We start from the raw sequence: 144,179 nt of genomic DNA, 5'->3' as shown, positions 1-144,179 counted from the left end.
TACCTTCCAGAAGATGAAATTTTGCTTACTCATAGGCGTCTTTTTGAATGGTAAACTTGTTCAATATTATGTAGATCATTATTTGACTTCCAAAAGGTTAGTCACGTTAAATTTTGATTACTAAACTTCTTTCACTTCATTTCTTGCTGTTTTTTGGCTTGATTTTTCAAATTGACAGGTGTCTAATATCTGCAAATTTCTCTAGTCTGATTACAAGTTTGCCTTCCTACATGTTTGCCTGACTGCACGTTTGCACGACTGCACGTTTGCACGACTGCACATTTGCACGACTGCACGTTTGCACGACTGCACGTTTGCACGACTGCACGTTTGCACGACTGCACGTTTGCACGACTGCACGTTTGCACGACTGCACGTTTGCACGACTGCACGTTTGCACGACTGCACGTTTGCACGACTGCACGTTTGCACGACTGCACGTTTGCACGACTGCACGTTTGCACGACTGCACGTTTGCACAACTGCACGTTTGCACGACTGCACGTTTGCACGACTGCACGTTTGCACGACTGCACGTTTGCACGACTGCACGTTTGCACGACTGCACGTTTGCACGACTGCACGTTTGCACGACTGCACGTTTGCACGACTGCACGTTTGCACGACTGCACGTTTGCACGACTGCACGTTTGCACAACTGCACGTTTGCACGACTGCACGTTTGCACGACTGCACGTTTGCACGACTGCACGTTTGCACGACTGCACGTTTGCACGACTGCACGTTTGCACGACTGCACGTTTGCACGACTGCACGTTTGCACGACTGCACGTTTGCACGACTGCACGTTTGCACGACTGCACGTTTGCACGACTGCACGTTTGCACGACTGCACGTTTGCACGACTGCACATTTGCACGACTGCACATTTGCACGACTGCACGTTTGCACGACTGCACGTTTGCACGACTGCAATTTTGCACAACTGCACATTTGCACGACTGCACATTTGCACATTTGCACGACTGCACATTTGCACGACTGCACATTTACACTACATGATCATCATTTGACAAAGTAGTTATTGTAATTATGTAGGTATGAGTGTTTTTAAAAATTATTTATAGTACAATGAGTGCATTTTTAAATTGTTTTCATTTTAAATTTGCATCTTTGGTGTTTACAGGCTTCTGTCAGAATGACTTTGTATTTTCAGTGATAAGGTGAATAAAATAAGTGGATCAAGTGCATATCTAATGAGTGAGCAAGTGTTTTATATTATGTATTTATTACTTGTTTGTCTTATCTTTAGCTTCAGAGATTGGATGTGTGATTTTATTTGTATTTTTTCTTTGGGAAATAAGCTGGAGTGTATCGTCACTATATCAAGGGGTACATTTTTTCACCTTTTGACTCTTGTTATTGTTGTGTTTTATTTTAATTTTGGTTTACTGTTAGTTTACGTTTTTATAATAAAGAACCAATAAATAGCGGCAAGTTGAGACTATAGATATAGGCATAATCATTCAGGCCAGTAAGTAATGGCAAGTCTAGCCTATAGCTGGGTAGTAATCTACCTTCCAGAAGATGAAATTTTGCTTACTCATAGGCGTCTTTTTGAATGGTAAACTTGTTCAATATTATGTAGATCATTATTTGACTTCCAAAAGGTTAGTCACGTTAAATTTTGATTACTAAACTTCTTTCACTTCATTTCTTGCTGTTTTTTGGCTTGATTTTTCAAATTGACAGGTGTCTAATATCTGCAAATTTCTCTAGTCTGATTACAAGTTTGCCTTCCTACATGTTTGCCTGACTGCACGTTTGCACGACTGCACGTTTGCACGACTGCACGTTTGCACGACTGCACGTTTGCACGACTGCACGTTTGCACGACTGCACGTTTGCACGACTGCACGTTTGCACGACTGCACGTTTGCACGACTGCACGTTTGCACGACTGCACGTTTGCACGACTGCACGTTTGCACGACTGCACGTTTGCACGACTGCACGTTTGCACGACTGCACGTTTGCACGACTGCACGTTTGCACGACTGCACGTTTGCACGACTGCACGTTTGCACGACTGCACGTTTGCACGACTGCACGTTTGCACGACTGCACGTTTGCACGACTGCACGTTTGCACGACTGCACGTTTGCACGACTGCACGTTTGCACGACTGCACGTTTGCACGACTGCACGTTTGCACGACTGCACGTTTGCACGACTGCACGTTTGCACGACTGCACGTTTGCACGACTGCACGTTTGCACGACTGCACGTTTGCACGACTGCACGTTTGCACGACTGCACGTTTGCACGACTGCACGTTTGCACGACTGCACGTTTGCACGACTGCACGTTTGCACGACTGCACGTTTGCACGACTGCAATTTTGCACAACTGCACATTTGCACGACTGCACATTTGCACATTTGCACGACTGCACATTTGCACGACTGCACATTTACACTACATGATCATCATTTGACAAAGTAGTTATTGTAATTATGTAGGTATGAGTGTTTTTAAAAATTATTTATAGTACAATGAGTGCATTTTTAAATTGTTTTCATTTTAAATTTGCATCTTTGGTGTTTACAGGCTTCTGTCAGAATGACTTTGTATTTTCAGTGATAAGGTGAATAAAATAAGTGGATCAAGTGCATATCTAATGAGTGAGCAAGTGTTTTATATTATGTATTTATTACTTGTTTGTCTTATCTTTAGTTTCAGAGATTGGATGTGTGATTTTATTTGTATTTTTTCTTTGGGAAATAAGCTGGAGTGTATCGTCACTATATCAAGGGGTACATTTTTTCACCTTTTGACTCTTGTTATTGTTGTGTTTTATTTTAATTTTGGTTTACTGTTAGTTTACGTTCTTATAATAAAGAACCAATAAATAGCAGCAAGTTGAGACTATAGATATAGGCATAATCATTCAGGCCAGTAAGTAATGGCAAGTCTAGCCTATAGCTGGGTAGTAATCTACCTTCCAGAAGATGAAATTTTGCTTACTCATAGGCGTCTTTTTGAATGGTAAACTTGTTCAATATTATGTAGATCATTATTTGACTTCCAAAAGGTTAGTCACGTTAAATTTTGATTACTAAACTTCTTTCACTTCATTTCTTGCTGTTTTTTGGCTTGATTTTTCAAATTGACAGGTGTCTAATATCTGCAAATTTCTCTAGTCTGATTACAAGTTTGCCTTCCTACATGTTTGCCTGACTGCACGTTTGCACGACTGCACGTTTGCACGACTGCACGTTTGCACGACTGCACGTTTGCACGACTGCACGTTTGCACGACTGCACGTTTGCACGACTGCACGTTTGCACGACTGCACGTTTGCACGACTGCACGTTTGCACGACTGCACGTTTGCACGACTGCACGTTTGCACGACTGCACGTTTGCACGACTGCACGTTTGCACGACTGCACGTTTGCACGACTGCACGTTTGCACGACTGCACGTTTGCACGACTGCACGTTTGCACGACTGCACGTTTGCACGACTGCACGTTTGCACGACTGCACGTTTGCACGACTGCACGTTTGCACGACTGCACGTTTGCACGACTGCACGTTTGCACGACTGCACGTTTGCACGACTGCACGTTTGCACGACTGCACGTTTGCACGACTGCACGTTTGCACGACTGCACGTTTGCACGACTGCACGTTTGCACGACTGCACGTTTGCACGTTTGCACGACTGCACGTTTGCACGACTGCACGTTTGCACGACTGCACGTTTGCACGACTGCACGTTTGCACGACTGCACGTTTGCACGACTGCACGTTTGCACGACTGCACGTTTGCACGACTGCACGTTTGCACGACTGCACGTTTGCACGACTGCACGTTTGCACGACTGCACGTTTGCACGACTGCACGTTTGCACGACTGCACGTTTGCACGACTGCACGTTTGCACGACTGCACGTTTGCACGACTGCAATTTTGCACAACTGCACATTTGCACGACTGCACATTTGCACGACTGCACGTTTGCACGACTGCAATTTTGCACAACTGCACATTTGCACGACTGCACATTTGCACATTTGCACGACTGCACATTTGCACGACTGCACATTTACACTACATGATCATCATTTGACAAAGTAGTTATTGTAATTATGTAGGTATGAGTGTTTTTAAAAATTATTTATAGTACAATGAGTGCATTTTTAAATTGTTTTCATTTTAAATTTGCATCTTTGGTGTTTACAGGCTTCTGTCAGAATGACTTTGTATTTTCAGTGATAAGGTGAATAAAATAAGTGGATCAAGTGCATATCTAATGAGTGAGCAAGTGTTTTATATTATGTATTTATTACTTGTTTGTCTTATCTTTAGCTTCAGAGATTGGATGTGTGATTTTATTTGTATTTTTTCTTTGGGAAATAAGCTGGAGTGTATCGTCACTATATCAAGGGGTACATTTTTTCACCTTTTGACTCTTGTTATTGTTGTGTTTTATTTTAATTTTGGTTTACTGTTAGTTTACGTTTTTATAATAAAGAACCAATAAATAGCGGCAAGTTGAGACTATAGATATAGGCATAATCATTCAGGCCAGTAAGTAATGGCAAGTCTAGTCTATAGCTGGGTAGTAATCTACCTTCCAGAAGATGAAATTTTGCTTACTCATAGGCGTCTTTTTGAATGGTAAACTTGTTCAATATTATGTAGATCATTATTTGACTTCCAAAAGGTTAGTCACGTTAAATTTTGATTACTAAACTTCTTTCACTTCATTTCTTGCTGTTTTTTGGCTTGATTTTTCAAATTGACAGGTGTCTAATATCTGCAAATTTCTCTAGTCTGATTACAAGTTTGCCTTCCTACATGTTTGCCTGACTGCACGTTTGCACGACTGCACGTTTGCACGACTGCACATTTGCACGACTGCACGTTTGCACGACTGCACGTTTGCACGACTGCACGTTTGCACGACTGCACGTTTGCACGACTGCACGTTTGCACGACTGCACGTTTGCACGACTGCACGTTTGCACGACTGCACGTTTGCACGACTGCACGTTTGCACGACTGCACGTTTGCACGACTGCACGTTTGCACGACTGCACGTTTGCACGACTGCACGTTTGCACGACTGCACGTTTGCACGACTGCACGTTTGCACGACTGCACGTTTGCACAACTGCACGTTTGCACAACTGCACGTTTGCACGACTGCACGTTTGCACGACTGCACGTTTGCACGACTGCACGTTTGCACGACTGCACGTTTGCACGACTGCACATTTGCACTACTGCACGTTTGCACGACTGCAATTTTGCACAACTGCACATTTGCACGACTGCACGTTTGCACGACTGCACGTTTGCACGACTGCAATTTTGCACAACTGCACATTTGCACGACTGCACATTTGCACATTTGCACGACTGCACATTTGCACTACTGCACATTTACACTACATGATCATCATTTGACAAAGTAGTTATTGTAATTATGTAGGTATGAGTGTTTTTAAAAATTATTTATAGTACAATGAGTGCATTTTTAAATTGTTTTCATTTTAAATTTGCATCTTTGGTGTTTACAGGCTTCTGTCAGAATGACTTTGTATTTTCAGTGATAAGGTGAATAAAATAAGTGGATCAAGTGCATATCTAATGAGTGAGCAAGTGTTTTATATTATGTATTTATTACTTGTTTGTCTTATCTTTAGCTTCAGAGATTGGATGTGTGATTTTATTTGTATTTTTTCTTTGGGAAATAAGCTGGAGTGTATCGTCACTATATCAAGGGGTACATTTTTTCACCTTTTGACTCTTGTTATTGTTGTGTTTTATTTTAATTTTGGTTTACTGTTAGTTTACGTTTTTATAATAAAGAACCAATAAATAGCGGCAAGTTGAGACTATAGATATAGGCATAATCATTCAGGCCAGTAAGTAATGGCAAGTCTAGCCTATAGCTGGGTAGTAATCTACCTTCCAGAAGATGAAATTTTGCTTACTCATAGGCGTCTTTTTGAATGGTAAACTTGTTCAATATTATGTAGATCATTATTTGACTTCCAAAAGGTTAGTCACGTTAAATTTTGATTACTAAACTTCTTTCACTTCATTTCTTGCTGTTTTTTGGCTTGATTTTTCAAATTGACAGGTGTCTAATATCTGCAAATTTCTCTAGTCTGATTACAAGTTTGCCTTCCTACATGTTTGCCTGACTGCACGTTTGCACGACTGCACGTTTGCACGACTGCACGTTTGCACGACTGCACGTTTGCACGACTGCACGTTTGCACGACTGCACGTTTGCACGACTGCACGTTTGCACGACTGCACGTTTGCACGACTGCACGTTTGCACGACTGCACGTTTGCACGACTGCACGTTTGCACGACTGCACGTTTGCACGACTGCACGTTTGCACGACTGCACGTTTGCACGACTGCACGTTTGCACGACTGCACGTTTGCACGACTGCACGTTTGCACGACTGCACGTTTGCACGACTGCACGTTTGCACGACTGCACGTTTGCACGACTGCACGTTTGCACGACTGCACGTTTGCACGACTGCACGTTTGCACGACTGCACGTTTGCACGACTGCACGTTTGCACGACTGCACGTTTGCACGACTGCACGTTTGCACGACTGCACGTTTGCACGACTGCACGTTTGCACGACTGCACGTTTGCACGACTGCACGTTTGCACGACTGCACGTTTGCACGACTGCAATTTTGCACAACTGCACATTTGCACGACTGCACGTTTGCACGACTGCACGTTTGCACGACTGCAATTTTGCACAACTGCACATTTGCACGACTGCACATTTGCACATTTGCACGACTGCACATTTGCACGACTGCACATTTACACTACATGATCATCATTTGACAAAGTAGTTATTGTAATTATGTAGGTATGAGTGTTTTTAAAAATTATTTATAGTACAATGAGTGCATTTTTAAATTGTTTTCATTTTAAATTTGCATCTTTGGTGTTTACAGGCTTCTGTCAGAATGACTTTGTATTTTCAGTGATAAGGTGAATAAAATAAGTGGATCAAGTGCATATCTAATGAGTGAGCAAGTGTTTTATATTATGTATTTATTACTTGTTTGTCTTATCTTTAGCTTCAGAGATTGGATGTGTGATTTTATTTGTATTTTTTCTTTGGGAAATAAGCTGGAGTGTATCGTCACTATATCAAGGGGTACATTTTTTCACCTTTTGACTCTTGTTATTGTTGTGTTTTATTTTAATTTTGGTTTACTGTTAGTTTACATTTTTATAATAAAGAACCAATAAATAGCGGCAAGTTGAGACTATAGATATAGGCATAATCATTCAGGCCAGTAAGTAATGGCAAGTCTAGCCTATAGCTGGGTAGTAATCTACCTTCCAGAAGATGAAATTTTGCTTACTCATAGGCGTCTTTTTGAATGGTAAACTTGTTCAATATTATGTAGGTCATTATTTGACTTCCAAAAGGTTAGTCACGTTAAATTTTGATTACTAAACTTCTTTCACTTCATTTCTTGCTGTTTTTTGGCTTGATTTTTCAAATTGACAGGTGTCTAATATCTGCAAATTTCTCTAGTCTGATTACAAGTTTGCCTTCCTACATGTTTGCCTGACTGCACGTTTGCACGACTGCACGTTTGCACGACTGCACGTTTGCACGACTGCACGTTTGCACGACTGCACGTATGCACGACTGCACGACTGCACGTTTGCACGACTGCACGTTTGCACGACTGCACGTTTGCACGACTGCACGTTTGCACGACTGCACGTTTGCACGTTTGCACGACTGCACGACTGCACGTTTGCACGACTGCACGTTTGCACGACTGCACGTTTGCACGACTGCACGTTTGCACGACTGCACATTTGCACGACTGCACGTTTGCACGACTGCACGTTTGCACGACTGCACGTTTGCACGTTTGCACGACTGCACGTTTGCACGACTGCACGTTTGCACGACTGCACGTTTGCACGACTGCATGTTTGCACGACTGCACGTTTGCACGACTGCACGTTTGCACGACTGCACGTTTGCACGACTGCACGTTTGCACGACTGCACGTTTGCACGACTGCACGTTTGCACGACTGCACGTTTGCACGACTGCACATCTGCACGACTGCATGTTTGCACGACTGCATGTTTGCACGACTGCATGTTTGCACGACTGCACGTTTGCACGACTGCATGTTTGCACGACTACACAATTGCACAACTGCACATTTACACTTTATGATCATCATTTGACGAAGTAGTTATTGTAATTATGTAGGTATGAGTGTTTTTAAAAATTATTTATAGTACAATGAGTGCATTTTTAAATTGTTTTCATTTTAAATTTGCATCTTTGGTGTTTACAGGCTTCTGTCAGAATGACTTTGTATTTTCAGTGATAAGGTGAATAAAATAAGTGGATCAAGTGCATATCTAATGAGTGAGCAAGTGTTTTATATTATGTATTTATTACTTGTTTGTCTTATCTTTAGCTTCAGAGATTGGATGTGTGATTTTATTTGTATTTTTTCTTTGGGAAATAAGCTGGAGTGTATCGTCACTATATCAAGGGGTACATTTTTTCACCTTTTGACTCTTGTTATTGTTGTGTTTTATTTTAATTTTGGTTTACTGTTAGTTTACGTTTTTATAATAAAGAACCAATAAATAGCGGCAAGTTGAGACTATAGATATAGGCATAATCATTCAGGCCAGTAAGTAATGGCAAGTCTAGCCTATAGCTGGGTAGTAATCTACCTTCCAGAAGATGAAATTTTGCTTACTCATAGGCGTCTTTTTGAATGGTAAACTTGTTCAATATTATGTAGATCATTATTTGACTTCCAAAAGGTTAGTCACGTTAAATTTTGATTACTAAACTTCTTTCACTTCATTTCTTGCTGTTTTTTGGCTTGATTTTTCAAATTGACAGGTGTCTAATATCTGCAAATTTCTCTAGTCTGATTACAAGTTTGCCTTCCTACACGTTTGCCTGACTGCACGTTTGCACGACTGCACGTTTGCACGACTGCACGTTTGCACGACTGCACGTTTGCACGACTGCACGTTTGCACGACTGCACGTTTGCACGACTGCACGTTTGCACGACTGCACGTTTGCACGACTGCACGTTTGCACGACTGCACGTTTGCACGACTGCACGTTTGCACGACTGCACGTTTGCACGACTGCACGTTTGCACGACTGCACGTTTGCACGACTGCACGTTTGCACGTTTGCACGACTGCACGTTTGCACGTTTGCACGACTGCACGTTTGCACGACTGCACGTTTGCACGACTGCACGTTTGCACGACTGCACGTTTGCACGACTGCACGTTTGCACGACTGCACGTTTGCACGACTGCACGTTTGCACGACTGCACGTTTGCACGACTGCACGTTTGCACGACTGCACGTTTGCACAACTGCATGTTTGCACGACTACACAATTGCACAACTGCACATTTACACTTTATGATCATCATTTGACGAAGTAGTTATTGTAATTATGTAGGTATGAGTGTTTTTAAAAATTATTTATAGTACAATGAGTGCATTTTTAAATTGTTTTCATTTTAAATTTGCATCTTTGGTGTTTACAGGCTTCTGTCAGAATGACTTTGTATTTTCAGTGATAAGGTGAATAAAATAAGTGGATCAAGTGCATATCTAATGAGTGAGCAAGTGTTTTATATTATGTATTTATTACTTGTTTGTCTTATCTTTAGCTTCAGAGATTGGATGTGTGATTTTATTTGTATTTTTTCTTTGGGAAATAAGCTGGAGTGTATCGTCACTATATCAAGGGGTACATTTTTTCACCTTTTGACTCTTGTTATTGTTGTGTTTTATTTTAATTTTGGTTTACTGTTAGTTTACGTTTTTATAATAAAGAACCAATAAATAGCGGCAAGTTGAGACTATAGATATAGGCATAATCATTCAGGCCAGTAAGTAATGGCAAGTCTAGCCTATAGCTGGGTAGTAATCTACCTTCCAGAAGATGAAATTTTGCTTACTCATAGGCGTCTTTTTGAATGGTAAACTTGTTCAATATTATGTAGGTCATTATTTGACTTCCAAAAGGTTAGTCACGTTAAATTTTGATTACTAAACTTCTTTCACTTCATTTCTTGCTGTTTTTTGGCTTGATTTTTCAAATTGACAGGTGTCTAATATCTGCAAATTTCTCTAGTCTGATTACAAGTTTGCCTTCCTACATGTTTGCCTGACTGCACGTTTGCACGACTGCACGTTTGCACGACTGCACGTTTGCACGACTGCACGTTTGCACGACTGCACGTTTGCACGACTGCACGTTTGCACGACTGCACGTTTGCACGACTGCACGTTTGCACGACTGCACGTTTGCACGACTGCACGTTTGCACGACTGCACGTTTGCACGACTGCACGTTTGCACGACTGCACGTTTGCACGACTGCACGTTTGCACGACTGCACGTTTGCACGACTGCACGTTTGCACGACTGCACGTTTGCACGACTGCACGTTTGCACGACTGCACGTTTGCACGACTGCACGTTTGCACGACGGCACGTTTGCACGACTGCACGTTTGCACGACTGCACGTTTGCACGACTGCACGTTTGCACGACTGCACGTTTGCACGACTGCAATTTTGCACGACTGCACGTTTGCACGACTGCACGTTTGCACGACTGCACGTTTGCACGACTGCACGTTTGCACGACTGCACGTTTGCACGACTGCACATTTGCACGACTGCACGTTTGCACGACTGCACGTTTGCACGACTGCACATTTTGCACAACTGCACGTTTGCACGACTGCACGTTTGCACGACTGCACGTTTGCACGACTGCACGTTTGCACGACTGCACGTTTGCACGACTGCACGTTTGCACGACTGCACGTTTGCACGACTGCACGTTTGCACGACTGCATGTTTGCACGACTACACAATTGCACAACTGCACGTTTGCACGACTGCACGTTTGCACGACTGCACGTTTGCACGACTGCACGTTTGCACGACTGCACGTTTGCACGACTGCACGTTTGCACGACTGCACGTTTGCACGACTGCACGTTTGCACGACGGCACGTTTGCACGACTGCACGTTTGCACGACTGCACGTTTGCACGACTGCACGTTTGCACGACTGCACGTTTGCACGACTGCAATTTTGCACGACTGCACGTTTGCACGACTGCACGTTTGCACGACTGCACGTTTGCACGACTGCACGTTTGCACGACTGCACGTTTGCACGACTGCACATTTGCACGACTGCACGTTTGCACGACTGCACGTTTGCACGACTGCACATTTTGCACAACTGCACATTTGCACATTTGCACGACTGCACGTTTGCACGACTGCACGTTTGCACGACTGCACGTTTGCACGACTGCACATTTGCACGACTGCACGTTTGCACGACTGCACGTTTGCACGACTGCACGTTTGCACGTTTGCACGACTGCACGTTTGCACGACTGCACGACTGCACGTTTGCACGACTGCACGTTTGCACGACTGCACGTTTGCACGACTGCACGTTTGCACGACTGCACGTCTGCACGACTGCATGTTTGCACGACTGCATGTTTGCACGACTGCATGTTTGCACAACTGCACGTTTGCACGACTGCACGTTTGCACGACTGCACATCTGCACGACTGCATGTTTGCACGACTGCATGTTTGCACGACTGCATGTTTGCACGACTGCACGTTTGCACGACTGCATGTTTGCACGACTACACAATTGCACAACTGCACATTTACACTTTATGATCATCATTTGACGAAGTAGTTATTGTAATTATGTAGGTATGAGTGTTTTTAAAAATTATTTATAGTACAATGAGTGCATTTTTAAATTGTTTTCATTTTAAATTTGCATCTCTGGTGTTTACAGGCTTCTGTCAGAATGACTTTGTATTTTCAGTGATAAGGTGAATAAAATAAGTGGATCAAGTGCATATCTAATGAGTGAGCAAGTGTTTTATATTATGTATTTATTACTTGTTTGTCTTATCTTTAGCTTCAGAGATTGGATGTGTGATTTTATTTGTATTTTTTCTTTGGGAAATAAGCTGGAGTGTATCGTCACTATATCAAGGGGTACATTTTTTCACCTTTTGACTCTTGTTATTGTTGTGTTTTATTTTAATTTTGGTTTACTGTTAGTTTACGTTTTTATAATAAAGAACCAATAAATAGCGGCAAGTTGAGACTATAGATATAGGCATAATCATTCAGGCCAGTAAGTAATGGCAAGTCTAGCCTATAGCTGGGTAGTAATCTACCTTCCAGAAGATGAAATTTTGCTTACTCATAGGCGTCTTTTTGAATGGTAAACTTGTTCAATATTATGTAGATCATTATTTGACTTCCAAAAGGTTAGTCACGTTAAATTTTGATTACTAAACTTCTTTCACTTCATTTCTTGCTGTTTTTTGGCTTGATTTTTCAAATTGACAGGTGTCTAATATCTGCAAATTTCTCTAGTCTGATTACAAGTTTGCCTTCCTACACGTTTGCCTGACTGCACATTTGCACGACTGCACGTTTGCACGACTGCACGTTTGGACGACTGCACGTTTGCACGACTGCACGTTTGCACGACTGCATGTTTGCACGACTGCACGTTTGCACGACTGCACATTTGCACGACTGCACGTTTGCACGACTGCATGTTTGCACGACTGCACGTTTGCACGACTGCACGTTTGCACGACTGCACGTTTGCACGACTGCACGTTTGCACGACTGCACGTTTGCACGACTGCACGTTTGCACGACTGCACATTTGCACGACTGCACGTTTGCACGACTGCACGTTTGCACGACTGCACGTTTGCACGACTGCACATTTGCACGACTGCAATTTTGCACAACTGCACATTTGCACGACTGCACATTTGCACATTTGCACGACTGCACATTTGCACGACTGCACATTTACACTACATGATCATCATTTGACAAAGTAGTTATTGTAATTATGTAGGTATGAGTGTTTTTAAAAATTATTTTTAGTACAATGAGTGCATTTTTAAATTGTTTTCATTTTAAATTTGCATCTTTGGTGTTTACAGGCTTCTGTCAGAATGACTTTGTATTTTCAGTGATAAGGTGAATAAAATAAGTGGATCAAGTGCATATCTAATGAGTGAGCAAGTGTTTTATATTATGTATTTATTACTTGTTTGTCTTATCTTTAGTTTCAGAGATTGGATGTGTGATTTTATTTGTATTTTTTCTTTGGGAAATAAGCTGGAGTGTATCGTCACTATATCAAGGGGTAGATTTTTTCACCTTTTGACTCTTGTTATTGTTGTGTTTTATTTTAATTTTGGTTTACTGTTAGTTTACGTTTTTATAATAAAGAACCAATAAATAGCGGCAAGTTGAGACTATAGATATAGGCATAATCATTCAGGCCAGTAAGTAATGGCAAGTCTAGCCTATAGCTGGGTAGTAATCTACCTTCCAGAAGATGAAATTTTGCTTACTCATAGGTGTCTTTTTGAATGGTAAACTTGTTCAATATTATGTAGATCATTATTTGACTTCCAAAAGGTTAGTCATGTTAAATTTTGATTACTAAACTTCTTTCACTTCATTTGTTGCTGTTTTTTGGCTTGATTTTTCAAATTGACAGGTGTCTAATATCTGCAAAATTCTCTTGTCTGATTACAAGTTTGCCTTCCTACATGTTTGCCTGACTGCACGTTTGCACGACTGCACGTTTGCACGACTGCACGTTTGCACGACTGCACGTTTGCACGACTGCACGTTTGCACGACTGCACGTTTGCACGACTGCACGTTTGCACGACTGCACGTTTGCACGACTGCACGTTTGCACGACTGCACGTTTGCACGACTGCACGTTTGCACGACTGCACGTTTGCACGACTGCACGTTTGCACGACTGCACGTTTGCACGACTGCACGTTTGCACGACTGCACGTTTGCACGACTGCACGTTTGCACGACTGCACGTTTGCACGACTGCACGTTTGCACGACTGCACGTTTGCACGACTGCACGTTTGCACGACTGCACGTTTGCACGACTGCACGTTTGCACGACTGCACGACTGCACGTTTGCACGACTGCACGTTTGCACGACTGCACGTTTGCACGACTGCACGTTTGCACAACTGCACGTTTGCACGACTGCACGTTTGCACGACTGCACGTTTGCACGACTGCACGTTTGCACGACTGCACGTTTGCACGACTGCACGTCTGCACGACTGCACGTCTGCACGACTGCATGTTTGCACGACAGCATGGTTGCACGACTGCACGTTTGCACGACTGCATGTTTGCACGACTACACAATTGCACAACTGCACATTTACACTTTATGATCATCATTTGACGAAGTAGTTATTGTAATTATGTAGGTATGAGTGTTTTTAAAAATTATTTATAGTACAATGAGTGCATTTTTAAATTGTTTTCATTTTAAATTTGCATCTTTGGTGTTTACAGGCTTCTGTCAGAATGACTTTGTATTTTCAGTGATAAGGTGAATAAAATAAGTGGATCAAGTGCATATCTAATGAGTGAGCAAGTGTTTTATATTATGTATTTATTACTTGTTTGTCTTATCTTTAGCTTCAGAGATTGGATGTGTGATTTTATTTGTATTTTTTTCTTTGGGAAATAAGCTGGAGTGTATCGTCACTATATCAAGGGGTACATTTTTTCACCTTTTGACTCTTGTTAATTGTTGTGTTTTATTTTAATTTTGGTTTACTGTTAGTTTACGTTTTTATAATAAAGAACCAATAAATAGCGGCAAGTTGAGACTATAGATATAGGCATAATCATTCAGGCCAGTAAGTAATGGCAAGTCTAGCCTATAGCTGGGTAGTAATCTACCTTCCAGAAGATGAAATTTTGCTTACTCATAGGCGTCTTTTTGAATGGTAAACTTGTTCAATATTATGTAGATCATTATTTGACTTCCAAAAGGTTAGTCACGTTAAATTTTGATTACTAAACTTCTTTCACTTCATTTCTTGCTGTTTTTTGGCTTGATTTTTCAAATTGACAGGTGTCTAATATCTGCAAATTTCTCTAGTTTGATTACAAGTTTGCCTTCCTACATGTTTGCCTGACTGCACGTTTGCACGACTGCACGTCTGCACGACTGCATGTTTGCACGACTGCACGTTTGCACCACTGCACGTTTGCACCACTGCACGTTTGCACGACTGCACGTTTGCACGACTGCACGTTTGCACGACTGCACGTTTGCACGACTGCACGTTTGCACGACTGCACGTTTGCACGACTGCACGTTTGCACGACTGCACGTTTGCACGACTGCACGTTTGCACGACTGCACGTTTGCACGACTGCACGTTTGCACGACTGCACGTTTGCACGACTGTACGTTTGCACGACTGCACGTTTGCACGACTGCACGTTTGCACGACTGCACGTTTGCACGACTGCACGTTTGCACGACTGCACGTTTGCACGACTGCACGTTTGCACGACTGCACGTTTGCACGACTGCACGTTTGCACGACTGCACGTTTGCACGACTGCAATTTTGCACGACTGCACGTTTGCACGACTGCACGTTTGCACGACTGCACGTTTGCACGACTGCACGTTTGCACGACTGCACATTTGCACGACTGCACGTTTGCACGACTGCACGTTTGCACGACTGCACGTTTGCACGACTGCACGTTTGCACGACTGCACGACTGCACGACTGCACGTTTGCACGACTGCACGTCTGCACGACTGCATGTTTGCACGACTGCATGTTTGCACGACTGCACGTTTGCACGACTGCACGTTTGCACGACTGCACGTTTGCACGACTGCACGTTTGCACGACTGCACGTTTGCACGACTGTACGTTTGCACGACTGCACGTTTGCACGACTGCACGTTTGCACGACTGCACGTTTGCACGACTGCACGTTTGCACGACTGCACGTTTGCACGACTGCACGTTTGCACGACTGCACGTTTGCACGACTGCACGTTTGCACGACTGCACGTTTGCACAACTGCACGTTTGCACGACTGCACGTTTGCACGACTGCACATTTGCACGACTGCACGTTTGCACGACTGCAATTTTGCACAACTGCACATTTGCACGACTGCACATTTGCACGACTGCACATTTGCACGACTGCACGTTTGCACGACTGCACGTTTGCACGACTGCACGTTTGCACGACTGCACGTTTGCACGACTGCACGTTTGCACGACTGCACGTTTGCACGACTGCACGTTTGCACGACTGCACGTTTGCACGACTGCACGTCTGCACGACTGCACGTCTGCACGACTGCATGTTTGCACGACTGCATGTTTGCACGACTGCACGTTTGCACGACTGCATGTTTGCACGACTACACAATTGCACAACTGCACATTTACACTTTATGATCATCATTTGACGAAGTAGTTATTGTAATTATGTAGGTATGAGTGTTTTTAAAAATTATTTATAGTACAATGAGTGCATTTTTAAATTGTTTTCATTTTAAATTTGCATCTTTGGTGTTTACAGGCTTCTGTCAGAATGACTTTGTATTTTCAGTGATAAGGTGAATAAAATAAGTGGATCAAGTGCATATCTAATGAGTGAGCAAGTGTTTTATATTATGTATTTATTACTTGTTTGTCTTATCTTTAGCTTCAGAGATTGGATGTGTGATTTTATTTGTATTTTTTTCTTTGGGAAATAAGCTGGAGTGTATCGTCACTATATCAAGGGGTACATTTTTTCACCTTTTGACTCTTGTTAATTGTTGTGTTTTATTTTAATTTTGGTTTACTGTTAGTTTACGTTTTTATAATAAAGAACCAATAAATAGCGGCAAGTTGAGACTATAGATATAGGCATAATCATTCAGGCCAGTAAGTAATGGCAAGTCTAGCCTATAGCTGGGTAGTAATCTACCTTCCAGAAGATGAAATTTTGCTTACTCATAGGCGTCTTTTTGAATGGTAAACTTGTTCAATATTATGTAGATCATTATTTGACTTCCAAAAGGTTAGTCACGTTAAATTTTGATTACTAAACTTCTTTCACTTCATTTCTTGCTGTTTTTTGGCTTGATTTTTCAAATTGACAGGTGTCTAATATCTGCAAATTTCTCTAGTCTGATTACAAGTTTGCCTTCCTACACGTTTGCCTGACTGCACGTTTGCACGACTGCACGTTTGCACGACTGCACGTTTGCACGACTGCACGTTTGCACGACTGCACGTTTGCACGACTGCACGTTTGCACGACTGCACGTTTGCACGACTGCACGTTTGCACGACTGCACGTTTGCACGACTGCACGTTTGCACGACTGCACGTTTGCACGACTGCACGTTTGCACGACTGCACGTTTGCACGACTGCACGTTTGCACGACTGCACGACTGCACGTTTGCACGACTGCACGTTTGCACGACTGCACGTTTGCACGACTGCACGTTTGCACGACTGCACGTTTGCACGACTGCACGTTTGCACGACTGCACGTTTGCACGACTGCACGTTTGCACGACTGCACGTTTGCACGACTGCACGTTTGCACGACTGCACGTTTGCACGACTGCACGTTTGCACGACTGCACATCTGCACGACTGCACATCTGCACGACTGCACGTTTGCACGACTGCATGTTTGCACGACTACACAATTGCACAACTGCACATTTACACTTTATGATCATCATTTGACGAAGTAGTTATTGTAATTATGTAGGTATGAGTGTTTTTAAAAATTATTTATAGTACAATGAGTGCATTTTTAAATTGTTTTCATTTTAAATTTGCATCTTTGGTGTTTACAGGCTTCTGTCAGAATGACTTTGTATTTTCAGTGATAAGGTGAATAAAATAAGTGGATCAAATGCATATCTAATGAGTGAGCAAGTGTTTTATATTATGTATTTATTACTTGTTTGTCTTATCTTTAGCTTCAGAGATTGGATGTGTGATTTTATTTGTATTTTTTCTTTGGGAAATAAGCTGGAGTGTATAGTCACTATATCAAGGGGTACATTTTTTCACCTTTTGACTCTTGTTATTGTTGTGTTTTATTTTAATTTTGGTTTACTGTTAGTTTACGTTTTTATAATAAAGAACCAATAAATAGCGGCAAGTTGAGACTATAGATATAGGCATAATCATTCAGGCCAGTAAGTAATGGCAAGTCTAGCCTATAGCTGGGTAGTAATCTACCTTCCAGAAGATGAAATTTTGCTTACTCATAGGCGTCTTTTTGAATGGTAAACTTGTTCAATATTATGTAGATCATTATTTGACTTCCAAAAGGTTAGTCACGTTAAATTTTGATTACTAAACTTCTTTCACTTCATTTCTTGCTGTTTTTTGGCTTGATTTTTCAAATTGACAGGTGTCTAATATCTGCAAATTTCTCTAGTCTGATTACAAGTTTGCCTTCCTACACGTTTGCCTGACTGCACGTTTGCACGACTGCACGTTTGCACGACTGCACGTTTGCACGACTGCACGTTTGCACGACTGCACGTTTGCACGACTGCACGTTTGCACGACTGCACGTTTGCACGACTGCACGACTGCACGACTGCACGTTTGCACGACTGCACGTCTGCACGACTGCATGTTTGCACGACTGCATGTTTGCACGACTGCACGTTTGCACGACTGCACGTTTGCACGACTGCACGTTTGCACGACTGCACGTTTGCACGACTGCACGTTTGCACGACTGCACGTTTGCACGACTGCACGTTTGCACGACTGCACGTTTGCACGACTGCACGTTTGCACGACTGCACGTTTGCACGACTGCACGTTTGCACGACTGCACGTTTGCACGACTGCACGTTTGCACGACTGCACGTTTGCACGACTGCACGTTTGCACGACTGCACGTTTGCACGACTGCACGTTTGCACGACTGCACGTTTGCACGACTGCACGTTTGCACGACTGCACGTTTGCACGACTGCACGTTTGCACGACTGCACATTTACACTACATGATCATCATTTGACAAAGTAGTTATTGTAATTATGTAGGTATGAGTGTTTTTAAAAATTATTTTTAGTACAATGAGTGCATTTTTAAATTGTTTTCATTTTAAATTTGCATCTTTGGTGTTTACAGGCTTCTGTCAGAATGACTTTGTATTTTCAGTGATAAGGTGAATAAAATAAGTGGATCAAGTGCATATCTAATGAGTGAGCAAGTGTTTTATATTATGTATTTATTACTTGTTTGTCTTATCTTTAGCTTCAGAGATTGGATGTGTGATTTTATTTGTATTTTTTCTTTGGGAAATAAGCTGGAGTGTATCGTCACTATATCAAGGGGTAGATTTTTTCACCTTTTGACTCTTGTTATTGTTGTGTTTTATTTTAATTTTGGTTTACTGTTAGCTTACGTTTTTATAATAAAGAACCAATAAATAGCGGCAAGTTGAGACTATAGATATAGGCATAATCATTCAGGCCAGTAAGTAATGGCAAGTCTAGCCTATAGCTGGGTAGTAATCTACCTTCCAGAAGATGAAATTTTGCTTACTCATAGGCGTCTTTTTGAATGGTAAACTTGTTCAATATTATGTAGATCATTATTTGACTTCCAAAAGGTTAGTCACGTTAAATTTTGATTACTAAACTTCTTTCACTTCATTTCTTGCTGTTTTTTGGCTTGATTTTTCAAATTGACAGGTGTCTAATATCTGCAAATTTCTCTAGTCTGATTACAAGTTTGCCTTCCTACACGTTTGCCTGACTGCACGTTTGCACGACTGCACGTTTGCACGACTGCACGTTTGCACGACTGCACGTTTGCACGACTGCACGTTTGCACGACTGCACGTTTGCACGACTGCACGTTTGCACGACTGCACGTTTGCACGACTGCACGTTTGCACGACTGCACGTTTGCACGACTGCACGTTTGCACGACTGCACGTTTGCACGACTGCACGTTTGCACGACTGCACGTTTGCACGACTGCACGTTTGCACGACTGCACGTTTGCACGACTGCACGTTTGCACGACTGCACGTTTGCACGACTGCACGTTTGCACGACTGCACGTTTGCACGACTGCACGTTTGCACGACTGCACGTTTGCACGACTGCACGTTTGCACGACTGCACGTTTGCACGACTGCACGTTTGCACGACTGCACGTTTGCACGACTGCACGTTTGCACGACTGCACGTTTGCACGACTGCACGTTTGCACGACTGCACGTTTGCACGACTGCACGTTTGCACGACTGCACGTTTGCACGACTGCACGTTTGCACGACTGCACGTTTGCACGACTGCACATTTACACTACATGATCATCATTTGACAAAGTAGTTATTGTAATTATGTAGGTATGAGTGTTTTTAAAAATTATTTTTAGTACAATGAGTGCATTTTTAAATTGTTTTCATTTTAAAGGCTATAGGTGGATAAGTATGGTGAATTTGCCCCCGAGAGTTTCAGGGTTGATATTTGCATGGAAGGTTGGTACCCTTGAGCACCTTCCGTCACGAAAGTTTCAGACCCCCAGACCCCCCCGTTTTTGAGAAACCCCCCCTTTTCTAAAATTACAATAAAAATTTTTTTCTCAGCCCCATGTGAACCGATTTTTTTAATTTTTTGGTATGTTGTGAACATCCATAAGAGGCATCCCCACAAAAAATTTCAACCCCCTCCCCCCATATTTTCCCCTCAAAATGGCGTTTTTTAGTTTTGTTTGCCCGTTTTAGCAATGATCATGATTCGGCACAAAAATGCGAATAGCATTTTTAAATGTATTTTTGACTCCTACAAAACATATATTTTTTTCAAAAAAAAATTTTTGGTGGGCCGTGGTCAAAAATTGAAAAAACCAACAGAGGGGGTTAAAAATGGATTCTGATGTAAATCATTGTTTTTGGTAAGCAAGGTGTCGTTTCCATATGAATCGAACCCCCCGAACACGAATATGACGCCCAATCTTATGCTACCCTCATCCACACCCCTCCAGCGCCTCTGCCCCCTTCTCAATTTTTACTATACGAGTATTAAAAGTTGAGCTATTTTCGTAATATTGGTGTCAGTTCCAAATGAATCAAACCCCCTGAACACGAATATGACGTCCAATTTTATGCTACCCTCATCCACACCCCTCCAGCACCTCTGCCCCCTTCTCAATTTTTACTATACGAGTATTAAAAGTTGAGCTATTTTCGTAATGTTGGTATTGTTTCCATATGGATCGAACCCCCCGAACACAAATATGACGTCCAATTTTACGCTACTCTCATCCACACCCCTCCCCAGCGCGTCTGCCCCCAACTCAATTTTCACTATATTGAAAGTTCAGATATTTTCGTAATGTTGGTATTGGTTCCATATGAGTCGAACACTCCGAACACGAATATGACGTCCAATTTTATGCTACTCTCATCCACACCCCTCGAGTGCCTCTGCCCCAACTCAATTTTCACTATATATTGAAAGTTCAGATATTTTCAAAATGTTGGTGTCGTTTCCATATGAATCTAACACCCCGAATACGAATATGAAGTCCAATTTTATGTTAACCTCAACCACAACCCTATACGGTGCCTCCGCCCCCACCTAAACCATAAATGTTTTCACCAACTCTGATCAATCTTCTACAAATAATTACTCGGGTTGTTATTACTTTTAAAAGTATGTTTCGCGAAGGTTGAAAACTCGTAAAACAATGACCATCGCAAGGTTCAAACTTTAACATCATTCAAGTTTCGAGGTTTCCATTCGTGCAAAAATGACACCCAGCATTATGAAAATAGATTTAGCATTTCAAATAATAAAAATTGTCGAGCTGGCTGTAGCCTGAAAGGCGATGGATGAGAGTATAGCTAAATTGGACTTCATATTCGTGTTCGGGGTGTTCGACTCATATGGAACCAATACCAACATTACGAAAATATCTGAACTTTCAATACAGTGAAAATTGAGTTGGGGGCAGACGCATTGGGGAGGGGTGTGGATGAGGGTAGCAAAAAATTGGAATTCATATTCGTGTTCGGAGGGTTCGATTCATATGGAAACGATACCAACATTATGAAAATAGCTCAATATTTAATATAGTAGGAATTGAGGTGGGGGCTAAGGCACTGGAGGGGAGTGGATGAGGGTAGCGTAAAATTGGACGTCATATTCGTGTTCGGGGGGTTCGATCCATATGGAAACAATACCAACATTACGAAAATAGCTCAACTTTTAATACTCGTATAGGTAGTAAAAATTGAGAAGGGGGCAGAGGCGCTGGAGGGGTGTGGATGAGGGTAGCATAAGATTGGGCGTCATATTCGTGTTCGGGGGGTTCGATTCATATGGAAACGACACCTTGCTTACCAAAAACAATGATTTACATCAGAATCCATTTTTAACCCCCTCTGTTGGTTTTTTCAATTTTTGACCACGGCCCACCAAAAATTTTTTTTTGAAAAAAATATATGTTTTGTAGGAGTCAAAAATACATTTAAAAATGCTATTCGCATTTTTGTGCCGAATCATGATCATTGCTAAAACGGGCAAACAAAACTAAAAAACGCCATTTTGAGGGGAAAATATGGGGGGAGGGGGTTGAAATTTTTTGTGGGGATGCCTCTTATGGATGTTCACAACATACCAAAAAATTAAAAAAATCGGTTCACATGGGGCTGAGAAAAAAATTTTTATTGTAATTTTAGAAAAGGGGGGGTTTCTCAAAAACGGGGGGGTCTGGGGGTCTGAAACTTTCGTGACGGAAGGTGCTCAAGGGTACCAACCTTCCATGCAAATATCAACCCTGAAGCTCTCGGGGGCAAATTCACCATACTTATCCACCTATAGCCTTTGCATCTTTGGTGTTTACAGGCTTCTGTCAGAATGACTTTGTATTTTCAGTGATAAGGTGAATAAAATAAGTGGATCAAGTGCATATCTAATGAGTGAGCAAGTGTTTTATATTATGTATTTATTACTTGTTTGTCTTATCTTTAGCTTCAGAGATTGGATGTGTGATTTTATTTGTATTTTTTCTTTGGGAAATAAGCTGGAGTGTATTGTCACTATATCAAGGGGTAGATTTTTTCACCTTTTGACTCTTGTTATTGTTGTGTTTTATTTTAATTTTGGTTTACTGTTAGTTTACGTTTTAATAATAAAGAACCAATAAATAGCGGCAAGTTGAGACTATAGATATAGGCATAATCATTCAGGCCAGTAAGTAATGGCAAGTCTAGCCTATAGCTGGGTAGTAATCTACCTTCCAGAAGATGAAATTTTGCTTACTCATAGGCGTCTTTTTGAATGGTAAACTTGTTCAATATTATGTAGATCATTATTTGACTTCCAAAAGGTTAGTCACGTTAAATTTTGATTACTAAACTTCTTTCACTTCATTTCTTGCTGTTTTTTGGCTTGATTTTTCAAATTGACAGGTGTCTAATATCTGCAAATTTCTCTAGTCTGATTACAAGTTTGCCTTCCTACATGTTTGCCTGACTGCACGTTTGCACGACTGCACGTTTGCACGACTGCACGTATGCACGACTGCACGACTGCACGTTTGCACGACTGCACGTTTGCATGACTGCACGTTTGCACGACTGCACGTTTGCACGACTGCACGTTTGCACGTTTGCACGACTGCACGACTGCACGTTTGCACGACTGCACGTTTGCACGACTGCACGTTTGCACGACTGCACGTTTGCACGACTGCACGTTTGCACGACTGCACGTTTGCACGACTGCACGTTTGCACGACTGCACGACTGCACGTTTGCACGACTGCACGTTTGCACGACTGCACGTTTGCACGACTGCACGTTTGCACGACTGCACGTTTGCACGACTGCACGTTTGCACGACTGCACGTTTGCACGACTGCATGTTTGCACGACTGCACGTTTGCACGACTGCACGTTTGCACGACTGCACGTTTGCACGACTGCACGTTTGCACGACTGCACGTTTGCACGACTGCACGTTTGCACGACTGCACATCTGCACGACTGCACGTTTGCACGACTGCATGTTTGCACGACTACACAATTGCACAACTGCACATTTACACTTTATGATCATCATTTGACGAAGTAGTTATTGTAATTATGTAGGTATGAGTGTTTTTAAAAATTATTTATAGTACAATGAGTGCATTTTTAAATTGTTTTCATTTTAAATTTGCATCTTTGGTGTTTACAGGCTTCTGTCAGAATGACTTTGTATTTTCAGTGATAAGGTGAATAAAATAAGTGGATCAAATGCATATCTAATGAGTGAGCAAGTGTTTTATATTATGTATTTATTACTTGTTTGTCTTATCTTTAGCTTCAGAGATTGGATGTGTGATTTTATTTGTATTTTTTCTTTGGGAAATAAGCTGGAGTGTATCGTCACTATATCAAGGGGTACATTTTTTCACCTTTTGACTCTTGTTATTGTTGTGTTTTATTTTAATTTTGGTTTACTGTTAGTTTACGTTTTTATAATAAAGAACCAATAAATAGCGGCAAGTTGAGACTATAGATATAGGCATAATCATTCAGGCCAGTAAGTAATGGCAAGTCTAGCCTATAGCTGGGTAGTAATCTACCTTCCAGAAGATGAAATTTTGCTTACTCATAGGCGTCTTTTTGAATGGTAAACTTGTTCAATATTATGTAGATCATTATTTGACTTCCAAAAGGTTAGTCACGTTAAATTTTGATTACTAAACTTCTTTCACTTCATTTCTTGCTGTTTTTTGGCTTGATTTTTCAAATTGACAGGTGTCTAATATCTGCAAATTTCTCTAGTCTGATTACAAGTTTGCCTTCCTACACGTTTGCCTGACTGCACGTTTGCACGACTGCACGTTTGCACGACTGCACGTTTGCACGACTGCACGTTTGCACGACTGCACGTTTGCACGACTGCACGTTTGCACGACTGCACGTTTGCACGACTGCACGTTTGCACGACTGCACGTTTGCACGACTGCACGTTTGCACGACTGCACGTTTGCACGACTGCACGTTTGCACGACTGCACGTTTGCACGACTGCACGTTTGCACGACTGCACGTTTGCACGACTGCACGTTTGCACGACTGCACGTTTGCACGACTGCACGTTTGCACGACTGCACGTTTGCACGACTGCACGTTTGCACGACTGCACGTTTGCACAACTGCACGTTTGCACGACTGCACGTTTGCACGACTGCACGTTTGCACGACTGCACGTTTGCACGACTGCACGTTTGCACGACTGCACGTTTGCACGACTGCACATTTACACTACATGATCATCATTTGACAAAGTAGTTATTGTAATTATGTAGGTATGAGTGTTTTTAAAAATTATTTTTAGTACAATGAGTGCATTTTTAAATTGTTTTCATTTTAAATTTGCATCTTTGGTGTTTACAGGCTTCTGTCAGAATGACTTTGTATTTTCAGTGATAAGGTGAATAAAATAAGTGGATCAAGTGCATATCTAATGAGTGAGCAAGTGTTTTATATTATGTATTTATTACTTGTTTGTCTTATCTTTAGCTTCAGAGATTGGATGTGTGATTTTATTTGTATTTTTTCTTTGGGAAATAAGCTGGAGTGTATCGTCACTATATCAAGGGGTAGATTTTTTCACCTTTTGACTCTTGTTATTGTTGTGTTTTATTTTAATTTTGGTTTACTGTTAGCTTACGTTTTTATAATAAAGAACCAATAAATAGCGGCAAGTTGAGACTATAGATATAGGCATAATCATTCAGGCCAGTAAGTAATGGCAAGTCTAGCCTATAGCTGGGTAGTAATCTACCTTCCAGAAGATGAAATTTTGCTTACTCATAGGCGTCTTTTTGAATGGTAAACTTGTTCAATATTATGTAGATCATTATTTGACTTCCAAAAGGTTAGTCACGTTAAATTTTGATTACTAAACTTCTTTCACTTCATTTCTTGCTGTTTTTTGGCTTGATTTTTCAAATTGACAGGTGTCTAATATCTGCAAATTTCTCTAGTCTGATTACAAGTTTGCCTTCCTACATGTTTGCCTGACTGCACGTTTGCACGACTGCACGTTTGCACGACTGCACGTTTGCACGACTGCACGTTTGCACGACTGCACGTTTGCACGACTGCACGTTTGCACGACTGCACGTTTGCACGACTGCACGTTTGCACGACTGCACGTTTGCACGACTGCACGTTTGCACGACTGCACGTTTGCACGACTGCACGTTTGCACGACTGCACGTTTGCACGACTGCACGTTTGCACGACTGCACGTTTGCACGACTGCACGTTTGCACGACTGCACGTTTGCACGACTGCACGTTTGCACGACTGCACGTTTGCACGACTGCACGTTTGCACGACTGCACGTTTGCACGACTGCACGTTTGCACGACTGCACGTTTGCACGACTGCACGTTTGCACGACTGCACGTTTGCACGACTGCACGTTTGCACGACTGCACGTTTGCACGACTGCACGTTTGCACAACTGCATGTTTGCACGACTACACAATTGCACAACTGCACATTTACACTTTATGATCATCATTTGACGAAGTAGTTATTGTAATTATGTAGGTATGAGTGTTTTTAAAAATTATTTATAGTACAATGAGTGCATTTTTAAATTGTTTTCATTTTAAATTTGCATCTTTGGTGTTTACAGGCTTCTGTCAGAATGACTTTGTATTTTCAGTGATAAGGTGAATAAAATAAGTGGATCAAGTGCATATCTAATGAGTGAGCAAGTGTTTTATATTATGTATTTATTACTTGTTTGTCTTATCTTTAGCTTCAGAGATTGGATGTGTGATTTTATTTGTATTTTTTCTTTGGGAAATAAGCTGGAGTGTATCGTCACTATATCAAGGGGTACATTTTTTCACCTTTTGACTCTTGTTATTGTTGTGTTTTATTTTAATTTTGGTTTACTGTTAGTTTACGTTTTTATAATAAAGAACCAATAAATAGCGGCAAGTTGAGACTATAGATATAGGCATAATCATTCAGGCCAGTAAGTAATGGCAAGTCTAGCCTATAGCTGGGTAGTAATCTACCTTCCAGAAGATGAAATTTTGCTTACGCATAGGCGTCTTTTTGAATGGTAAACTTGTTCAATATTATGTAGATCATTATTTGACTTCCAAAAGGTTAGTCACGTTAAATTTTGATTACTAAACTTCTTTCACTTCATTTCTTGCTGTTTTTTGGCTTGATTTTTCAAATTGACAGGTGTCTAATATCTGCAAATTTCTCTAGTCTGATTACAAGTTTGCCTTCCTACATGTTTGCCTGACTGCACGTTTGCACGACTGCACGTTTGCACGACTGCACGTTTGCACGACTGCACGTTTGCACGACTGCACGTTTGCACGACTGCACGTTTGCACGACTGCACGTTTGCACGACTGCACGTTTGCACGACTGCACGTTTGCACGACTGCACGTTTGCACGACTGCACGTTTGCACGACTGCACGTTTGCACGACTGCACGTTTGCACGACTGCACGTTTGCACGACTGCACGTTTGCACGACTGCACGTTTGCACGACTGCACGTTTGCACGACTGCACGTTTGCACGACTGCACGTTTGCACGACTGCACGTTTGCACGACTGCACGTTTGCACGACTGCACGTTTGCACGACTGCACGTTTGCACGACTGCACGTTTGCACGACTGCACGTTTGCACGACTGCACGTTTGCACGACTGCACGTTTGCACGACTGCACGTTTGCACGACTGCACGTTTGCACGACTGCACGTTTGCACGACTGCACGTTTGCACGACTGCACGTTTGCACGACTGCACGTTTGCACGACTGCACGTTTGCACGACTGCACGTTTGCACGACTGCACGTTTGCACGACTGCACGTTTGCACGACTGCACGTTTGCACGACTGCACGTTTGCACGACTGCACATTTGCACATTTGCATGACTGCACATTTGCACGACTGCACATTTACACTACATGATCATCATTTGACAAAGTAGTTATTGTAATTATGTAGGTATGAGTGTTTTTAAAAATTATTTATAGTACAATGAGTGCATTTTCAAATTGTTTTCATTTTAAATTTGCATCTTTGGTGTTTACAGGCTTCTGTCAGAATGACTTTGTATTTTCAGTGATAAGGTGAATAAAATAAGTGGATCAAGTGCATATCTAATGAGTGAGCAAGTGTTTTATATTATGTATTTATTACTTGTTTGTCTTATCTTTAGCTTCAGAGATTGGATGTGTGATTTTATTTGTATTTTTTCTTTGGGAAATAAGCTGGAGTGTATCGTCACTATATCAAGGGGTACATTTTTTCACCTTTTGACTCTTGTTATTGTTGTGTTTTATTTTAATTTTGGTTTACTGTTAGTTTACGTTTTTATAATAAAGAACCAATAAATAGCGGCAAGTTGAGACTATAGATATAGGCATAATCATTCAGGCCAGTAAGTAATGGCAAGTCTAGCCTATAGCTGGGTAGTAATCTACCTTCCAGAAGATGAAATTTTGCTTACTCATAGGTGTCTTTTTGAATGGTAAACTTGTTCAATATTATGTAGATCATTATTTGACTTCCAAAAGGTTAGTCATGTTAAATTTTGATTACTAAACTTCTTTCACTTCATTTGTTGCTGTTTTTTGGCTTGATTTTTCAAATTGACAGGTGTCTAATATCTGCAAAATTCTCTTGTCTGATTACAAGTTTGCCTTCCTACATGTTTGCCTGACTGCACGTTTGCACGACTGCACGTTTGCACGACTGCACGTTTGCACGACTGCACGTTTGCACGACTGCACGTTTGAACGACTGCACGTTTGCACGACTGCACGACTGCACGTTTGCACGACTGCACGTTTGCACGACTGCACGTTTGCACGACTGCACGTTTGCACGACTGCACGTTTGCACGACTGCACGTTTGCACGATTGCACGACTGCACGACTGCACGACTGCACGACTGCACGACTGCACGTTTGCACGACTGCACGTTTGCACGACTGCACGTTTGCACGACTGCACGTTTGCACGACTGCACGACTGCACGTTTGCACGACTGCACGTTTGCACGACTGCACGTTTGCACGACTGCACGTTTGCACGACTGCACGTTTGCAAGACTGCACGTTTGCACGACTGCACGTTTGCACGACTGCACGTTTGCACGACTGCACGTTTGCACGACTGCACGTTTGCACGACTGCACGTTTGCACGACTGCACGTTTGCACGACTGCACGTTTGCACGACTGCACGTTTGCAAGACTGCACGTTTGCACAACTACACGTTTGCACAACTGCACGTTTGCACGACTGCACGTTTGCACGACTGCAATTTTGCACAACTGCACATTTGCACGACTGCACATTTGCACATTTGCATGACTGCACATTTGCACGACTGCACATTTACACTACATGATCATCATTTGACAAAGTAGTTATTGTAATTATGTAGGTATGAGTGTTTTTAAAAATTATTTTTAGTACAATGAGTGCATTTTTAAATTGTTTTCATTTTAAATTTGCATCTTTGGTGTTTACAGGCTTCTGTCAGAATGACTTTGTATTTTCAGTGATAAGGTGAATAAAATAAGTGGATCAAGTGCATATCTAATGAGTGAGCAAGTGTTTTATATTATGTATTTATTACTTGTTTGTCTTATCTTTAGTTTCAGAGATTGGATGTGTGATTTTATTTGTATTTTTTCTTTGGGAAATAAGCTGGAGTGTATCATCACTATATCAAGGGGTAGATTTTTTCACTTTTTGACTCTTGTTATTGTTGTGTTTTATTTTAATTTTGGTTTACTGTTAGTTTACGTTTTTATAATAAAGAACCAATAAATAGCGGCAAGTTGAGACTATAGATATAGGCATAATCATTCAGGCCAGTAAGTAATGGCAAGTCTAGCCTATAGCTGGGTAGTAATCTACCTTCCAGAAGATGAAATTTTGCTTACTCATAGGTGTCTTTTTGAATGGTAAACTTGTTCAATATTATGTAGATCATTATTTGACTTCCAAAAGGTTAGTCATGTTAAATTTTGATTACTGAACTTCTTTCACTTCATTTGTTGCTGTTTTTTGGCTTGATTTTTCAAATTGACAGGTGTCTAATATCTGCAAAATTCTCTTGTCTGATTACAAGTTTGCCTTCCTACATGTTTGCCTGACTGCACGTTTGCACGACTGCACGTTTGCACGACTGCACGTTTGCACGACTGCACGTTTGCACGACTGCACGTTTGCATGACTGCACGTTTGCACGACTGCACGTTTGCACGACTGCACATTTGCACGACTGCACATTTGCACATTTGCATGACTGCACATTTGCACGACTGCACATTTACACTACATGATCATCATTTGACAAAGTAGTTATTGTAATTATGTAGGTATGAGTGTTTTTAAAAATTATTTTTAGTACAATGAGTGCATTTTTAAATTGTTTTCATTTTAAATTTGCATCTTTGGTGTTTACAGGCTTCTGTCAGAATGACTTTGTATTTTCAGTGATAAGGTGAATAAAATAAGTGGATCAAGTGCATATCTAATGAGTGAGCAAGTGTTTTATATTATGTATTTATTACTTGTTTGTCTTATCTTTAGTTTCAGAGATTGGATGTGTGATTTTATTTGTATTTTTTCTTTGGGAAATAAGCTGGAGTGTATCATCACTATATCAAGGGGTAGATTTTTTCACTTTTTGACTCTTGTTATTGTTGTGTTTTATTTTAATTTTGGTTTACTGTTAGTTTACGTTTTTATAATAAAGAACCAATAAATAGCGGCAAGTTGAGACTATAGATATAGGCATAATCATTCAGGCCAGTAAGTAATGGCAAGTCTAGCCTATAGCTGGGTAGTAATCTACCTTCCAGAAGATGAAATTTTGCTTACTCATAGGTGTCTTTTTGAATGGTAAACTTGTTCAATATTATGTAGATCATTATTTGACTTCCAAAAGGTTAGTCATGTTAAATTTTGATTACTAAACTTCTTTCACTTCATTTGTTGCTGTTTTTTGGCTTGATTTTTCAAATTGACAGGTGTCTAATATCTGCAAAATTCTCTTGTCTGATTACAAGTTTGCCTTCCTACATGTTTGCCTGACTGCACGTTTGCACGACTGCACGTTTGCACGACTGCACGTTTGCACGACTGCACGTTTGCACGACTGCACGTTTGCACGACTGCACGTTTGCACGACTGCACGTTTGCACGACTGCACGTTTGCACGACTGCACGTTTGCACGACTGCACGTTTGCACGACTGCACGTTTGCACGACTGCACGTTTGCACGACTGCACGTTTGCACGACTGCACGTTTGCACGACTGCACGTTTGCACGACTGCACGTTTGCACGACTGCACGTTTGCACGACTGCACGTTTGCACGACTGCACGTTTGCACGACTGCACGTTTGCACGACTGCACGTTTGCACGACTGCACGTTTGCACGACTGCACGTTTGCACGACTGCACGTTTGCACGACTGCACGTTTGCACGACTGCACGTTTGCACGACTGCACGTTTGCACGACTGCACGTTTGCACGACTGCACGTTTGCACGACTGCACGTTTGCACGACTGCACGTTTGCACAACTGCACGTTTGCACGACTGCACGTTTGCACGACTGCACGTTTGCACGACTGCACGTTTGCACGACTGCACGTTTGCACGTTTGCACGACTGCACGACTGCACGTTTGCACGACTGCACGTTTGCACGACTGCACGTTTGCACGACTGCACGTTTGCACGACTGCACGTTTGCACGACTGCACGTTTGCACGACTGCACGTTTGCACGACTGCACGACTGCACGTTTGCACGACTGCACGTTTGCACGACTGCACGTTTGCACGACTGCACGTTTGCACGACTGCACGTTTGCACGACTGCACGTTTGCACGACTGCACGTTTGCACGACTGCATGTTTGCACGACTGCACGTTTGCACGACTGCACGTTTGCACGACTGCACGTTTGCACGACTGCACGTTTGCACGACTGCACGTTTGCACGACTGCACGTTTGCACGACTGCACATCTGCACGACTGCACGTTTGCACGACTGCATGTTTGCACGACTACACAATTGCACAACTGCACATTTACACTTTATGATCATCATTTGACGAAGTAGTTATTGTAATTATGTAGGTATGAGTGTTTTTAAAAATTATTTATAGTACAATGAGTGCATTTTTAAATTGTTTTCATTTTAAATTTGCATCTTTGGTGTTTACAGGCTTCTGTCAGAATGACTTTGTATTTTCAGTGATAAGGTGAATAAAATAAGTGGATCAAATGCATATCTAATGAGTGAGCAAGTGTTTTATATTATGTATTTATTACTTGTTTGTCTTATCTTTAGCTTCAGAGATTGGATGTGTGATTTTATTTGTATTTTTTCTTTGGGAAATAAGCTGGAGTGTATCGTCACTATATCAAGGGGTACATTTTTTCACCTTTTGACTCTTGTTATTGTTGTGTTTTATTTTAATTTTGGTTTACTGTTAGTTTACGTTTTTATAATAAAGAACCAATAAATAGCGGCAAGTTGAGACTATAGATATAGGCATAATCATTCAGGCCAGTAAGTAATGGCAAGTCTAGCCTATAGCTGGGTAGTAATCTACCTTCCAGAAGATGAAATTTTGCTTACTCATAGGCGTCTTTTTGAATGGTAAACTTGTTCAATATTATGTAGATCATTATTTGACTTCCAAAAGGTTAGTCACGTTAAATTTTGATTACTAAACTTCTTTCACTTCATTTCTTGCTGTTTTTTGGCTTGATTTTTCAAATTGACAGGTGTCTAATATCTGCAAATTTCTCTAGTCTGATTACAAGTTTGCCTTCCTACACGTTTGCCTGACTGCACGTTTGCACGACTGCACGTTTGCACGACTGCACGTTTGCACGACTGCACGTTTGCACGACTGCACGTTTGCACGACTGCACGTTTGCACGACTGCACGTTTGCACGACTGCACGTTTGCACGACTGCACGTTTGCACGACTGCACGTTTGCACGACTGCACGTTTGCACGACTGCACGTTTGCACGACTGCACGTTTGCACGACTGCACGTTTGCACGACTGCACGTTTGCACGACTGCACGTTTGCACGACTGCACGTTTGCACGACTGCACGTTTGCACGACTGCACGTTTGCACGACTGCACGTTTGCACGACTGCACGTTTGCACGACTGCACGTTTGCACGACTGCACGTTTGCACGACTGCACGTTTGCACAACTGCACGTTTGCACGACTGCACGTTTGCACGACTGCACGTTTGCACGACTGCACGTTTGCACGACTGCACGTTTGCACGACTGCACGTTTGCACGACTGCACGTTTGCACGACTGCACATTTACACTACATGATCATCATTTGACAAAGTAGTTATTGTAATTATGTAGGTATGAGTGTTTTTAAAAATTATTTTTAGTACAATGAGTGCATTTTTAAATTGTTTTCATTTTAAATTTGCATCTTTGGTGTTTACAGGCTTCTGTCAGAATGACTTTGTATTTTCAGTGATAAGGTGAATAAAATAAGTGGATCAAGTGCATATCTAATGAGTGAGCAAGTGTTTTATATTATGTATTTATTACTTGTTTGTCTTATCTTTAGCTTCAGAGATTGGATGTGTGATTTTATTTGTATTTTTTCTTTGGGAAATAAGCTGGAGTGTATCGTCACTATATCAAGGGGTAGATTTTTTCACCTTTTGACTCTTGTTATTGTTGTGTTTTATTTTAATTTTGGTTTACTGTTAGCTTACGTTTTTATAATAAAGAACCAATAAATAGCGGCAAGTTGAGACTATAGATATAGGCATAATCATTCAGGCCAGTAAGTAATGGCAAGTCTAGCCTATAGCTGGGTAGTAATCTACCTTCCAGAAGATGAAATTTTGCTTACTCATAGGCGTCTTTTTGAATGGTAAACTTGTTCAATATTATGTAGATCATTATTTGACTTCCAAAAGGTTAGTCACGTTAAATTTTGATTACTAAACTTCTTTCACTTCATTTCTTGCTGTTTTTTGGCTTGATTTTTCAAATTGACAGGTGTCTAATATCTGCAAATTTCTCTAGTCTGATTACAAGTTTGCCTTCCTACATGTTTGCCTGACTGCACGTTTGCACGACTGCACGTTTGCACGACTGCACGTTTGCACGACTGCACGTTTGCACGACTGCACGTTTGCACGACTGCACGTTTGCACGACTGCACGTTTGCACGACTGCACGTTTGCACGACTGCACGTTTGCACGACTGCACGTTTGCACGACTGCACGTTTGCACGACTGCACGTTTGCACGACTGCACGTTTGCACGACTGCACGTTTGCACGACTGCACGTTTGCACGACTGCACGTTTGCACGACTGCACGTTTGCACGACTGCACGTTTGCACGACTGCACGTTTGCACGACTGCACGTTTGCACGACTGCACGTTTGCACGACTGCACGTTTGCACGACTGCACGTTTGCACGACTGCACGTTTGCACGACTGCACGTTTGCACGACTGCACGTTTGCACGACTGCACGTTTGCACGACTGCACGTTTGCACGACTGCACGTTTGCACGACTGCACGTTTGCACGACTGCACGTTTGCACAACTGCATGTTTGCACGACTACACAATTGCACAACTGCACATTTACACTTTATGATCATCATTTGACGAAGTAGTTATTGTAATTATGTAGGTATGAGTGTTTTTAAAAATTATTTATAGTACAATGAGTGCATTTTTAAATTGTTTTCATTTTAAATTTGCATCTTTGGTGTTTACAGGCTTCTGTCAGAATGACTTTGTATTTTCAGTGATAAGGTGAATAAAATAAGTGGATCAAGTGCATATCTAATGAGTGAGCAAGTGTTTTATATTATGTATTTATTACTTGTTTGTCTTATCTTTAGCTTCAGAGATTGGATGTGTGATTTTATTTGTATTTTTTCTTTGGGAAATAAGCTGGAGTGTATCGTCACTATATCAAGGGGTACATTTTTTCACCTTTTGACTCTTGTTATTGTTGTGTTTTATTTTAATTTTGGTTTACTGTTAGTTTACGTTTTTATAATAAAGAACCAATAAATAGCGGCAAGTTGAGACTATAGATATAGGCATAATCATTCAGGCCAGTAAGTAATGGCAAGTCTAGCCTATAGCTGGGTAGTAATCTACCTTCCAGAAGATGAAATTTTGCTTACTCATAGGCGTCTTTTTGAATGGTAAACTTGTTCAATATTATGTAGATCATTATTTGACTTCCAAAAGGTTAGTCACGTTAAATTTTGATTACTAAACTTCTTTCACTTCATTTCTTGCTGTTTTTTGGCTTGATTTTTCAAATTGACAGGTGTCTAATATCTGCAAATTTCTCTAGTCTGATTACAAGTTTGCCTTCCTACATGTTTGCCTGACTGCACGTTTGCACGACTGCACGTTTGCACGACTGCACGTATGCACGACTGCACGACTGCACGTTTGCACGACTGCACGTTTGCATGACTGCACGTTTGCACGACTGCACGTTTGCACGACTGCACGTTTGCACGTTTGCACGACTGCACGACTGCACGTTTGCACGACTGCACGTTTGCACGACTGCACGTTTGCACGACTGCACGTTTGCACGACTGCACGTTTGCACGACTGCACGTTTGCACGACTGCACGTTTGCACGACTGCACGTTTGCACGACTGCACGACTGCACGTTTGCACGACTGCACGTTTGCACGACTGCACGTTTGCACGACTGCACGTTTGCACGACTGCACGTTTGCACGACTGCACGTTTGCACGACTGCACGTTTGCACGACTGCATGTTTGCACGACTGCACGTTTGCACGACTGCACGTTTGCACGACTGCACGTTTGCACGACTGCACGTTTGCACGACTGCACGTTTGCACGACTGCACGTTTGCACGACTGCACGTTTGCACGACTGCACATCTGCACGACTGCACGTTTGCACGACTGCATGTTTGCACGACTACACAATTGCACAACTGCACATTTACACTTTATGATCATCATTTGACGAAGTAGTTATTGTAATTATGTAGGTATGAGTGTTTTTAAAAATTATTTATAGTACAATGAGTGCATTTTTAAATTGTTTTCATTTTAAATTTGCATCTTTGGTGTTTACAGGCTTCTGTCAGAATGACTTTGTATTTTCAGTGATAAGGTGAATAAAATAAGTGGATCAAATGCATATCTAATGAGTGAGCAAGTGTTTTATATTATGTATTTATTACTTGTTTGTCTTATCTTTAGCTTCAGAGATTGGATGTGTGATTTTATTTGTATTTTTTCTTTGGGAAATAAGCTGGAGTGTATCGTCACTATATCAAGGGGTACATTTTTTCACCTTTTGACTCTTGTTATTGTTGTGTTTTATTTTAATTTTGGTTTACTGTTAGTTTACGTTTTTATAATAAAGAACCAATAAATAGCGGCAAGTTGAGACTATAGATATAGGCATAATCATTCAGGCCAGTAAGTAATGGCAAGTCTAGCCTATAGCTGGGTAGTAATCTACCTTCCAGAAGATGAAATTTTGCTTACTCATAGGCGTCTTTTTGAATGGTAAACTTGTTCAATATTATGTAGATCATTATTTGACTTCCAAAAGGTTAGTCACGTTAAATTTTGATTACTAAACTTCTTTCACTTCATTTCTTGCTGTTTTTTGGCTTGATTTTTCAAATTGACAGGTGTCTAATATCTGCAAATTTCTCTAGTCTGATTACAAGTTTGCCTTCCTACACGTTTGCCTGACTGCACGTTTGCACGACTGCACGTTTGCACGACTGCACGTTTGCACGACTGCACGTTTGCACGACTGCACGTTTGCACGACTGCACGTTTGCACGACTGCACGTTTGCACGACTGCACGTTTGCACGACTGCACGTTTGCACGACTGCACGTTTGCACGACTGCACGTTTGCACGACTGCACGTTTGCACGACTGCACGTTTGCACGACTGCACGTTTGCACGACTGCACGTTTGCACGACTGCACGTTTGCACGACTGCACGTTTGCACGACTGCACGTTTGCACGACTGCACGTTTGCACGACTGCACGTTTGCACGACTGCACGTTTGCACGACTGCACGTTTGCACGACTGCACGTTTGCACGACTGCACGTTTGCACGACTGCACGTTTGCACGACTGCACGTTTGCACAACTGCACGTTTGCACGACTGCACGTTTGCACGACTGCACGTTTGCACGACTGCACGTTTGCACGACTGCACGTTTGCACGACTGCACGTTTGCACGACTGCACATTTACACTACATGATCATCATTTGACAAAGTAGTTATTGTAATTATGTAGGTATGAGTGTTTTTAAAAATTATTTTTAGTACAATGAGTGCATTTTTAAATTGTTTTCATTTTAAATTTGCATCTTTGGTGTTTACAGGCTTCTGTCAGAATGACTTTGTATTTTCAGTGATAAGGTGAATAAAATAAGTGGATCAAGTGCATATCTAATGAGTGAGCAAGTGTTTTATATTATGTATTTATTACTTGTTTGTCTTATCTTTAGCTTCAGAGATTGGATGTGTGATTTTATTTGTATTTTTTCTTTGGGAAATAAGCTGGAGTGTATCGTCACTATATCAAGGGGTAGATTTTTTCACCTTTTGACTCTTGTTATTGTTGTGTTTTATTTTAATTTTGGTTTACTGTTAGCTTACGTTTTTATAATAAAGAACCAATAAATAGCGGCAAGTTGAGACTATAGATATAGGCATAATCATTCAGGCCAGTAAGTAATGGCAAGTCTAGCCTATAGCTGGGTAGTAATCTACCTTCCAGAAGATGAAATTTTGCTTACTCATAGGCGTCTTTTTGAATGGTAAACTTGTTCAATATTATGTAGATCATTATTTGACTTCCAAAAGGTTAGTCACGTTAAATTTTGATTACTAAACTTCTTTCACTTCATTTCTTGCTGTTTTTTGGCTTGATTTTTCAAATTGACAGGTGTCTAATATCTGCAAATTTCTCTAGTCTGATTACAAGTTTGCCTTCCTACATGTTTGCCTGACTGCACGTTTGCACGACTGCACGTTTGCACGACTGCACGTTTGCACGACTGCACGTTTGCACGACTGCACGTTTGCACGACTGCACGTTTGCACGACTGCACGTTTGCACGACTGCACGTTTGCACGACTGCACGTTTGCACGACTGCACGTTTGCACGACTGCACGTTTGCACGACTGCACGTTTGCACGACTGCACGTTTGCACGACTGCACGTTTGCACGACTGCACGTTTGCACGACTGCACGTTTGCACGACTGCACGTTTGCACGACTGCACGTTTGCACGACTGCACGTTTGCACGACTGCACGTTTGCACGACTGCACGTTTGCACGACTGCACGTTTGCACGACTGCACGTTTGCACGACTGCACGTTTGCACGACTGCACGTTTGCACGACTGCACGTTTGCACGACTGCACGTTTGCACGACTGCACGTTTGCACGACTGCACGTTTGCACAACTGCATGTTTGCACGACTACACAATTGCACAACTGCACATTTACACTTTATGATCATCATTTGACGAAGTAGTTATTGTAATTATGTAGGTATGAGTGTTTTTAAAAATTATTTATAGTACAATGAGTGCATTTTTAAATTGTTTTCATTTTAAATTTGCATCTTTGGTGTTTACAGGCTTCTGTCAGAATGACTTTGTATTTTCAGTGATAAGGTGAATAAAATAAGTGGATCAAGTGCATATCTAATGAGTGAGCAAGTGTTTTATATTATGTATTTATTACTTGTTTGTCTTATCTTTAGCTTCAGAGATTGGATGTGTGATTTTATTTGTATTTTTTCTTTGGGAAATAAGCTGGAGTGTATCGTCACTATATCAAGGGGTACATTTTTTCACCTTTTGACTCTTGTTATTGTTGTGTTTTATTTTAATTTTGGTTTACTGTTAGTTTACGTTTTTATAATAAAGAACCAATAAATAGCGGCAAGTTGAGACTATAGATATAGGCATAATCATTCAGGCCAGTAAGTAATGGCAAGTCTAGCCTATAGCTGGGTAGTAATCTACCTTCCAGAAGATGAAATTTTGCTTACTCATAGGCGTCTTTTTGAATGGTAAACTTGTTCAATATTATGTAGATCATTATTTGACTTCCAAAAGGTTAGTCACGTTAAATTTTGATTACTAAACTTCTTTCACTTCATTTCTTGCTGTTTTTTGGCTTGATTTTTCAAATTGACAGGTGTCTAATATCTGCAAATTTCTCTAGTCTGATTACAAGTTTGCCTTCCTACATGTTTGCCTGACTGCACGTTTGCACGACTGCACGTTTGCACGACTGCACGTTTGCACGACTGCACGTTTGCACGACTGCACGTTTGCACGACTGCACGTTTGCACGACTGCACGTTTGCACGACTGCACGTTTGCACGACTGCACGTTTGCACGACTGCACGTTTGCACGACTGCACGTTTGCACGACTGCACGTTTGCACGACTGCACGTTTGCACGACTGCACGTTTGCACGACTGCACGTTTGCACGACTGCACGTTTGCACGACTGCACGTTTGCACGACTGCACGTTTGCACGACTGCACGTTTGCACGACTGCACGTTTGCACGACTGCACGTTTGCACGACTGCACGTTTGCACGACTGCACGTTTGCACGACTGCACGTTTGCACGACTGCACGTTTGCACGACTGCACGTTTGCACGACTGCACGTTTGCACGACTGCACGTTTGCACGACTGCACGTTTGCACGACTGCACGTTTGCACGACTGCACGTTTGCACGACTGCACGTTTGCACGACTGCACGTTTGCACGACTGCACGTTTGCACGACTGCACGTTTGCACGACTGCACGTTTGCACGACTGCACGTTTGCACGACTGCACGTTTGCACGACTGCACGTTTGCACGACTGCACGTTTGCACGACTGCACATTTGCACATTTGCATGACTGCACATTTGCACGACTGCACATTTACACTACATGATCATCATTTGACAAAGTAGTTATTGTAATTATGTAGGTATGAGTGTTTTTAAAAATTATTTATAGTACAATGAGTGCATTTTCAAATTGTTTTCATTTTAAATTTGCATCTTTGGTGTTTACAGGCTTCTGTCAGAATGACTTTGTATTTTCAGTGATAAGGTGAATAAAATAAGTGGATCAAGTGCATATCTAATGAGTGAGCAAGTGTTTTATATTATGTATTTATTACTTGTTTGTCTTATCTTTAGCTTCAGAGATTGGATGTGTGATTTTATTTGTATTTTTTCTTTGGGAAATAAGCTGGAGTGTATCGTCACTATATCAAGGGGTACATTTTTTCACCTTTTGACTCTTGTTATTGTTGTGTTTTATTTTAATTTTGGTTTACTGTTAGTTTACGTTTTTATAATAAAGAACCAATAAATAGCGGCAAGTTGAGACTATAGATATAGGCATAATCATTCAGGCCAGTAAGTAATGGCAAGTCTAGCCTATAGCTGGGTAGTAATCTACCTTCCAGAAGATGAAATTTTGCTTACTCATAGGTGTCTTTTTGAATGGTAAACTTGTTCAATATTATGTAGATCATTATTTGACTTCCAAAAGGTTAGTCATGTTAAATTTTGATTACTAAACTTCTTTCACTTCATTTGTTGCTGTTTTTTGGCTTGATTTTTCAAATTGACAGGTGTCTAATATCTGCAAAATTCTCTTGTCTGATTACAAGTTTGCCTTCCTACATGTTTGCCTGACTGCACGTTTGCACGACTGCACGTTTGCACGACTGCACGTTTGCACGACTGCACGTTTGCACGACTGCACGTTTGCACGACTGCACGTTTGCACGACTGCACGACTGCACGTTTGCACGACTGCACGTTTGCACGACTGCACGTTTGCACGACTGCACGTTTGCACGACTGCACGTTTGCACGACTGCACGTTTGCACGACTGCACGTTTGCACGATTGCACGACTGCACGACTGCACGACTGCACGACTGCACGACTGCACGTTTGCACGACTGCACGTTTGCACGACTGCACGTTTGCACGACTGCACGTTTGCACGACTGCACGACTGCACGTTTGCACGACTGCACGTTTGCACGACTGCACGTTTGCACGACTGCACGTTTGCACGACTGCACGTTTGCAAGACTGCACGTTTGCACGACTGCACGTTTGCACGACTGCACGTTTGCACGACTGCACGTTTGCACGACTGCACGTTTGCACGACTGCACGTTTGCACGACTGCACGTTTGCACGACTGCACGTTTGCACGACTGCACGTTTGCAAGACTGCACGTTTGCACAACTACACGTTTGCACAACTGCACGTTTGCACGACTGCACGTTTGCACGACTGCAATTTTGCACAACTGCACATTTGCACGACTGCACATTTGCACATTTGCATGACTGCACATTTGCACGACTGCACATTTACACTACATGATCATCATTTGACAAAGTAGTTATTGTAATTATGTAGGTATGAGTGTTTTTAAAAATTATTTTTAGTACAATGAGTGCATTTTTAAATTGTTTTCATTTTAAATTTGCATCTTTGGTGTTTACAGGCTTCTGTCAGAATGACTTTGTATTTTCAGTGATAAGGTGAATAAAATAAGTGGATCAAGTGCATATCTAATGAGTGAGCAAGTGTTTTATATTATGTATTTATTACTTGTTTGTCTTATCTTTAGTTTCAGAGATTGGATGTGTGATTTTATTTGTATTTTTTCTTTGGGAAATAAGCTGGAGTGTATCATCACTATATCAAGGGGTAGATTTTTTCACTTTTTGACTCTTGTTATTGTTGTGTTTTATTTTAATTTTGGTTTACTGTTAGTTTACGTTTTTATAATAAAGAACCAATAAATAGCGGCAAGTTGAGACTATAGATATAGGCATAATCATTCAGGCCAGTAAGTAATGGCAAGTCTAGCCTATAGCTGGGTAGTAATCTACCTTCCAGAAGATGAAATTTTGCTTACTCATAGGTGTCTTTTTGAATGGTAAACTTGTTCAATATTATGTAGATCATTATTTGACTTCCAAAAGGTTAGTCATGTTAAATTTTGATTACTGAACTTCTTTCACTTCATTTGTTGCTGTTTTTTGGCTTGATTTTTCAAATTGACAGGTGTCTAATATCTGCAAAATTCTCTTGTCTGATTACAAGTTTGCCTTCCAACATGTTTGCCTGACTGCACGTTTGCACGACTGCACGTTTGCACGACTGCACGTTTGCACGACTGCACGTTTGCACGACTGCACGTTTGCACGACTGCACGTTTGCATGACTGCACGTTTGCACGACTGCACGTTTGCACGACTGCACATTTGCACGACTGCACATTTGCACATTTGCATGACTGCACATTTGCACGACTGCACATTTACACTACATGATCATCATTTGACAAAGTAGTTATTGTAATTATGTAGGTATGAGTGTTTTTAAAAATTATTTTTAGTACAATGAGTGCATTTTTAAATTGTTTTCATTTTAAATTTGCATCTTTGGTGTTTACAGGCTTCTGTCAGAATGACTTTGTATTTTCAGTGATAAGGTGAATAAAATAAGTGGATCAAGTGCATATCTAATGAGTGAGCAAGTGTTTTATATTATGTATTTATTACTTGTTTGTCTTATCTTTAGTTTCAGAGATTGGATGTGTGATTTTATTTGTATTTTTTCTTTGGGAAATAAGCTGGAGTGTATCATCACTATATCAAGGGGTAGATTTTTTCACTTTTTGACTCTTGTTATTGTTGTGTTTTATTTTAATTTTGGTTTACTGTTAGTTTACGTTTTTATAATAAAGAACCAATAAATAGCGGCAAGTTGAGACTATAGATATAGGCATAATCATTCAGGCCAGTAAGTAATGGCAAGTCTAGCCTATAGCTGGGTAGTAATCTACCTTCCAGAAGATGAAATTTTGCTTACTCATAGGTGTCTTTTTGAATGGTAAACTTGTTCAATATTATGTAGATCATTATTTGACTTCCAAAAGGTTAGTCATGTTAAATTTTGATTACTAAACTTCTTTCACTTCATTTGTTGCTGTTTTTTGGCTTGATTTTTCAAATTGACAGGTGTCTAATATCTGCAAAATTCTCTTGTCTGATTACAAGTTTGCCTTCCTACATGTTTGCCTGACTGCACGTTTGCACGACTGCACGTTTGCACGACTGCACGTTTGCACGACTGCACGTTTGCACGACTGCACGTTTGCACGACTGCACGTTTGCACGACTGCACGTTTGCACGACTGCACGTTTGCACGACTGCACGTTTGCACGACTGCACGTTTGCACGACTGCACGTTTGCACGACTGCACGTTTGCACGACTGCACGTTTGCACGACTGCACGTTTGCACGACTGCACGTTTGCACGACTGCACGTTTGCACGACTGCACGTTTGCACGACTGCACGTTTGCACGACTGCACGTTTGCACGACTGCACGTTTGCACGACTGCACGTTTGCACGACTGCACGTTTGCACGACTGCACGTTTGCACGACTGCACGTTTGCACGACTGCACGTTTGCACGACTGCACGTTTGCACGACTGCACGTTTGCACGACTGCACGTTTGCACGACTGCACGTTTGCACGACTGCACGTTTGCACGACTGCACGTTTGCACGACTGCACGTTTGCACGACTGCACGTTTGCACGACTGCACGTTTGCACGACTGCACGTTTGCACGACTGCACGTTTGCACGACTGCACGTTTGCACGACTGCACGTTTGCACGACTGCACGTTTGCACGACTGCACGTTTGCACGACTGCACGTTTGCACGACTGCACGTTTGCACGACTGCACGTTTGCACGACTGCACGTTTGCACGACTGCAATTTTGCACAACTGCACATTTGCACGACTGCACATTTGCACATTTGCACGACTGCACATTTGCACGACTGCACATTTACACTACATGATCATCATTTGACAAAGTAGTTATTGTAATTATGTAGGTATGAGTGTTTTTAAAAATTATTTTTAGTACAATGAGTGCATTTTTAAATTGTTTTCATTTTAAATTTGCATCTTTGGTGTTTACAGGCTTCTGTCAGAATGACTTTGTATTTTCAGTGATAAGGTGAATAAAATAAGTGGATCAAGTGCATATCTAATGAGTGAGCAAGTGTTTTATATTATGTATTTATTACTTGTTTGTCTTATCTTTAGTTTCAGAGATTGGATGTGTGATTTTATTTGTATTTTTTCTTTGGGAAATAAGCTGGAGTGTATCATCACTATATCAAGGGGTAGATTTTTTCACCTTTTGACTCTTGTTATTGTTGTGTTTTATTTTAATTTTGGTTTACTGTTAGTTTACGTTTTTATAATAAAGAACCAATAAATAGCGGCAAGTTGAGACTATAGATATAGGCATAATCATTCAGGCCAGTAAGTAATGGCAAGTCTAGCCTATAGCTGGGTAGTAATCAACCTTCCAGAAGATGAAATTTTGCTTACTCATAGGTGTCTTTTTGAATGGTAAACTTGTTCAATATTATGTAGATCATTATTTGACTTCCAAAAGGTTAGTCATGTTAAATTTTGATTACTAAACTTCTTTCACTTCATTTGTTGCTGTTTTTTGGCTTGATTTTTCAAATTGACAGGTGTCTAATATCTGCAAAATTCTCTTGTCTGATTACAAGTTTGCCTTCCTACATGTTTGCCTGACTGCACGTTTGCACGACTGCACGTTTGCACGACTGCACGTTTGCACGACTGCACGTTTGCACGACTGCACGTTTGCACGACTGCACATTTGCACGACTGCACGTTTGCACGACTGCACGTTTGCACGACTGCACGTTTGCACGACTGCACGTTTGCACGACTGCACGTTTGCACGACTGCACGTTTGCACGACTGCACGTTTGCACGACTGCACGTTTGCACGACTGCACGTTTGCACGACTGCACGTTTGCACGACTGCACGTTTGCACGACTGCACGTTTGCACGACTGCACGTTTGCACGACTGCACGTTTGCACGACTGCACGTTTGCACGACTGCACGTTTGCACGACTGCACGTTTGCACGACTGCACGTTTGCACGACTGCACGTTTGCACGACTGCACGTTTGCACGACTGCACGTTTGCACGACTGCACGTTTGCACGACTGCACGTTTGCACGACTGCACGTTTGCACGACTGCACGTTTGCACGACTGCACGTTTGCACGACTGCACGTTTGCACGACTGCACGTTTGCACGACTGCACGTTTGCACGACTGCACGTTTGCACGACTGCACGTTTGCACGACTGCACGTTTGCACGTTTGCACGACTGCACGTTTGCACGTTTGCACGTTTGCACGTTTGCACGACTGCACGACTGCACGTTTGCACGACTGCACGTTTGCACGACTGCACGTTTGCACGACTGCACGTTTGCACGACTGCACGTTTGCACGACTGCACGTTTGCACGACTGCACGTTTGCACGACTGCACATTTGCACGACTGCACGTTTGCACGACTGCACGTTTGCACGTTTGCACAACTGCACGTTTGCACGACTGCATGTTTGCACGACTGCACGTTTGCACGACTGCATGTTTGCACGACTACACAATTGCACAACTGCACATTTACACTCTATGATCATCATTTGACGAAGTAGTTATTGTAATTATGTAGGTATGAGCGTTTTTAAAAATTATTTATAGTACAATGAGTGCATTTTTAAATTGTTTTCATTTTAAATTTGCATCTTTGGTGTTTACAGGCTTCTGTTAGAATGACTTTGTATTTTCAGTGATAAGGTGAATAAAATAAGTGGATCAAGTGCATATCTAATGAGTGAGCAAGTGTTTTATATTATGTATTTATTACTTGTTTGTCTTATCTTTAGCTTCAGAGATTGGATGTGTGATTTTATTTGTATTTTTTCTTTGGGAAATAAGCTGGAGTGTATCGTCACTATATCAAGGGGTACATTTTTTCACCTTTTGACTCTTGTTATTGTTGTGTTTTATTTTAATTTTGGTTTACTGTTAGTTTACGTTTTTATAATAAAGAACCAATAAATAGCGGCAAGTTGAGACTATAGATATAGGCATAATCATTCAGGCCAGTAAGTAATGGCAAGTCTAGCCTATAGCTGGGTAGTAATCTACCTTCCAGAAGATGAAATTTTGCTTACTCATAGGCGTCTTTTTGAATGGTAAACTTGTTCAATATTATGTAGATCATTATTTGACTTCCAAAAGGTTAGTCACGTTAAATTTTGATTACTAAACTTCTTTCACTTCATTTCTTGCTGTTTTTTGGCTTGATTTTTCAAATTGACAGGTGTCTAATATCTGCAAATTTCTCTAGTCTGATTACAAGTTTGCCTTCCTACACGTTTGCACGACTGTACGTTTGCACGACTGCACGTTTGCACGACTGCACGTTTGCACGACTGCACGTTTGCACGACTGCATGTTTGCACGACTGCATGTTTGCACGACTACACAATTGCACAACTGCACATTTACACTCTATGATCATCATTTGACGAAGTAGTTATTGTAATTATGTAGGTATGAGTGTTTTTAAAAATTATTTATAGTACAATGAGTGCATTTTTAAATTGTTTTCATTTTAAATTTGCATCTTTGGTGTTTACAGGCTTCTGTCAGAATGACTTTGTATTTTCAGTGATAAGGTGAATAAAATAAGTGGATCAAGTGCATATCTAATGAGTGAGCAAGTGTTTTATATTATGTATTTATTACTTGTTTGTCTTATCTTTAGCTTCAGAGATTGGATGTGTGATTTTATTTGTATTTTTTCTTTGGGAAATAAGCTGGAGTGTATCGTCACTATATCAAGGGGTACATTTTTTCACCTTTTGACTCTTGTTATTGTTGTGTTTTATTTTAATTTTGGTTTACTGTTAGTTTACGTTTTTATAATAAAGAACCAATAAATAGCGGCAAGTTGAGACTATAGATATAGGCATAATCATTCAGGCCAGTAAGTAATGGCAAGTCTAGCCTATAGCTGGGTAGTAATCTACCTTCCAGAAGATGAAATTTTGCTTACTCATAGGCGTCTTTTTGAATGGTAAACTTGTTCAATATTATGTAGATCATTATTTGACTTCCAAAAGGTTAGTCACGTTAAATTTTGATTACTAAACTTCTTTCACTTCATTTCTTGCTGTTTTTTGGCTTGATTTTTCAAATTGACAGGTGTCTAATATCTGCAAATTTCTCTAGTCTGATTACAAGTTTGCCTTCCTACATGTTTGCCTGACTGCACGTTTGCACGACTGCACGTTTGCACGACTGCACGTTTGCACGACTGCACGTTTGCACGACTGCACGTTTGCACGACTGCACGTTTGCACGACTGCACGTTTGCACGACTGCACGTTTGCACGACTGCACGTTTGCACGACTGCACGTTTGCACGACTGCACGTTTGCACGACTGCACGTTTGCACGACTGCAAGTTTGCACGACTGCACGTTTGCACGACTGCACGTTTGCACGACTGCACGTTTGCACGACTGCACGTTTGCACGACTGCACGTTTGCACGACTGCACGTTTGCACGACTGCACGTTTGCACGACTGCACGTTTGCACGACTGCACGTTTGCACGACTGCACGTTTGCACGACTGCACGTTTGCACGACTGCACGTTTCCACGACTGCACATTTGCACGACTGCACGTTTGCACGACTGCACGTTTGCACGACTGCATGACTGCACGTTTGCACGACTGCACGACTGCACGTTTGCACGACTGCATGTTTGCACGACTGCATGTTTGCACGACTACACAATTGCACAACTGCACATTTACACTCTATGATCATCATTTGACGAAGTAGTTATTGTAATTATGTAGGTATGAGTGTTTTTAAAAATTATTTATAGTACAATGAGTGCATTTTTAAATTGTTTTCATTTTAAATTTGCATCTTTGGTGTTTACAGGCTTCTGTCAGAATGACTTTGTATTTTCAGTGATAAGGTGAATAAAATAAGTGGATCAAGTGCATATCTAATGAGTGAGCAAGTGTTTTATATTATGTATTTATTACTTGTTTGTCTTATCTTTAGCTTCAGAGATTGGATGTGTGATTTTATTTGTATTTTTTCTTTGGGAAATAAGCTGGAGTGTATCGTCACTATATCAAGGGGTACATTTTTTCACCTTTTGACTCTTGTTATTGTTGTGTTTTATTTTAATTTTGGTTTACTGTTAGTTTACGTTTTTATAATAAAGAACCAATAAATAGCGGCAAGTTGAGACTATAGATATAGGCATAATCATTCAGGCCAGTAAGTAATGGCAAGTCTAGCCTATAGCTGGGTAGTAATCTACCTTCCAGAAGATGAAATTTTGCTTACTCATAGGCGTCTTTTTGAATGGTAAACTTGTTCAATATTATGTAGATCATTATTTGACTTCCAAAAGGTTAGTCACGTTAAATTTTGATTACTAAACTTCTTTCACTTCATTTCTTGCTGTTTTTTGGCTTGATTTTTCAAATTGACAGGTGTCTAATATCTGCAAATTTCTCTAGTCTGATTACAAGTTTGCCTTCCTACATGTTTGCCTGACTGCACGTTTGCACGACTGCACGTTTGCACGACTGCACGTTTGCACGACTGCACGTTTGCACGACTGCACGTTTGCACGACTGCACGTTTGCACGACTGCACGTTTGCACGACTGCACGTTTGCACGACTGCACGTTTGCACGACTGCACGTTTGCACGACTGCACGTTTGCACGACTGCAAGTTTGCACGACTGCACGTTTGCACGACTGCACGTTTGCACGACTGCACGTTTGCACGACTGCACGTTTGCACGACTGCACGTTTGCACGACTGCACGTTTGCACGACTGCACGTTTGCACGACTGCACGTTTGCACGACTGCACGTTTGCACGACTGCACGTTTGCACGACTGCACGTTTGCACGACTGCACGTTTGCACGACTGCACGTTTGCACGACTGCACGTTTGCACGACTGCACGTTTGCACGACTGCACGTTTGCACGACTGCACGTTTGCACGACTGCATGACTGCACGTTTGCACGACTGCACGACTGCACGTTTGCACGACTGCATGTTTGCACGACTGCATGTTTGCACGACTACACAATTGCACAACTGCACATTTACACTCTATGATCATCATTTGACGAAGTAGTTATTGTAATTATGTAGGTATGAGTGTTTTTAAAAATTATTTATAGTACAATGAGTGCATTTTTAAATTGTTTTCATTTTAAATTTGCATCTTTGGTGTTTACAGGCTTCTGTCAGAATGACTTTGTATTTTCAGTGATAAGGTGAATAAAATAAGTGGATCAAGTGCATATCTAATGAGTGAGCAAGTGTTTTATATTATGTATTTATTACTTGTTTGTCTTATCTTTAGCTTCAGAGATTGGATGTGTGATTTTATTTGTATTTTTTCTTTGGGAAATAAGCTGGAGTGTATCGTCACTATATCAAGGGGTACATTTTTTCACCTTTTGACTCTTGTTATTGTTGTGTTTTATTTTAATTTTGGTTTACTGTTAGTTTACGTTTTTATAATAAAGAACCAATAAATAGCGGCAAGTTGAGACTATAGATATAGGCATAATCATTCAGGCCAGTAAGTAATGGCAAGTCTAGCCTATAGCTGGGTAGTAATCTACCTTCCAGAAGATGAAATTTTGCTTACTCATAGGCGTCTTTTTGAATGGTAAACTTGTTCAATATTATGTAGATCATTATTTGACTTCCAAAAGGTTAGTCACGTTAAATTTTGATTACTAAACTTCTTTCACTTCATTTCTTGCTGTTTTTTGGCTTGATTTTTCAAATTGACAGGTGTCTAATATCTGCAAATTTCTCTAGTCTGATTACAAGTTTGCCTTCCTACATGTTTGCCTGACTGCACGTTTGCACGACTGCACGTTTGCACGACTGCACGTTTGCACGACTGCACGTTTGCACGACTGCACGTTTGCACGACTGCACGTTTGCACGACTGCACGTTTGCACGACTGCACGTTTGCACGACTGCACGTTTGCACGACTGCACGTTTGCACGACTGCACGTTTGCACGACTGCACGTTTGCACGACTGCACGTTTGCACGACTGCACGTTTGCACGACTGCACGTTTGCACGACTGCACGTTTGCACGACTGCACGTTTGCACGACTGCACGTTTGCACGACTGCACGTTTGCACGACTGCACGTTTGCACGACTGCACGTTTGCACGACTGCACGTTTGCACGACTGCACGTTTGCACGACTGCACGTTTGCACGACTGCACGTTTGCACGACTGCACGTTTGCACGACTGCACATTTGCACAACTGCACATTTGCACGACTGCACATTTGCACATTTGCACGACTGCACATTTGCACGACTGCACATTTACACTACATGATCATCATTTGACAAAGTAGTTATTGTAATTATGTAGGTATGAGTGTTTTTAAAAATTATTTTTAGTACAATGAGTGCATTTTTAAATTGTTTTCATTTTAAATTTGCATCTTTGGTGTTTACAGGCTTCTGTCAGAATGACTTTGTATTTTCAGTGATAAGGTGAATAAAATAAGTGGATCAAGTGCATATCTAATGAGTGAGCAAGTGTTTTATATTATGTATTTATTACTTGTTTGTCTTATCTTTAGTTTCAGAGATTGGATGTGTGATTTTATTTGTATTTTTTCTTTGGGAAATAAGCTGGAGTGTATCATCACTATATCAAGGGGTAGATTTTTTCACCTTTTGACTCTTGTTATTGTTGTGTTTTATTTTAATTTTGGTTTACTGTTAGTTTACGTTTTTATAATAAAGAACCAATAAATAGCGGCAAGTTGAGACTATAGATATAGGCATAATCATTCAGGCCAGTAAGTAATGGCAAGTCTAGCCTATAGCTGGGTAGTAATCTACCTTCCAGAAGATGAAATTTTGCTTACTCATAGGCGTCTTTTTGAATGGTAAACTTGTTCAATATTATGTAGATCATTATTTGACTTCCAAAAGGTTAGTCATGTTAAATTTTGATTACTAAACTTCTTTCACTTCATTTGTTGCTGTTTTTTGGCTTGATTTTTCAAATTGACAGGTGTCTAATATCTGCAAATTTCTCTAGTCTGATTACAAGTTTGCCTTCCTACACGTTTGCACAACTGCACGTTTGCACGACTGCACGTTTGCACGACTGCACGTTTGCACGACTGCACGTTTGCACGACTGCACGTTTGCACGTTTGCACGACTGCACGACTGCACGTTTGCACGACTGCACGTTTGCACGACTGCACGTTTGCACGACTGCACGTTTGCACGACTGCAAGTTTGCACGACTGCACATTTGCACGACTGCACGTTTGCACGACTGCACGTTTGCACAACTGCACGACTGCACGTTTGCACGACTGCACATTTGCACGACTGCACGTTTGCACGACTGCAATTTTGCACAACTGCACATTTGCACGACTGCAAGTTTGCACAACTGCACGTTTGCACGACTGCACGTTTGCACGACTGCACGTTTGCACGACTGCACGTTTGCACGACTGCACGTTTGCACGACTGCACGTTTGCACGACTGCACGTTTGCACGACTGCACGTTTGCACGACTGCACGTTTGCACGACTGCACGTTTGCACGACTGCACGTTTGCACGACTGCACGTTTGCACGACTGCACGTTTGCACGACTGCACGTTTGCACGACTGCACGTTTGCACGACTGCACGTTTGCACGACTGCACGTTTGCACGACTGCACATTTGCACGACTGCACATTTGCACGACTGCACATTTGCACATTTGCACGACTGCACATTTGCACGACTGCACATTTACACTACATGATCATCATTTGACAAAGTAGTTATTGTAATTATGTAGGTATGAGTGTTTTTAAAAATTATTTTTAGTACAATGAGTGCATTTTTAAATTGTTTTCATTTTAAATTTGCATCTTTGGTGTTTACAGGCTTCTGTCAGAATGACTTTGTATTTTCAGTGATAAGGTGAATAAAATAAGTGGATCAAGTGCATATCTAATGAGTGAGCAAGTGTTTTATATTATGTATTTATTACTTGTTTGTCTTATCTTTAGCTTCAGAGATTGGATGTGTGATTTTATTTGTATTTTTTTCTTTGGGAAATAAGCTGGAGTGTATCGTCACTATATCAAGGGGTAGATTTTTTCACCTTTTGACTCTTGTTATTGTTGTGTTTTATTTTAATTTTGGTTTACTGTTAGTTTACGTTTTTATAATAAAGAACCAATAAATAGCGGCAAGTTGAGACTATAGATATAGGCATAATCATTCAGGCCAGTAAGTAATGGCAAGTCTAGCCTATAGCTGGGTAGTAATCTACCTTCCAGAAGATGAAATTTTGCTTACTCATAGGCGTCTTTTTGAATGGTAAACTTGTTCAATATTATGTAGATCATTATTTGACTTCCAAAAGGTTAGTCACGTTAAATTTTGATTACTAAACTTCTTTCACTTCATTTCTTGCTGTTTTTTGGCTTGATTTTTCAAATTGACAGGTGTCTAATATCTGCAAATTTCTCTAGTCTGATTACAAGTTTGCCTTCCTACACGTTTGCACGACTGCACGTTTGCACGACTGCACGTTTGCACGACTGCACGTTTGCACGACTGCACGTTTGCACGACTGCACGTTTGCACGTTTGCACGACTGCACGACTGCACGTTTGCACGACTGCACGTTTGCACGACTGCACGTTTGCACGACTGCACGTTTGCACGACTGCAAGTTTGCACGACTGCACATTTGCACGACTGCACGTTTGCACGACTGCACGTTTGCACGACTGCACATTTGCACGACTGCACGTTTGCACGACTGCACGTTTGCACGACTGCATGACTGCACGTTTGCACGACTGCACGTTTGCACGACTGCATGTTTGCACGACTGCATGTTTGCACGACTGCATGTTTGCACGACTACACAATTGCACAACTGCACATTTACACTCTATGATCATCATTTGACGAAGTAGTTATTGTAATTATGTAGGTATGAGTGTTTTTAAAAATTATTTATAGTACAATGAGTGCATTTTTAAATTGTTTTCATTTTAAATTTGCATCTTTGGTGTTTACAGGCTTCTGTCAGAATGCCTTTGTATTTTCAGTGATAAGGTGAATAAAATAAGTGGATCAAGTGCATATCTAATGAGTGAGCAAGTGTTTTATATTATGTATTTATTACTTGTTTGTCTTATCTTTAGCTTCAGAGATTGGATGTGTGATTTTATTTGTATTTTTTCTTTGGGAAATAAGCTGGAGTGTATCGTCACTATATCAAGGGGTACATTTTTTCACCTTTTGACTCTTGTTATTGTTGTGTTTTATTTTAATTTTGGTTTACTGTTAGTTTACGTTTTTATAATAAAGAACCAATAAATAGCGGCAAGTTGAGACTATAGATATAGGCATAATCATTCAGGCCAGTAAGTAATGGCAAGTCTAGCCTATAGCTGGGTAGTAATCTACCTTCCAGAAGATGAAATTTTGCTTACTCATAGGCGTCTTTTTGAATGGTAAACTTGTTCAATATTATGTAGATCATTATTTGACTTCCAAAAGGTTAATCACGTTAAATTTTGATTACTAAACTTCTTTCACTTCATTTCTTGCTGTTTTTTGGCTTGATTTTTCAAATTGACAGGTGTCTAATATCTGCAAATTTCTCTAGTCTGATTACAAGTTTGCCTTCCTACATGTTTGCCTGACTGCACGTTTGCACGACTGCACGTTTGCACGACTGCACGTTTGCACGACTGCACGTTTGCACGACTGCACGTTTGCACGACTGCACGTTTGCACGACTGCACGTTTGCACGACTGCACGTTTGCACGACTGCACGTTTGCACGACTGCACGTTTGCACGACTGCACGTTTGCACGACTGCACGTTTGCACGACTGCACGTTTGCACGACTGCACGTTTGCACGACTGCACGTTTGCACGACTGCACGTTTGCACGACTGCACGTTTGCACGACTGCACGTTTGCACGACTGCACGTTTGCACGACTGCACGTTTGCACGACTGCACATTTGCACGACTGCACGTTTGCACGACTGCACGTTTGCACGACTGCACGTTTGCACGACTGCACGTTTGCACGACTGCACGACTGCACGTTTGCACGACTGCACGTTTGCACGACTGCACGTTTGCACGACTGCAATTTTGCACAACTGCACATTTGCACGACTGCACATTTGCACATTTGCACGACTGCACATTTGCACGACTGCACATTTACACTACATGATCATCATTTGACAAAGTAGTTATTGTAATTATGTAGGTATGAGTGTTTTTAAAAATTATTTTTAGTACAATGAGTGCATTTTTAAATTGTTTTCATTTTAAATTTGCATCTTTGGTGTTTACAGGCTTCTGTCAGAATGACTTTGTATTTTCAGTGATAAGGTGAATAAAATAAGTGGATCAAGTGCATATCTAATGAGTGAGCAAGTGTTTTATATTATGTATTTATTACTTGTTTGTCTTATCTTTAGTTTCAGAGATTGGATGTGTGATTTTATTTGTATTTTTTCTTTGGGAAATAAGCTGGAGTGTATCATCACTATATCAAGGGGTAGATTTTTTCACCTTTTGACTCTTGTTATTGTTGTGTTTTATTTTAATTTTGGTTTACTGTTAGTTTACGTTTTTATAATAAAGAACCAATAAATAGCGGCAAGTTGAGACTATAGATATAGGCATAATCATTCAGGCCAGTAAGTAATGGCAAGTCTAGCCTATAGCTGGGTAGTAATCTACCTTCCAGAAGATGAAATTTTGCTTACTCATAGGTGTCTTTTTGAATGGTAAACTTGTTCAATATTATGTAGATCATTATTTGACTTCCAAAAGGTTAGTCATGTTAAATTTTGATTACTAAACTTCTTTCACTTCATTTGTTGCTGTTTTTTGGCTTGATTTTTCAAATTGACAGGTGTCTAATATCTGCAAAATTCTCTTGTCTGATTACAAGTTTGCCTTCCTACATGTTTGCCTGACTGCACGTTTGCACGACTGCACGTTTGCACGACTGCACGTTTGCACGACTGCACGTTTGCACGACTGCACGTTTGCACGACTGCACGTTTGCACGACTGCACGTTTGCACGACTGCACGTTTGCACGACTGCACGTTTGCACGACTGCACGTTTGCACGACTGCACGTTTGCACGACTGCACGTTTGCACGACTGCACGTTTGCACGACTGCACGTTTGCACGACTGCACGTTTGCACGACTGCACGTTTGCACGACTGCACATTTGCACGACTGCACGTTTGCACGACTGCAATTTTGCACAACTGCACATTTGCACGACTGCACATTTACACTACATGATCATCATTTGACAAAGTAGTTATTGTAATTATGTAGGTATGATTGTTTTTAAAAATTATTTTTAGTACAATGAGTGCATTTTTAAATTGTTTTCATTTTAAATTTGCATCTTTGGTGTTTACAGGCTTCTGTCAGAATGACTTTGTATTTTCAGTGATAAGGTGAATAAAATAAGTGGATCAAGTGCATATCTAATGAGTGAGCAAGTGTTTTATATTATGTATTTATTACTTGTTTGTCTTATCTTTAGTTTCAGAGATTGGATGTGTGATTTTATTTGTATTTTTTCTTTGGGAAATAAGCTGGAGTGTATCATCACTATATCAAGGGGTAGATTTTTTCACCTTTTGACTCTTGTTATTGTTGTGTTTTATTTTAATTTTGGTTTACTGTTAGTTTACGTTTTTATAATAAAGAACCAATAAATAGCGGCAAGTTGAGACTATAGATATAGGCATAATCATTCAGGCCAGTAAGTAATGGCAAGTCTAGCCTATAGCTGGGTAGTAATCTACCTTCCAGAAGATGAAATTTTGCTTACTCATAGGTGTCTTTTTGAATGGTAAACTTGTTCAATATTATGTAGATCATTATTTGACTTCCAAAAGGTTAGTCATGTTAAATTTTGATTACTAAACTTCTTTCACTTCATTTGTTGCTGTTTTTTGGCTTGATTTTTCAAATTGACAGGTGTCTAATATCTGCAAAATTCTCTTGTCTGATTACAAGTTTGCCTTCCTACATGTTTGCCTGACTGCACGTTTGCACGACTGCACGTTTGCACGACTGCACGTTTGCACAACTGCACGTTTGCACGACTGCACGTTTGCACGACTGCACGTTTGCACGACTGCACGTTTGCACGACTGCACGTTTGCACGACTGCACGTTTGCACGACTGCACGTTTGCACGACTGCACGTTTGCACGACTGCACGTTTGCACGACTGCACGTTTGCACGACTGCACGTTTGCACGACTGCACGTTTGCACGACTGCACGTTTGCACGACTGCACGTTTGCACGACTGCACGTTTGCACGACTGCACGTTTGCACGACTGCACGTTTGCACGACTGCACGTTTGCACGACTGCACGTTTGCACGACTGCACGTTTGCACGACTGCACGTTTGCACGACTGCACGTTTGCACGACTGCACGTTTGCACGACTGCACGTTTGCACGACTGCACGTTTGCACGACTGCACGTTTGCATGACTGCACATTTGCACGACTGCACGTTTGCACGACTGCACGTTTGCACGACTGCACGTTTGCACGTTTGCACGACTGCACGTTTGCACGACTGCACGTTTGCACAACTGCACGTTTGCACGACTGCACGTTTGCACGACTGCACGTTTGCACGACTGCACGACTGCACGTTTGCACGACTGCACGTTTGCACGACTGCACGTTTGCACGACTGCACGTTTGCACGACTGCACGTTTGCAAGACTGCACGTTTGCACGACTGCACGTTTGCACGACTGCACGTTTGCACGACTGCACGTTTGCACGACTGCACGTTTGCACGACTGCATGACTGCACGTTTGCACGACTGCACGACTGCACGTTTGCACGACTGCATGTTTGCACGACTGCATGTTTGCACGACTACACAATTGCACAACTGCACATTTACACTCTATGATCATCATTTGACGAAGTAGTTATTGTAATTATGTAGGTATGAGTGTTTTTAAAAATTATTTATAGTACAATGAGTGCATTTTTAAATTGTTTTCGTTTTAAATTTGCATGTTTGGTGTTTACAGGCTTCTGTCAGAATGACTTTGTATTTTCAGTGATAAGGTGAATAAAATAAGTGGATCAAGTGCATATCTAATGAGTGAGCAAGTGTTTTATATTATGTATTTATTACTTGTTTGTCTTATCTTTAGTTTCAGAGATTGGATGTGTGATTTTATTTGTATTTTTTCTTTGGGAAATAAGCTGGAGTGTATCATCACTATATCAAGGTGATAAAGTGATATTGGTAATGATTGGGTTAGGTGATTTAGGTTAGAAAGACTATACGGTGGGTTTAATATAATACTTACTACCTGTTAATTTTCTGAGAAATATCCCTAAGGAGATATTTTCCTGCACCATGCTAGCTCAATAGGTGCTTGTACTATCATTACGAATACCCTTTATACACATACAATTTCTTATTAACGTGTAGAAATAAAACACGAGACAAATGCTTGTGCATAATAATTTAATACATAATGTGGGATTGTAATATTCATGGGGTTCGAAGTCATGGATATTGTATAAATAGATATAAAATATCTAACGCTAGACTATACTAGTAGAAAAGCTGTTCTGGCAGATATAACTCGAAAAGTAGGTTAATACTTGGTCTAGATTAAGCATAGCAATTAAAGGGGGTTCCTCAAATTACCTTTAACTGATAGGGCGAACGCAACCCGGACAGGATTTAGGGTACATCTCCTGCCTCAACACTGTACACGTTCCCTGCTCGTCGGGGTGCTACTAATACTAAGCACGTCGCAGGGTATTGGTTGGTAGATACACATTCAATTGGGTCGCCATCCCTTAGATCCGGAACGAAAAGGGATGCTTCCAGAGCACCATTGATTAATCGACATCACGTAATCAATGTTCACGTTAACAATATATACATATTAACCTCGCAGTGGGTTATATCAAAAAGCTAGCGGATTAGATCCTTGAGGGATTAATCGGCGTTAATTACTGAGGGTAGGAACCGAACATCGAATTAGCACTTGCAATTACCGAAACGAAGCACAGAACCATCCTTAAGGGGGCTCATACTTAGTGAAAAGATTTTACGTTAAATTACATTTTGTGCAAATGCACTGACAACCGAAAAGAACGAACACTAAGTACATCTCCACGTATTACGGAGATCACATATCGACACGAATACTTTTCCTCAAAAAGGGGAAATTAATCACGAGAAGAAATCATGAGATGGTCTGTGCAAGATGTTATATAGTGTAAAGTTCAAGGAGACTGATCCGAGCTTGGAGCGACCTACGCTCGGAGATATTCGTACACGTTACCTTGGGCTCCAGAAATGTAGGAGAAGTACGTTAAACTTCTTCGAAAGAGGGGTAATGATATAACCTCCGACGAGAGGTTATTGTACTTCCTCTCTACGGAGTTAAGGCATATCTGCTCCTTACATATGCCCCTTCGTGGGTTTGTTCTGAAGGAGACGACAGAGGAGCAAAGCACGGATCAAGAAAAAAGGATCCTAGATGTGCCTTTATCCCCTCGCTCCCCCCACACCCCCTCTAACGTACTTCTCACCCCTAGGATACCTACTGCCCCTCCGTACTTAGCTGCTATGTCGCAGACTGACTTTTGCCCACTAAAGATCAAAAGGTGTCGGAGGCGTGGTTATTTAGCAAGAATGATATTGAGTCTTTTGCGCCCCCTCTGGCATTGAAAAGCCATTGTGCAGATTCCGAGGAATCGTGTGCCAATGAACAGTTAATAACCAGATTGAACGGTATTAACATCAATCCCATTCTTTGAACAGGGTCGAGAATTTAGAGATGGTAGAGGTAACGATTTGTTGGGGATTCCCTATAAATTTTGAGTTTCGAAAAAAGTTTAAGTATATCGTGGTAATTATGTAGAACTCGTTAAAAAATTTAATATCAATTAAAGTGTCTTTAAATGAAAGCGTTTTAAGTATTTGAGTAAAGAATTAAAAAATGTCGCGTTCAAGGAAATCAACATTAACTGACAAATTTTTATAATAATTGATTAATATTTTCACGTTAAGTGATTGTGTAAACACATAAGCGTATTTATGTGTAATTTGTTTTAATAAGAAATGAAAGAATTAATGATAGAAAAGTTAAGGTTTAATTTAACAAAGCTGACAACAAGATGAATTGAAAATTAGTGTGTGTATGACTTATCAGTCGAAGTATTGAGAGATGAATTTTCATCTCGAGTCACTGTTTTGAAAAATAAATCGTGACGTTAACCACGAAAATTAAGCTCGGCGACGAGGAGAAACTGTATATGAAAAACAATGGTAAGTTGTTTTTAGGATAATTTAGTATGTATTGTTTTAGATTAAGGGTCGAAATTTGTTAAGATTTAGACCAAGAAGTATTAAATTTTAACTGAATAGTGTCTCAATAGAACACATACTCAGGAAAAATGGTGTAATAATATGGATGATTTAAGCTCATTGAATGTATATTGATAATAAAAGGAAGACTGAAATAAGCAGTATGTTATCAAGAGTGTTTATTATAATTTTGAATTAAGATTGTAACTTTCAATGCTGGTCTGTATCAGTCAAGCATGAGGGAGTTACAAATCAATATGAGTAAGTACTTTTTATTATTATTTTTTTTTTTTTTGTTTTCTTTTTTAATTGTATTTTTTATACACTCTTGATTGCATATCTGCCGAATGATTTGAACATTGCTCAACCAAGAATCAGATAGTGAAATCGAAACTTTCTCCTATCTTTCTGTTCTTGGGCGAGAAAGAGTGCTCAAGAATGTATTCTTGAACGATTCGTATCATTCCGAAGTGTCGATCTTCCTGACTAGATCAAGATCAAGTTGCAGAGTAAGATGTGAAGATTTGAGCAAGAAATGCGAGAAGGTGGTTGTGAAATTATGAAGAAATAATACCTCAAGATGATTTGAGACTTACATTTGAGTTAATCATGAAACATAAGAAATGATACACCGCAATAGTGATCAAACGAAAAGAGGATTTATAATAAGTAAGTAATTATTGAAAGATAGAATGTGATATACAGTTGGATTAAACCTAAAGGTGAGGCCGAGCATCGCGATAATTTGGAACAAGATTCCGGCTTGGAGTCAAGTTCATTATAATGTGTACGCACGGTATACATTATGTCACGTGTTTGTAAAAAGGTAAGATAAGTCTATGTTTTTTGGTTATTAATTATTTAAAAATTGATCTGAGATCAACTTCCATTAATGAGATTAAAGTCAGCTTTGAAAATGAAGTAATAATCGTAGTATATCATTAGAGATATTAAACTCTGACGAGTACAAAAAGAGAGTTTAGAAAGAAGTGAAAAATATAGCAAAATTAAAGTTTGAATGCACGAAAGTGAATGTAAAACGGTAGTATTGCGACGATGCGAAAGTATATTGCTCTAGGAGCAATGGTAAGGAAATTGAAGAAATTTAATGGTTAAGTTTTTTGAATTGGTGTTTTGCAATCTACTAATAAACAAAATTATAAATGAGGTGCATTCAAACGCATTTGTCTAGGTGTATTGTTCAAAAAGTGAATGAATTGTGTTTGTAATTAATCAATAAAAAGTAATATTTTTTCCATGTATGTCTTTCGACTTTGAAGTGTACTCCGAAGAGTGTGACCCTAGTGATTTAAGATCAACGGATTCACGATTTACTGGCTGAATACAGTCAGAAAAATTCATGAATCATAAAGTAAGTTATTAATTTTCTTTCAAAAATTGGATTAATATTTTTTCATTAATTAATAAGATTGTGTAAGTTTTCTAAATTTTGAAATTCAAGAAGGTTAGGCATTGGGGTCAATCGGAAGGGGATCCTATCACTTTAAACTATTTGTGTGTAGATGGTAAACACATGGTTTTTTGTGCAAGTAACTATTACGTGGTTCCTTTCCTACTCCAGTTTTAAATTTAGCCTATAAATTTAGAATTTTGAATAATCTTTTGAATTTTATTTTTAGGTATGAAAATTGGCCAAAAATCCGGATTCTTTTGTGAGAATTAGTTTAAATACGTTCATTTAAAGTATCTATTATTGGGGATGTCATACCATTTGTTTTATAGCGAGGATTTAATTTTTGAAACGATGTTGCAGGCGTGACGAGTTATAAAAATCAAAATCACGAAAAAAGGACATGGTTGTATGTACTAGTTATAAAGTATATCCAAATTTTTACGTCAGCCTGGTGTTGTTATTTTTGTTTCAATTTTTACGAAGTATCTACGGCGTTGTACAGTGTTGGCGATGGTAAAGGTAATTTGATGCATATGGGGGGTACACAAAAATTATCACAGAAGGCAACATATGTACAATTCGAGAAATATAGAAATATCAGGGGAATATACATGTATACAGTAACAATTGGCGAGCTTATATACAACTTTGCTCCAAAAAATTTACAAATATCGAAAAGAATAAAAATTCAGATGGTATTTACGAATTTATGGTTGGATTGCGCTTTCAATGTAATGCGATGACGTCGTCGTAATGATTGTAGAGTATCTTGATGTTATAATACTCGTCGTCGTGAAGAAATGATGGTAAAAGTAGCAGCATTCGTCGTCGTCGTAATTTAAACTCCGTTTTTCCTTGACTTAGTTGGAATGACAAGGATGCAACGCATCTACGTTGGTTTGCGTGTATATCATTAGGACTGAAGGCGCTATTTTGAGGTTCACGTTCATAAACAACAAAGAGAGCATTAGAGTTTGAAATTATAATAAAAACATACGTTGGTTTGCTTGTTTAGGGCAAAACGGTATGTAGGCTGAAAGCGAAATTTTAAAGGCGAAACAAGGTATACATATTTACAACAAAAATGGAATAAAATCAACAATTTTAGGTCTGTTGACACCTATACTTTACAAATTTTATTTTTTATCTTCGTCCTGATCGGAGTGGTCTGGTTTGCGAAATTTGGGTAAAACCATTGCTACGTTTTTAGCTTTGCGTAATTTAATCTCTTCTTTGACCTCCTCTGCCCATGTACGTGGTAATTGACTGGACGAAGCCAGGGAAGTCTGAGCTATATTAAAAGTGTAAAGATTAACAGAATTTACTTGGCTAGTTGCGTTCGCAGGTTGATTTTGCACTGCTGGAAGCAGGGTCTTTGACTTGTCTCGATTTGCGCCGGTTTCGTCATCGGATGAAATCGGGGATGTATTTCGCAATCGTAGTCGACGCACTTTTCCAAGTTTTCCGAAAGTTTTGGTCTCTGTGCTCGCTTTCCGGTGAATCGTCTGTACCTGTGTGGACATAGTATCTTTTTGGACAGAAAGGGTGGAAGGAAGAGTAGGAATTTCGAGTGGAGGTGGTGAATATGGTGGAGACATGGGAGCATCACTGGCGTGAGCAGGAATATGAGGGAGTAGTTCATCTTCGGAGTTTGATACATTCGAAGAAATGTTATTATTAGTCAAACGTCGAACAATAGGCGGTATGAAGCGGTCGCTGATGGTTTTAGCGGTATCGCGATAGACATTCGTAGGGTAAAAGGGACCAAGCTCATCTCTACTAGCGAGATGTTCTGCGTGTAGTCGCTCGAAACAGTCAGGGATACGAGTTATAGTGCCACCTAAGAGTGAAGCCCAATCGAGAGATAGAATGTGGGATACCATTCCGAAGGATTCTCTGCCGGAGCAATGATGGGGAAGAAGGGGTACAATAATCAATTCGCGGACATCGTTGTCTCTAAAGAAACGAATTAGTCGTTGAAAATCATTGTAGAAATTCTCGTAGGTGGTTTGTTTTTTGACATCGAAATTACCTATAGAAAGCATTATTCTTCTGGGTAATTTTTCGAAAGTATAAACATACCGAAGTAGTTCAACTAAATGGAGGTCTCGGCGATATAATTCACCATCCAATTGAAATGCATAGGGTTTCGTGTTACCTAGATATCTTGCCAATCCTTCGCAATGGCCATCTCCCATAAGGAGAATGTCATAAGCGAAGTAGGCAACACAATAGGTACCACGTTCAAATTCATATCCGGCCGCTGTGAAAAAATGCGGATATGAATTAATGGGGTAATATGGACGAATATGGGCTGGGTCGACTCCGAAGCGTCGAGCATATTTACGGCGATATTGGTGCCGATTTGCTAAAATGTGTCGTCGAGGTGTAAACACACAACGAGATTTTTGGGAAATAAGTTTTTGAGCGGCTTGCTCGATTTTTTCATGAGCGCCATCGTCCAATTTTGCACTTGGAAGGCGCAAGGTTGGAGGCGATGGGTTACTCAAAGGCCGTTTTGATTGATTTTGGGATTTCATGGAGATTTCAAGAGCAAGATGGTTGGTCATTGCCTTGTTTGAAGCTGAAGGAAGGTTTGAAATTTCTTTGGGAATTTGAGTTGATGGGGTAGCCAAATTATGGGTTTGTATAATTTGGATTCCTTGTTGGTTAGGAATTGCGCTCGAACTTGTGGCGCTTGGGAAGGGTAGGATTTTAGGGCGAATATTATTCACTATTTCACTCGTTTTCCGTTCTAATAGGATGTTATAACGGTGAATTAAATTGGAATATTCGGTCCTAAATTGATCGAGTTGGTGTCGCAAGTTGCTGGTTTCACGAGCGAAAGTGGCTTCTAAGCGACTTGAATAATCTTTTTGAACCGAAAGTTGGTTCGCTAACTCACTGAGGCGGGGATCATCGGTAAGAATCACTTGAAAAGATCGTGATCGATGATTTACTACACTGAACTCTGTCCCCAAAATTGATTTTTTACAATTTGGTTCCAGACAGGTGATATATTTGCGATCATTCGCGTCTATCAGATTCGATGAGGTGTACTCCCTATATAGACAGTAATAATGATATAGGTGTCTGCAAGGTGTTATTGCGACGTAATCGTTGCGGTCTTTTGACGATGCTGCTGGGCCTGACAGCGCTAACGGAAGGTGGCACTTTTCACATACAAGGTGCGCATGTGACATCGTAAGTTATTTCCGCGGAAACGATTGAGAGTAAAAAAAAATTCGCAATTTTAAATATCACCCTTTGCGTTGATATGCAAAAGTATGATAGATATCGAGAGTACACAGAAATGAAGCAAAAATGTAATTAAAGCGCGAGTTCGAAAGTATTGTAATGCTGGCTTACCAGTAGGAAAATGTATCAACTCCGTCGAAGATTAGGAAGGATCGTTCTCTTGGCTCGTCGCTGGATACAATGATACGAGCTCAAAAAGAAACGTAGATCTTTGTGGAATCGATGTGATTTTTTCATAGAAGGAATGTGGACGAGGGAGGAGGAATTGGGAAAAAGGTCTCCACCTTTTACTCATAAAATTTGCCGCGTTGGTCAAAGAGAACAGTACTGCGTAGTTGTGAAGCTGACTGCGTAATTTCGACAAAAAATCGTATCGGTTTTACGATGGGAGGAGGACAGAAATTCGAGCGATAAGGAGCGAGATACTTTGTTCTAAATACCCGCCGCTGCGTGTGAATGACGAAATCCTCGAAGTCTGGCAACACTTTGTAGATAGCATGCTGTTTTCGTATGTATTTTCGGGTGTAGAATCTGCTGATTCGATGGTAATTTATCAAGGGATGTGTGGACAGAGCGATGAGTGTAATCCGTCGTCGATATCGTGTTGATTGAATCTGCATATCATTACAATATACAGACGTATCATCGTATTTGATACGGAGTAGGTTTACATTGTTGACGAATTTCTCAAGGCGTCGTCAGTTTTTCGATACGAAGTCAGTATCATTAACTTGTAGGCAATTTTTACGAGCGAGTCGAATTTGTTTGCTTCCTAATTTTTGGACGAAATGTGTATTTTAATACTCACGCACCGTCGTTTAAAATGTAAAGCGGTGTAATATGACGCCGTGGACTTCGAGAATCGGTAGCGGTTGTAAGAGGCGGAGCGCAAGATGTTTTCGTCGCTGGCACGTATGGTCAAAGTACCTACTTGGTGTTTGTGAGGTACAAAAAGGCAAAATTTAGCTCACGACGATTGAAGTTGTATTTCTCTGAAAATAAATGATCGATTAATATACTGTATACAATAGCGATTACATGGCCTCGTATTTGCATATGAGGTTTAGGTTTGAGTACTATTTTTGATTTTTGGAGAAATAATGTAATGTAACGAAATGTATGATAGGCGAATTCTACCTGTACCTATTTTCATATGAACAGTGTAGATTTCGTGAGGCGTATGTATATGTGTGTAAGGAGTTACATTATTTCTCATTTTTAGGGCGGTGGTATACAGGATCGAAAGATGGGATATAATTTTGAACTATGAGAATTGGCTCGAAATAAAATTTACTTGGGTGTATTATTTATCGTAAAAGCGTGATCGAAAACTAATTGAGTAGGTATGATCGAGAGTGTTGTTTACCTCGTAGGGCATATGAATGGAATTTTAAACGAGGTAAATATGGTTGGTGTTGAAATTCAACAGGCGGAAACCGCGTCTAAACTAGTTATCCACCTCGTAGGGCATGGGATGAAATTTTGATCGAGGTGGATTTTGTAAAATTTTACATACTACCCAGTCTGGAAAAACGCACGTGTGTCCTACCGTGTAGAGAATGTGGATAGAAACTTTGATCAAGGTAGATTCTGCAATGAAATTGACTGGGTTGTTTTACCTACCTCATAGGGCATATGAATTGGGAAATTTTGGACGAGGTAGGTAATAGATTTGTGTGGTGAGTGATCCCTCTCGTAGGGCATATGGAATGGGAGTTTTAACGAGGTGGATCGTTTTATACTGTTTGTCTACCTTGTAAGGCATATGATTTTGAAATTTTGGAACAAGGTGGATTATTTTATACCTACTGTTAGTATTGGAGATGAATTTTATTCTCATAGGCAAGATCATTGTTTTACCTATTCCGTTTCAATGGAGGCATATGTTTTAGGAGTTTTTTGAACGGAATAGATTTTTAGGTGGTGTGTAATACCTCTTTCGGTATTTGTTTTTGTTGTGTACCTATCTTATCTTAATACGGTCTATGTTTTTTGATGTAGTTTCGTGAATGTAGACAAGATAGGTATTAGTTTTATATCCCCTTGTAGGGTATTGTAGAGATCGAAATTTGGGATCAAGGTGATTATTTTTTCGAATCGAAAATATGAAACTGGGGAATAGTTACGAGGCGGTGAATTTTGCAGCATTGAATTTTTTGGGGATTGACTCGTAACAATGGAAGTACATTTTTGATAGAAATTTGATTCGGGTTTAATTTTAGAAATTTGGGGAAAATTGCCCGATAAGCTCGAAGACACGTGACTATGCATCAGTGTTCGAAAGGTTTTTTCCACGTTAGGCGCCAGACTACCTGAGTAGTCAATTTAGGCATGTAACGTGTCTTGGATACTTTTCGAAATGAGTAATTTTAAACAGTCGAGTGTCTAAAGCATTTGAAAGCGAATTGTTTAGTGTGAGTTTTAATTCACATAGGGCAATTGAAAGGTGTTTTAATCGAATCAAATGAATAAGGAGTGGTATTTTTTCTATGTCAGTCTCATTTTGGGCTCGAGTTTTTACGTAATTTTAGGGAGACTGATTGGGTGTAGTTCTATGAATTTTGATATACAATGACATATCAGTGAGGCATACGAATGAGTTCCGAAATGATCATTGTATGTTTTTGAATTTTGGGACGTGAGATGATTTATTTTTTGATATATGAATTAGTTTCGAAGAGATCACCTCACTATTTTGGAATTTTTATCGTCATCTTACGTGATTGATTTTATAATTTTGGTGTAGAGCGATAAAAGGGTCATATGCTTGAGTTTTGGTTAATCATTTTACACTGGTGTTATGAGTTGTACAGTGGTCTGTCCTATGGGATATATGGATAAGTTTTGGTACCGTTACTGTACGTGATTGAATTTCTATCGTAGTGTAAGACAATCTAAAGAGCATATGAATTGGTTTTTTAGATGGGCACCCTATACTGATGGTTTTGATCGTAAGGTGTTTTATTATAGTGTAAAATGATTTAAAGGGCATATGTTTGAATTTTTAAACAATCATTTTACACTGTTGATTTTGTATAGTACATAGAGTATATAAAAATGAGACGTTTTTCGAGTCTAAAATGGGAATGATCGAAAGATTCACTCTATGTAGGCAATTGTAACGGGGTTATAACGCATATGTACTGTGTAGGTATAAAGACGTATCGTAAGGGATAGAGATGCGCTAGTATGTGTGTGTTGGCAGACATACGAGACATCGGTCGCGTGGTTATTTCCTGGTGTTGAACAGACAGGGCGACGAACCTTTTGACAATGTAACGAGGTCGTTCATCGTGTTCGTCATCGCGACAGTAGGTAACTGGTTCAGGGTGGTCGTGAGATACCCCGTACTAAACGGTTGTTTTTCTATGCGGAGCTCGCCAGTACATATGGTTAGGCGTTTTACGTACGAGTATACGAAATGATCGATTTTTTCGAGTATCTTTTTTTTTGTATTCCATCCTTGAGGGTTTAATTATTCTTTTATTTGGAAATTTCGTCACTAGGTGGAATATTTGATGACTTATAGCTCAGTTTTAAATCAATTTGAATGGCTTGTAACATTCCACTTAGGCATGCATTTGCGTTTTTATTTTAGGGTGGAATGTTTTTTAGATCATTTCCTATGCAAGGCAAGTGTAGTTTTATCACTTTTGACTGTACTATAGCAGTATGGGGAATTATAATTTGGACTTGTCGATCTTATCAAAGAATTAATGTCAAGTATAGCGATTCTTAAGCTATTTTCGATGGTATTATAGCGATAATTGTGATTAAGCAGTATTGGATGTTCTGTACGATGTATTCTTACGTAGTTTAGAGAAGAAAACGACAGCAATGCGATGTTACTAGCATTCGGGTGTGAATTTTGAAGTTAGGATATGTTCGAAAAGGTGTTTTGAGTGGATTATTTGATTTATTGATAATTTGTATGGAGGATATGTCTGAACGGTATTTTTGACACAAGTTATCAAGATTTTAATTTTGGTTTTTGTTTGTGTGCTTAGGATAGCCTATGTGGGACATATGTTTGAGAAAAGGAGTAAAAAATAAATTTTGAATAGGTTATCCTATTTTTTGGTTATTGATGACTCACATATGGCATATGTTCGAATTAATTATGCAAGTCATCATACTTTTATTAATGTTCATTATGGTGGTATTCTAATTTTGAGGCATATGTTCGAAATGTATTTTCTAGATAGGTTGCCAAAAAGAAATTTTGAATTTTAGATAGGTATAATATTATTTATGAGGAGTCGTTTTCATCGTCTGATTTATCGTCGGGTCGCATATCGTAGTAGCGTGGTATTGGCTCTTGATCATCGTCAGATACGTAATTAATGAAGTTTGTGCCTAGTTCTCGTTTTGAGTGTTTACGAAGACCTAATCTCATTTGTCTAGCCCTGAGTCGTTCTGATTGTTTTCTCACCGGGAGGGAGGTTGGTCGTTTAGCTCGTGCCCCTGAAGAGGGTTTGATGACGATTAATTGTTGGGAATTTGGAGTTGAATCAGGTTGAGAATCGTTAAATCCGGAATCTGGTACAACATTTTGAGAGTTTGTAGAGTTTTGAGAGAATATGGTCTCTTGTGAATCGTCGTCAATGCTATACTGTGAGATGGAAGGTGTGTCTAGATCGGTGGTGTTGGAATTTTGATCAATACTATTTTCGAGGGTTGACAGAATTTCAGGTGTTTCAATTTCGGGATTTTTACGGGGTCTGCCCCTTTTCTTCTTTTCAGTTTGGGGAGTTTCAGGTGCCCCGGTCGAAGTTGACGGTTGGGGTTGAGATAGTGTTGAACCCTTTGGAAATCGAGTATCTAAATCTGTGTTTTTATTTCGTATTGATCTAGCAACACTTCGTTGGTCTCGTGCTGTTTGCGTGACTTCTTTTAAAACAGCTTGAGCGGCTCGTTTGAAATCATGATTACTTATGATGATTTCAGATATGTCGTCTCGGTCAGAATCGTTGTTACTCTCCTCACTTTCTTCTTCATCAGAGTTGTCTTGATAATTGGTGAGGAACTCTTTGATTTTTTGCTCAAGAGAACGAGAATCGATTGTTGATTTAAGGCAAGCTTCATGTTGTAGTTTTTCTAGATTATCTTTCGTGATGAATAAAGTTAGTTGCCTAACGTTTGCGACTCGATTGATGTCAGTATCGTCTGTAGGTTTGAGTAGGTAGCAGTTATGGCCATTTCGTTGTATAACAATGAAAGGGCCAGTCTTTTTCTGATATAATTTTCCAGACGTACGTCGTTCATACGAGGACTGTTTGTGATTTGCCATGAGTACCCAATCTCCTTTCTGGAAAAATGTCGGATCTGGATGACATTTATTAAACGCGTATTCATCTTCAATTCTTTTCAATCTACGCTTCTCGCGGATGAATGTCTCGACAACTTGACGATGGGTCATTTCGGGAAGTCGTGTTGTAAATCGTTCCATGGTATAAACTGCTTTCTTTGCAAGAGAGTCAGCGATGATATTGGTGAATTCGTGTTTTCTTGCGAATACATGTATGAACTCAACATTATCAAAGTCCTTTTTTAATTGAAGAATTTCTTTAAATAGGTGCTCATGGTGGACGGGTTTATTACGTGAATTTTTCCAATTGTTCGTTTGCTAAAATGAACAAGTGTTATTCAGAGCTTTTATGGCGTAATTTGAGTCACTTAAAAGTTTGACTTTCTTGATTTCATTTTCTTTTAGAATTTCCAGTGCTGTTCGGATTGCAATAAGCTCAGCAAGGTTGTTGGAAAGTGGGTATTGTGCGTGTGAAATTCGCTCTGATATATTAAGACATGAGTCAGGTGCGAAACAAATACCAATTCCAGCTATGGCATCAGCATCTCCATTTTTTGAACAGGCTCCGTCGGCTGTAACTCGTACATAACCATCGGTGTCAAAAATGAGATCTACGTCAGGGTTTAATTTTTCATTTAAACAGATTTCCGAAGTAGTGGATGGTAATTCGCGTCTTGCTAACTTGTCTTCAATTTTTTGCATTTCTTTCATGAAATTGAATTTTGTGGTCTCGTGGGGAAAAAGCAAACTGATGGGATCTGCCATGCCCCAGGCTTCATTAGGTTTGAAGCCAAATGACGTGGGCGTGTTATTTAATTCATCCTCGATCTCGATTATTAAGTCTTGCCATTCGCGATGTGAGCGGAGTGGATCGTATGTTTTGTTGATTTTAACTCGTAGTTTGTCTCCTATGCATCGCATAGTTCTTTCAACTGATGAAGATTGAGGATTGTAAGCGTTAGTATGAGCCACTCGGATATTGTATTTTTCTAGTAGGTCATACCACAAATTTGAGATGAATTGTGAGCCATTATCAGTGATGATTTTTCTGATTTTTACTTTATGGCTTTCGATATCGAGTATTACTGTGGCCATCTGTTGACAAATCGACTTCTTTTTGATGTTAAAGAGAGTTCGAAGCCACGTGCGATTTGTAAAAACGTCCTTTACTACCAGGAGGTATTTAGGGTCGTTTTTGTTGGCAGGTAGGGGACCGTATAGATCGACGGCTAAGACGTCAGCAATTGCATATGCTTCAATCTGAGAGTATTCTATCGTTTTATGATTCGCATAATTTTTATTGACTTTGCATATAATGCACATATTGCAAATATCTCTGATGTAGTAGAGGGAGTTTGTATGATAGTATATTCGTCGAAATATAACGTCGAGTTTTGCGGCTCCTACATGACCATAAGCGCAATGTAGGTAATCAACCGTATCGTAGAATAATTTGTTAGGTAAACAGGGTACCTTTGAACCAAATTCGAGCTTTCTCATTAAAATTTTGTCGCCAGAAGTGTTTTTGAAGATTTCGAATTTCGTGAGTTTATTTTTCTGTATGTCTCTCTGCTTTTTATTATTTGCTGGGACTTTCTCTTCAAGAATCTCGATAAGTTTTTTGCACATATCGTCTTGTTTTTGATATTTCGAAATTTGTCGTAATTTTTGATGTAATTCAGGGATATTTTCGGCTAAAAATTTAACTTCGAATGGTTCAATGGCTGTTTCAAATTCGGATTCTTCGGTGTTAGGTGGAACAAGTTGAGTGAGTAATTCTGAATCGATCTCTTCATCTGATGTTAAGATGAATTCCTCAGTTGTTGCGAGTGAAGGGTGTTCCGAATCGTTTGAGATAGTAGGGCTGCATGTTAGCTCTTCGTGAGAAATTTGAGTATTAAAGGTGTTAATTTCTAACTCCGGTGCTTTGATTTTATAGAGAGCATTATTAGATGAGGTCATGTCGTAAATTAAGTCGTAGCAATTTAAGACAGTTATCCAATGAGCTGCTTTGCGGTGAGTTTGAGCGATTTCGCGGAAACGGTTTATAATCGGGAGTAAGTTTGACCTTACATGCACTCGGCGACCATGTAGCCAAATTTGTAATTTCTGGACACATTTAACCAAGCACATTGTCTCGCGATCAAAGAGAGTGAATTGCTTCTGATGCTCTTTGAAGGCGATTGATACGAATAGGATTATTCGTTTTTCATCATTTTCCATGTAGAATAAGACACCGTTCATAGCATCATCAGATAGCTTGGTATCTAAATAGAGGTCGCCTGATTTTGGAGCTTGTTGGAGCTTAAAATCTTTACGATATTCATTCTTTAATTTTTCGAAGGCGTTCTGTTGTACCTCTGTCCATTCTACCGGAACATCACCTTTGGTTAGATTGTAGATAGGATTGACGATTTGAGAGTATTCGGGAATAAAGTCTCGATATAGGCCAGTATGACCTATCAAGGCTAAGATGTCATTTTTCGTTTTTATCGAAAATTTCCCACGTTTTGTGTGTTTTTTCTCGAATTCGTCAAGCTTCTTAATCTTTTCGCTCTGTTTGCCAATTCCTAGATCTGATATGACGAAACCTAGGTGATCGGCGCGATCGCGAAAAAATTGGGTTTTTGTAGGATTTAATTTCAGACCGTGTTCTCGAATTAGTCTGAAAACTTTCTCTAATCGTTGAATAGTTTCTTCGAAATTAGTACCTGAGATCTTTATGTCGTCTACGTATTTTGTTATACCGTCTTGATTGTCAATTACTTGATTAATCATATGAACGAATTCGCCTGATGAAGTTTTCAGTCCATATGGTAATCTCGTGAATTCGTATACTTGCCCCTCAACTTGGAAAGCTGTGAACTTTCTGGATTCTTTATTAAGCACTAATTGCCAGAATCCCGCTGTAAAGTCAAGTGTACAGAAGAATCTATCTCCAGCATTGTCGTATAACATACTGGCGATTGTGTTTGGTTCGGTAAGAACATTAATCAGGTACTTATTTAGCTCATCTGCGTCGAGACAGAGTCGTATGTCTCCGTTCTTCTTTACCACAGGAGCTAGGGTGTTTATATAGCACGAGTGCGAGTGACGTATGATTCCAAGGGCTAACATTTTTGTGATTGCTTTTCGCAGGGCAGGTAATAGTTTTTTACTCGGGCGGAATTTTTCACCTCTCCATGGTTTTAGATGATCGATTCCCTCAAAGCTAAATTGTACTTGTTCTCCTGTGTATTTTCCTGGATTTAGATCGAAAATGTCTTCGAAGGTTTGGAGTCTATCAAATGCGTCATTCGCTTGTTTTTGCGTTATACGTTTGTTGTTGGCTGCTTCCCGTAAGTCGTTGCGTAGATTATCGATGAAAATTTTATGTGCAAGGTTTCTTTCTTCGTAGATTTCTTGCTCAGCGATCGTATATTTCATCTCTGACATGTCATCGTAAGGATCGTAATCTGAACCTTCTTCGTCTTCGATTTTTGCATCAAGTGCAAAGACAGTTAGAGCGTTTTGAAATTCGTCTGGGTGCATGAAATCGATGGTGAATTTATTGCAAGATGGTGGTTTGCATTCTACAGTTCTCTGATGCACATTTAGAGTCATTTTGAGATAATCCATGGATATTCTACCCATGATGAAGGTTTGTCCAGGGGCATCGATTATGTAGAAGGGTACTTTAATTGGTTCGGTTCCCAGGAGCATTTTTACTTCGACAATATGGGTAGCTGCACGAATTAGCGAGTTATCAGCGAGTTTAAGTTGAACTTTACGCTTTAATCGTAAGAATTTAATCCATTCTGGAGCTTCTTCGAGGAAGGTTTTTACCATTATTTTGGTCAATACGTTGGGAAGTGCCCCTGAATCCAGTTGTAAGGCAATCTTTCGTGTGCCTATGATTACAGGGATGACGCACGCGGGGTCGTCAGTGATTTCCGTAACGAGTTGTATTGATGTTAACGAATCTGGCTCCTCAGCATAAAGTAGGGCGTTGTCAATGGCATCGACATATTGTATATGGTTATTTTTTATGGATTTTTCAAATTTTTGGGCATATACTGTGTCGAATTCATGTAACAGGGTCTGTTTTAAGGGTAAATTTGAGATTTGTAAAACTTCCACTTCATCTTCTCCTTCGTCCGTGCCTACATCATCGGGTATCTGGGTTGTATTGTGAGTCTCAGACATGACTTCGATATGATTTTTCACACCTTTGACTTTATCAATGAACTTATCGAGGTACAGCAATGATGCAGTGATGGTATTACGTATGTCACGGTATTCTGTGATCGAAGGGAAATATCGTTTTATCGATGGAATGTAGTGGAATTTTGACAAGTCTGGTAGGAGTTCATTGAATTTTCCTAACTGTGGTCTTAAGAATTGTTTATTTTCGTTGACTATTGTATCAGTTTTTAAGAATTTAAGTGATGGAATTCGCCAAAATATAATTCTGGGGTCTGTTGCCAAATCGATAAATATGTTTTTGAAGTCAGTATACCGATTTAGTTTAATATCGAAATCTTTTATGGTTCTTGGTTTGATCAGAGGGAATAATAGAATTATGCTTTCGGCGCCAGTATCGAGTAGAAATTTGATGATATCCTCGAGCTGAGTGTATATGACTCGATATGGTTTCCGTGAATAATTTAGCTCTAATTGAGCTGCTGAGAGTATGAAGTTTGATTTTTCAGGAAATGTGACTTTAGACATTCTTCGAAATAATTCTTCAAGCGAGATTTGGTCACGTAGGTAGTCAGGTAATTCTTTGGAAAATGAGACTTCTCCTCTGGCCATGTAATGGGCCAAGCCGTCGCCTATCCAGGTATATTTTTCCAATAAGGGTTCAGTTGGGGCTTTCTTTACACTAGGAGTTGCCCCTTGGCTACCTAGCAGTTCTCGTTTCCCGACTCCGTGTCTTCTTCATCGTTGCTATCCGGTGAAGTTTTTGCAGAAAGCATTTGAACTGCGGCTGTGATTGTTTGAACATCTAAATTGTCGGTGTCGTCAGGGAAGATCGTATTCAGCATGTTGCATATTGCTACTTGGCCATCGATATCTTCCTGTTGAGGTTGTATGACGACGTATTTGTCTTGCTCTTCATCGAATTGTACATTATGTACTGGAGCTACTTGAGTGGTTGTTTGAAATCTGGGATTAGGTCTTTTCATGATAAGGTTTCCTCCTTTGTCGATGTTAAAGGGTTTTGGATATGGGGTAGCTTGTTTATTCGATGGAGAATTAGTTTGAGGGGAAGGGGTCTTAGCCTGTTCTGTATTTTCGGGCTTATCTTTGGGTGGATAAGTCGTCTGAGTTTTTGGTGGAATTTGTTTATTTTCCATTTGATTGGGATTTCTATTGTAACTGTTGTATGTATTAACCGCGGGTTTAGGTTTTTGTGCGACTAATAATTTCAGCAGGGCTTGCAACTGTTCATTACTGAGTGTCTGACCGGAAGTATAAGGCGGTCTTGAAGGGGTTAATTTGACAGAGTTGTCATAAGGGCGCTTTGGTCCTCTACGAAATGTGATTGGTACTTCGTTGTCAGGGTCACGTTGAACCTTTGCAAGTTGGTCTAGTTTTTGTAGAAATTTATCCAGGCTTTGACCTTCTTCCTCTAGTTGTAGCTGGTATTCTTTGGGTGCTTTCCCTATTAAAAGGTCAATGATTTCTGTTTCATTGCCATAACGATGGTTTCTGAGGGATCGCGCCCATCGAATCATTTGATTGGCCATATCTTTGACGTCATTAGATGAATTGAATTGATATCTGCAGTATTTCATAGCTTCATTCTGAGCTCTGCGGTCCCAATAGTATTCAAGGAATTTTTGTCGTAATTCGCGGTAGTTCTGAACATTACGAGCAGTTGCAAGGAATGTGTCTTTGTCTTCAGTTGCAATAACTCCTTTGAAGGCAAATATTTTGTGTTTTTCGACTACGTTGGTTTCAGCGAAATAACCGTCAAAATCTTCCAAGAATTCGTGGGGAAAGTGTCGTTGATCGTCAGTAAAATAGATGCCAGCATTCTTAACGGAACCTGCATCAATGGCCAAAGATTTTGATTTGGATGAGTTATGGGAAAGTGGGGTTCGCCTAATGGTGTTTTTTATCAAATTGATTTCCTCAACTACTTTTGAACAACCTTCGTCGCGAATTTGTATATCGTTTTGAATTGAGAGAATCGCTTCAGAAATATTTTTGATATCGGATTTATTTTCAAAAACTTTGTTCTTGGTATCTTCAATTGTAATGTGAGCCGAATTGAGCTTTTCAGTCAATTCGTCATACCAATTACCAGTTGTTTTAAGGTGGTTTTCAGTTCTGATAGCGACTTCCGAAAGTTTCGAATTAACCAAATTGGCTGTATTTTTAGCTTCCGAGGCGATTTGGGTAGTTTTGGAAATCTTTTGTTTAATTTCGTTATGATTAGCACGAACTTCAGTGTGGATTTTTTCGTTCCAGTCCCAAGTTTTTCGAAAAATTTTGTACACCTCGTCATCTGTGGTGTCTTTTAGATGATCTATATCAAAAGGGGGTAGGGATTGTTGAGTACCTATTCCTTCATCAGGGATGATTTCGAAAGAATTGTCATCCTCGGATGAACCCTCTTTATCGTTGTTATGGGATTGGGTGCTAGAAAACGAATTATCCAAATCTGGGATGGTTTTACCATTTTTACTTTCCATATTTTTTATCGATTGGATCAAAATTCGACTAGGTGTATCGAATTGAAATGATTGAGAATTGATTGATTTGCTTACCCGACTTCGAGTGTTGTATGCTGGAGGAGTGTACATAAAAGGTCACGAGAAAGAAACGTAGGTCACGAGAGTAACGTATCGAATAGGTTCAAGTTCAGATTTTTGGATGAACTTTGCTACGATATGCGAAGTGTCCTTGGTATGGGATCTAACTCGAGGTCATTTATCGTAAGTTTAAAGCTAGGTACATGGCGGCATTCTTTGTCGTTTTCAACGTTGGACTAGGTAATAATCGATAAAATTGTTATTTCAATGTCCTTGATGTATTCGGTATTGAGCTTTCGAGAGTATGGAATCGCTATGTACTTAATGGTCAGCTATACTTGACAAATAAGATCGTTAAATTGTTTTCGAAAGGAATTTACTAATCTGATGGGTGGGGGCTGGGGTAAGCGGAGGTAATTATTCTTTAGGTATTCTCTTTGAACTGGAATATTTTTCGCCGCGGCAATACCGAAAGAGCGACGATTTTGTCCTTGAAAAGTTGTACTTTAGTATTTTAGAGGCTCATTATTTCGAGAAAAACACTTTTATTATACCTAGGTATATGGAAAAGAATTGTTCTCGTCGTCTATTTTTAGCCAGAAATCTATTGAAATTTACAAATTAGGTAATTTGGAATCGTGAAAAAATAATTTTTATGATTTTGGAAGAGATTTATTGACTTGTTTGTGACTGAATTTTGACAAGTCGGCTCTTTTGAGGTAAAAATAGCGTAATTTGAGGTGGATTTATGGCCTTGTTTTTCGACCTTGGTGAAAATCAAATTTGCATAAAGAATACGAAATTTTTACGATCAGAACATATTTTACTGATTTTTTGACAGATTTATGGTTTTGTTTTCGAGTTTCAAAAGTTAAAAATAGGATTTTTATAGCTCAAAGCGAGGGAAATAGCCTTGAGAATATTCAATTTATAGCCAAAAGCGAGAAAAATAACCTTGAGAATAAGTAATTTTATAGCCAAAGGCGAGAAAAATAACCTTCAGACATATTTTAATGGCATAGGGCATTCTAGCCATTAATTTTAATGGGAAAATGGCGCCGTGGATCTTGGACTAAGATTTAGGCCCCGGTTTCGAATCTGGAGAAAAATTGCGCGAAAACGTGGTTTTCTAGCCTAGAAGGGCCAAGATTTTGCAGATTCTACAGAGATTTCAAAGTCTGATAGAATTTTTTCTCGAAGTCTTTGGGTATCGAAATTTTGAAAATTTGGGGAATTTACATCAGAAGAATGTGATGAGAATTCGAAAATAATGCATAATAAATGCTATAGGTACATGCATGGTTTCATTTGAGCACATTTTCGTACTTCTTTGAAATTGAATTCTCAAATGAAACTTTCGGTTCTAATGCAGCTCACTTTCAAGCTTTCGTGATGAAAATTTGAAACTGAAGTGCATTAGGGTTAAAGCTTACGAGTTAAATATATTAGTAAGCGAGTGGAGAATTGAGAAAAGAGGTTAGATTTGACGGTATCACTTTTTACGAAACCAAAGCGATCCTCAAATGAAACCTACACCAGCTGCATAGTGCAACGAAATTCCATTTCGGATCTTTCAACGCAATGCGCAGCAAGTGGGCGTGGTCTCGTTTTAAATTGCATTCCAGTACTTCTACCTGAATGAACCCAAAACAAGATCGTTGTGAAATGCACCACATTTTCACACTCTTACGTGAATAAGAAATGCGAGAATGAGACACATTATTTTTGAAGAATACTACTTCTAACTTATGCTAGTCGTATTGATCGAAATTGAGTCAGATTGAGACGTTTCTCTCGAAATCGAAACGCTCTCCAAGCTCAAAGTTTACCAGCTGTTTATCGCATCGGAATTCCATTTCGGATTTTCCATCGCAACTCACAGCAGGTGGGCGTGATTTTATTTGCGATAACAAGCAAGTATTTCTACCTGAATGCATCCCAAATAAAACGAGTGCATAATATCAATCATTTTTACCCTTTCACGGATGAAAGTGCAAAGACAAAAGATATTCCCTTAAACTATCACAGGGTATTCGTATGACTGACTGAATATAACTAAAAGACAGTAGTATAATTATGCCTGAGAGAGTCGTTTTTTACGAAACCAAAACGATCTTCAAACACAATAGGCCTGGTATTCGATGATCAGAATTCCATTTCGGATGTTCCAATACAAAGAACGCCAGGTGGCTTGTGACTACTTAGACCTATAATTTTGAAAATATCATCAGGCATTTTTCTGAAAACTTTGCCTTTGACAATATTCTAAAACGATGTTAGACATCTCAAGTTTCCCTTACGAGACTTTCAAGACATGAACCATCATTTTCTAATCTAAATCGAGAGAATGATATTTTATTGAAGCTAGCAAGGTACTGTGTTTCTAATCACGACGAATCGTGTTTCACGTAGGTAAAAGATAGTCATATGAGGTTGATTTTTTCCCTGTGATTATTTTTAATTTTATTGAGACATTTTTATAAGGATCCAAACTATTTTAGGGACTTTAAGATTGTATTTGTTTTCTGGGTGAGTAGAGTGAGTAGAAAATTACATCTTTTACATGATTTTCTAGAGATTATTCCATCACGAGGCTAGTCAGGTTTACTCAAAACCTTGCTCATGTTAGAGGTCTCTTGATCCTCACTGATATTCTCGATTTAATTATGGGTTTTTACGCCATGATTATTTCGATCCTATAGTTAGAATGTTGATTCTAAATACACCCTATACCCAAGAACATCAATCTGTGGAATTTTAATTATATCGAAATGTCTAAAATTTAGTTTGTTGCCTTTGATTTCGAGGTGACGGAGAGATTGCGGTTTCATTGCGATTGTCGACGTGATCATCCCCTAGCTGCCCTAGTCGGAATCGTAAGAATCCTGTCAAACCGAGAGGCGACCTTGTATCTTCAATGTGCACAATTACATCGCAATTTTCGCACCTTTTCAATCAAAGACAAGAATTTAATTTGGTCTTCTTGCCCCAGCCTCTCAAAATAACGGGAGAATGGGGGTGAAAACCATGTTTTCCTGAAATTTTTATATTTTTAGGAAGAAATTTTTAGCTTGAACTGTGCTCGTTTTTGAGCTTTTTCCGTTCAATTTGCGAGATCAAAATTTTTCTATTTTACAAGATATTTTTGGGAATTGTTATTTCTTCGAAATACATGACAATCAAAGCCTTGCGGTTTCATTGCGATTGTCGACGTGATCATCCCCTAGCTGCCCTAGTCGGATTCGTAAGAACCCTGTCAAACCGAGAGGCGACCTTGTATCTTCAATGTGCACAATTACGTCGCAATTTTCCGACTTTCATGTATATGAAGAAATAGCAATTTTTATTTCGCCAGAATTTACGTGGTATTTCATAAATTCAGCGATAAGATGGGAATTCGTTACGAACAGTGTTCTTAAGGAACTTTTTGAGTTCGTAAACGAGGAGAATTTTTAGGAAAATCGACTTAGAGTAATTTTGAAGGAATTTTCGGATTTCCAAGACGATTAGAATTTTAATGGAAGGAATTTAGGATAGGTTCGTTTTAGGCCTATGGTCGGGACTTTACGTATTTTTCAGTAAGGTTTTTTACTGGTATGCTTATACAACGATCTTTCCCGCTTTAAATACCACGGTAAGATCAAGCGTTATCTTCAGTGAGAGTTGTACTGGTACACATCTTACTCATCTATTTTCGAGTGGAAGTATGACTTCCAGTTGGTACATAGTATCCATGGTGGAAATCAATTTTTTCACTCTACTAGTAGACGAATACTTCGTAATAAATTTTTGTATACTGAAAAATACGAAAATCCAAATATAGGCCCCACGAGTTGGACGCCAATATGATAAAGTGATATTGGTAATGATTGGGTTAGGTGATTTAGGTTAGAAAGACTATACGGTGGGTTTAATATAATACTTACTACCTGTTAATTTTCTGAGAAATATCCCTAAGGAGATATTTTCCTGCACCATGCTAGCTCAATAGGTGCTTGTACTATCATTACGAATACCCTTTATACACATACAATTTCTTATTAACGTGTAGAAATAAAACACGAGACAAATGCTTGTGCATAATAATTTAATACATAATGTGGGATTGTAATATTCATGGGGTTCGAAGTCATGGATATTGTATAAATAGATATAAAATATCTAACGCTAGACTATACTAGTAGAAAAGCTGTTCTGGCAGATATAACTCGAAAAGTAGGTTAATACTTGGTCTAGATTAAGCATAGCAATTAAAGGGGGTTCCTCAAATTACCTTTAACTGATAGGGCGAACGCAACCCGGACAGGATTTAGGGTACATCTCCTGCCTCAACACTGTACACGTTCCCTGCTCGTCGGGGTGCTACTAATACTAAGCACGTCGCAGGGTATTGGTTGGTAGATACACATTCAATTGGGTCGCCATCCCTTAGATCCGGAACGAAAAGGGATGCTTCCAGAGCACCATTGATTAATCGACATCACGTAATCAATGTTCACGTTAACAATATATACATATTAACCTCGCAGTGGGTTATATCAAAAAGCTAGCGGATTAGATCCTTAAGGGATTAATCGGCGTTAATTACTGAGGGTAGGAACCGAACATCGAATTAGCACTTGCAATTACCGAAACGAAGCACAGAACCATCCTTAAGGGGGCTCATACTTAGTGAAAAGATTTTACGTTAAATTACATTTTGTGCAAATGCACTGACAACCGAAAAGAACGAACACTAAGTACATCTCCACGTATTACGGAGATCACATATCGACACGAATACTTTTCCTCAAAAAGGGGAAATTAATCACGAGAAGAAATCATGAGATGGTCTGTGCAAGATGTTATATAGTGTAAAGTTCAAGGAGACTGATCCGAGCTTGGAGCGACCTACGCTCGGAGATATTCGTACACGTTACCTTGGGCTCCAGAAATGTAGGAGAAGTACGTTAAACTTCTTCGAAAGAGGGGTAATGATATAACCTCCAACGAGAGGTTATTGTACTTCCTCTCTACGGAGTTAAGGCATATCTGCTCCTTACAAAGGGGTAGATTTTTTCACCTTTTGACTCTTGTTATTGTTGTGTTTTATTTTAATTTTGGTTTACTGTTAGTTTACGTTTTTATAATAAAGAACCAATAAATAGCGGCAAGTTGAGACTATAGATATAGGCATAATCATTCAGGCCAGTAAGTAATGGCAAGTCTAGCCTATAGCTGGGTAGTAATCTACCTTCCAGAAGATGAAATTTTGCTTACTCATAGGTGTCTTTTTGAATGGTAAACTTGTTCAATATTATGTAGATCATTATTTGACTTCCAAAAGGTTAGTCATGTTAAATTTTGATTACTAAACTTCTTTCACTTCATTTGTTGCTGTTTTTTGGCTTGATTTTTCAAATTGACAGGTGTCTAATATCTGCAAAATTCTCTTGTCTGATTACAAGTTTGCCTTCCTACATGTTTGCCTGACTGCACGTTTGCACGACTGCACGTTTGCACGACTGCACGTTTGCACGACTGCACGTTTGCACGACTGCACGTTTGCACGACTGCACGTTTGCACGACTGCACGTTTGCACGACTGCACGTTTGCACGACTGCACGTTTGCACGACTGCACGTTTGCACGACTGCACGTTTGCACGACTGCACGTTTGCACGACTGCACGTTTGCACGACTGCACGTTTGCACGACTGCACGTTTGCACGACTGCACGTTTGCACGACTGCACGTTTGCACGACTGCACGTTTGCACGACTGCACGTTTGCACGACTGCACGTTTGCACGACTGCACGTTTGCACGACTGCACGTTTGCACGACTGCACATTTGCACGACTGCACGTTTGCACGACTGCACGTTTGCACGACTGCACGTTTGCACGACTGCACGTTTGCACGACTGCACGTTTGCACGACTGCACGTTTGCACGACTGCACGTTTGCACGACTGCACGTTTGCACGACTGCACGTTTGCACGACTGCACGTTTGCACGACTGCACGTTTGCACGACTGCACGTTTGCACGACTGCACGTTTGCACGACTGCACGTTTGCACGACTGCACGTTTGCACGACTGCACGTTTGCACGACTGCACGTTTGCACGACTGCACGTTTGCACGACTGCACGTTTGCACGACTGCACGTTTGCACGACTGCACGACTGCACGACTGCACGACTGCACGTTTGCACGACTGCACGTTTGCACGACTGCACGTTTGCACGACTGCACGTTTGCACGACTGCACGTTTGCACGACTGCACGTTTGCACGACTGCACGTTTGCACGTACACAATTGCACAACTGCACATTTACACTCTATGATCATCATTTGACGAAGTAGTTATTGTAATTATGTAGGTATGAGTGTTTTTAAAAATTATTTATAGTACAATGAGTGCATTTTTAAATTGTTTTCATTTTAAATTTGCATCTTTGGTGTTTACAGGCTTCTGTCAGAATGACTTTGTATTTTCAGTGATAAGGTGAATAAAATAAGTGGATCAAGTGCATATCTAATGAGTGAGCAAGTGTTTTATATTATGTATTTATTACTTGTTTGTCTTATCTTTAGCTTCAGAGATTGGATGTGTGATTTTATTTGTATTTTTTCTTTGGGAAATAAGCTGGAGTGTATCGTCACTATATCAAGGGGTACATTTTTTCACCTTTTGACTCTTGTTATTGTTGTGTTTTATTTTAATTTTGGTTTACTGTTAGTTTACGTTTTTATAATAAAGAACCAATAAATAGCGGCAAGTTGAGACTATAGATATAGGCATAATCATTCAGGCCAGTAAGTAATGGCAAGTCTAGCCTATAGCTGGGTAGTAATCTACCTTCCAGAAGATGAAATTTTGCTTACTCATAGGCGTCTTTTTGAATGGTAAACTTGTTCAATATTATGTAGATCATTATTTGACTTCCAAAAGGTTAGTCACGTTAAATTTTGATTACTAAACTTCTTTCACTTCATTTCTTGCTGTTTTTTGGCTTGATTTTTCAAATTGACAGGTGTCTAATATCTGCAAATTTCTCTAGTCTGATTACAAGTTTGCCTTCCTACATGTTTGCCTGACTGCACGTTTGCCTGACTGCACGTTTGCACGACTGCACGTTTGCACGACTGCACGTTTGCACGACTGCACGTTTGCACGACTGCACGTTTGCACGACTGCACGTTTGCACGACTGCACGTTTGCACGACTGCACGTTTGCACGACTGCACGTTTGCACTACTGCACGTTTGCACGACTGCACGTTTGCACGACTGCACGTTTGCACGACTGCACGTTTGCACGACTGCACGTTTGCACGACTGCACGTTTGCACGACTGCACGTTTGCAAGACTGCACGTTTGCAAGACTGCACGTTTGCAAGACTGCACGTTTGCACGACTGCACGTTTGCACGACTGCACGTTTGCACGACTGCACGTTTGCACGACTGCACGTTTGCACGACTGCACGTTTGCACGACTGCACGTTTGCACGACTGCACGTTTGCACGACTGCACGTTTGCACGACTGCACGTTTGCACGACTGCACGTTTGCACGACTGCACGTTTGCACGACTGCACGTTTGCACGACTGCACGTTTGCACGACTGCACGTTTGCACGACTGCACGTTTGCACGACTGCACGTTTGCACGACTGCACGTTTGCACGACTGCACGTTTGCACGACTGCACGTTTGCACGACTGCACGTTTGCACGACTGCACGTTTGCACGACTGCACGACTGCACGACTGCACGACTGCACGACTGCACGACTGCACGTTTGCACGACTGCACGACTGCACGACTGCACGACTGCACGTTTGCACGACTGCACGTTTGCACGACTGCACGTTTGCACGACTGCACGTTTGCACGACTGCACGTTTGCACGACTGCACGTTTGCACGACTGCACGTTTGCACGACTGCACGTTTGCACGACTGCACGTTTGCACGTACACAATTGCACAACTGCACATTTACACTCTATGATCATCATTTGACGAAGTAGTTATTGTAATTATGTAGGTATGAGTGTTTTTAAAAATTATTTATAGTACAATGAGTGCATTTTTAAATTGTTTTCATTTTAAATTTGCATCTTTGGTGTTTACAGGCTTCTGTCAGAATGACTTTGTATTTTCAGTGATAAGGTGAATAAAATAAGTGGATCAAGTGCATATCTAATGAGTGAGCAAGTGTTTTATATTATGTATTTATTACTTGTTTGTCTTATCTTTAGCTTCAGAGATTGGATGTGTGATTTTATTTGTATTTTTTCTTTGGGAAATAAGCTGGAGTGTATCGTCACTATATCAAGGGGTACATTTTTTCACCTTTTGACTCTTGTTATTGTTGTGTTTTATTTTAATTTTGGTTTACTGTTAGTTTACGTTTTTATAATAAAGAACCAATAAATAGCGGCAAGTTGAGACTATAGATATAGGCATAATCATTCAGGCCAGTAAGTAATGGCAAGTCTAGCCTATAGCTGGGTAGTAATCTACCTTCCAGAAGATGAAATTTTGCTTACTCATAGGCGTCTTTTTGAATGGTAAACTTGTTCAATATTATGTAGATCATTATTTGACTTCCAAAAGGTTAGTCACGTTAAATTTTGATTACTAAACTTCTTTCACTTCATTTCTTGCTGTTTTTTGGCTTGATTTTTCAAATTGACAGGTGTCTAATATCTGCAAATTTCTCTAGTCTGATTACAAGTTTGCCTTCCTACATGTTTGCCTGACTGCACGTTTGCACGACTGCACGTTTGCACGACTGCACGTTTGCACGACTGCACGTTTGCACGACTGCACGTTTGCACGACTGCACGTTTGCACGACTGCACGTTTGCACGACTGCACGTTTGCACGACTGCACGTTTGCACGACTGCACGTTTGCACGACTGCACGTTTGCACGACTGCACGTTTGCACGACTGCACGTTTGCACGACTGCACGTTTGCACGACTGCACGTTTGCACGACTGCACGTTTGCACGACTGCACGTTTGCACGACTGCACGTTTGCATGACTGCACGTTTGCACGACTGCACGTTTGCACGACTGCACGTTTGCACGACTGCACGTTTGCACGACTGCACGTTTGCACGACTGCACGTTTGCACGACTGCACGTTTGCACGACTGCACGTTTGCACGACTGCACGTTTGCACGACTGCACGTTTTCACGACTGCACGTTTGCACGACTGCACGTTTGCACGACTGCACGTTTGCACGACTGCACGTTTGCACGACTGCAATTTTGCACAACTGCACATTTGCACGACTGCACATTTGCACGACTGCACATTTGCACATTTGCACGACTGCACATTTGCACGACTGCACATTTACACTACATGATCATCATTTGACAAAGTAGTTATTGTAATTATGTAGGTATGAGTGTTTTTAAAAATTATTTATAGTACAATGAGTGCATTTTTAAATTGTTTTCATTTTAAATTTGCATCTTTGGTGTTTACAGGCTTCTGTCAGAATGACTTTGTATTTTCAGTGATAAGGTGAATAAAATAAGTGGATCAAGTGCATATCTAATGAGTGAGCAAGTGTTTTATATTATGTATTTATTACTTGTTTGTCTTATCTTTAGTTTCAGAGATTGGATGTGTGATTTTATTTGTATTTTTTCTTTGGGAAATAAGCTGGAGTGTATCATCACTATATCAAGGGGTAGATTTTTTCACCTTTTGACTCTTGTTATTGTTGTGTTTTATTTTAATTTTGGTTTACTGTTAGTTTACGTTTTTATAATGAAGAACCAATAAATAGCGGCAAGTTGAGACTATAGATATAGGCATAATCATTCAGGCCAGTAAGTAATGGCAAGTCTAGCCTATAGCTGGGTAGTAATCTACCTTCCAGAAGATGAAATTTTGCTTACTCATAGGTGTCTTTTTGAATGGTAAACTTGTTCAATATTATGTAGATCATTATTTGACTTCCAAAAGGTTAGTCATGTTAAATTTTGATTACCAAACTTCTTTCACTTCATTCGTTGCTGTTTTTTGGCTTGATTTTTCAAATTGACAGGTGTCTAATATCTGCAAAATTCTCTTGTCTGATTACAAGTTTGCCTTCCTACATGTTTGCCTGACTGCACGTTTGTACGACTGCACGTTTGTACGACTGCACGTTTGTACGACTGCACGTTTGTACGACTGCACGTTTGTACGACTGCACGTTTGTACGACTGCACGTTTGTACGACTGCACGTTTGTACGACTAAACGTTTGTACGACTGCACGTTTGTACGACTGCACGTTTGTACGACTGCACGTTTGTACGACTGCACGTTTGCACGACTGCACGTTTGCACGACTGCACGTTTGCACGACTGCACGTTTGCACGACTGCACGTTTGCACGACTGCACGTTTGCACGACTGCACGTTTGCACGACTGCACGTTTGCACGACTGCACGTTTGCACGACTGCACGTTTGCACGACTGCACGTTTGCACGTACACAATTGCACAACTGCACATTTACACTCTATGATCATCATTTGACGAAGTAGTTATTGTAATTATGTAGGTATGAGTGTTTTTAAAAATTATTTATAGTACAATGAGTGCATTTTTAAATTGTTTTCATTTTAAATTTGCATCTTTGGTGTTTACAGGCTTCTGTCAGAATGACTTTGTATTTTCAGTGATAAGGTGAATAAAATAAGTGGATCAAGTGCATATCTAATGAGTGAGCAAGTGTTTTATATTATGTATTTATTACTTGTTTGTCTTATCTTTAGCTTCAGAGATTGGATGTGTGATTTTATTTGTATTTTTTCTTTGGGAAATAAGCTGGAGTGTATCGTCACTATATCAAGGGGTACATTTTTTCACCTTTTGACTCTTGTTATTGTTGTGTTTTATTTTAATTTTGGTTTACTGTTAGTTTACGTTTTTATAATAAAGAACCAATAAATAGCGGCAAGTTGAGACTATAGATATAGGCATAATCATTCAGGCCAGTAAGTAATGGCAAGTCTAGCCTATAGCTGGGTAGTAATCTACCTTCCAGAAGATGAAATTTTGCTTACTCATAGGCGTCTTTTTGAATGGTAAACTTGTTCAATATTATGTAGATCATTATTTGACTTCCAAAAGGTTAGTCACGTTAAATTTTGATTACTAAACTTCTTTCACTTCATTTCTTGCTGTTTTTTGGCTTGATTTTTCAAATTGACAGGTGTCTAATATCTGCAAATTTCTCTAGTCTGATTACAAGTTTGCCTTCCTACATGTTTGCCTGACTGCACGTTTGCCTGACTGCACGTTTGCACGACTGCACGTTTGCACGACTGCACGTTTGCACGACTGCACGTTTGCACGACTGCACGTTTGCACGACTGCACGTTTGCACGACTGCACGTTTGCACGACTGCACGTTTGCACGACTGCACGTTTGCACGACTGCACGTTTGCACGACTGCACGTTTGCACGACTGCACGTTTGCACGACTGCACGTTTGCACGACTGCACGTTTGCACGACTGCACGTTTGCACGACTGCACGTTTGCACGACTGCACGTTTGCACGACTGCACGTTTGCACGACTGCACGTTTGCACGACTGCACGTTTGCACGACTGCACGTTTGCACGACTGCACGTTTGCACGACTGCACGTTTGCACGACTGCACGTTTGCACGACTGCACGTTTGCACGACTGCACGTTTGCACGACTGCACGTTTGCACGACTGCACGTTTGCACGACTGCACGTTTTCACGACTGCACGTTTGCACGACTGCACGTTTGCACGACTGCACGTTTGCACGACTGCAATTTTGCACAACTGCACATTTGCACGACTGCACATTTGCACGACTGCACATTTGCACATTTGCACGACTGCACATTTGCACGACTGCACATTTACACTACATGATCATCATTTGACAAAGTAGTTATTGTAATTATGTAGGTATGAGTGTTTTTAAAAATTATTTATAGTACAATGAGTGCATTTTTAAATTGTTTTCATTTTAAATTTGCATCTTTGGTGTTTACAGGCTTCTGTCAGAATGACTTTGTATTTTCAGTGATAAGGTGAATAAAATAAGTGGATCAAGTGCATATCTAATGAGTGAGCAAGTGTTTTATATTATGTATTTATTACTTGTTTGTCTTATCTTTAGTTTCAGAGATTGGATGTGTGATTTTATTTGTATTTTTTCTTTGGGAAATAAGCTGGAGTGTATCATCACTATATCAAGGGGTAGATTTTTTCACCTTTTGACTCTTGTTATTGTTGTGTTTTATTTTAATTTTGGTTTACTGTTAGTTTACGTTTTTATAATGAAGAACCAATAAATAGCGGCAAGTTGAGACTATAGATATAGGCATAATCATTCAGGCCAGTAAGTAATGGCAAGTCTAGCCTATAGCTGGGTAGTAATCTACCTTCCAGAAGATGAAATTTTGCTTACTCATAGGTGTCTTTTTGAATGGTAAACTTGTTCAATATTATGTAGATCATTATTTGACTTCCAAAAGGTTAGTCATGTTAAATTTTGATTACCAAACTTCTTTCACTTCATTTGTTGCTGTTTTTTGGCTTGATTTTTCAAATTGACAGGTGTCTAATATCTGCAAAATTCTCTTGTCTGATTACAAGTTTGCCTTCCTACATGTTTGCCTGACTGCACGTTTGTACGACTGCACGTTTGTACGACTGCACGTTTGTACGACTGCACGTTTGTACGACTGCACGTTTGTACGACTGCACGTTTGTACGACTGCACGTTTGTACGACTGCACGTTTGTACGACTGCACGTTTGTACGACTGCACGTTTGTACGACTGCACGTTTGTACGACTGCACGTTTGTACGACTGCACGTTTGTACGACTGCACGTTTGTACGACCGCACGTTTGTACGACCGCACGTTTGTACGACCGCACGTTTGTACGACCGCACGTTTGTACGACCGCACGTTTGTACGACCGCACGTTTGTACGACCGCACGTTTGTACGACCGCACGTTTGTACGACCGCACGTTTGTACGACCGCACGTTTGTACGACCGCACGTTTGTACGACCGCACGTTTGTAAGACCGCACGTTTGTACGACCGCACGTTTGTAAGACCGCACGTTTGCACGACCGCACGTTTGCACGACCGCACGTTTGCACGACCGCACGTTTGCACGACCGCACGTTTGCACGACCGCACGTTTGCACGACCGCACGTTTGCACGACCGCACGTTTGCACGACCGCACGTTTGCACGACCGCACGTTTGCACAACCGCACGTTTGCACGACCGCACGTTTGCACAACCGCACGTTTGCACGACCGCACGTTTGCACGACCGCACGTTTGCACGACCGCACGTTTGCACGACCGCACGTTTGGACGACCGCACGTTTGGACGACCGCACGTTTGGACGACCGCACGTTTGGACGACCGCACGTTTGCACGACCGCACGTTTGCACGACCGCACGTTTGGACGACCGCACGTTTGGACGACCGCACGTTTGGACGACCGCACGTTTGGACGACCGCACGTTTGCACGACCGCACGTTTGCACGACCGCACGTTTGCACGACCGCACGTTTGCACGACCGCACGTTTGCACGACCGCACGTTTGCACATTTGCACGACTGCACATTTGCACGACTGCACATTTACACTACATAATCATAACTACATAGCACAGTCGGTAAAGCACTTTATGGGGGCAAGCCTAAACAAAATTGCTAACAAACCTAAACAACATATGTGGAATTACCCCCGATCCACCTGGTGTGTCTTCGCACAGTGGATTTTAGCCCCTCAAAACACGTTTTTCGCCATTTTCTCCCCGCATTGCATTTCAGCGAAAAATATGTAGCTAGACAAAAGAATCTACGTCAAATTTCCGATCTAATTATGTATCTGTTTTTTTGTACCTACAGGGGGGTGGAACTACAGTCATTCAAAAAAAGGGGGTTCTCTGAAAAATACATACAGATACAGCCTATAGGCGCATGAGAGGGGAGAAATGGTCCCTGAGAGCATTTGGTTGATATTAGCATGGAAGGTGGGTACCACAGATAGAGAAACTTCCGCATATGGAAAGTTTCAGTACTCAAACTATGAGCTTGGAGGCGTTACTTTTGGAACACCCTTAGTATGTACTAGTAAGTTGTATTACATACCTACATAAACTGCGTCACTGACCAACAGTTTGAAACCCCTTACGTAATGCAAACAGGGAAAGTGTATTGATAGCGACGTTCTTTGTTGCGCTTGGGATGCATTTTTTTAATGCATTTGCGCTAATGATGTACAAATCGATTTGCGCTTGAGATGTGTTTTTTTTTTCATTCAATGTGCGCTTGGGATGTATGCCCTAGTTTTTGTTTTTATAATAAAGAACCAATAAATAGTGGCAAGTTGAGACCATAGATATAGGCATAATCATTCAGGCCAGAAAGTAATGGCAAGTCTAGCCTATAGCTGGGTAGTAATCTACCTTCCAGAAGATGAAATTTTGCTTACTCATAGGTGTCTTTTTGAATGGTAAACTTGTTCAATATCATGTAGATCATTATTTGACTTCCAAAAGGTTAGTCATGTTAAATTTTGATTACTAAACTTCTTTCACTTCATTTCTTGCTGTTTTTTGGCTTGATTTTTCAAATTGACAGGTGTCTAATATCTGCAAAATTGTCTTGTCTGTTTACAAGTTTGCCTTCCTACATGTTTTCCCATTTACACGTTTGCCTGACTGCACGTTTGCACGACTGCACGTTTGCACGTCTGCACGTTTGCACAAGCCCGAACAGAGCGAGCTAGGGCAAAAGCTCATGAGAAGTTGTGGTTTGAGGAATAAAAAAACAGGGTTTTCATTCATCACATGCCCTTCTTTTGCCGGCCCCTCCTGAAAGCGCGGACCCAAAGCAAACTTTCCTCTTTTCCACCCCCTCTCTAAGGCTCCACCTCTCCCTAATGATGAACAACTGACAAGAAAAAAAAATTGGAAGCACTCTCTCTAAATTTCGATGCATTATTTCCCAACGAATCAATCAAAAAGTAAATAAGCCCCGTAGCTCGATAACAAATTACCTGGTAAGTATTCGATTAAATCATCCAATCATGCCTTCGTTTCGCATCGATTGATATGTAAATTAGAAAAATTCGCGTCTTTCATTTCCATATCCTTTCTTTCCAAACATGTACATGGCTGGTAGCTACGTTTCACAAAATACAAATACCTACCATACCAACCTATCAACATTCAACATATACCTATTGTGAAAAAAATCCTCAAGATTCGCCACATACAAGTGTATTTTTCCTTCTCCGCGAAATACAGCCTCTCCTTCACCCCCTTTCTTGCCAAACAGGAGAAAAAACTGAACAATCGAAGCTGTTTTCGATACGTTTGCATAAAATTTAATTTCCTTTTTATCAAAATCGTTTGACGCGACGTGACGGTTTCATTTCTACTTGGTGTTCTCACCCTCATCGCTGTGCTTCTGGTAGTACATAGTTCATCTTCTAGCGAGAATCAGAAAAGGATCACGCTAGTATTGAGGCAGGCAGCAAGTAAAAAGCTGCATTGTTACGTTGCGATTATTATAAACGGCGAACTGCGATGAAGAGAGAAAGAGAATCGACGCGGCGCGGCGGCGTATTTCGAAATGAAATGAAGTGCTGGGTGTTCGATAAAGTGGAATAGAAAAGATAAGACATCTATTGTGCAGAAACGAGCGCACAGATTCAGCTGTTGGAGAAAAAATTAATGAGTTCGATAGATTCGAAAATAGCTATAAAAACGCACATCGCGAATTAATAATAAACCGACCTCCAACGCGATTATCTGATTCGTTTTTGAAACATATCCTCTTCATTATTGACATTACTACTCGTAGGTGGGTATAAGGTATGTACATTGTACATTGAACTTCTATTTTTTGGTTTTCGTTGAGAAATTTTTGTTCAATTTGGTAATTGGTACTCGCGATGGCGTGTGGCGTCACACGAATCCGCAAGTTGTGATATTTTTCGACTGGCACCTCGTACTCTAGGTAGCATAACAAGTACATGTAAATATACACATAAGAAAATGATACTGTCACTATCTTATCAATAAGGTTGCAAGATAAATAATTCCGCAGAGCGCTCGAAGTTGGGTGCGACTCATTACCGTTGTGTGAAATGTGCGACCAACATCGAAGTGTCGAGTTTTTCTTGTACCTAGCCTATTTCTTGTGAGAAAAAAATGACGTCGTGTTTGAAAATATTATTGTGATTTTACAGTTGGATATATCGCGGTATGCTACATTCAAGGTAAAAACGATTCATTCATATTTTTTTCACCTCGCGCTTAGCATAGGTAACTAGACCGTATAAAATGACTGTAATTTGAGAAATCTGATTTACACTAACCAACGTTACAAATTATGTACCTATGTAACTACCTACCTACCCACTCAAGAGCTTATAAGCATAAATTTCAATTGATTAACGAAACATTACAACCAGAAGACTAAAGCAAGAAAAATTTCAGAAACATTTGGTTCAGAAGCAAATCTAGATATTAAGCTCCAATAACTTTGAAGATCATAAAAATAACGAATTCTTAGGTACCCTTTCATTTTCATAGTATGGATTTTTTTCTCACAATTAGTCATTAGCTCGCATGAGAATAGACTCGTCTCAAAAAAAAGCTCTAAAATGAAATTTTTTCAATGCAGGTTTTGAATAGCTCTATATTGGAAAAGAGACAGTGAGCCTCAAAATTTAAATCCGTAAATTGATTTTCCAGTTTTGACTCGTTTTCGAAATTTTGAAGAAAAAAAACAAGCCACATTGAGCAGTCTAAAAAAGTGAGACTGAACTGTAACATTTATTATATGTAGTTTATTCCAAACTCTGGTTATTTTTTGCAAACAGCAGAGATTCTGATTCTGTTGAGTGTGCTTATTAAATAGGTACATATGACTTGCAGAACAAGTGAAAGTGGAATGAAATAAAGTTCTGGAGGGCAATTTTAGAAGCAGTAAAAATTACTCGTAAATTCTAGTTTGTAAAAATCATTTTAGATGCGGTAAGTCATCCAAACTGTGAGCATTTGTTTATTTTTTTAATGAATATCTGAATGAAAATAATTTGGCAACACTGCTTCACTGCTTCCACAGATCGAATGTCGTTTCAGGTATTCAATAAATACTGACCAAGAAATGAACTATGCTCACAAATGTATGATTTGCCTTATCTGTAAATTTCAATAGGAAAATCATTCAGATATTTTTATTGATAGGAAACCATTTTGTACTTTCAAACGTCTTTTTGTCATGCTTTCAGGAATGTTTCGAGAATTAACTAGAAAAATTCTTATTTTTCACCATTGGTTCATACATAATTTCGAATCAAATGAGCCATATTATAAACATTGAAAACCTATCCAGAAATGTTTATTGTTCCACATCCTCTTTCATTGAAAAAATATCCTCTCAAGAAAAATTATAGAGACATAAAAAGAAATTTTTTCGGAAACTGGGTCAACGTGTTTTTCGACTTTTTCGTACATTTACTCGAAATAAAATTCAAGGACGCAAGAGAGAGGAGTTTGAGGCACGAATTCGTATCTTTTTAATGAGTTCAACAGATTTTGAGGTGTAAGATTGTTGGGTAATTCCACGTCAATTTAAACAAGAAGTGGTAAGGGGGGGTCGGCGATTTTTTTTTGAAATTTTTCCTGTGGAACGACCTTTTGAAGGAATGACCAATAGCGCAAATCGAAGCTCCCTAGCCCCTTTTTAAAGGCTGCTAGGGGGTGTCAAAATTTACAGTGAACTTGAAATATCATCCATTTCAGCAATGGATTACTCGATAACCACGATACCTACTGAACTAGAACTTTTTCCAATAGTTGAGCGTTTTGGAAGGCTTTTTGGTGATATCATAAAAATCAGTGTTGGCACTTTTTTTTCGTACGAAAAATTAGCTCGAAATGTTTCAAAACGTAGTTTTCATGTCATTCCAACTGTCAAAAATTCTGAAAAAAATATATTATGGACAACTGTTCATGCTGAACAATATATTAAAAAATTGGGATGGCATTACGTCGTAAAGTCGATTTTAAAAATTGAAAGTTTGCAAAAAAATGCGATTTTTTTGATTTGGAATTTGAAAAAAAGTTTTGACTGGTGGAGTTGACTCATTTGACCCTTATTTTCACGTATCCGTTGGAAAAGTTGAAAACCCCCTTTCACTCGGTGAAATGAACTCATCACAAAAAAAATCAAAATTTGAAAAAATTCAAAAATAAACGAATTTTATTTTTTTGCTATGAGTGAAGGTAATTTTTATCAACTTTTTCATGAGATATGTCAAAAAGAGGTCAAAATAAGATAACAGAATAAATTTAAACTTTTTTGATGTTTGGAATTGAAAATTGAATTTTTTCGAATTTTGATTTTTTTTGTAATGAGTTCATTTTATCAAGTGAAGGACTTTTTTCAACTTTTTCAACGGATACCTACGTAAAAAATTTCAAAAATTACAAGAAAATATATCATTCCTTTCGGAAATGATCGAAATTGCACAACTTGATTCATTTTCATCAATTCTAGGCCACTTACACATTTATTCGAAGAAAAATTAGCTAGGTAGGTAAGCTATGTATACTAAAGAATAAACATTTCTGCTGAAATAGGAAATAATGTAAGTCTTTCCTACCTATCATATTTTTCTGCGATTTTCACAAAACACCATAAATTAATAAAAAAATATAACATGAATCATTATTGATTACGACTTCCAATAGACCGGTAGGCACTCGACACCTTTTTTATTACTCTTAGGTATAAAATATTTGTACTTACCTATAGTTATAATCATCACTGTCGATTTATATCTATTTCAATCACTAATACTTACTTCAACTTTTGAACCCAATATCGAGAATAAAAGTATGTTTTTTCATTAATTAAAAAAAATAACACCCATAAGAAATGTTGCCACTTTTTGAACAGGGTGAAGAATAATCAAATGAGGATTCAAAACTATGGTACCTAAATCTACTATACTTAATAGATGCACAACAAGGCCAAATTTCAGGAGCTGAATTATTCATTTTTCAATTTTTGACACCTAAATTTTTAGAAATTTGGTCTGTTTTTTATTTATAAAATTAACATTTAGCAAAACTGAAGCAGAAAGCAGAAATTTGGCTTGTTTTATTGTCGAATTCTCAAATTGGTTTTTGGCGGTTTCAAGCCATTTTAGAGTCCCAGCAGATTTTTGAATTTTCTAGTTCTGAAAAAAAAAATGCTTATGAAAAAAATCGAAATGGAATTCCGTGCTTGTAAGCTCAGATTAACTTTTCTTGTGACCATTACAAGAGATTTGTGCACAATTTTTTTCTTTTTTTTCAAAAACCGTTCCTACCAGTGTTGATGTCTAAAATTTTCTCCAACCACTACTTTCATAAAAATAATTTGTCATCCGCGAAAGCGTCAACGAGAAATTTACATTTGATTTCCATGCAATCATCTAAATTGATTAGTAGTGATTTTGAACCACTCTAAACTTATCTATCTCCCTCTCCCTCCTCACTATTGATATGGCCAAAATTAATAATTTCTTTTTTTTTCTTCAAAAAAACGTTGCTCGTAGTCTCTCTTGAGAACAGGCAACATGTTCGCCTGGAACTTTTTTTTTCAATTTCTGACCCAGAGTGATCCAAAGCTGATCACGATTTTAAAAAAAATGATCCTCAGGAATCAATAGAACTAATGACTAATGAGAATGACTGATTCGTAGGCAGTGACCCAAAAACTTCAAGAAAAAATGTCAATTTTCCCAAAATTTTGAATTTTTGGATAGATTTAAAAACCAGAGGAAAATCCGGAATTATCAACCAAAAAAAGTGAAAACGTGTATTTCAATATTTTAATATGTAACACATTCCAAAAAAGAGAGTAAATTTCAAACATTTTGAATTTTTGGGTCCTTTAAAGGAAAAGGAACCATCAATTTCAAAAATTATCAGCACACTTAGGTAAGTACCTACCTAAGTAATTCAGAGGTTCAATAAACACAAGATTGCCTAGAGATTTCGTCAATTGAAATTCGTGTCTTAATTTTCATTCGATTTGAATTGTACCATCACAACTTTTTACCTGACAATGAGACAAAAATTTAAAAATTTATTTGTGCTCAACGTGTCAGTTTAAAAAATGAAAAAAAATGTAAATCCATAAAATTTAAACGTTAATAATAACTTTCAATTTTGGTCCCTTTAAAAAATTGCCATAGATTCACTTTTCGACCTCCAATATTTATTTTCATTTTCAATTTTTTTGTGATTTTCCGAAGACAGGTACCAAATTCTGAATTTTTTTACGACTTATTTATAATATCTTCAGTTTTCTGATTAGATAAAATTCATCTAAGTATGCCTAACCAAATTTTGATCGTGGTTTTTTTTTTTTTTTTTTTTTGATCATTATCAAATGCCATGGAGGAAAATTCATTAAAAATTTTTATCTATACTTGAATAGGGTTCGGTTACATCCCTTTTCACTTCGATACTCACTACGAGGAAGCGTTTTATAATCGTTAATTTCATCGAACACTTTCAGTGTTGGAAAATTACCACCTTTCTAATTAGTAAAATTTTCCAACAAAAAGAACGCCTTTGGGAATTGAAACTTTGATGTCAATTCCCTATTTTTCGATAAGATTTCCGCGAGAATCGTACCATTCTAAATACATATTACGGGTAAGGAAAATTTCCATTCAGTCGTGAAACTCGATTCGAAGTGAGAAAAATGAATCGTACCTCCGAAGTCATCAAAACTTCTCCATAACAATACGTGAAGGTACCTATACTACCCATACATACTATACGTAGACGTACCCATACGTTAAAATTTGAATTTGAAATACAACGCAAATCACATCAAATAATTTTCACTCGGACGTGTCTTCATTCCGTTGGGCTATTTTTTAACAAATACGTACACGTCGGAATAAATTTACTCACTCAGAAATAGCGAGAAAGTAGAGAAAAAAAGCAGCAGCACTGCTGTGTACAAAGTACAATCAAAATGTCTATCACTTACATGGAAAAGCTATCAAAATATATAAGACCTTGGAAATGCCACTTCAAATTGCACACGTCGGTCGTCTTTCTTCATCGTTTTCAAGACGAGACGCAAACGCCTCAGTAAAAACGGTCTCTGCGAGTCCATCAGTTTCCATCTCAGGTGAAGCATAAACATGAAAAATCACTTTTTTCCACCAGTCATTGTTATTTGAGCGCAGGCCAAAGGTCTTCTATTCTGCCAGGCGTTGATTCCGGCACCGACCATATAATATGTAATATTGCTTAATCAAAAAGTCACGTTTCCGGATTTCGTCGAAAAAGCAAATCTTTAATAAAAGATCAATCATTTATATAGGTAGTCTATAGATGTAGAGGTTTTAACGCCCAACAACGTCATCGTATATTTGACCACATATCGTATAGGTAAAATCCGAAAATATCCCATCTTAATTTTTTTTCTGCCTTTTTGCCTTCTCGTCGTTCGATGCCTTATAGTTCGTAGGTAGTACCGTCCTACAGTCGGTATACGATAAATCACGAAATAGCTAACCGAGCTAATCCTTTAGCAGCCGATAAAATGAAACTTTAGCGATAATAGATTTTCATATAATTTGCTCGTCGCTATCTAATCCAATAAATTTTAAAGGATGAATCCAGATTTATGAAGGAAAGCGCACGGATTATATTGAATAATTAGCGAATACCTTTTCCTCACAGTTTACCGTTTGATGTGACCTGAATAATAATTCGCCTAATTCCTGAACGCAAATTACTACATTTGCAAAGGCTCGGCAAAGGTTACAGCAGGGGGTTGTGTGAAAAAAAAGCACAACAACGTTACAGCCCTCTCGTTGATTGATTTTAGGTATATTTTATTTTATGAACGAAAACATATGACGAATGGGTGATAAAACTATTATACGGTAAATTAAATACGTCGTTAACAGCTTTATCGAATTCCAAATCGACGTCGAATCGTTAATAACTCGTTGACAAAACGTTGAATTTCCTCAGACTATTTAATTTCGATTGCCATCTTGTCTCGTTTTACCCTTTTATATACTGCTCGTATAACTGGCGAGAAATTAACCCGAATATTTTTTAGGATTACCTATTTCCAGCTTTGAACGATGAAGGCAATATGTTAAAGAACCTAGTACGTATAGTGGATAAGTATAAAGGTACCTAAACCTATATTCTCGAATCGACAATCGTATCCCGCTACCATATTTTCTCTCCAAATGGCAAAATTACCTAAAACTAGTCCAAAGCAAAATTTACTCACATGCTAATTTTAACCCCTGAATAAATTACGATATATTGAAACTCGATGCAAACTATACCTATACGACTACACCTACTGCATAGTTTAACCAGCCGTTGGCAAATCGTACGTCTAAAAAGACAGCTGTATGAGCATACATTGTTATCAAAATTCTTCAAAACTGCGTCAACATGCGTATATACGAGTACGAGTGAGCTAATAAAACCGCACTCAAACGAGTAGGTAATTATTTATGACCCGAATAATTCGTAGGTACGTATACGTCGATGAATTAAGTCATTGTTTGTCTTTCATGAACTCATCGATCGAATAATAAGTTCACCTTTCAAGATTTTCACCACGTTGGTCTCGTACTTTTTTGAAAAAGTGGTCTAAAATTTACCTATATACTCGTATACGCGGTCGAGAATTTGAAAATAGAGTTTACGAATTTCAAATGTATCGCGATTATTTTCTCGAAAAAGAATAAGAGAGAAAGACTACTTGAATTCAAAACATTTACCTTTGAAATCGTTCTTGATGTTTTCTAATTATTCATCGTGTATTTTCAGCTGAGATCGGTGACGTCCCATGATCTGTAAAGGAAACAAATTTATTAAGCTTGCTAATCGTTGCCTTTTTCTACCTAATATTACGTAAAAAGGATTGCGAAAAAAATGTCGGAGGATTCTGACCAATCAGTATGAGACCTCCATTCTTAGTTGAAAGTTTCTCAGAAAAAATGTTGGCTTCAGAGGTGCCCTTGGAGGAGAATTATGGGTCCCCAAAGAGAAGGAATTTTCGATAAACATCGTACTTTTTTTTTCACCCCCCCCCCCGCCATCAACCTGCTTTGAGAAAAATGGTCCAGTTCTAAAAATAGTATTTCAGATTTTGTTTTGACTTAGGTTATTGCTGTCGAAATTTAAGACCTCTTTTAGAATTGAGTACTTTAGAGTCAAACCCAGAATTCTCCACTTTTCACTATTTTGAGAAAAACGCAAAAAACTGATGGAAGGTGGGTATCAGTAGTAGCCGGTTTCTGATCCCGCCTATATATAGTGCTTCAGGTAACAATCAAATTGACCAAAAAAAAAATTTTTTTCAAGTCTTTCCATAGCAGTAATTCACGATACTATTTTGGAGAATTCTGGTTTTGACTCCAAGTCTGTAAAAAATTTCGAAAATACATGAAAATGCATGATAAAATGAGGGATAGTTGTAGATTCAAGTCTGTTGAAAGTATCTCAAGGTTGTTTACAGTCGACTGGAATGAAAAAAAAATTTTTTTGAAGTATTTTTTTCAAAGTTTGACTTGAACCCGATATTTTGGACCCCCTAACCATCATGGTATCGGATGGGGTAAAATGTAGAATGGCAACTGATGCGTACCTACTAACTGTACCCAAAACAACCATAATCTCATTTTTGAAAATTTTGGACATTTTTCGGAATTTGGCTCGGACCTGGTACTTTGGACCCCCCTGACTGCGTCATTGTGTCAGATAGGTAAAAACGGAGAATGGCAATCGATGCGTACCTACTAACTGTACCCAAAACGATCATAACCTCATTTTTGAAAAATTTGGAGAATTCTGGTTTTGACTCTAAGGTACTCAATTCTACTAAGTAGATGGAGATTTGAAAATAGCATATTTTTGGGTAAATTCGTCTTCTAAAAACTTTTTCTTCTCAGATATTTTGTATTAATCAAGCCAAAGCATCGAAATATATTATATCTGAAACTGGGAAAATATTTTGGAACGCAGTAATGCCAATTTTTTTGGTTATTATTGCCAGGGCTCAGATATTCTTTCTTCAAAAACCCTAAATATGATCTTAAAAATGCCAAAAATGTTTTAAAACGTAAAAATATTCCCTAAAAAATTCCAAAAATACTCTGAAACGTAAGAATAAGGTTACTCCCTAACGGTGTGGATGTTGCTTTAAGTATAGAAGAAATAATCATCCAAACCACTTTAATAATAGCCTAATAGGGTCATTCCACGTCAATTCAATCAAGAAGTGGTAAGGGGTGGTCGAAGATTTTTTTGAAATTTCTCCTGTAGAAACCCCTTCTGAAGGGATGACTTATGCCGCAAATCGCAGCCCTCTAGCCCTTTTTCAAAGGCTGCTAGAGGGTGTCAAAGTTTTCAGTGAACTTGGAATATCATCCATCATAGCAGTAGATTACTCAATAACCACGATACCTACTAAAATGGAACTTTTTCCAATTATTAGGGGCTTTAAAAGGCGTTTTGATGATATCATAAAAATCAGTGTTGCCACATTTTTTCGTACCTACGAAAAATTAGCTGGAAACGTTTCAAAACGTAGTTTCCATAAATTCGTTCCGACTCTCAAAAATTTTGAAAAAAATACATTATGGACAACTTTTCATGCTGAACAACATTATTGAAACATTGGGATGGCGTTATTTCGTAAAGTCGATTTTAAAAAATTCAAAATTTTCGAAAAAAGTGATTTTTTGATTTAAAACATGAAAAAAAGTTTTGGTTAGTGAAGTTGGCCCATTTGACCCCCCTTTTTACATAATATCCGTTGAAAAAGTTTTAAAAAACTCCTTTCACTCAATGAAATGAACTCATCACAAAAAAATCAAAATTCAAAAAAAATCAATTTTCGATTCCAAAAACCAAAAAAAGATTAAATCTATGGGGGAGTTTTTATAACCCTTGATAATTTGATTTTTTGAAAATTTCAGCCTTTGTTTTTACCCTGAATTTTCTTTAGAAAATCTTGTGGAAAAAATGTAAAATTAAGGAAATACAATAGGTGTAAAAAAATCTGAAATTGGATGAAATGTTCCCTGAAAACCTGAAAAATTCCCTCAATAGTTCCTAAATATACTTTTTTATGCTTTTTTATTCGTAGGCAGAAATAATGTGCGAAAAAATTCTCTAACAAATTAGGCTCATTTTACTGGAAATTTTACAAATGGTGGAAATAATTAAAAAATTGTCAATCTTCTATGCATACAAAAAACATGTTGTACTTAACATAAAAAATCCGAGACTTAATTATTGCCAATTTAAAAAAATCGAGAAAAAGACCCAAAAACTGATATTTCGTTTATTTTTTTTTGAAATTGATAATGATGACCAAAAAACTGGTCCCACTGCATTCCAATTCCAAAATATTTCCCTAGCTATTAAGTAAGAAATGAAATATCACGATGGTACTTTCCAAACTTTCGATAAATTTCAATTCAAGTAGATATCTTTTCCAAAATCAGTTAGGACTATGAAGTTGACAAAAATTATTAATTTTTTGCAAATATTTCTGAATGCATTTACCTCCTCCATTTCAATTTTCAGGACTCTTCAAATGATGAAAATCCCCAAAAAAAAATTTTAAAAATGTGTTGACAAAATTTTTCGTTCTAAAAAAAGCGGGCTCTTTTGGTTGATTTTTTTTTTTCATCGCCATGTTTAGATTCGGGAAGTCAAATGACCCCAATTTTCAATATTTTTGGGACGATTAAGAAAAAATTGAAAGCAGACATGTAGTTCCTTTTTTACTCAGAAATCCGCAATTTTTCATGAAAAATTTAGTTTGAAAAAAATCAACGAAAAAGTTACGAAAAGAAATTGAACCCTTCACCCCTCTCCTGCTTTCTTATTTTCACAATTCACTTATGTTTTTCAATTTACCAACTGGAGTTTTATTTTTTGACTAGATTTTAGTAAATCCATTTCAAGAAATCTTTTTATCAATTTCAGTCGAAAATAATTAGGTATGAACAAAATTTAGCCAGTCAATCTGTTTTTTACTCGACAGGAGAGGGGGGGAAAGGTAGGATGCTGAAAAATATCGATAACCGTTGAAAATTTCTCTCATTTGTAAGAGTTGTACTTAGCACATACAGCTCCAAAAAATCGTTACAATTAGAATAATTGCTGGAATAGAAGCTACAAAATCAGTCCATATAAGTCAATTAGGGTGTACCTACTATGCATTTTCAAAACTGGAAACGAGTGGAATGGGCTCGAAAAATTTAAATCACTAAAAACCATAATCATATAGCTTGTTTTATGGATTTGAATTTCAAAGGTTGGGCGGCAGAATTGACATAAAAGCTGCTGAAAAAAGCATGAAATGGCACTTTTTCAAAGCTGAATTGGGCTAAACTTCAAGTTCTAAATTTCAATTCTCGATTTTTATTCAGTATAGATGAATTTTAAAATTCAAATTCTGTCTGGTTCCCGTGATAAAATCGAATTTTAATAAATGTGAAGTAGAAAGTTGAAATTTGCTTTATTTATGTGGGGTGTTACTTTTTAACCACTCGAATCCGTTTGGTGAAGGTTTCAAGTCGTTCTGAAGCTTTTAGCAAATTCTTAGATTTTCCCGTTTTGAAAAAACTATTATAACACTAAAATCAGTTAATTTCTGTTGATTAAATTCAAAATTTTTTCCAGCGATTCATTTTTGAAAAAATGTGTGACACGTAGGTATAGTCGTATAGATATATAAAAATACTGAAAAGATTGTCTTTCAAGGGAGGCTCTCAAACGGCTCGAAACTGCCACCAATGATTCAAGTCGTAAATAGAATAGAAATCAAATTTCAGCTTACTGCTTACTTCAATTTTATCAAATTTTGATTTTTTCTTTAAAAATGGAATAAATTTACAATTTACCTTATCAAAAATCCAAAAATGAAATTCGCCATTTAAAATTTGACTTTGAATAATACATTTTAATTTTTTTTTCGTTTTTTTTCTTTTTTTGTGATTTGACGAATCATTCTCTACACGATATACTCAAGTCAAATTTAGCCTCCTAGGTCAACTCGATGAGTTTGGAGACGTGAAACAAAATTAATGAACCCCACTAAAAATCTGAAAAAATCGGAGAGAGGGAGCTCGGAGTTCTCTCAAAAAAACACACACCGGAAGGAATAAAATCACCTTCTAAAGTACATGCAAAAAAGTAACCTCAGTTCACCATCACCTACTTGCAGGTTCGAGTCAGATTACGTAAAATTTCGGCATAAAAAAATATATCAAAGACTAAATCTGTGTGTACAATACGTACGTACAAGCGGACTCGATAAAAGTAGCAAGAGCAACCCGAACTCGAAAAAAAAATTTCCGTGTTGTATGTTTACACAACGATGATAAGATAGCCTGTTGGCTGTTATAGAAGGTAGGTAATATGCCTCCAGTTGTACAGTTAAACAAACCTTATATACTAGTAGGTACATAAGTTAGTTTATATACCGAGAGTTTCGAACTAATCAGCGATAAAATTATAGAAAAATATACGACAATTAAGCAAGCTACACGTGACAAACTCGCTAAAAATATACTGTTTACTTGGATAAATACTTAACACTTGTCGTATAGATTTGACAACGCGGTAATATGTAACTTAGTAGGTAAGATAGGTATACCTATACGTTGAGAAATTATATACTAGAAGAGAACAAAAAACCTTCGAGGATTGTTCGACACCTTGGTATAACTATGCTGACGATCTTGTACTATGTTAAATGGTGTAATAATAACGCGCTTTTGTTCTTTTTAAATTGTTACAGATTAAGTAATGTTATTCGATGATTATTCGATATTCGCGTTTTATATGCTTAGCGCTGTAGTAGTCGCCGCAGCGGATCAAAATCTCGATTTGTATTGCCCGATTAATTGCTTGTGTCCTGATATCACGGTGGTCAATTGTTCTTCGACCAGCATCAGTAATGCTACCTTTAAACATATATCGCTTAAAGTAAGTCCTATCTAAGTTTTCACTTTGTATGTATCATGAGTAAGTTTATTAGATTATGTAAATAGGTGGGTAGGTAGGTAGATGAGGCACAAGATAGGTAGGGGAGATTGTTGTACCAGGGACCGATTTTTCGTTTTTTGGGAATGGACTCCACCCATTAATTATTTTTGAAAATGTGAATAGGGTGCATCAAAGAATGGTCTTTTACAAAAAAACCGAGATATTCACATTTGTTCAAAACTCATTCCCCTCCCCTCCAGAATTTTTTGAAAAAGTCACTTTTTTTTGGTCCATGGTACAATGGGTCGTGTACCAAGGACCAAAAGGAAATTTACCCTGGAAAATGCCTAAAAGTTGACCGTGAAGGCATGAAGTTCACGTATGGATCATAGACATTCATTACACATATTTACTTTTTACAATAAGATCATATAAAATTTTGCAGAATTTTTTAAAAAAAATTTCATAAGTTTGTCATGTTGTACCACGGACCATAGATTTTTCCTCAAATTTCCACCAATTTCAAATAAATTTCGAAACGTTTTCAGATACTACAATGTAAAAACTGTGTAAAGGGCATCCTGGCATCTGAAAAAGTATCAAAATTCGTGAAAATTAGATGAAAAAATTGCGGTCCGTGGTACACGATGAAATTTGGTCCCAGGTACAAGACCTCCCAAAATTTAGAAAAAAATTTCTACAAAATTTCACACAATATTTTCCCAAAAAGTGAATATGTGTACTTACACTTGGATGGTGTAGCTACACGTTGCACTAATTGCTTTGACAATTCAAATAAACAACAGGTCAAAATGAATTCACAAAACATGGCAAAATGTAATTTTTCGTTTTAAAACGTGATAATCGTGTGCAAAATTTTCAAATGAAAACCTTATCGCCTATACTTCATTTTGTGGCATACCCTAGTGATGCTTTAAAACGTAGTGGGGTCCGAATTCCGCAAGTGGCGTTAGTGAGGGAAAGGTCCCTGGTACAACAGGTCCGGGGTACAACAATCTCCCCTAAGTATTTTAAAATTAGTTTTAGGTGGTAGGAGAGGAGAAAGGAGGAGATTTGAATTTGATGATACTTTCAAAACATCATCTCAAACTTTGAACTCTCTTTATAAAAATCCTATGAAAATTCACGAATTATGAAACTCGTATATTTGTCCTAAAATTTATCACTAGATATATTATTATAATTGGGTATTATGTTATTCCCATGTAAAATAATTACGAGTATGTGGTCATTTTGACGATTTCGTCTCCCAAACTGGAAATTTTCATCAACTTAGGAAAGAACCGAAAACACCCTTGGTGTTTTTTCCATTTGTTCATCTTCGAATAAGATACAGCCGTCTGTTAAACGATTACATTTCCACTCTCCTTCTGGCCGGTATCCAAAATAAACCAAAAACATGGTAGAAAAAATATCGATCGAAATTTCCTTTAATCTGATTTCATTGGTAAACTATTTTCATACACATACGTATACGAATACTCGAATAAAAAAATGAAAAGAAAAACATTGATACCGAAAATATCAAAAAAAATAAATGGAAAAAACCGGAGGAGGCGAAAAGAAACATTCATTAGAAATCTAGCAAACTTGTGTATTTCACTTTTCATTTATGATGGTATTACCGTTATCGTTTGGTTACACTTTTCTCTTTCAGTTCAGTGTCACAGTTGAAAATTTTTCAACCATTTTTCAGTTAACCTAGCACGAAATACAGTATCTGATGAGCTTTTTTTTTTCTTTTTTTTTCACGAATCCTACGCGGTATGATATTGTACGAGTAGTTTGTGGAAACAGATTCGAACGAAATAAATTTCTTCCAAGCGAAGAATACATAAAAAGTAGCTAAGAAAAAATACTTACTCGGTAAATACCATGAATTCTCGACAACCATTATCGTAGGTATGAAAAAATTATACCGGCGAGTTCTTGAAATTCACACGGAGACAGTTCAACCTACCTACACTATGATAAAAATTTAGCCAACAAGTAAACATACGTAATGTAAACCTTTACTGCATCCTATACGCAGGGTGTTTCACGAATTATATTTAGGTCACACGATCTGAAGTTCAACTGTTCAAGTGTATTTTTTTAGTGTTTCACCTCAAATTATACCTACTCTTGTAAAGGTCAATGACATTTCTTAACCAGCTCGATCTCTTTGTAAAATTAAACGGACTCGAAATTGTTTCAGTAGATTCAAAAAATTGTACATATAAAAATGATTAGGTACCTAAGTGATAAGATTGAACTTTATAAAACAAGTGAGCTGTATTTTTCATTTTTTGAGGAAAAAAAATGTTTCGCGTTTGACACGTTTCAAATTTTTGATAACTTTGGATGAAATCTGGAATGAAGGGACTCCAGAAAAGATGCCTGCAGTCAGAACGTTCCATATTACCATTACGGTCGGGGCATATTTAGTTCTGTTTGATCAGACCCAGATGAATGTTTCGACTGCTTTAGATCTGTTCAGATCTGATTATAGATCCAATAAAAGAGACCTGATTGAATCTGATCAGATCTGATCTACCTATTCAGATCCGGTCATTTCCAGGATCCAACTTGAACTGACCAAATCTTACATTTGTTTGGAATTTAGATGAAAGTTTCAGATATCCGGATCCTGATCAAATGAAGCCCATCAGATTCAGACATTGCATTTAAGATTTAATCGGGAGGGGAGAGAGATCCACAAAAAATCTTTGGGTAGGGCTGGAAAAATTCTATGAAAATTGTATTGAAAAATCTAGCATGGATAAAGCTGTTTAGAAAAAAAAAATACTCAGTCCCGAAGTTCGAGCACTTCCCTTTCCCCTCTCACCAAAGAATAACGTGTCTGGCCACTTGAAATCACTTTGCCCGTCAGGCCTCCCAAGGTCATCGATCTATCTATGTAACCTCTGAAGGTCATCATTCATCAACTTGTCATTTTGTCCTTCTCAAGGTCGTCTGTATGGATGACTGGTCTCCAAAAGGTCATTGAACTTTCTGTCTGGTGTCTTAAGGCCGTCTGGTCACCGGTGTAGCCTCCAAAGGTCATTGACCCATATTTCTAGCTTTCCAAGATCATATGTCTTTTGTCTGGCCTCTCAAGGTCATTGACAAGTACCTCGAGGTTACTGACCCACGCACCTGTCTGGCCTTTCAAGGTCACATGTCTGTCTGTCTGTCTGTCTGTCTGTCTGTCTGTCTGTCTGTCTGTCTGTCTGTCTGTCTGTCTGTCTAGCTAGCTTTTTAAGGTCATTGAACCATCTGCGTGACATCTCAAAGTCGTCTGTCGATATCTGAACTTTCCAGATTATTGACCCCTGTGTCCAAATTCTCGGGGTCAATGACTTTTCAGCCAGTATCTGAAGGTCATTGATCACTTGATCAGTTTGTGGGCCTCTCAAGGCCCAACGAGGTCATTTCAAGGTCACTGATCTACCTGTCTAGCATTTCAAGGTCGCCTTCTGTGTAGCCTTCTAAGGTCATTGACCCATCTGCCTGGTCTCTTAAGGTTGTATTTGCGCTTGTCTGGCTCCTAAAGGTAATTGACCCGTTTTTCTAGCCACGCAATGTCGTCTGTCAACCTTTCAGCCTCTTGATGTTACTTTACCTAGCCGTCTGGCGTCTAGCCCTAGCCTCTCAAGGACGCCTATCTGCCTGGCCAGGCTCTCAAGGTCATTGACTCGTCTACATAACATCTCAAAGTCGTATATATATCTGACCTCTCAAGTTCATTGACCCATATGTCCAAACTCTCCGGGTCATTGACCTACTGTCCAGCTTTCTAAGATCGTATGTCTGCGTTGACCTCTTGAAGTCATTGACCTAGATGGCTGTTTGGTATACTGAGGTCATTGACCCATTTGTCTGGTCTCTCAAGGTCATTGACCCGTCTACATAACATCTCAAAGTCGTCTGTCTATCTGACTTCTCAAGTTCATTGACCCATATGTCCAAACTCTCCGGGTCATTGACCTACTTTCCAGCTTTCTAAGATCGTATGTCTGCCTTGACATCTTAAGGTCATTAACCTAGTCGACTGTTTGGTATACTGAGGTCATTGACCCGTTTGTCTGGTCTCTCAAGGTCATTGACCTATGATCCACATCGTCTTAGCCATATTAGTTTATTGTAAAAATACTGATTTTTATTCAGAATTATCTCAGTGACATCACCAGATCTTAAACTTTCTGAAGTAGCTGAACTAATGTCTTCAAAAATTTATTTAGGGCCAAAAATCCAAAATTAGGAATGAGATTTTGTATTTAAAGCCAACATCGAACTTCTCAATTCTTTCTGATGAAATCTATGAGCTATTGTCTTTTCTTCATTTGGCGTGAGTCATTTCTGAGCAGGATGTCCCGCTCCAGCTCCTTGATTTTTTAGGGGACGACCTTCCACCCAAACTCATCACTAAATTTTCTTCGAAGTCCGATGTTCTAGCTGTCCCTGACCAATCGAATTTTCTGTCTGTTTTTTATAACAACTTTTTTCTCGTCAAGTGAAGATATAGTCTACTTTGGGTACGATTCTTATACCTCCTCCTTTCTTCATTCTGAATATTTCAGCGAAATTTCCCTTCAATTAAATTTCATTACTTTTATTCCTTTTAATCTGGAGTATTTTAATCTCGACAAATATCGTAGCAGTTCCATAAAAATGAATTAATTTAATTCGGAAATTTTTTCTCTCCAGTCACATCGAGATCATGGTATGTTCCGAGAGATTACAAACGAGGGTGCATTTTTTTCTCTCTCAGCATGCTACGAATGCCAAAATAAAACAAACCGGAGAAAAAAATAAAATTCTTGCGAAATTGCAAAACATCGAAATATTTTTCGCTGAAAATATGGCAAATGAAAACCCAGCCCTTTCAACGAGGAAAAATTTGTTTCAAAATTGCGTCTTTCGTTATCTTTATAATTTCGCAATATTACAAAAAAAAAAAAAAAAAAAAAAAAAAAAAAAACAGTGGATAAGAATAATCCACAGATAGCACGATGAAAGCGTGTATCTAAATTCACTACATTTAAGCAAGCACCTTATACGTAGGTAATGCAAACTTTTGAAAAATTGAGCCAAAAATTAATCCCTGCCTATATAAAGAGATTCACACGTGTAATTTTTTACAACGTGAAAAGGAACTGTTTGAGAGGAATAAAAAGTTTAACTGCTGTAGCTAGAAATGTTTCTAGTCATTTTATCCGAGAGATAAGTTGCAAGTAGTATATAAGGCGAATAAAAATTTAATTGCGGAAGAGATACGTTTTATTTGGCTAACTACGTTAGGTACACGTAAGTCTACAGCCTACTTTGCACATACATTTTAGTAGCTGAGAATATGGATGGGATTACGTGTCCTTGAACGTTTCTCCAACAATATAGCTGCTGATCTAGTTCTTCTTTGCCAAAATAAAAACGTCGCAAGAGCTGTTTATAGGGGCCGAAGTTGGTATAAATATTTTTTAATAGTTTAATAGGTGTTCACTGTTCAGCGAAAAAGATGACGCTGCGATGAAAATGAAACATTCGCTTAAGAAGTATTTGTCGACGAGTACCCCAAGCTACGTCTTTCTGTTGGAACTTTATAGCTATCCTATGTGCACATTGCACAGAAAAGACGATCTGGTGCAAATGAAGATTTACAGTGTAAAAAGTTAAATCGAATGAAAACTTTTTATAAAATTATCAGCCTTGAATGAGTTATTAGCATTGAACGGCGTGGACACAATTTAAAAAGCTACAGCGAACGAACGCCCATAGTTTTATTCGAAGCACTTAAAAAATTAACGTCGACTGATTTCGGTGGCAACTTTAACGAGGTAAATTCTCTTTCCCTCTCTCTGTCTCTCTATTTCTGCCTGGTTGTGCTTGTACATTGTATCTATATGTATGTATATGTCCTATGCAACGTTGGCAAAAAGAAATTTTTCATTTTGATTTGGCGCCGCTATTTTCTACGCCGCGTAACACAGCCGGCTCAAAAGTCAGTTGAGAATGGAACGTTGGACCTTGTATATTGTTGATACAGGGTGTTGAATAAGGGATGAGACTTTTTCAAATAAAGGAATGGATAAATTATTCGATCTCATGTCTGATTTGGTCAGGTGTGGATATTCCCAGGATCCAATTTAACCTGATCAGGTCACCAGATCGCATCAGATCACAATTTTGTTCAGGTTAGATCTCTTCAGAACTGATCAAATCCAATGGGGAAGACCTGGATTAATCTTATCAGATCAGATTTGATACGTTCAGATCCGAATATTCTTCGGACCCAATTTGGTCTGAGCAGACTTGTTCAGATGAGAGTCTTGGCCAGATTGGATCTGTTCAGAGCTGATCAGATTTAACGTAGAAAACCTGTTTACATCTGATCAGATCGATCTGATCTAAGCTAGTCAGGTCCGTATGAAAATTTGATACAGTTTTGGAAATTTTAAACTGTTCAATAACTCAATCAAATTCCGAATCATCTTAAAACGACGACTCTACCTCATTCTAAAAATTTAAATTCAAGTATCTTAAGTAAGCTATCTATAAGTAGGTTCGTATAAGTGCAACTTGAAGTTAGACTTACGTCGAAGTACGAATGACAACGGATGCGTTAATTATAACAGCGAAGCAGGTTCGTGTAAATGCGATGAGCATTTAAACGACAAGACTTTCCATTCATTTCGCAGTAGCTGATGACAGACGTTTTCAAGCGAGCGTTTAACATCGCTATAATATATACATACGAAATTTTACACCTAAATACACGACACACGGCCTCTTTTAATGAATAGGCCTACCATAATATGGATCCGGCTGCTCCGGCAGCCGCAGCTTGTGCCTTGCCGCATACGCGATGCCACCGAGAACCGAGTTTCGAGTTTTGTTTTATTAAATCTCATATTATTACGAGGCATAGTACCTATCTGCCTGCTATGTACTGTTATATTATTATACTATGTTCTACGCAAGGATCAAAATGTATTTACGTTCCTCTCTCGTCTCACTTTTCGACCTATTTGGCTGCTTTTCGTATGAGCTACCGTCGTTGCCGATTGTCTCCAGCATCCAGAATTTTCTTCTCCAAAGGTGGATGCTAAGTATAGGAGTAGTAGTAGGTACCTTGGCAACTGAAATTAGATTTTCCTCTTTGATAATTCTTTGTACTTGATTAGATTGATGAATCTCGTCGAGCGAAAATAACGCTGCGTACGCAATAAGTCAAAATTGCCAGGGTTGCTTCCGCGATGCTGCCGATGCCGAAACCTCTTTTTGTGTATCGTCGTAACGTAAGATTATTATTATATTATGGGTTTGAGATAAATTGACAGCAATATTTTGTCTTAATTTTGCATCCGCCAAATCCGTAGATGTAGGTATTTTGTATGAATAAACTTTACTAGTTTGGTAACGCTGGAAAGAGTACTTTTGTACCTACTCCTTAAGGTTATAGTTTTTTATGGCCAAATTAAGATATTCTCCGCTCTAGGAAAACTTTTTTTTAGCCCCCCCCCACCCCCCTCCACGAAAAAAGTACCGATTTTGGCACTTGTTCAGACAGACACTCGTCAACTTTTTTTTAATGGGGGGGAGGGGGTTGCATTTTGCCAAGTAATAAAGCTCGAACATAAAACAAACTGGAATAGGTGAAACCAGTGCTAAAACTTTTGAAAATTAATCATTCTAGAAGTGAAAACTTTGTTAATGAAGATCAGACAAGTCAATTTTTAAAACTCGGACTTTTTTAAAAATTGGAACAAAAATTTTCAAATTACAGTAAATTAGAAAAAAACTAGACAGCTGTAACAATGTGCGTAGCTGTTTTGTTACTCTTACTAAATCATCACTGAATAATTTATCAATTCTGAATCAGCACAAAAAATTTACTTGAGATCATCATGAAAAAAAACATTTATCATCACACCAAAAATGGTTATTCCCACGTTATGACGATTCCCTTTTTAAGAGAATCTTTCTAATAATAACCACCCAGAGGGTGAAAGCATATTGCACTATATCACCCGGGAAAAAAAGTTGTATCAAGCTTGATAAACTCTAATACAAATTGTATTAAATTTGATCAAAAAAAGTGATATAATTTTATCAAACTATATACGGTTTGATAAAATTATGTCAAACTGTATCAATTTGATGAAAGTAATTCTATACAATTGTATCAATTTCATCATAATTTGATAGAATTGTGTCAAACTGTATCAATTTTGATGAGAGACAATTTTATAAAATTGGATCAAGTTTATCATAGTTTGATAGAATTGTGTCAAACTACATATATCAATTTTGATGAAAGTAATTTTACAAAGTTGGATCAATTTTATCATAATTTGAAATGATTGTATCAAACTTTATCAACTTTTTATGAAAATTGTTTTATAAAATTGGATCAATTTGATCACAATTTGATAAGATTGTATCAGGTTGTATAGAATTTTATGTGGTGTTTTTTGTGGTCTGGAATAATTCGATCAAATCATATAGGTAGAGTTTGATCAAATTTGATACAATCTCTTCCTGTGCTTTTCAAGGCAATACTCACCTTTCCCTCTCCCTCCCCCTGATCTCCTCACAAGAGCAAATTATTTTGAAAATGTTGAAAAAAAAATTTTTCAGATCAAATTTGATACAATCTCTTGAAAAAATGCTAAGTCCAGAACGTTGAGAAGTGCATGTGTGCTTTTAATACCATTTCGTTCAACAAGCAGGTTGGCTGAGTAGATAAGGCAGTCGAACAAAGTAACTACAAAGTAGAGAGACGCAAGTTCGACCCCTTGCTGGGGCAATAATTGCAAAATTTTTTTCACTTTTTTTTGGAAAAAAATTTTTCTTGCAATGCCAATTGTTCAAAAAATTATGCAAGTCAGCTATTTCAGCATTTTTATGAGTTTTTGAGAGCTCATTAGTAACAAATTTTGGACAAATTGTAGGTAAGTATATAAGTAAAGTTGATAAAATTGATTAAATATAATTTCATCAATTATATAATATAATTTCTATCAGTTTTGATCTGGTCAAAATTTGGATCAAATTTGATAGAAAATATTTTTGATCAAATTTGATAGAACTTTTTTCACAAAAAAATTCAAAACCAAATCATCACTGAATAATTTATTCTGAATCACCACGAAAAATCCACTCAATATCATGAAAAAATTCATTTGTCATCACTCAAAAACAAAAAAATCTCATTCAAAAAACAGAGAAGAATTGTGATATTTGGAAATTTGACCCAGATTATTTTCAAATTTTGTGCTGGAGCTTTACAGTTGAAGGAAGAGAAGCTCAAGTTTGAATCTGAAGAAAGAATTGGCAAAAAAAAAAGTAGAAAAATAGCAAAAAAAAGAAGAGTGAAAACAAAAAATGAAAAAATTTCAGTTTCAGTTTTGCATTCCAGTTTTAGTTTTAGTTTCAGTTTTCCAGCCCTGCGAAAAATTATGGACTTACAACTTTCAAGAATTAGCATGCCCTCAAAAAATAAGTGGCTGCAAAAAAAGGTCTGTCTGTCTCCAAAACTAGCAAAGTACAGCAAATACAAAATCGATCACATATGCTCACTGCTTGATGAACCAAAAAGTCACCAGACAGTTAAATATGTACTTAATAATTTTCCATGTTTTGGTGACTTCTTGGTGAATGACTGGCTCACCAAAAGTCACCAAGTACAAAATCGACCAAATATGAGCATTGCTTTTTGAACTTGTCACCGAAAAGTCACCTGCAGACAGTCAAATAGGAATTTTCTACGTTTTGGTGACATTTTCGTGACTGATTCATCAAAAGTCACCAAAATTTACCGAGTACAAAATTGATCACATAATGATCACTGCTTGGTTAACTTGTCACCAAAAATTCACCAGACAGTCAAATAACAATTTTCATGTACAAAGGCCGTTTGGAAGAAGGTGAGACTGGCGTCGACGTTTGTTGGCAACACTGCGTATGGTCAAAAACAACTACAGATGTTAATATTTGGAGTTTTATCTATCAAATGACCTATTCACAATTGAATTTCGATGAAAACTCTGTCTACAGTGACACTTTGAAAAAAAGTACTATTTAGTTGGTGCAACCGAAAACGTCACCGGTCACACGTTGATTTAATCAAGTTTAAAAATCCTCCAACAATGATACTGGAATGAAAGGTACCTATACGGGAGGGAGTGGGGTACCTAAGAAGAACAACTACGAGTAGAAAAAGCTGATTTATTTGAAGGATTAATTCAACTTGGCGAATGTATCGTGGTGTGATTCGATTAAAAAGATGTTCAAGTATTTCGAGAAGTTTTCGTTTAAATCGAAGTAAGACAAGGAGAAAAAAACAGAACTGACTTATTGAAAATATACTCCCCGTAAAAGAATGAGACCAATTTTTTATGCAAAAAATAGAGAGGTAGAAATATTCCGCGAAGAAGAGGAAAATTTGTGACTGGATAAGACAGGAATCTTCGTAGAAAGGAAGAGTATTATAGGCACGTGAAAAGTTCAAGGAAGTGAAAAAAAAATATTGGAAGATAATTTATTGTCGTTGTACTGTGTAGACGATGTAAGAATGTGGTCGTAAAATTCGTTTAAAATTGCTCGTCTTGTATACAGTTGAAGTGCGCCTATTGTATTGATTACGACGATATTGTATCGAACAAATAATTCGCATGTATTTGTTTTAGTATATACTCGATTGTCGTAATGGCCAAGTATCGCGTCCTTCAATTTTAAAGTGTTGTAAACTAGCATAAAGTCTGATCGTTTCACGTCCTATATACTATCTCTGTAATATAATATGAATTCGCTTTAAAACAAGTGTACTAAAAACTGGTCCGGTTTGCGTTTTTTTTGTCCCTTTTTGGGTTTTATTGGAACGTTGTAAAATTTTATTTCGCCGTATAGGACAATGTTGAAAGGAATGAAATATGTCTAGTTATAGATGCACCTATATTATACCTACTCGGGTACAGATTGGTGACAACGGCGACGACATCGAGTTAAGGAAACGAAGAGAGCAGAAGGGAGATTTTGACAAAGGTTTCTTCGCGGTTGGAGGTTAATAGGAAATTTGGAAATAGATTTCGAAAGCAGAATGGATGAGCGTTATATATTAAAGAGTGTAAATTTGCGCGCAAAAGAATCCTTATAGTAAAAGAGAATCCTCTAGTAACATCTTTTATCGCCGAGATTGTGTTGGTGAGCCCCGATGAGAACGAAGAAGAACACAAGTACGAGTACAATACCGAGGTGTGTGTAAAATTGAAACAAGACGAAAGGAGTTATGAGGGTCTGGAGGAAAGAAAAAAAAAGAAGATATTTCTTTAGATTAACTTTTTTCCTTCTTCCTTGTTCTCGAATTCGATTCTCTCGGCCGAATGGTAAACGAACGATGCTTTTTTGATTAACTTCTTTCTCTTAATACACTATATAAGGCTCTATGGAAGAAGGCACATAAAAGTGCCAAAAGGAAATGTTTCATTTAATTCGGACGATAAATCAAATTCGCCGAGTTGGCATGTTCGAATGTTTTGAATTTTTTTCGTACTCTTTTCTTTCCCTCTCTTCTTAGTTCTTGTTGTCGTTTTCGTCTCCTTCGCGTATTCTATTTGTACTATATCTATACTAGTATAGTAAACGAACATCGAAATATTTTCAAGACATTTTCAAAGGCGGTACCTACTAGTTTGCGAGATTTTCACATAATCCGGGCTACATTCGGTATATAATATGGATTTCCAGCGGAGGCGTTTTTTCTTGGCTGCAAATCACATCGTAATTGAAAAGTATTTCGACCAAATCGACGAAATAATCGTAGATGTGTGATTAAGCCTCTAAAAAGCAAAGTGTTTCAAAATAGAAATGAGACCTTCCAGCCAGGAAATTAGTTGCGCAATACTTACAAGGGATTAGGGAACCTCATAACTGTTCAGTGACCGATTTGACCCAATTTTTTTTCCACAAAAGTGAGTCCCCTAAGGTAGTCTGGACACAAAATTTATAGAAACCGAATGGCAAAACTACGGGCTTCGCAGCAGGGGTCCGAAAGTATCAATTGGTTTTTGACTTGGTGACTTGGCGGTGAATCTTTCACCAAAGAGTCATCACAGGTTTTCGTCATTCTTACGGTGAATTTTTGGTGAAGTTATCACCAGAAGGTCCCTATGGCACTTGAAAATTGTTTCGATGGTATGTTGACTTCTTGGTGACCGATTCACCGAGCACTAAATAATTCAAAGTAGGTAGGTAGTACCTAGATCTTCAATAAGAGTATAAGTAATGAAGGATTGGTGGGGGGCGAGGAGAGGACACAATGGAGTCGTGAAGGATGACACAGTGATTTGAACTGAGGTAATTTGAGTAACATTATATGTAGCATTATCAGATAAGGAAAAGATAATTTAACAGTTTACTTTTCTACTTTACCTGCGTCTAATAAAATTCACACCAACGTCATCCTTCATTTTAACGCATTATTCAAAAAACCTGTTACATAGATACCTATACAATAAAACACGAAAGTTGCAACGCCAACGTCAGTAATTCCAAGTACAAATGGGTACATTACGTAATGTCTAGCACATGTCACCTACTATTCGTATTGGCACATCAGTGGCACATCACTGATTGGCGAGGCTAGGAGGGTGCCTAGAGTGGTGAAGTTTGGGGGGAAGAGAATAAACAATTAAAGAGAATTTTCTTCAAGAAAAAAACAAAAAAAAACAAAAACAACATTCATTGATTTTCACAGTTTCACCGAACAGTAAAAAAATGTAGACGGCTTTTCTTTCAATTTGGTCAACATCTTGCCATCCCTTGATTAAAAGTCAAAATTTTCAAAAACTTCATGCCCACGCTTCGCTCGGATTAAAATTGTTTTCATTTTTTTGAATGAGGTTTTTTTTGAGTGATCAAAAAATGCGTTTTTTCATGATCTCGAGTGCAAATTTTTCGTTGTGATTTAAAATAAATTACATACCTAGTTACCTACCTATTTTTGTTTTATTTTTTTCAACATAACAATGAATTACAACACTGGAGCTGAAACTGAAAAAAACTGAACTGAAATTGAAAACGAAGAAGCAAAACTAAAACTGAAAAAATTGAAACTTTTATTTTTTTCGTTTTGTTTTGCCTTATTTTGTTTCAAAAATGCCAAACAAAAGCCCTGTTTTTTTGCCAAACTTGCGCACAAGGCTAAGGGTAGAGGCACCAAATGTGAACCACTTTTTTTTTGGAGGATTGCCACTTGAAAACTATAGGGGGTAGAAACCTCCACAAAAGCTTAAAATGAAGTTTCATCCTTCCACTAACACTATACAAAACTTCAAGGGTGAAGGTCAACTTTAAGTACCTATGTTTTTTTTTATTGTTGAGTCACAAGTGTCAAAATTACAGTTCAAAATTTTGGGCGCCTAATATGGACCACCTATGAAATTTTAAAATAAACATACTTATATACTTTCACATTCTTGAAAACGTCATATTTATTTGTAAAAATGAAGAAAAAAAATGTATTCTAAGCAGTGCAGGTTAATTTTGAATATATTTTTTTAAATTGTTGAATGACAAGTGTCAAAATGACAGTTCAAAATTTTGGACGCCTAATATGGGCCACCTAAAGAATTCCAAAATAAACATATTTTTATATTTCAAAACATCATATTTATCTGTAGAAATGAACAAAAAAAGTATTTCAAGCATTTCCCTTCTCAGCGGCTGTAAGAAATGATGAAAATGAGTAAAAAAATCAATATCATAGGTGGTCTATATTAGCGTACCCCATTTAAAAAAAAAAACTCGCATCAAAAATTTCTGTTCATACCCTCATTTTTAGCAAAAACTGATCACTCCAGCAGAAACTACGTTCTTTTTTGAGATTATAAATGTCAATAACATTCAGAAAATTACATCACAATAAAAGTTGAAAAACACACTAAAAAAATTTTCAGTGTCTCAAAATAGTTTTTTGTAAATTTCTCAGCGAGTTTTGAATTTACTGTTGTAATTTTTGTCTCATTCGTTTTTTTGGCGAAAAATACATAGGAAAACATTTTTTCCTGAAAGATTGCGTTAGGGCGCTAGTCCGCATATTGTGGACTAGTCCATAATTGGTGCCCTTACCCTTAGGTATGTTTTTTTTGCCAAATTTGCCCAAGTCAAAAAGTGTCAATTTTTGGGAAAATAGTTAAGAAGTGTCCATTTTTGGTTACATTACCAAAAAGAGACAATTTTTTGCCACTCAAAAAATATCGCTTTTGCCAGCATTTTCAAAAAATTTCCGTTTTTTGTCAAAATTGCTAGAGAGTGTCAATTTTTGGCAAGTTAGCAAAAAGTCATGTTTTTTCATCTAAATTCTCAGGAAGTATGTAGTTTTTGATAAAATATTTAGATGGTTGTACCTAAATTTTCGATTATTTTATGCCAATTATAGGTACTTATGTAGGCGAGCAGTGACAACCTGTAATTGATTTTCGACTTGGTGACTTGGTGGTGAATCTTTCAGCAAGAAGTCACCACAAAAATGAGAGAAAAAATCGAAATTTTACCAAGTTGACCTAGAAAGCTTAAATTTGGGATGTACCTGTAACTGTATCAAACCATTTTGAGCAGTTCTGGAGCCTCCAGCAGATTTTTAAAACTTGAAATTTGCGTGAAACTCAATTTAATAAGCTGTAAAAATTGAATTGTATCTCACTCTGGACCCATTTAACGAATCTATCTTCATTTCATCCGATTTTCAAAAGAGACGCCTCTCATTTCTCCTCTGAAAAAATTCTATATCAACCCCATAAAAATTTAAAAAAAAAAAAAAAAAAAATACGAAAACAATTTCTGAATAACGTTAGTCAATAACACACGTTTCATTCGTAATTTACTACAACTTCAGGCTTATTTTTTAATACCCGCGACTTGCGCCTTCGAAAAATAATACCGCAATCTATACAGCGTACTTGACACGAAAATGAATAAATTCACATAGTCGTTTTTTTCAAAGGAAAATAACACAGTTATACTGTAAAAAAAATAATACATACTCGTACGTAGGTTAGTTCTACGGTTTGAATGAAACAGTGTGAGAGTGAGAGAGGAGGAAAAAAGCGGAAATATCATCGACGCCACTTCATTCTAAATTAACTGCATAATTCATCACGAAACAACGGTAAAAATTCGTAGCAGTCGGCGACGAATTCCGCACACAGCAGCTTCATCGCCCTCTACCTTACCTCAATACCTACCCTTTTATTTTGCAATGTCGTAATACGTACGAGTCGACCTTTGAAAAAAAAAACCAGCCCCTTTCTAGGCAACACACGACCGCAGAAAACCGTATCCGTGATATGGTTACCGGTACCGGTAACGACTAACGAATGATTACGAGTACAATTAAACCGTGTAAACATTTAGTAGAAGCGACTATCGTTGCGTAATAGAGCATTTACAAAATTGCTGCATACCCTAGCGCCTGAACCGCGGGAGGACAACTTCGCCGACGTTACTATAGATGCGTATGACTTTTAATGTAAAAAATACAATTTTTTCGATTGTACTCGAGTTCGGGTGAATTTTTACGTAGTCTCAAATTAAAGACAATAAAATTCTGTATCGATTGATGTTAAATTTTCATCATTTCGCGCAAAAATAACGATTTTATGAATACTTCGATTTTACTGATTTTTGAATACTACGTACGTCATCTTCAAACTAAAAATACTCGAAATTTTCAATGAGCACATATGTGTTTTGAATGATTAAAATATTCAGAATTTCATCCTCTTTAAAATGAGTTTTTCCCGAAAGCTCTACCTTTTACCATTCAAAAGTTTTCGAAGCTTTAAGTTGCAAAAACCAGCTGCGGGCAGTAATTATTGAACTTTCTACTGAAATTAATCGAAATTTTCAGTGAACACACAGGTATTTTAATACAGCGAAATGTTCGTAATTTCATCTTCTTTAAAATGGGGGGTTCCAAAAGCTCTGCCATTTACCGTTCATAAGTTCTCGAAGCTTGAAGTCGCAAAAACAAGGCGAAAACCAGCTGTGAGAAGGAAGGTATTGAACTTTGAACTGAAATTAATCGACATTTTCAGCAAACACATAGATATTTTAATGCAGCAAAATGTTTGTAATTTTATCCTTTTTAAAATGGATTTGTATCCAAAGCTCTATCTTTTACCATTCAAAAGCTCTTGAAGATCAAAGTTGCCGAAAGTGGTCAAATCAAAAATTGTATCATCAATATCAGTTTGCTTTGGTATTGATCATGTGATAACTTTGGCAACTTTGATCTTCAAGAGCTTTTGGGAAACCCCCTTTTTATAAAGAAGATGAAATTACAAACATTTCGCTGTATTAAAATACCTATGTGTTCACTGAAAATTTCGATTAATTTCAGTTCAAAGTTCAATAATTATACTGCCCGCAACTGGTTTTTGCAACTTAAAGCTTCGAAAACTTTTGAACGGCAAAAGGTAGAGCTTTCGGAAAAAACTCATTTTAAAGAGGATGGAATTCTGAATATTTTAATCATTCAAAACACATATATGCTCATTGAAAATTTCGAGTATTTTTAGTTTGAAGATGACATACTTAGCATTCAAAAATCAGTAAAATCGAAGTATTCATAAAATCGTTATTTTTACGCGAAATGTTGAAAATTTAACATCAATCGATACAGAATTTTATTGTCTTTAATTTGAGACTACGTAAAAATTCACCCGAACTCGAGTACAATCGAAAAAATTGTATTTTTTACATTAAAAGTCATACGCATCACGCATCTATAGTAACGTCGGCGAAGTTGTCCTCTCGCGGTTCAGGCGCTAGGGTAAACTATCCCGCACAGCGCTGTATGACAATGCTCTATTGTCGAATTTATCTTGCTAGTTGCTTTTAAAATATTTCATACAGTATGATGAATGGTTGACGAATGATGTGCGAAAGGTGCTCGTATTCTACACTAGGATATAGCTATCTTCATCCTGAATTCGTCGCATAGGTAATACGCTCAATAATATTAATTATGGGTAGAAACGAACACGAGTAAACAATTTTACCTTAACCTTAATCATTGCTTTAGATTAACGTGTAATTACAATCAATCCAGACGTAATAATTACGTTGTGTGTCAGTGGGTCAACATAATTTTTAAAACATAGTTTTTTTTATCTTAATGTACTTTATACATATTAGATACTTCTTTACTTTTTTTGGGAGGAAAAAACATTCATGCGAAGTGCGTGAGAGGGCCAAGTTTTCGATTAAAAATTAGATATGTTAGATAAATTTACCTACTAATGAATGAACTACCCACCTAATTTATTTGGTAGAAATTCACAAAAAAAATTCTACGTATCGTATTTACGTCTTCATCTCGTCAAAATAAAAGAGCTCGAATGAAAAAATGGAAAAGAATAGAATTGAGGGGGGAAAAGGCTAAAAATGTATGTAGTAGATGTGAAAAAATTTGAAGGCCCATTTTAATTTTCTCAAATAGTGTTTGTCTTCCTCTGCATTGGTAAAATACGAGTACATGTACATTATGCTTACTTTCCCTCCTCTCCTCGAATTAAGAGGCTTTATTTGCTCTCTAGCCCATCTGGTACCTTCTCGATTTATTTTTTTTGTCTTAAATACCGCGTGAATTTTCTACTGATTGAATTTTTTATGAAGGTTTTGGAAAAAAATTCATAAATGATCATCGGCTCATTCAAAATTGATGATTTTATACTTTTTGAAAAACCGAAAGTTCAAAGAATTCAAAAACTGAGGTACATTGAAGAAAAACCGAAGCTATCAACCCTTTTTGGGGCATTGAAAGGGGGGTCGGAAAAAATGGAAATTCTGGTCGAAACTTTCGGGGTGAATAGCAGGTTTTTGAGAACATACGTATTTTTGTTTTTTTACAGATTCCGAATCTCCACTCTCGCCCCTGTCTAACAATGCCTCACACTTTATGTCCCGGGGCGTTTGAAGCTCCAAAATATCAATTTTGGAAAATTCAATAGGTACATAGGTAGCATGCCAATAATTTCGAAATATTTCCCTTTGGTACTTATTTATGGTAATCTTCGCCGCTATGAAACTTGGCTCAAAACTAATTTCACAGTTTGAAAGGGCATCTAAAGCTGATTCAAAAACGTTCATAAGATTTTTAAAAAGTCCAAAGTTGAACTTTCATTGAAAGTTCAAATTTCAAAATGGCGCCGTAAGTGCGAGCTATGATTCAAAATTACGCAAAAAATCACCACAGATGTAACTTTTTATGCTGTTTCGGAATATATTGTTTTCAAAATGGGCACTTTCAATTGGGGGGAAAATTGCCCCCCTCAAATTTGGGTCCAAAATTCAAAAAAAAGTATGGGCGTGTACCATATCAACTGTTATGTTTTCGGAGGTGCTAAACACAAATATGACCTTGGTTTTTCGATTTCGCTTCATCTGAAGCCCCCGAAACCCCCTCCCACTGAAAGGGTCAAATTCCAAAAAAATGGTTTGTGCAATGTGATACATGAAATAGCACGTTTTTGGAGGTGCTGAACACGAATATGACCTTGGTTTTTCGATTGCGCTTCATCTGAAGCCCACAGCACCCCCTTCCCTCGAAAGGGTCAAATTCCAAAAAAATGTTTTGGGTAACGCGATATATGAAATGGCACGTTTTTGGAGGTGCTGAACACGAATATCAGATTTGTTTTTAGATTGGACGTCATCTAAAGCCCCCAGTGTCCCATTTTATTTTTATTCAAAATTTGACTTAAGGGGTGGGGAGCATGGGACCTCAAATGAGTCCCAATCAAAAAACGAAGGTCATATTCGTGTTCATCACGTCCAAAAACGTGCTATTTCATGTGCGTAACACAGCCCATTTTTTTGGAATTTGACCCTTACGAGGGGAGGGGGTGCTGGTGGCTTCAAATGAAGTTCAATCGAAAAACCAAGGTCATATTCGTGTTCAACACCTCTAAAAACATGACAGTTGATATACTACACGATCATACTTTCTTTGAATTTTGGACCCAAATTTGAGGAAGGCAATTCCCCCTCCCCAAGTTTAAAGTGCCCATTTTGAAAACAATATAATCCGAAACAGCATAAAAAGTTACATCTATGGTGATTTTTTGAGTAACTTTGAATCATAGCTCGCACTTACGGCGCCATTTTGAAATTTGAACTTTCACTGAAAGTTCAACTTTGAACTTTTATAACAAAATTTATGAACTTTTACATGAACGTTTTTGAATCAAATTTGGATGCCATTTTGAACTGTGAAATTATTTTCGAGTCAATAAGTTTTCTAGCGGAAAAGTTATGAGCCCTCGAAGTGGAATACTTTAGGAAATTGCTACAGCAAAATAAAACCTCCCCACTGGGCCCTCGAGAGGGCTGGGGGGATTATTGGCGTTTTTTTCAAGTAGTTGGGTGGGTAGGTTATGTGAAAAAAATTTGAACAAAATCGAAAGACATGGGGTCAAAATATGGGTCAAATTAAAATGGAATGATCCCTGGACGAGTATACTCGTCATTGGTACAAAAGGCCATGTACTAGTTGGACGAGTATACTCGTCCGCGGTACCGAATGGGCTAGGAAAAAATTCACTTACCTATTTCAGTTTTCTTCGATGCATACTTCGATCCTCTTTCTACCTCCACTCTCTGTTCCCGTCCCTTCTTTCATTTTTAAAGTATTTTTTTGATTTTTTGAATGTTTTTGCATTTTTTTCAGTATTTTAATTTTTTTTAAGTGAGCTAAAATTTGTCATTGATGGCAAAAAAACACAAATAGTCTTTCAAAAATGCGTACTTACTTTTCTTTTGCACAGGATTCTTAAAATGAAGCGTACACCAGGAATCTGTATGAAAAGTGGTCTTAGTGGTACCCAGTCCTTGGTCCAAGCACCACACTATTAAAATTGTTGCCAACAGTTTCAAGTTTAGCTCTCATAGTAGAATTTTTAATTTCAAAATTTTCAAAAATCGCTACCTCGACGCTCACGTTTTTTCCACGGTGTTGTCGTGGGAAAATTTTGACCTACGCGCTCGACTGAGGGGCATGTTTTATTTTTCCTTTCAAACTAAATTTTTCATGCAAGATTTCTCGAAGACCATTCAAATTATTTATTTTTGATGTGAATTTGAATATTCCTTGAAAGATGTACTTAATATGGAAAATTTAGTTCAATTAAAAAATGAAAGAAGTCCCTCGTGCAAGCGCGTGGGTCAGAATTTTCCCACGACAACGCCGTGGGAAAAATCTAAGAGCCGGGGTAGCGATTTTTGAAAATTTTAAAATTCACAATTTTACTGTGGAAGCTAACCTTGGAAATTTTAATGGTGTGCTGCTTGGGCCAAGGGTTACCATTGAGACAACTTTCCATCAAAGTCCCCTGGGGGACACTTCTCAAAGTTCCCTAATAAGTTCGATTCGATCAAAACCCCACATAATTCTATTCTACTGGTAGCCTACTTTTAGAAGTATTTTTTTTGATGCATCACAAAATAACGGTTTTCTCAACGATATTTTTTTTTTGGGGGGGGATTAAAATCAAACATTACAATTTTTATTTCGTTATAAAAAATTTTGAATTTTTTCGAAATTGTTCAGTTTTAAAAAGCTACCAAGTTTTCTAATTAATGCAAATAAAAACTGATTTAAAAAACAAAAAACAGATCGAATGATTTTAAACAGAACAAGATAAGGAAAGGCTAGAATGGGACAGAAAAAAATAAGGAAAAAGTAGAGTGCATGAGGTGGGGTAAAAAAGTTCAAATTTTTTTGAAAGACTCGCGTATTTAGAGGAAACTTTCAAACGTATACTTACAAGCCAAATTTCAAACTTATGACAATTTAAAATAATTGAAGAGTGAACAAAGTTTTCCGAGGTCAAAAAATCATAATTGAGAATCCGGATTTTGCTCTTTCAAAATGTCCTTGAAATCCCGATTTTCTTTCGAACCCCCCTCCATCTCATGAAAATAGACAAATGAGAATTTTTGAGTCTAGGGCATCCCTCCTCAAACTTTTGGAATCCATCTTCAAATTAAGCCAAAAAAAAACACATCTGGGCGATTTTAACTGGCTCCGGAACGGATGAGATGTTCAAAACATTCAGTAAATTAACTTTTAAGAGTCCAAAAAATAACGACAATATCAATTTTTTCACCAAAGTAGGGTGTTGGCATCGTTAGTAGATAAAGAGCTGTCCATCTAAGTTCATGGAAATTCCCAGTCAACATTCGAACAGATAACTATACTTACCTAATTACCTATCGCACAAGTAACCATCAGATTAGCAGAATAGCGGTGCATAAAAATCTTCAAAAAGTGCACGAGAATTTCCCGCTATTATAGGTACCTACACGATGCAAAGGAGGAAAAAAGGCTGGAAAAATAATCGTTTCTTTTTAAGACGTATTACGTTACATTATTCGCTAGTAGTATACTATAACGTAGCTGAGGCGAAAAAGTATTAAAATGTGCTTAACACGGGCCTTAAAAATACTCGAGAGGATAAGGTTTAAAAAATACAAGCGAAAGTAATCGCGCTGGCGCCACGATACTTCATTTTATTTAATTTACAATCCATTTTCGTATATTATTTCAATTCACACTTTGAAAATACCATTAACGAGCTTTTGTCTTATACGAGGTTATTGTTTGTTCAATTTGAATAAACGATATTTTACCAGCGTATAACTATGATAAGTTGTACTACATTTACAGTCGAATTCGATATCATTCGCGCTGCTTCGAATCAAAACTTATTTTGATTTTCTTTATTCTTTTTTTCACACGTTACGCCGCGCCGACCCGCGAATTCACGTCCAGAGAAATGGAGAAAATTTACCAGAAAAAAAACAACTCCCTCTCATTTTCAAAGGTTTCTCCGACGATTGTAATTTAAATTTTGCCGCTGACTGCGAGTAACTGTATTTAGTTCTCTTTTTTTTTTTAAAAAAAAAAGCTGTGTTTTTCCCTCGTTCGTGTACCACGCTGTTGTGAATAATTTTGGAGGAAAAAGTTTATACTTTTCAACATGCCGCGTTGTTCTTCATTTAATTTTTATAACAACCGTTGTTCTCGCTACTTCGTGACAGTTTTTAACATTACGACATCCACCTAAGTTATAAAAAATTCATCGTATGTACAAGTTCAATGTCATCCTAAGTAAAACTAAAATCTCCCTCTGATTCGTTCATCGCCCTTAAAATTAAAAATCGTGATTTTTTGGCAGAAATTGAAAAAAGTCATGGTTTTTTGCCAGAAATTTAAGAAAATCGGTCCTGATTGTTTTTTAGGATTTCAAAGGAGTCATGAGTTTCATGTCAAAGAGAAAAACAGAATTCTCGATTTTTCAGTCACACTTCGAAAAAAGTCCTGATTTTTTTGTCAGAACTTGATAAAAGTCCTGATTCTAACCGAAAAACTTTTTTTTTAAATCCCTATTTTTGCCAGAAATTTGAGAAAATCTTGCTTACTAAGCGATAGATTCTAAACAATTTTCATTTTTCTTTAAACATTTTTAGAAAGTTCCAGTTCTTTGTCAGAAATTTTAAAAAGTTCTAATTTTTTTTCTGAATTTCAAAGAAATTATGATTTTTGTCAGGAAAATATGTCCCGATTTTTTAACCAGAATTGGAGAAAAGACCTCATTCATTTTTTACAGAAATTCAAAAAAGGTCTCGATTCTGAAATCGATCTGATTTTCATTTTCAGAAATTAAGTTCCGGGTTTTTATCAGAAACTCAAAAAAATTTTGATTTTTTCATGATTTCAAAGTAATGTAATTATCTACGGATTTTTGTCAGAAATTTGAAAATGTTCAGATTTTTTAGCCAGAATTAAAGAAAAATCTTCATTTTTTTCACAGAAATTTAAAAAAGTCTCAATTCTGAAATTGAGACCTGATTTTTATTTTCAGAAAATTCAAGTTCCGGGTTTTTGTCGAAAATTTTTAAACGTTCTGATTTTTTCTGGATTTCAAAAAAATCATGATTTTTGCCAGAAATTTGAAAATGTCCGATTTTTTAACCAGAATTGGAGAACATAGTCTACCGCATTTTTTCACGGAAATTCAAATGATGTCTCAATTCGGAAATTTCCTTTTTTTTTAGAAATTAAAAAAATAGGATAATCCCAGTCTAATTTTTATCAAAGTTTGAAAAAAAATCTGATTTTTTACAAAAATTTAGAAAAGTTTCAACGTTTGACAGTTTGAGAAAGGGTTGCTTTTTAAGCGAGAGATTCAAAAACTTCTGATTTTCTTCAGGATTTTAATAAGTGAGTCACAATTTTCATCAGAAATTTTAAATAGGTCGCGATTTTTTAGCCAACATTGGAAAAAAGTCATAATTTTTTCCAGTAATTCGAAATGTCTCGATCTCCCAACTCAGTCCTGACTTTTTATTAGAATTTGTTTTTATAAAGGTCTACATGTCTATAAGTTTTATTTGATAATTTTTCCGCTAAGATCAATATTTCAGGAGTTACAGGCCAAAAAACAAACGGGGGTGGGCTTGGACCCACAATAAGGGAGAAAACACTAACCAATGACCCGTAGGAGGGTAATTCTCAAAAAAAAGGTAAAAATCGTGTACATGGCAAATTTCTCAAAGGTTTTAGCATGAAATTTTTTATTTTTTTTTTTTGGTCCATTCAAGGATCATCCCCCACACATTTCACATATGGTATTGAGATTTTTAGCCCCTCCTTTCATTGGTGTACATTCGATTTTATACCCCAAATGTCCTTCGACTTGGCTGTCACACGCCATGTTTTTGAAAATGAATGTTATAAAGTGTCATGAACTTCATTTTTTTGGAGAAAAATTGACACATTCTCATTATCATAGAACACGGAGGTCCATTATTGTGCAAATTGCAATTGGAATAAGTCCATAGGAAGCTCACATTTCACATTTGAAAACTGTCACACACTTTTTGCGCAAATTTTAGAGCAATTTTCAATCATTTTTGGTAGCTTCCCAATCCAACATTTTTTTCTGGTGAATGGCTGCACTGTTTCACTGTCCTCATAAAAATGTTACCCCGCAATGTTATTTTCAAAACCTACGCAATGGCTCGTTCTGATCGTACTTGTCTCTGAAAATATGATATTTCGCAAAATCGGCTCGAATAATGTCCAGTAGGTAAGGCTAGAAACAAAAAAACGTTGAGATTGTCCTTCGGCTTGTCCAGCGCCCATTTGTCCTTCGACTTGGCCAAAAATTTCAGACAGCTGTACTTTTATCGCGCTAGTCGACATATTACACGATAATACAAGCAAAATTTGACATTTTCTCCCTCCCCACACCTCACTTCTACCCCTACCAAAAAAATAAGTTCAGATTCGAACTTTGCGTCCTGAAAAACATGAATCGACATATTACACGATAATATAAGCAAAATTTGACATTTTCCCCCTCCCCCCGCCTCACCCTCCACCTCTACATAAAAAATAACTCCAGATTCGAATTCTACGACCTCGAAAACATATCAATCGACATATTACACATCGATGAGGGTCGAATCCTAATTATCGCTGTTTTAGGGGGGCCGGGGTCCACAGTGGGGCGGATTGAATTGAGGCCAACACTAGAACAGGGATCTGGGACACCTATACAAATGATTCCCACTTGAAATTTTCCAAAAAAATAATTTTTATTTTTCAAAATTATGCACATCAAAATTGACCTTTTTTTTTGAGAATTACCCAGGAACACTTCAGATTCGTGTTTAACACAAAAAAATAGACCAGTATACCAAAATTCAGCTTTCCATCTCACTTTTCCCAATAGAATGCTAATTTATGGAAAAATCGAATTCAAGTACATAGTTTTTTTCAAAATTCTATCAACATTAAGAACACATTTTTAAAATGTGAAAAAGTTATTTTTTGAAATCTTCATGGTGGGTACTCTGGTCAAAAATAACGGTTTCAATTTTTTTTGACGTGTGATATTATTATCTGTTTGAAAGTAGAAAAAAATTGAAAAATTGCAAATAGCTCAATTCATCTCTTGCAACAAAAAAATTGCAAATACTTCCGGTTTAGCGTTATTTATTACCCTACGCAAACTATTAAAAAAAAAATTGATGACCCATCGTCCAATTTTCGTTCAATTTGACATGAAATTACCCAAAGTTCAAAAATTTGCCAATAAAAATTGTTATTTTTGGAAAATATAAAAAATTCAAAATCTTCTATTCCGGAAGTTGAAAAATCCTGCATTCATCGTTCACGTTTTTTTCTCTATTGCAGTTTACTCATTTGCAACTCCGGCTAAAAAAAAAGATCACTGCTCGGTTCGATGCATTTCTTCCATGTTTTCGTCCATTTGCACGTAGATTCGTTCAATTTTATGGGTACTTTAATGGCAAGGCCGTCAACTGTGGTTTATACTACGAGAACAAGCGGAAATTAATTGTTTTCTACGTGAGTTCAATGCGAATTCACTTGCATTTCTAAGTTTTATAGAATACATCAAACACGTTTATTAAATTAAAGGTGCAATTAACTCGTCTCACCGCCGAGATCTGCGGCTATCTTCCTCCAATCTGTATTAGCTCGAAAGTGATATATTTAGTTTTAAGTTACCTACTAAAAGCACCCCGGTGACCGCGGAAGTCGGTTTTGCTATACCTATGTCAAAAAGATATACATTCAATTACCTACCTACCTCTTACAAGTAGTAGGTACCTACCTATATCTTGAGAATTAGATTACAAACTTCTACAACGACGCGATATTTCGTCATAATACATAAATTCATTATTTCATTAGGGGGACGTATGTATTATAGCCGCATCGCGTAAACACGTTTTCATAACAAGCGGAATTTTTGCCCGATCAGATTTTTAATTAATCGTTAGCATTGTCGAAGCTGCCGGTGCATTAACAAGTAAACAATGGTAATTAAAGTAAATTGATACGTATCACGCGTACTTGTTTAGTGTTTACGGTACCTACCTATACTTTGTATAAAACTAATTCGAGCAGCACTCCGAAGCATTAAAAATGCATCTCGTCGTCGTTATTATTATATCTATACCTACCTACTATTTTTGGTGGGTTGAATTTATAAGTAACTTGTCGTTGAGCTTTACTGGGAAACATCTAGCTCTTGGATAGGGTTGTTGGAAATTTGCGAATATGGAACTTACACTGGCACCTACTTCTGCTTCGGGGTCTGTTGTAAAATACACACGAGTCACAATAGCGAATAGTCAGCAAGAGGGGGAGGGGTGGAAGAGTAGCTATGTAATGTATGTACGAGAAAACGCAGTCAAATGAAGAAATGTCGACGTGCGAAACAAACCGAAGGTTGAAAAGTTTGAAAACACAAAGCTGTATTTTTTCAAAGCGAAGTTCATGTGCATTGTTTACCACCCCCACCTTCTCAGTCTTCCTTCCACCATCATATCCACCCGTTTGTGAAAATATTTTTCAGTAAATTACAAGTAGCTAGAGAAATTTTTTTGAAAGCTTCGTTTTGATTTCTGAACAAATAAAATTGTTTGTGTGTCCATAAGTCATAATAATTCTGCTAATTACGTCGATAAAAATGTTTTTGACAAACGCGTAAAAAACATTTTACACCTTAAGACGATCTCTTGGCATAGGTACATATTAAAAATGCGAAATTTAATTAAACGCGAAGCTGCTTCCTTCACGAAAATTATTCGAATTTTAATCGTTTTCCGTGTATTATTTATGTGTGCAAACGATGGCTGAGTTTCTTTTCGTCTTTGTAATGAAAAACAATATAGTCGTAAAAAAAAAGCTCCGAAGCACACATTATCGAGAATTTATATTCTATTTAATAAAAATTCGTTTATTACGGTGGCAAAAATACCGAGAGGTTGTTGTATATTTTTTTTCTCTCACAACCAAGTTCTTCTAACGGAATTAATTATTTTGATTTTTACGGCTGATACGTGACTTGGAAAAGATGTGCATTAGGGGCGTCTCTTTAGTGAATATAAATGGTTTAATAGGTGTCAAATAAGGCTGTTTAAAGTATGAAATCATGCGTGAATTATTTCCGATTCGCGGGGCAACGAGTAGTGTTTTTTTAAATCGTACGTTCGAAAAATTTTCATACAATGAATATACCTTCGCGTAAGTTTACGTACGTGTGTGCCTATGGGTCATTTCATGCAAAATTAGTCACGTTTTGGGTTTAGATTTACCGGTTTTGTTTTCTGTTTTTTTTCTGAGGAGTTCCTCGAGTTCCTTGGAAAATTGCCATTTTTGGTCCTCACTTCCCTTTAGGGTAGATAGCTTGGGATTAGTTCTTTTTCGGTGGTAGAAATTTCCTGTCAGAATGTTCATTTTTGGAGTCAAATTGCATAAGGTTGCTGTAACTTGCAGAAAATATATTCACATTGTTTTAATGAAGATTGAGAAGTGTTTTTAAAATGTTTACCAAAAAATGTCAAAAGTTCAAAATTGAGCTTGTTTTTGAGAGCTCAATATTTAAAAATTTGCTCTTCTTGGATGTTTTTTTTCTTTAATTAAATTACATAGCCTATATCTCCGAAATTTGGCGAGCTTTTGAAAAATGAACTTCAATTGAAGCTCAATTACAAAACTTTTGAAATTTTTGGTAAATATTTTTGAAATTGAGCTCTCTTAATTACCTTGACAACAAACATTATTTCGTTTTGAAAATTATTGGCATAAAAAGCCAGACTTTTTGGAACTTTTTGCAAAAAAGCGACAATTTTGAGCAAATTTTTATGAAAAACGAGATTTTATGAGACTTGCATTTTTGATAAATGTCGAAACATCACGCAAAACTTCGACAAGTTCAGCAAAAGGCAAATATTTTTATAAATTTTTGGTAAAATTGCGAAAATTTTCAACGATTTTCAGCAAAAAGTGAGGCTTTGATAGTTTAGGAAAGAAATAGTAGTTTATAGTGCTTTTTGACAATTTTGAGGTTTATTTAATTATTTGAAATTATCCTCACTTCAACCTTTTCAGGTTATTTCGTGAGTTCATAAATACATATAATAATTTACACTATAAATGTATACAATTTTGTGTCTAAAAGTTGATGTGCCAGATTTGAAAGATTTTTTTGAAAAAGGTATTTCCTTCTTTCACTATAGAAGTTGGTACAGTGTAGAATATGTTTTGACGTCAAATCCATTATCACCACAAAAGGACATTTCTGAGGTCGTGATGTCTTCTTAAGGATGTGTCCGATAAACACTCTTCTAATCGCTGCATTGATGATTTTGATTTCTTTGGATTCTTGTATACGAACAGTTTTAAGGCGTTTTGTGCCTTTTTTGAATGATGCTAAATGGTTGTTTGTTTGATTCTATTCAAATTTTGAATGTTGCAAGATTGCATTCTTCCAGTGGTTTTGGAGATCATAATACGGAATTATTTCTTTACCCCTGCAAAATCAAGGGATATTAATCAAAATTGTCAAAAATCACTTTTTCTCTTCAGTTGAATAACATTTTTTTCGTTATGAGGGAGAAAAACGCCAATATTGTCTTACAAATGATCAGAAAACTGAAGAAAAAGTGCACAATGTAAATTTTTCGCAACTAACTACGGATTGAAAAGCGAGATTTTTTACCCATTCTGGTAAAACTAAGTGAAACATTTTTCAAATTTTTGGTAATTATTGACAAAAAAGTGATACAATTGCTGATTCTCTGACTAAGAAAATTCAAAAATTCACGACTCATAATGCGGGGAAGAATGCACAGCGAAATAAATGATGAGTATTTTAATGTTTTACTGTTGAAATGAGTATCGATTTTAACCAGTTTTCTCAACATTTCAATGCTGAAACTTTATTTTATGTTTTTATTAATTCATTCCTTCATCCAGTCTTTCTATATGTCTTTCCATCTTTCCCTCTTTCCATCTGCCCGTCTTTTCATCTTTTCATCTTTTTGCCTTTTTGCCTTTTCGCTTTGTTATCTTTTCATCTTTTCATCTTTTCGCCTTTCCATCTTTCCATCTTTCCATCTGTTTGTCTTTTTGTCTTTTCGTCTTTTCATCTTTTCATCTTTAACCCTTTTGCGCCAAATATTGGTTATGCATCCCACCTCCATTAAATTGTTCCTTGGGCATCTCTAAGCAACATAAGTTTGTTACAGATTTTTTCCTCAACTCACAGTGCTCAAGATATTGAGGTGGGAACACGTATGTCCCAGCCATGGACTTTGAAAATTTGTCCTGGGACAGCATATGTCCCATCAGTGCTTAAAATTTGCAAAAATTTCGGGGACAAGCGGGACAATACCAATAATATCATTCCAGTATGCGAAAAGTCATGTGAAAAATTTGTATTTTGGATTTAAATGAGAAAATTTTTTTAAAAACACACTTTTGCTAGTATAAATCTTAAAATTTTAAAAAATTGACATTTTTATGAAATTTTACCAAAATTGAGACATCAATTTCCTATGACAGAGGATTTCTCTGCGAGTAAAGCATCAAATTCGACGAAATTTGAACATAATATGCAGAAAAATATTCCTGACAGACTGAAATCGTCCTTTTTTCAATTTCTTGAAAAAATAACACCCAAAACAGCTCAAAAATATCAAAAAATTATTGAATAAAACTTATTCACATTTTTGTTTTTAAATTTGCTCCCTCAAAAATTACTTATTCAAAATTAATTTTTTTTATACCAAAATGTAACTTATTCTATCAATTTTCAAATATAAATTTGTTGCCAGGCACAATCACTCCCTGTGTTTGCAATAAATTTTCAATTACCACCAACTAGTTGCTCAGATTTCACATTTTTACTGAAAAACACGTTTTTGCAGAAAACATAATTCACAGTGTTGCTATAACAAATCGAAAAAATTGGGAGTGGTCTCAATCGATTTGTCACACTTAACTCTACTGGTGGGACCAGTCTGTGGGAAAAATGTGTCCCAGAAGTTCCCAGCAGATTGGTTCAAAGTTGCTGGGACATACATATGCTGTCCCTGCTGGCGCAAAACCCAGTTGGGTGAAAATCTGCTCTTACGCGACATAAAAACGTGGGCAGGAGATTTAACACTTCACGCCAATGCCTTTTCTGCCCATAAATCGGCGCGTATTTTATTTACGCGTAAAAATCTGCCATTGATCAATATACTTGAAAAATTTTTTGGCACTAGCGGGGATCGAACTCGGGTCCCTGGATCTGTAAGCGGACTCCTTGCTACCTACTCTACCAGGGAACTTGGAAGAAGAGAACAAATATTTATATACTAACCTATAACACACGCGCAAAATACCACATTTACGCGCGTTTTTCAGCAAATACGCGATTAAATACGCTACGAAATATTTGCCTAGCGTATTTTGTGGCTGGTTTTTTCAACGTGCAAAAATACGCCACATAATTTAGAAGCGTAGCGGCTTTACGCGATAAAAATATGCTACGAAATATTCTTGTGGCGTGTTTATCAGCAGAAATTTTATTCTGCTGTGCAGAAAATGTAACAACCTAAAAAGTCGCTTCAAATTACGCCCGTGAATTGAAGCGCGATTTTGAAAACTGTAAAATCTGCTGCATGGCAGCAGTTTAAAGTCGCGTTGAAGTATAAAACGCCAATTAAACTGCTCTTTACCGCGTATTTATTGGCAGAAGAGCAGATTTTCACCCAACTGGGAAGAGTTGAATTTGAAAAAAAAATCAATTTCGTAAGAGTGGAATAGGAGTAGGAGTAAGGAAGTGCAAGGAGTGAGATTTTTTGAGGAGTATATGCTTGGAGTAAGAGCAATCTATTCTGTAATGTGGAGGCACACTCCTATGATGGACTCCCACTATTTCAAAAAGGAGTAGGAGGTTGCCAAGTCAAAACTCCGTACTCCTCTTTTTTCCTAATTTTCTGACTAATTACATCAAAATGTTGCTGTTACTTACGTACTTTTAATTATTTTATTTGTTTATCGTGCCATTTTTCTTATTACAGTACTTATTGCCAATAATATCTGTAGATTCAAAATTCCTGAAAAATAATGACAAATGATGAAAAATGTTAGGAGTAAGGGGTGGAGTAGGAGTGGAGTATGAGTGTTGACAGTTCCTTGGGAGTGAGTAAGGAATGATGTAAATGAAGAGTGATATTCCAAAACTCGCTTTGTCCATTTTCACAACTTTTCAGGAGAGAGGAAAAACAGTTTCCCTTTAAACGGGTAAATTGGCTTTTTAGGCGAGTTTAGCACTTTATTTGGGCGGATTTATGATGTAGGAGTGTAGGTATACATTTCATCCACTAAATACTGCTGAAAAAAATTTCAATAAAAATGGACAAAGCGCGTTTTGGAACATTATTTTTTTTTTTTTAATTTTTAGTGAATTGGCTATTTAGGTGAGTTTAACACCTCATTTTGGTAGGTTGATGATGTAGGAATGTGAATTAATACTTCATCTACCAGGTACCACTGTAAACCCAACTTTGATAAAAATGGACAAAGCGAGTTTTGGAATATCACTCTTCAAATGTATTGTGGAGTGTGGACGCAAAAAAGGCTAGATGCTAAAGCGTTCTTGAATAATTACATTCATAAAAAAAATTGGGAGGGTGCAAAAGTCTACAAAATATTCCAACTATGGTCTTTTAAATAACTACCTAATTTTTTGAAACGAATAAAAAAATTTCCCCATGAAATAATCTACATAGAAAATTCCAGGAGTAGAAAAAAAATAAAGGAAAGTGGATATTCGATGCATTTTTTTTTCAAATTGAAATTTTATTTACTTCGAAGGTGAATTTTTTTGTACCTCTTCGAGACAAGAAAAAATCATTATTTTGAAAATTTGATCATTCTGTAACGTTAAAGGATGAGGCGGAGGCAATAAGTTATTAAAATTTCAAGGTACCCTTGAAAATTCAATCGCCCACAGCGCTTTAAATTTTAAATACAGGTTTCTTAAGAAAACTTTTTTTATTTGTAAGAGCTGTATTGCAAGAAAATCTTGATCAGAAATTTAGTTTTTGGAAGTTTAAATAGGTACCTCTCTAGTAACCTTAGTCCCTGCAAATTGCAATTATCAGAGCAGTATATAGGTAGTGCAATGATGTAGACAAAGTTGAGTTCGGGTAGGCAGAAGCACCTCTGACTAGTAACCACTCCTTTGTACCTATAAGATATTTTGAAACTTCCAATACTTAAGGCCAATCCTAGTCCCTCAATCATTGCAGCTTCACCCATATTCAACCGATTTATATAAATTATCATCTAATATACTCTCTATAAATTATTTTCGTTATGTTACAGGTGGAAATCTTGGACTTATCCCGTACATCGTTGAAATTCCTACCAGACGCGCTCAGCCAATACACGGATATCGTTAATTTGAATTTATCGCACAATGAGCTCAGCTCGATATCACGCCAGACGTTCATTCGTATGTGGAAGCTTCGTACTTTAGATTTATCGGCGAACAAAATTACCAGTCTATCTAACATCGAAGCCGGCACCATTTTCGACGGTAATACCAAACTGCAGTTCTTAAATTTGGCTTCGAACCCGTTAAGCGACCTGGGCGACGGATTCGATCGTATCCTTTACAGCGAATCTTTAATCTCGTTAGATGTCAGTCATTGCTTCATAAGTCACCTGCAAGGTTCGTTTGTTTTGCAATCTTTACCCAAGCTGGTTAAATTGAATTTATCCGGGAATCCTATAGCTCGTCTGGATGGTTTATTATCGGAATCTTTGAGCTATTTAGACGTAACCAATTGTAATTTACAATTTTTACGATTCGACAGTTTGATCGGTGTGACTAGGCTGGAAGAATTACGATGCTCGAGTAATACGCATTTGAGTGACCAATTATTCAGGCCGATTTCCAAGAGTATCACCTCTTTGGATGCTTCTTATTGCGCTCTGAGCACGAATTACGCTTCCGAGCTGGCCGAAGTTCGTAGACTGAATTTAAAAGGTAACCAGATCAAAGAATTGGTCGCTTACGCGTTCCAAAACAATACTAAACTGGAAATACTCGACTTATCGGAGAATCTGATAAGAACCGTGGACAGGCTGGCTTTTTACGGAGCTGAACTTTTACGCCAGATTGATCTATCCGATAATGCTATCGTCACACTGGACGAGAACACGTTCGCTATTACGCCGCTCGTGGTGACCTTGAACTTATCGCGAAACTCGCTGCACACCTTGAGCCATTTTAAATGCTCCGGTATACAGGTATTGGATGCGAGCAGATGTGATGTGAGAAGCATCGATGCTCAAACTTTGATCCATATGTCTTCTCTGCAAAGTCTAAACTTATCGTATAATTTCTTGGAGGATTTACCCGATAATCTTTCCTCGCTCAGTTTGCAGTCGTTGGATTTGAGGTTTTGTCGTATCTCGAGCGTATCGTTGAATTACTTCACCTTCCATCAGCTACGTTCTCTCGCAGACTTGAACTTGGACGGGAATCGTCTAGTTTCGCTGAAATCGTCGACTTTCTCAGCTCTAACCAAACTGACCAGTTTATCGTTACGGAACAACCTTTGGAAATGCGACTGCAACGAGGATAACTTCAAGAAACTGGCCAAGAACTTAGAAGCGATACCTCAAGTATCTCCTTTACTCTGTCTGTATCCGGAAAACGTAACTGGACAGAGATGGCAAGATGCCTGCTCCAGTCACTGGAACGCTCCTCATCGTCGTTCCAAGGATATCATAATACTCAGCGTGATCGTCATCGTGCTTCTGATCTCGGGCATGGTAGCCTGTTTCGTCGCCGTCAAAGAAGGTCTAAACGTGCGAGCCAATCGCAGACGAGAACAAGAGCTGGAGAATCGACACGATTCGGACTCAGGTGCTCGTCGAGAAAGCTACGGTAATGACGAGATACGCGAATCTGTTCGAAAATTTACCCAATTGCCTTCGTACGACGAAGCATTGCTGTTACCAAAACCACCTTCTTCGTCTTCCTTCGATACTTCGGTAGCCAATGTGACACCTTTGATGGACAGAAACGAGAAAATCAAGAAAAGACAAAGCGCTACCCAAACCGATGAAACGATCGAAGCACTTTTACAAGAGATCGAAGCCAACGAAGCTAACAAAGAATCGCCATCGATGGTTCGTCGATCATCGTTACAGGAAATAGAATACATTAATATCAGACCGCCTCGTTTATCGTTGCAATGTACAGAGCTGTAAAAATAAGCATTTTTCTTATGTATTTAATTTTTTTCTACGTGCGTGTTCCTAGTTAAAGAATGAAAAAAAAAAAGAATTATATACCTTACTATAGTGGACGTTTCTTACTTATTCTGAAAATAAAACTACGAGTAGTAGGGGAAAAAACTAGTATCGGGCTCGAAATGGCAATATATTCGGAAGTACTCCGAGAGAAGAAAGAAGAAAAAAAATACGAAAAAAAGACGCAAGGCTGAACGCGACGAGATGCGGAAATTCATCCGTAGACTTAGTAAATTCCAAATTAGAAAAAAAACTATACCAATTACTGCCGCGTTCGCGAGGCCGAAGAAATTAAAACAACCCTCGTTTTTTTAAAATACCGAACGATTCGAGGAGAAAAAAAAAGACTGGAATTAAGAAAAAAAATAAAAGATTCGCTTATTAAAATTACAGCAGCGAAATGAAAAAATGTCGCTAAGGCGAATTATTTAATTAATTTTTTTTTTTAATATAACGAAAACTAAAATAAAAATTACCTACTTATTATGTTGTTATGGAATTTGGCTATTTAATCATTTACCTACCTGCGAAAAAACAAAACAAAAAAAACCAAGAAGGTTAGCTTTTGTTTATTTTTACACTGGAAAGAAAAATGAATGAATTGTTAGCTTCAATTAACCAACTTTAAATTCACTAAATGGCGAAAAAAAAAATTATTATTCGACTGGAAATGTGAAAAATTAAAGAAATTAAAGTAATGTTTTGGTTCCATCTTCAATTTGGACTTGTAAGCCTATATTGAAGGAGATCAGAGGGAGCGAGAAGGTTATGATTTGCAGAATAATTTTTCATCAAGATTTTAAATGAATTATACTTACCGCTTGAAGAAATTTGAATGAAAAACTCGTACTTTCAAGATGGTTTTTCATCAAGTAACTATACCGCGGAGGAACATTTCCAACTCAGCAGATTTTTGAAAAAATCTTTCGTATAAAATGTGATAAGTATTTTTTTTTTTTAATTATTAAGAATTAGGTCCCCTCAATTCAATTTATAATAAGAGAAAATTTTAGCAGTTTTCAAGATTTCATTAAGGTATTGAATTTTTTCACCATTTTTAAATTTTTGTTGCATAGAAAATGAATTATGGATTTGGTTAAGAATGGGGAAAGGATCCTTTCTCGGATTTTGAAACAACAAAACTCGTTGAAAAATTAAAATTGATCCATATATGGTCTGAAAACACAATGGTGAAATTCTCAGCTCCCTGACTTACCTTTGAGTAGGTCCGCCAAAAGTCATTGTGGGCTCACCGTGAAGAAAGAGCACCTCATGAACAATTTTTACAGCCTTCCTCCCTCTAAAATAAGCGTGCTTTTTTTTCAAAATCGCTATCAAAAAAATGAGCTGTTTGCAAAACATATTTTTTCCACAAGTTTTTGTCGGTAAATAAGTCCCCACCCCCTCCTCTCACCCCCCCCCATCCATGATAAAAATTGAGTTTTTTTTAAGTTTATTGAAGAAGTTTTCTCTGAGAAAGTTTTTCCGAAAATAAGTTTTATCAAATCAGAAGTTCTAAAATAAAAAGTTTACTGAAGTTTTTATTTTATAGCAAGTTTACTTAGGTCAAGAACAAGTTTTAATTTTGTTTCGTGAAAAACAGTTTTTGGAGAGGGATTTTTTCTACTGCAGGGACGTTTTTTTCAAAATTAATGAAGTCGGTTTTTTTTGTATAAAAATGAAGGTTGCATTTTTTTTTCAAAATAAAGTTTGCATTTTCAGTTATTTTTCCCCCTTCAAAAATAAAATTTTTGCTTACCTGCTCTCTTCAAAAACAAAATAAAGCTTTCATTGTCTACATATTAAAAAAATGAACTTCCGTTTTCATTTTGTTTTCAAAAATGACCATTACATTTTTTCTATCGAAACCGTCGTAGAATTTGAAAAAAAGCTGCAAATTTCGGCAAATTTTAAAAATTTTTAGACTTTATAAAGAAGCTATTTTGCCGAATTTTTTGAAACTTTTTTTGGAGTAGGGGGGGTGTTTTTAATTATTAAATTATTATACACCCTTTGTGAAGAGGTTCGTATAGAGTTTTGCTGGGTTATTTTTCTTGATTAAGGTGATGAATTTTTCTATTTAGGAGGGGATTGTCTGGAATTAGAATACACATTTTTGAAAGCTTTTGTCCAAGCTTCGCTCGGGCTAAATGCGTATGTAATTTTTCTGTTTCTGACGCGAATTTCTGCTCGTGGAAAAATTCTGTTCTAGGTACTTACTTACTTACTTATTACTTGACTTTCAAAAAGGCCACATGTGGGAATATTGACTCCTTGTGAAAAATATACCCAATAATAAATGACGTATTTTTGAAAACTTTGACCACTTTTTCGCTCAGGTCTGTTGGTTTTTTTTTCAAAATCAAACTTCTTAAAAATTTATTATTCGCACTCAATAAATATTTAAATCGAAAAATGAACTCTTCACATGGAAAATAAACATTTTTTGCTTCTCGAAACTCAAATTTTCCAATGCTTTTGCTCTCACTTCGTTCAGGCCTGTTTGCTTTTCTTTTTTGAAATTGGAATTTCTAAAAAAAGAAACATCATTCAAATTCTAAAAATTCGAAACTAAAAAAGTCAAAAGTATAACTACAATTTTTGAAGTCTTTTGCTCTCAGTTCGTTCAGCCTTGTTTGCTTTTCTTTTTCGACAATGAAAATTTTTAAAAACCATCATTCTAATTCTGAAATTTCAAAACTAAAAAAATTTAAACACAATTTTCGAAGCCCTTTTCTCTCAGTTCGTTCAGGCTTGTTTGCTTTTCTTTTTCGAAGTTGGAATTTATTTCTAAAAATCCGTCATTCAAATTCTAAATTTTGAATCCAAAAAAGTCTAAATACAATTTTTAAAAGCTTTTGCTCTCAGTTCGTTCAGGCTTGTTTTCATTTATTTTTCGAAGTTGGAATTTTTAAAAAACCATAATTTAAATTTAAAAATTTTGAAACTAAAAAATCAAACTCCCCACATTAAAAATGAAACAAATCTCTTTCACCTATCAAAATACGAATTTTCAAAAGCCCTTCCCCTCAGTTCGTTCGAGCCTGTTTAATTTTTTTCGAACTGGGAATTTCTGAAGAAAAATCATCATTCAAATTCTAAAATTTTGAAACCCAAAACATCAAACTCTTCACACATAAAAGACATTGTGTTTTCACCAATCAAAATAGGAATTTTTGAACGCCTTTGCTGTCACTGCGTTCAGGCTAATTTTGTTTCTCTTTTATAAAATAAAAAATTCCACGTTTGAGGCTTCTAAAAATTGAACTGGGGAAACTAAATTTTTTTATAAGTCATGATAGACTGTATAAAGATCTACCTACCTACTATAATGTCAACTAGCAGAATTATTTTTTCATCTTTCGTTTTATCGTATTCAGCAAAATTGGTATTTTTTTTCTCATATCAGTCGGAAAATTTTCGGTTGCACACCACCCCTCCTCCCTTTTCAAAACAAAACCTTTAGTTTCGTCCTTGGTGGTTAATTTTTTCAAATGTTTTTTTAGCAGTTTTTTTTAAATAAAAAATTTCACAGAGTAATTACTGCTGAATTGGGGTGGAATGTGGATCAAAATATAACAGGCCAAAAATACTCATTTAATCACCCAAGTATAAGTAGATACTCATAGCACAACTCTAGAAAAATTTGAAAATATGATTGCAATAAATGATTCTTTCGTGGTTCTCGAATTTTCTAACAAATTGGTATAAAAATTTTTAGCTGACTATATTTTGGTAAAAATAAAATAACTCATCAGCAGTGTTTTTTTGCAATAATTCCGCGAAATTCTAAAAAGAAAAAATTGTGATTTTTATTCGAACAAACGAATACACAAATAAAACCAAAACACGCAATAATATATGTAATATCGCACGCTTTGTTTCACTTTTCAAAACAAACGATGCATCCACACACAAGTTATACTTCAGGTAGGTAACTCTACGTACCTGAGTATTTTGTTCACATGTCCTTTAAATTCGAGTACTCGCAACTTCGTGTCTTAAATTGGCATTCAAAAAAACAAAAAAACGCATGCAAAACTCGAACATCTAAGTACCTACCTACAGATGTAACATGTACATGGACATCGTAGTTTATTAACGTCATTGTCGCAAATTAACAATTTACAGATCAAGTTGTAGATAAAGTTGTAAAAAAGTACCTAACAATGAAACCAAAACTAATCATTACACAAAGAAGCCAAAAAAACACAAATTTTTATCTAGTTCTGTAGGCAAAAAAAAATCGCCTCAATTAATGAGGAAATTGGCTAATTTTTCCATCTTCATTAAAATTATCTACATGGTCGAGACATTAGTTAACTTTATCAACGTGGTTTTAAGATACAGATATTGCTGCAGTTGATAAAAATCAACTCTCGATGTGTAGGTACGCAGCTATACGCACGTATCCAGCTATTAGTTATTTACCTATCTACAGGTAATTCATCGGACATCTAGATACTAGCATATCAACTCGTAATTTACAGCGATGACGTTATTTTTTTACGATGTTATAATTACGTACCTATAAAAACTAGTCAATCTGGCTGCCAGTTATGGAAGCGAATTTAAATACTCACACACCTTGCTTCGGTTAATGAATCAAAGAGACAAAGCGTCATCACCATCTCCTCTCGCGAAAGAAACAGTTCCATACAGAATAACTTTAAAAACATCCATAGGGACATGAAACTTATTACATGATATAGGAGTTACTCGAGCATACAATATACCGTGTGTGTAGTTGATATTGCAAACAAAATACTGTATTTGTACATATCAAGTAGGTAGTGGTAGATAGACTGAAAAGCTCGATCTGGAATCAAATATTCAACATGTGTGATACCTACAAGTTCCTGTGTTACCACTTTTCCATACAAAGAGCTCAATGCAATATCGCCTTCAAAATTAATACGAAATATTCGCGGAAAAGCTATCCATGTATAAACCTCCCCCTGCCCTCTCTTCAGCGAGTTGAGAATTATCAAATAAAAAAATCTCAACTCGAACACTGAGAAGATTATTCAGAAATTCTTAGCAAGTAGGCACCTATAGTTAATTATAATCGCGATAATTAGCGAAGGAAGTCCAATGGCCTTTCGCATGAATACGAGATTTAAAACTTAAAACGTATTACCTCCAAAAAAAAAAAAAAAAAACAGAACAAAAAAATGATACGCTGAACCGAGAATTACAAAATTACCACCAGAACGAATAATGCGTCTAAGTAGTTATACCTACCTAATTTGAATTGAAATTCGTTTTAAAATCTTTTCTAACAATGAAAAATTTTCATTTAACGAGCCTATATACCCTTTTTAAAATGAAGACGAACTCAATCAATCTGGATAACAAAACAATTAATTACCTGCCTACACTTATACGAGTATACTTCCTCATTAAGGTAATTTTTCATCGTCACCTACCGCGCAATCCAAAGTCATTACCAATAAAACGATAAAAAATCCGCTAAACAATAATCACTCGTCTACGTTGTTGTCAGA

At 38.2% G+C, this 144,179-nt stretch overlaps 1 protein-coding gene across 2 annotated transcripts; it reads left to right on the top strand.

The window, feature by feature from the left end:
• The first annotated feature begins 92,530 nt into the window (after window positions 1–92,530).
• Window positions 92,531–138,726, top strand: LOC135841719 (toll-like receptor 6). 2 transcript variants are annotated; one of them, XM_065358850.1, is made up of 3 exons: window positions 92,531–92,686; window positions 104,281–104,468; window positions 136,732–138,726. In XM_065358850.1, the coding sequence occupies exons 2-3, from the start codon at window positions 104,289–104,291 to the stop codon at window positions 138,628–138,630; spliced, it is 2,079 nt and encodes a 692-aa protein (XP_065214922.1). In that variant the 5' UTR covers window positions 92,531–92,686; window positions 104,281–104,288; the 3' UTR covers window positions 138,631–138,726. The 2 variants fall into 2 exon arrangements, with proteins under 2 accessions (XP_065214922.1, XP_065214923.1); XM_065358851.1 differs by lacking the exon at window positions 104,281–104,468.
• Window positions 138,727–144,179: the final 5,453 nt, after the last annotated feature.

This window comes from Planococcus citri, chromosome 3 (genome assembly GCF_950023065.1).
Source record: "Planococcus citri chromosome 3, ihPlaCitr1.1, whole genome shotgun sequence".
NCBI lineage: Eukaryota > Metazoa > Arthropoda > Insecta > Hemiptera > Pseudococcidae > Planococcus > Planococcus citri.
Note: the sequence above shows the minus strand (reverse complement) of the source record. Positions and strands in the feature narration are given on the sequence as shown.

Coding starts and splice junctions, on each gene's coding strand:
- LOC135841719 (XM_065358850.1), top strand. CDS start 104,289: ATGTTATTCGATGATTATTCGATATTCGCGTTTTATATGCTTAGCGCT. Junction 104,469..136,731: donor TTAAACATATATCGCTTAAA/GTAAGTCCTATC, acceptor GTTATGTTACAG/GTGGAAATCTTGGACTTATC.